At 46.2% G+C, this 144179-nt stretch overlaps 2 protein-coding genes across 3 annotated transcripts; one reads left to right on the top strand and one right to left on the bottom strand.

Moving 5' to 3' along the window:
• The first annotated feature begins 30000 nt into the window (after window positions 1-30000).
• Window positions 30001-62288, top strand: pou1f1 (POU class 1 homeobox 1). Its single transcript, XM_070893723.1, has 6 exons — window positions 30001-30082; window positions 32073-32231; window positions 34193-34435; window positions 37900-38064; window positions 45461-45521; window positions 62075-62288. Exons 1-6 carry the CDS (start codon window positions 30016-30018, stop codon window positions 62286-62288), a joined length of 909 nt encoding a protein of 302 aa, XP_070749824.1. The 5' UTR covers window positions 30001-30015.
• Window positions 62289-64430: 2142 nt separating this feature from the next.
• LOC139276161 (charged multivesicular body protein 2b-A) lies at window positions 64431-88025 on the bottom strand. Of its 2 annotated transcripts, XM_070893721.1 has the most exons (6): window positions 87806-88025; window positions 84463-84554; window positions 82846-83040; window positions 80284-80386; window positions 74988-75094; window positions 64431-69042 (listed from the first exon to the last, which is right to left on the bottom strand). In XM_070893721.1, the coding sequence occupies exons 1-6, from the start codon at window positions 87837-87839 to the stop codon at window positions 68932-68934; spliced, it is 642 nt and encodes a 213-aa protein (XP_070749822.1). In that variant the 5' UTR covers window positions 87840-88025; the 3' UTR covers window positions 64431-68931. The 2 variants fall into 2 exon arrangements, with proteins under 2 accessions (XP_070749822.1, XP_070749823.1); XM_070893722.1 differs by lacking the exons at window positions 84463-84554; window positions 87806-88025 and adding an exon at window positions 84254-84325.
• Window positions 88026-144179: the final 56154 nt, after the last annotated feature.

Raw genomic sequence — 144179 nt, 5'->3', positions numbered from 1 at the left:
TCAGAATTCAAAGAACATAACGTGTGCGTTACAGTGTTGTTACTCTATAGAATCATATGCAATACAACACTGGAGGCCATTCTGTCCATCCTGCTTATGGGAGCTATCTACTATAATCCCATTTCACTAGCATTTATAATCCCATTCCCCTGCCCTGTTTAAAATATATATATTGCGTAGGTATTCTGCAATCATTTAGTTTTCTAAATATCAAATCTTAAGGAAAAATAACACTAAGAATACAAGAATTGGAATACAGTTCGTGTATTGGTTGAATTCTTGCTCCAATATTTCTCAGTTTAGAATCATAGGCCACGAAAGTGGTGGCCTTACTGCCCACTGCCACCGGATGTCGTGGAGTTTTGCCGCTGGTCTCCCCTCTGTGCCAGTTTCCACATGGGCTGGAGCAGGCGGGAAGGGAGTACCGCCAGAAACCACCCACTGACGGCCTCTGGTGGCCAAGTAGTGCAAGTGTCCTCCCACCCACCGAGCTGCTAGTTTGGTGTGGGCGGGAGTCAGCGAGAGTTGGCGGCAGCAGGGGGAAGGACCACTGCATGGAAGCAGGTCTAATCCAGACGGTAAGTATGAAGACCTGCAAAAAAAGGTTAGTGAACATCTTTTAATTTTTTTTATATATAGTGTCTTACCTGTATGGCCTCCCCTGAAGGTCTTCCGGTGTTTTTGTTTTGGTGATGATTTTCATTTTCAGGTCTTCCACCCTCCTTGGTCCCGACTCCATCCTCGGCGGCACTTGGGCAGCAATTGCATTTACCACTAAGATTGAGAGCTCAGATTGACAGTATAAGCCATTATTTGGCCATCAGGCGGTACTGCCACCTCTTTTCCAGGAATCTTTCTGGCAAAGTACCGCCCAGTCTCTCGGCAGCCATCGGTGGTCCTTTGGGCGGCACTTGGGCGGGCCTTGGCCTTCACCAATTTTGGGCCCATAGAATCATAGAATGGTTACAGCAAGGAAGGCCAATTGGCCTGTCGAGCCCGTGCCGACTCTCAACCAATCCCACTCCCCTGCCCTTTCCCCGGAGCCCTGCAATTTTTTTCCTTCAGATACTTATCCAACTCCCTTTTGAAAGATAAGATTGAGTCTGCCTTCAGGCAGTGCATTCCAGATCTTAACCACTCGCTGAGTAAAAAAGTTGTTTCTTACATCGCCTTTGGTTCTTTTGCCAACCATCTTAAATCTATGTCCTCTGGTCACCTGCATTAATCTGTACTTATGCAACTCAGGGCTCGGTGTCAAATTTTTATCGCATAATACTCCTGTGAACCGACTTGGGACGTTTCACTACGTTAAAGGCGCTATATAAATACAAGTTGTTGTTGTTTATTGTTGTTGGTTCTCGACCCTTCTCTCTATCTACTCTGTCCAGACCCCTCATGATTTTCTATCTAATCTCCTCTCAGTCTTCTCTGCTTCAAGGAGAACAACCAGAGCTTCTCCAGTCTATCAATGTAACTGAAGTCCCTCATTCCTGGAATCATTCTCGTAAATCTTTTCTGCACCTTCTCATCCTTCCTAAAGTGTGGTGCCCAGAATTGGACATAGTACTCTAGTTGGGACCAAACCAGTGTTTTATACAGATTCATTATAATTTCTACACTTTTGTACTTTATGCCTCTAGTTATGAAGCTTAGGATCCCGTAAGCCTTTTTAACTGCATTCTCTACCTGTCCTGCCATCTTCAACGATTTGTGCGCACATACACCAAGTCTCTCTGTTTCTGCACCCCCTTTAGGATTGTAGCGTTTATGTTATATGTCCTCTCCTCATTCTTTCTACCAGAATGCATCACCACAATTTTCTGCATTAAATTTCATCTGCCACGTGTCTGCCCATTTCATCAGCCTGTCTATGCCTTTCTGAAGTCTATCACTCTCCTCACTATACTTCCAAGTTTTATGTCATCTGCAAATTTTGAAATTGTGCCCTGTACACCCATGTCCAAGTTATTAATATATATGTACAAAAAAACAGTGGTCCTAGTACCAACGCATGGGGACCACCACTGTGTGCCTTCCTCCAGTCCGAAAAACAACCGTTCACCACTACTTTCTGTTTCCTGTCATTTAGCCAATTTTGTATCCATGCTGCCGCTGTCCCTTTTATTCCATGAGCTTCAACTTTGCTCACAAGCCTATTATGTGGCACTTTGTCGAACGCCTTTTGGAAATCCATGTTCAGCACGTCAACCGCATTGCCCTCATCAACCCTCTCTGTTACCTCATCAAAAAATTTGATCAAGTTGGTTAAACACGATTTGCCTTTAACAAATTGTGCTGGCTTTCCTTAATTAATCCACACCTATCCAAGTGACTGTTAATTTTGCCCCTGATCACTGTTTCTAAAAGCTTCCCCACTACCGAGATTAAACTGACTGGCCTGTAATTGTTGGGTTTAGCTTTACACCCTTTTTTGAACAATAGTCTAACATTTGCAATTCTCTAGTCCTTTGGCATCACCTCCATATCTTTGGAGGACTGGAATATTATGACCTGCACCTCCGCGATTTCCACCCTCAATTCCCTCAGCCTCCTAGGATGCATCCCATCTGCTCCGGGTGATTTATCTACTGTACAGCCAGCCTTTCTAATGCCTCTTCTTTATCAATTTTTATCCTCCTTCACTATGTCTATGGCAGCTTCTTCTTCTTTGGTGAAAAGAGATGCAAGGTAGTCGTTTAGTACCTCAGCCATGCCCTCTGCCTCCATGCGTAGGTCTCCTTTCTGGTCTCTAATTGGCCCCACCTCTCCTCTTACTATTTATATGCCTATAGAAGACTTTTGGATCACCTTTTATGTTGGCTGCCATTCTATTAACACACCCTCTCTCTGCCCCTCTTATTTTCTTGTTCACTTCTCTTCTGACCTTTCTATATATAAGCCTGATTCTCAGATGTATTAGCAACCTGACATCTGTCATATGCACTCTTTTTCTGCTTCAATATATTCTTCATCTGTTTCGTCATCCAGGGAGCTCTGACTTTAGTTGCCCTGCCTTTCCCCCTAATGAGAATGTACCTCAACTGTACTTGAACTATTTCCTCTTTGATTCCTGTTTCCCTGGGCCAGATCCATTCTCATCCCACTGAAATTGGCCTTCCCCCACATTAAGAGCGCTAAAATTCATTTCAGTATGTGCAATTATTGGGGCTCATGTTATGATCTCACTGCTGCAAAAAATAAGACGAGCTAAATATTAAAATTGAAGTTTACTTATTGGGGGGAATTTTGAAGGACATCAGAATTGACTTTTTAAAGAAACGTGTTTAAAATGTAGAAAATTCAAATTTGGAAAACAAAGCTGCACCTCAGAGATTTGCCGTGCTAAGGCCAGTCTTGAACTATTTTAAAGTGTCGAGTCGTGTCCAGCTAACGTTGTGTACACGTGCGATTGCAATGCCGGTCTCTCTCCTTGAACACGTGCTGCACTGGCATTCTCTACTTTCTTCTACACTCAATGCAATAATTGATACACAAAACATATGGATAGCATATTATTTTAAACACGACAGGGATTATAAAGGCTAGCGAAATGGCTCTTTCAAAGTGCCGGCATGGGCACGATGGGACGATTGGGCTCCTCGACTGATTCTATGAACTCGGGTAACAAGTCAGTCGATGAGTATTAAACTTTTAAAGGAAAGTCCATCCAAATAAAAAAGAGATGCATAAAACTGCGATTCGTTTATTAATTGTTAGTGAGAGCCGAGAAAAGACTGTATTGCCCCTTTAAGATAATTCGGAATGGCCCCTTTAAAACTGTGTTGAAATTGTTTTTTGATACTTGTGGGAATCAATCTTTTTCCTACTGGTTTAAATCCTCGATTGAGATGTTTGCCTTTTCCTCTCCCGTCCTGCGGACAGGTGCTGAGAGACATGATCTGCTGCAGTTTATGCGGGTTTAATGGAATCGGCGTTATTTTCTAATTTAGTTTAAATTGCTTTGTGAAATGCTAATGTCGTTATTTTGGATTTAAAAAAAATAATAATTCAATCGACGGCGAGCGAGGCAGCGACCGTCCCTATTTAATAAACTTACTGCACACCAGCAAATGCAACGCCGTTTGTTCTTGATCATGGGAAATTGTCTCCGATCAAAATCTCTTAATCTACTCTTGGCGTGTATTTCTACAGATGTCAACATCAAGGACAAACTGAGCCGCAAACACGATTCCACACTTAATTAAAACCGGATTTGTGTAACTGAACATTAGCCAAGTGATGCAAAACTGCATGAATACATTGGTACTTGGTGACAGCTCTTGTGTTTGGCAGTGGCGGATGATACTGTTTGCAAATCTTTTCAATCACTGGCAGGTATTAATTATTCATACAGATGTAGATTTAATGGCAAAATGGCTGAGCCCAGTTTCCCCGTGGGTTTGGACCGAAAGTCCTAGTCCAGTTTTTTTCCCCTTCTGTTGTTCCCCTACAGAACGTGAATGTGAGAAAGAAAGACGTGCATTTATATAGCACCTTTCACGACTACCGGATGTCTCAAAGCGTTTTACAGCCAATGAAATACTTTTGAAGTGTAGTCACTGTTATAATGTGGGAAACGCGACAGCCAACTTGCGCACAGCAAGCTCCCAAAAACAGCAATGTGATAATGACCAGATAATCTGTTTTTTGTTATGTTGATTGAGGGATAAATATTGGTCAGGACCCTGCTCTTCTAAATAGTGCCATGGGATCTTTCACGTCTACCTGACAGGTCAGATGGGGCCTCGACTTAACGTCGCATCTGAAAGACAGCACCTCCGACAGTGCAGCACTCCCTGAGCTCTCCACTGGAGTGTCAGCCGAGATTTTTAAAAATATGTGCTCAAGTTCCTGGAGTGAGACTTGAACCCACAACCTACATGACCAAACGTGCTACATGGCCAGACTTTACACTTTTGCTATCGCTCTCCCCACTTCAGATTGCCACTTGAAGTCAATTAAACCCAAAATAAAAGTTTACCAATGGAGAAACACTTGAATAAGCTTTGATAAGTGGAAACATTTTATGAAAAAAAAATCAGAAACAGTGGCTTCATATCTTACATTTAACCCACACCATAAAACAACTGCAATATGAAAATATGCTTCAAGAGAAGTCAAAAATCAAATATAAAAAGTAATAATCGCACACAAAATTGCTAAAGGAGAAATGGAAAACAGCCTGAATTTCCCATGTCTCCTCCTACAAATTATATTTTTTAAATATGAAGACTTCTGGATAATGTTCTTCGCACAGCACCAAAACAGTCCTGACAAAAGCCACAAATGACATTCTCTGTAACTGCAATCATGGTGCATCATACCTGAACCTGCATTATCCTCTGCCTGCTCCATGACAATATGCAGGCCATGATCCTTACCAACAGATCCATCACAGACCCAATCCACGTCCAGACCATGGTCAAACAGGGCTGCGTCATCGCCCCAACCCTCCTCTCAATCTTTCTCGCCAGTATGCTCCACCTCACAGTCAACAAGCTCCCCGCTGGAGTGGAACTGAACTACAGAACCAGTGGGAACCTGTTCAACATGCGCTGTCTCCAGGCCAGGTCCAAGACCACCCCAACCTCTGTCGAGCTACAGTATGCGGACGATGTCTGCGTCTGTGCACCTACAGAGGCTGAACTCCAGGACATAGTCGACGTATTTACTGAGCCGTACGAAAGCATGGGTTCTACGCTAAACATCCATAAGACAAAAATCCTCCACCAGCCTGTCCTCACCGCACAGCACTGTCCCTCAGTCATCAAGATCCACGGTGCGGCCCTGGACACCGTGGACCACTTCCCATATCTCGGGAGCCTCCCACCAACAAGGGCAGGCATCAACGACGAGATCCAACACCGCCTCCAGCCGTCTGAGAAAAAGAGTGTTTGAAGACCAGGCCCCCAAAACTGCCACCAAGCTCATGGTCTACAGGGCTGTAGCAATACCTGTCCTCCTTTCTGGCTCAGAGACATGGACCATGTACAGCAGACACCACAAGTCGCTGAAGAAATATCACCAACGATGTCTCCGCAAGATCCTACAAATCCCCTGGGAGGACAGGCGCACCAACATTAGCGTCCTTGTCCAGGCTAACATCCCAAGCATTGAAGCACTGACCACACTTGATCAACTCCATTGGGCAGTCCACATAGTTCGCAAGCCAGACACGAGACTCCCAAAGCAAATGCTCTACTCGGAGCTCCTTCACGGCAAACGAGCCAAAAGTGAGCAGCAGAAACATTATAAGGCACCCTCAAAGCCTCCCTGATAAAGTGCGACATCCCCACTGACACCTGGGAGTCCCTGGCCAAAGACCACCCTAAGTGGAGGAAGTGCATCTGGGAGGGCGCTGAGCACCTCGCATCTCAACGCCAAGAGCATACAGAAATCAAGCGCAGGTAGCGGAAAGAGCATGCAGCAAACCAGTTCCACCCACCCTTTCCCTCAACGACGCGTCTGTGGCTCTCATATTGTACTGTTCAGTCACCAAAGAACTCACTTCAGGAGTGGAAGCAAGTCTTCCTCGATTCCGAGGGACTGCCTATAATGATGATGCATTATACCTCCTCATTCTCCTTGAGATATTTGCACATTTGGCATCCTTCTCCAATACCTGTCACCCATTGTCTAGGTTCTGGGATTGCCATCATTTTGTTCCACTTTTACCCATCCAATCATGGCTGGAGTAGCCAGCAATGGTTTCTCTTCCAGCACTTGCACTGTTACCTCTGAAAGTCCATCCACGACCCCCTTCTCTCCCTCATCTACATACTGCCCCTTGGCGATGTCAAACACAGACATAGGGTCAGCTTCCACATGTAAGCTAAATGACACCCAGCTCTAACTCCCCACTCTTCAATTGGCCCCTTTACTGCCTTTGTGCTTGTCTGACATCCAGTCTTTGATGAGCTGCTATTTCCTCCAGCTAAGCATTATGGGAATTGAAGCCATCATCTTCATCCCCACTGCAATCTCTGTACCCAAACTTCATCCCCTCAACTACTGCCTCAGGCTGAACCAGATAGTTTAAAACCTCTGCATCTTATTCAACCCTGAGCTGAGCTTCTGCTCTCTTATCATCTCCATCACAAATACTACCTATTTTCACCTGAATGACATTAACTGTCTATGCTCCAACCTTAGCAATCTGTCACTGAAATCTTTCTCCATAACTGTCACCTCCAGACTTGACTATTTCCAATGTTCTCCTGTCTAACCCCAGCATTCAATTAAGATAACTTCCATCTGACTCTAATGAGGTCTGGCGAACAATATCAAGGTGCGGTGCAGAGGAAAACAATTAATTTGTATGTGTATACAATGCTTGACTAGATGATTTGCTGTGATATCTATGACCATTGACATTGCAAAATATTTTGCAATATACTTATATCCCTATACATATGGTTGAAATAGTCCACACATTTATCTGGCCTCTGAGATATATGGAGTTAAATTGTTTGTCCTGTGAACTCTTTGATTCTGGTGGAACAGATGAAAGGTTAGCATATAAAAACAGAAAGTGCTGGAAATACTCAGGCAGCATCTGTGAAGAGAGAAACAGCGCTAACGTTTCAGGTCGATGACCTTTCGTTAGAACTTACTTTTTTATTTAAAAAGGTTAGCATGTGTCAGTCTTGGCTCAGTGGGTAGCATTCTTCCCTCTGAGTCAGACGGTTGTAGTTTCAAGTCCCACTCCAGAGATTTGAGCACAAAATGTAGGCTGATGCTTCAATGCACACTTCATCCATCTTTCAGATTAACAGTTAAACTGAAATCCCATCTGCCCTCTCTATTTGAAGAAGAGCAGGGGAGTTCTCCTGATATAACTTATCCCTCAACCAACAGCACTGAAAAAGATTATCCTGTTTGTGGGACCTTGCTGTGCACAGACAGGCTGCCACATTTACCTACATTACAACAGAGCCTACACGTCAAAAAGTACATCATTGGCTGTAAAGCACTTTCGGATGTCCTTAGGTTGTAAAAGGTGCTATATGAATGCAAGTTCGTTCTTTTTTTCTTTGAGCATATGTGACCATTGCAATGAGTCCCTCCTCCCTACATTGAGAAGAATAGCTCTAATGAAATATGTTGTCCCATGGCATGACCAAACATTCCAAGGTCGGTTTCCTGGATCAGATTTGTTGCTACGCTTGAGTTTTCATATCACTTTTCCTGTTGTGAGCTGATACCTCCTCAGCTTGCCAGTTACATAATTCAAAAAACTTTATACCCGAGTTGATTAGCATAAATAGAGTTAGTCTTATCTTATTTTGTAATTCATTCTCGTTGCTTATTCCCACATTTAAGATATAATTTTAATTTCATTCAAATCTGCTTATAATCCGGAAACAAAAAAAGGACACGAGACTGCTAACACGAGGGCCATTCATTAATTGCAAGTCCATTTTAAATATGAAATTCATTGGGAAAATTAATGGTCTGAGGAGTCAAAAAGTTAACCTAGCAAAATGCGATTTTACAACTTATACTGCACAATCCATCTAAAGATTTTATCAGCTCTCAAAACAATCTACAGAAAATTGTCAAGATACTGATTTCATTTTAATTTGCTGCCAATTCACCATTATTGGTCTGTTTTATCAAATGAAGATGGGGATTATAGTCCTTAGAACTTTACAATAGAAATATAGTCGATGGAGCTGACCGTTTTTTTAAAAAATATTCATTTGTGGGATGTGGGCGCCATTGGCCTAGTTGCCCTGGGGAAGATGGTGGTGAGTTGCCTTCTTGAACCACTGCAATCCGTGTGGTGAAGATACTCCCACAGTGCTGTTAGGGAGAAAGTTCCAAGATATTCACCCAGTGACAATGAAGGAACGGCGATTATATTTCCAAGTCAGGATGGTGTGTGACTTGAAAGGGCACTTGGAGGTGTTGGTGTTCCCATGCATCTGCTGCCGTTTTTTCTTCCAGGTGGTAGAGATTGCGGGTTTGTGAAGTGCTGTTGAAGAAACCTTAGTGAGTTGCTGCTGTGCATCTTATTGATGGTGCGTCGGTGCTGGAGGGAGTGAATGTTTAAGGTAGTGGGCGAGGTGCCGATCAAGCAGGCTGCTTTTTCATGGATTGTTTTGTTTGGATAAAAGTGCCAGTTCTGATTTTGAGCAAGATCGGTGATATTTTTCCATTTTAAGGGTAATAATAATGGAGGGATGGCCACAGTAAAAACAGATTGCCCTCCAAAAATTCAACAGTACTAGAACGGGAGAGAGGAGTTAAAAGTGCTAAATGAATTAGTGGACAAAGATGGTAGTCTTTGTAACCACCTAGTCATCAAGATCCACGGCGCGGTCCTGGACACCGTGGACCACTTCCCATATCTCGGGAGCCTCCTATCAACAAGAGCAGGCATCGACGATGAGATCCAACACCGCCTCCAGTGCCCCAGTGCAACCTTCGGCCGCCTGAGGAAAAGAGTGTTGGAAGACCAGGCCCCCAAAACTGTCATCAAGCTCTTGGTCTAAAGGGCGATAGTAATACCTATCCTGCTGTATGGACCATGTACAGTAGACACCAAGTCGCTGGAGAAATATCACCAATGATATCTCCGCAAGATCCTACAAATCCCCTGGGACACACCAACATCAGCGTCCTCATCCAGGCTAACATCCCCAGCATTGAAGCACTGACCACACTCGATCAGCTCCACTGTGCAGGCCACATTGTTCGCATGCCAGACATGAGACTCCCAAAGCAAGCGCTCTACTCGGACCTCCTTCACGGCAAACAAGCCAAAGGTGGGCAGCAGAAACGTTACAAGGACACCCTCAAAGTCTCCCTGATAAAGTGCACCATCCCCACTGACACCTGGGTGTCCCTGGCCAAAGACCATCCTAAGTGCAAAAGTGCATCTGGGAGGGCGCTGAGCAGGCAGCGGAAAAAGCGTGAGGCAAACCACCCATCCACCCCTTCCCTCAACGACTATCTGTCCCATCTGTGACAAAGTCTGTGGCTCTCTTATTGGACTGTTCAGCCACCAAAGAACTCACTTCAGGAGTGGAAGCAAGTCTTCCTCGATTCCAAGGGACTGCCTATGATGTTGACAATGGGCCTGAAATTCCGTTTTGTCCTTATTTTAGAGAAAAAATGCGCACCTACCTTAAGCTGTTGCCCACTTTGGACTTTCCGATGCTGAGGCCTCCTTCGATTGCGATTCGCAGCGCATGCACGTCGGGACATAAGAACATAAGAACATAAGCAGGCCTGGAGCTGGAGTCACATGACTCTGGGCAGCCAATCAGGTAAGGTATAGGAGTAGTAATAGGAGTTCCGTAAAGTCCTAAACTCCTATTACATTGATAGTGAAGCAGCCCCAAACACCCAAAACACAGCCCCAAACATCTAAAACACTAATAAAAAATAGAAAATATACATTCATTTTAATTAAAGTTATTAATGTCTTAAAAAAATATATACTTTCCCGATTTTTTAAAAAGTTTTTTTTTTAAATAAACCTACCATTGTGGGGAGGGTTTTTAATGATAAAATATCTTTTCATAACTTTATTTTTATATGTTTGTGTTTTTTTAAAACACTTGCGCCTGTAAAAGTAGGCTATGCACCTGCTTTTTCAGACGCAAGATTTTTGAGGACATTTTTATGCGTAAATATCAGAAATTTGCACTTACAAATGTTCTCGCTCCTGATCTGCGAATGATCTGTCAAGCCAGACATATCGGAAAAGCCGGTTTTCAGCGCATGCGCATTGCGCACCGAAAACCGGCTTTTCCGATGCCTTCCCGGGTCTGTACAAACTTCATACGGACCCAGGAACGTCGGAATTTCAGGGTCAATAAGATTGTTATACCAAAAAGCATAAAGAAATATTACAAAAAATTCATCAGGTAGTGTGGGCAGAGTGGGCAGGGAAAACCCAAAGGAAAATCCCCCCGTCCCCCCAAAAAAAAGACATTCATGTGGTGGCAAATTTTTCATCCTGTTTAAAATCTAGATCAAACCAACATGCAAATCCACCGAAACTTCATTTAGTGTTGCATCAACTGGACCTATTTTATTCAATTGGCAAGGTAAGAACGATTTGATATTTATAGCTCATTACTCAGCCTACTAAGCGTTGTGCCCATTATGAAACAACCTGAGAGAAATGGTGATAGGATGCATGAAATGTATTTTCCCTGAGATAGAATACCTAACAAAATACTTTGCGAAAATGATTTTGCAATTGCTGAATTCCGATAGGTTGCTAAAGAATATCATTTCATTCACACAACTTCAAATTACCTATAGTTGAAAGAACTTGCGTAGAAACCGTCGGTCAAAGGGATTCACTTGTATAAAAGAGTCTCTTACCTTACTGTAGAAACCATTAAAGAGTGGGTTATGACTGGTGCAACTACACAGGGGAAAGAGAATGAAAGTTAATCTATGTAGCATAGATATGCTAAAGATATCCTGAAGACTGGTAATTTAGACATGGTGGAGCCTAGAAAACAGCAACAAAAAGCTTAAGTAAAAGTTTTATTTTGATAAGGGAACAATCAGTCTTCTAACACTTGTAGAATATGCTGATAAAGTGTGTCTTAGAAATTACACTACAAATACTTGGACATAAAAAGGTACTAGCAAGAAGCAGGTGCATCTAAGGTCATATATGAAACAGAAGGTGGCATTGCTTAGATACAATGATCATAATATCAGAGAAGCACAACATCTTGCAATTATATAATATCTTTAAATAAAATAAGTGTCTCAGAGTGAATTAGGTGAAAGTTGGACCCCAAGCAGGAAAAAAAAAAGGAGGACATTTAGTGGAGTTAGGATAGGGAGAGGGCCTCTTTCACACAGTCAAAGAGAAGGGTCTATATGAAACTCGAAGACAGGAAGAGGGGTAGTGACGTTCAGTGATTTTGGGAGAGAATTCCAGAGAGCATGGGGTATAGTGGAGGAAATGAGGAATGTACTTCTTATTCAACTAGTGAGGATGCAGCATTCAGATATTCTGACCTAAATGTATCATCTTTACCATCTTACAGATCAGCGACCAATAAAGAAGGATAACTAAAAACAAGTACATCACCAAGTGAAATTTCTGAAATACAGATTTAATTGTGAGATTGAATGCCTAGAAAGACTTGTGGAGACATGTTAAAAGGCTAAAGTTTTTAGATGCAACTATGTATAGCATTACCATCGTCGAATCCCCCACCATCAACATCCTAAGGGTAACCATTGACCAGAAACTTAACTGGACCAGTCACATAAATACTGTAATTAAAAGAGCAGGTCAGAGGTTGTGTATTCTGCAGCGTCTCACCTCCTGAATCCCCAAAGCCTTTCCACCATCTACAAGGCACAAGTCAGGAGTGTGATGGAATACTCTCCACTTGCCTGGATGAATGCAGCTCCAACAACACTAAAGAAGCTCAACACCATCCAGGACAAAGCAGCCCGTTTCATTGGTACCCCATCCACCACCTTCAACATTCACTCCCTCCACCACCGACGCACCATGGCTGCAGTGTGTACTATCTGCAAGATGCACTGCAGAAACTCGCCATAGCTTCTTTGGCAGCACCTCCCAAACCCACAACCTCTACCCAGAAGGACAAAGGCAGCAGATGCATGGGATCACCATCACCTGCAAGTTCCCCTCCAGTTACACACCATACCAACTTGGAAATATATTGGCGTTCCTTCATTGTCGCTGGGTCAAAATCCAGGAACAAGGATCCCTCACTAACAGCACTGTGGGAGTACCTTCACCACAAGGACGGCAGTGGTTCAAGAAGGTGGCTCAACACCACCTTCTCAAAGGCAATTAGGAATGGGGAATAAATGCTGGCCTTGCCAGCGACGCCCACACCAAGAAGTAAAGAGATTGTGTTACAACATAGGTATATTTTATTACAGGATTATGGGTAAAAGAACTATTTAATTACAAGTAAATGCAAATGTTTATTTTTTGAAGGAAAATAGATGTCAATGTTTCTGTTTGAGTATGAGTAACCATAGATATTCCTCTAACATCAATGAGTATTCTATCAATCTTCCAATTAAACTACTTAGATTTAGATTAAAGAAATGGGTCTGCAGATAGAGTGTGTAAGCTCACAATGAAGGTATTTTAAACCAAAATAAATATAGCTGTCATTCCTTTAATAACTGCATTCATTAAATTCTGATTATGAACCCCAAGAACAATATGAAAATAAGGATGCAGTTATACTGTTACCTTTGCATAGGAGTATAAACCATCATCTTCCTTCTATAAGACTTCCTGAACTAATTTGAAGCCATCAATTACATACATGAAGCACAGCTGCATGTTTAAGAAAATGTAACTGTGGAATTTTTTTGCTAATTAATGCAACAGATTCTGATGTTATAATAATGCATTCAAAAAGGGATAGAAAACACATTGCAGATCCCAGTGAGAATTTGTTTTTAAAGTGCGGAAATCGATATCAAACTCTAGAAATAAAATCTGGGGCCTGTTCCAAGGCTGAATCTCCTCAGTGGGACCTGCAGGTTAGGTGAGGACTTGCTGCACCTAAATTTGTAATAATAAATTTACAATATTCAGCCTAATTTAGGTTACAGTTTTGTGTCATTTTGCACTAATGCAAAGCCATCTTCAGCATCTCATCAATACTAGCAAGAAATATAAAAACAGATAGTAAGAGTTTCTACAGGTATATAAAAAGGAAGATAGTGGATAAAGTAAATGTTGGTCCCTTAGAGGATGAAACTGGGGAATTAATAATGGGGAACAGGGACATGGCAGAAACTTTGAACAAATATTTTGTATCGGTCTTCATGGTAGTAAATACTAAAAACATCCCAATAATGGATAATCAAGGGGCTTTGGGAGGGAAGAACTTAAAACAATCACTGTCAATAAAGAAGTACTCGGTAAAATAATGGAACTAAAGGTGGACAAGTCCGCTGGGCCTGATGGCTTGTATCCTAGGGTCTTAAAATAAGTGGCTGCGGGGATAGTGGATGCCTTGGTTGTAATCTACCAAAATTCCTTGGATTCTGGGGAGGTCCCAGCAGATTGGAAAACCGCAAATGTAACACCCCTATTTAAAAAAGGAGGCAGGCAGAAAGGAGGAAACAGTTAGCCTAACATCTGTCGTTGGGAAAATGCTGGAATCCATTATTAAGGAAGCAGTAGCAGGACAGTTGGAAAAGCATAATTTAGTCAAGCGGAGTCAGCATGGTTTTATGAAAGGAAAATCATGTTTAACAAATTTGCTGGAGTTATTTGAGGATGTAACGAACAGGGTGGATAAGAAGGAACCAGTGGATGTGGTGTATTTGGATTTCCAGAAAGCATTCGATAAGGTGCCACATAAAAGGTTACTGCACAAGATGAAAGTTCACAGGGTTGGGGGTAATATATTAGCATGGATAGAGGATTGGCTAACTAACAGAAAACAAAAAGAGTCAGGATAAATGGGTCATTTTCCGGTTGGCACAGTAACTAGTGGGGTGCCACAGGGATTGGTGCTATGGCCTCAACTATTTACAATCTATATTAATGATTTGGATGAAGGGACCGAGTGTAATGTAGCCAAGTTTGCTGATGATAAAGATGGGTGGGAAAGCAAGTTGTAAGGAGGATGCAAAAAATCTGCAAAGAGATATAGACAGGTTAAGTGAGTGGGCAAAACTTTGGCAGATGGAATATAATGTGGGAAGTGTGAAGTCATCAACTTTGGCAGAAAAAATAAAAAAGCAAATTATTTAAATGGAGAAAAATTACAAAATGCTGCAGTACAGAGGGACCTGGGGGACCTTGTGCATGAGACACAAAAAGTTAGTATGCAGGTACAGCAAGTAATCAGGAAGGTAAATAGAACATTGGCCTTTATTGCAAGGGGGATGGAGTATAAAAGTAGAGAAGTCCTGCTACACCTGGTGAAGCCACACCTAGAGTACTGCGTACAGTTTTGGACTCCTTATTAAGGAGTGATATACTTGCATTGGAAGCAGTTCAGAGAAGGTTTACTCAGTTGATTCATGAGATGAAGAGGTTGGTTTATGAAGAAAGGTTTGGCAGGTTGGGCCTGTATTCATTGGCATTCAGAAGAATGAGAATGATCTTATTGAGACATATAAAATAATGAGGGGGCTCGACAAGGTAGATGCAGAGAGGATGTTTCCACTCATGGGAGAATCTAGAACTAGGGGACATCGTTTTGGAATAAGTGATCGCCCATTTAAAACTGAGATGAGGAGGCATTTCTTCTCTCAGAGGGTTGTAAATCTGTGGAATTCTCTGCCCCAGAGAGCTGTGGATGCTGGATCATTGAATGTATTTAAGGCAGAAATAGACAGATTTTTGAGCGATAAGGGAGAAAAGGATTATGGGGAACGGGCAGGGAAGTGGAGCTGAGCCCATGATCAGATCAGCCATGATCTTCTTGAATGGCGGAGCAGGCTCAAGGGGCCAAATGGCCTACTCCTATTTCTTATGTTCTTAATACAAAAGTGGCAGTTTAACCAGGAAATCGGATTCCAATCTGACTACTAAACACATTCAATCAAAGTGGCACACCCCTCTCTAGGTGATCTGAGAACTTTCAAAAACGTTAGTCATTTCAATATTAGGGGAGAAGGAAGGCTCCTATCTGCTCTCTCTTAATATCAAAAAATACCCATTGGGAAGTGAAGCATGCATCCATGCTGCTGTTGCTGCCATCTTCAGTGCGACCTGTTGCAAAGTGCAGGAGACCTCAAGTCTGACCACTGCGCATTCCACTCCATGCCCAGAGAGTGCCAGCTGCAGTATAACTACGGTCTTTCAGAACAAGAGAGAGGCATAACATGAAAATTCTGAAAATTGAAAATACATTAAAATAATACCATTCACTTTTAACAGGTAAAATTGATTTATTCCACTTTATTTTAAAGTGATCAATAAACTATTATGGGACGATAAACCCATGTGACTCAGACAGCAGTTGTGAAGGAAGTACATTAAAATTTAGTATTCATTTCCAAATCTTGCATTTATGTAATGCTTGCTATGGATTAATTAAAAAAGTTGGTCGGGGCAAAGCAACGTAACATAGAAAATAGGTGCAGGAGTAGGCCATTTGGCCCTTCGAGCCTGCACCGCCATTTAATACAATTATGGCTGATCATTCCTTCAGTACCCCTTTCCTGCTTTCTCTCCATACCCCTTGATTCCCTTAACCGTAAGGGCCATATCTAACTCCCTCTTGAATATATCCAATGAACTGGCATCAACAACTCTCTGCAGCAGGGAATTCCACAGGTCAACAACTCTCTGAGTGAAAAAGTTTCTCCTCATCTCAGTCCTAAATGGCCTACACCTTATCCTAAGACTATGTCGCCTGGTTCTGGACTTCCCCAACATCGAGATCATTCTTCCCGCATCTAACCTGTCCAGTCCCGTTAGAATCTTATACATTTCTATGAGATCCACTCTCATCCTTCTAAACGCCAGTGAATAAAGGCCCAGTTGATTCACTCTCTCCTCATGTGACAGCCCAGTGTAGGGGAGGATGAAAACCCCCTCATTTTACCCAGAAGGAAAAGGGCTGTGGGATCAGTCTGTGCTGTGAATTGAAACCAATAACAGTTTGACCTTGGCAGAGCAGTGATTGGACAGGGGAGGACACCGGGGAGGATCAATGGTGAGACAGAGTCAGCCCGAAGCATGGGGCTTTCAAGCCAATGGGAGAGCACTTGCTCAAAAATTGAGACTGACTCACAGCCATTATCGGACTATTGTCTTCCCCATGTTTACACTATGGAAGGAAATGGTTACAGGAGGCCAACCCAATTAACACCTACTCAAACCTTGAGTAGGTTAGGAAAACTGAATTGAAGGATAATTATGCAGACATTTCGAAACCAGGGAACCCAAAACAACCCAAGGGCCTATACAATGGCTACAGGAAGCCAATGCAATCAACACCCACTCAAACCTTGAGTAGGTTAACATCAGTGGAAAAAACCTGCAATAATCTAAAACTGCTGCATTTTTCAAAATCACAAAGTTCACCAATGAGAAGAATCGACTTCAGCAGGAGAGGCGGACTGGATAATCTGGCTATAAAAAAAGGGTTTCTGACATAGGGGGGTGGTGATTTTCCCTGCCCTCGTCATCCAACAACCACAACCAGCAAGATTCTCGACACTGAAGAAAAACCAGTGTCCGAAGACACCGAATATAGAAGAAACAAACCACCAGACTGCAGAAGGCACAGTAGTGAGTATAACCTCTGGTCCCCGGAACTCCCAACTCAGTTAGGCCAGGAAAGGTGGGAGGTTGGGCATTGTACTGCTAAACTTGTGTAAAGATTTTCGTTGTGTCTGTTTAGTGGGATTTAGGGGGATTGTTTTGTTGGTGTATTGCTGTTTGTTGAGATACACCTTGTCAAATAAATTGGAAGCCTAAAGTTCCTCTTGGAATCACCTTGTCTCAGTTCTATTGTATTACATCTCCTGATCGTGAGTCTTAAGGGAAGCTAGGAGCGCCTCGAAAACTCTCAACTGTGTGTCACAGGCTAGGGAAGAAGGGGTACGAGTGTTTGACACTCACAGGTGCCTCACAGGCTAGGCATAAGCTGTGGGGACGCACGAGTCTCAAAACCCCCTTCATAAGCTGTGGACACAGTCTCTCCAGGGGTGCTCTTGCAGCACTCAGGGTAGCTCACAGGCCAGGCATAAGCTGTGAGGGCAGAAGCCCAGAGAGAGACACCCAAGGCACAACAACACTCCCTGAGAAAACCCCTTACAGAACATGGCGACCACAAAGGGACATAAGCAAACAGGAGATGTTAATATAACAGATGAGGTGATAAGAGAGGAAACTAAAATGGAGAAGAGAATTTCCTCATACATTTTTGACAAGATGATCCTCACCAAACCTTGGGTACAAGCCCTCACTCGGGCAGAGCGCCCAGTGGATGCTGCTGCTCAGTGGACAACAGGGAAGGACCACAACCGCAGGGTGGAAAAGGCCATCTGGCTTATCTGCCTCACCTGCCAAGTCCAAAAGCTCGACCAGCGGGTTAAGAACTTGGAACAGAGTCTTCAGAAATCAGAGGAGCTCTCTGCTATCCGGGCTGCGGTTGGGGACAACCTGCTGGCCAAATTAGCTGAGGAGCAGCAAAGGAACCGGCAGTTGGAGGAGACCTTCCAAAATAGCGGGACTATCTTCAGTGTCAGGTCACTGAGGCCAAGGGTAGTGAGGGGTCCCTCTGGGAACAGAACTCTCGGAACACCCAGAAAATTTGGGAACTAGAGAATAAATTAAAAGATGTACAGGCAGCCTATAAAGTGGCCAGTAGCAGTGAGTTTGTAGATAACGGTCCCTGCCAGGAAAGGATTAAAACTCTCACCCACGCTCTATCCCAGGCAAAGGGGATGGTCGCCCTGATAGCACGGGGAGGGTCCACAGGAGACAAAGGAGAGTATTGCGGGGTAGAGGAGAATCCAAAGGCAAGAGACGCCCGACCACCTCCTGAGGCACCGGTAGTTTGTCCGGTGGGATACCAGGAGGGGCGGGGCACGCAGATAGTAGCATACCCAGGGCTGGGGGCAGGACCAATGTGTCCCGTTTGGCAGCAGGGATGTGAGGCTCCAGCCGAGGGTCAGTTAAGGACTGGATCAGGCGACCAGGCACTGTCTGCTGCACCGGGTATGGTGGGACAGCCGGAGGTAGAAGTACCAGCGCAGAAAGATCCTGAACAAGGGCGGATGTGCCCGGTCAGGCAGCGCAAGTACGATCCTCCACAGGGAGGTGGCCAAGGTTGGGGAGCGCTGGAGAGTGACTTTATTATTCCCCACGGAGTTCAATCGCTCAGGGCCATGGTGGCCCATTTGGTCAAACTCACTCGCAGCGGGGACCCGTCTATCCACTTCATGGAGGTGATGCAGGCAGGGGAAATTATTGGGTGCGACGAGGAAGAGACAGCCAAGCTGCTGCTCTTCGCTCTGGACAGCAAATTGTACCAGGCCCTACCGGCAGAATGCCGGAGGGGACAGCGTACATTTGCTGAGGTCCAGAGGGCCGTCCTTGAGGCTATGGACTTCGATGATGGCAGTCCTTTTGAACGGGTCGAAAGGACAAGGCAGCTCGCAGGGGAAACCCTGCAGGCGTTTGCGGACAGGCTGTGGGTGGTATACCATGCAGCCTGTGGGGAGCTCATCGACTGGGCGAATCTTTCCGTGGTACAGACTGGCTGCTGGCTGAGGATGCTGGTGGCAAACTGCTTGCCCCGGCTCAAGGCCAGGGCAGAACTGTGGTTCGATTCCCAGGACGGCAACCTCACCGAGGAAGCAGTGGTCAGGCAACTGGCACTGGTCCAACTGAATGGAGGAGGGGAGGAGGATAAAACCTCCAAAGGTCGGGTAAATGCAGTAAAACCCAACTCGATTCCCAAAAGGGAATGGCACCAGGAAGGTGGCCGCTCGATTGATAAGGAGGGAGTGTGCTACGGGTGCGGGAAAGCGGGGCATTTTAAAAGGGATTACAGGAGCCCAGTAAAGAGATATGGGGGGAGAAGTTCTTTAGGAGCCGCCCAGAGTGGGGGAAGTGGAGGGAGCTCCTCACCATCCCTTGACGAGATAGTAGCTTCAGTGAGGACAGCACTGGAGGGGACTGGGAAGGTAGCCACGGCAACAGGCAGGGAAGCATCAGCAACCCTACCAGTACAGAGGCCGTGACTAGCCCAGACCCAGCCTGCATACCTGTGTCCACTAGAATACGACCCCTGGGGACGACCCTGGGTCAAGATGGAGGTTGAGGGTGTATTGGGTACTTACCTTTTGGACACTGGTGCTTCCAGCACGATAGTCCATTCGGAGGACCCCGCAACCTCACCTCTATCAAACGTGGTGCCGTATCAACTAGTTGGGTTCACAGGTAATGAGAAGGCTGGGTTTTTCTCAGTCCCACTCGCAGTTCATTTCGGAGCACTCCAAACACAATGGAAGTGCGTCCTAATGAACTGGGAGCAAGTGGGAAAAGGGATCTTGGGGGCTGATTTCATCATCGCTCGCCAGATCCTAGTAGACTTGAGGAATCACTGTCTATGGGGCACAGGAGCAGAGGGAGAAGTCATGGTTATTGATAAGAAACAGGGAAAAGGGACTCTGTGTACAATGAAGCCAAAAGGGGGTTACGACCTGGAGGTTCTGGTCGGTAACACCCCGGCCGAGTACCGGGCCTATGCGCAAGCAAATCTTGCAGCATTTGCCACCCATAAACACGATTGTGGGAGCGTCACAGGAGTGGAGGTTAGAATAGATGGGGATCCCATGTCCCGCCCGCAAAAGCAGTATGGCTTTCCCCGAGAGGCAGAAGCAGACTTGGAGACAGCTTTAAGCTCGCTTGTCGAGCAGGGTGTTTTGAGACCCATAGCCACCCATGTCAACTCCCCGCTTTGGCCAGTTAGGAAACCGGATAATTCTTGGAGGGCTACGGTGGATTATAGGGTGCTCAATAAAAACAACCCAGCTTGTGCTCCCACAGTAGCGGCGGTTGCGGATCTGATAGGGGAAATCTCTGCATCCGCAACCACGTTCACAATGTTGGACATATCCAACGGGTTCTGGTCTATCCCTGTACGGAGGGAAGACCAGTACAAGTTTGCCTTCACCTTCCGGGAACAGCAGTATACATGGAGCTGCCTCCCACAGGGCTTTCATAATAGTCCCAGCATCTTTCACCAATGCATGGCGAACTGCTTAAAAGGCTTCAGCCAGCCACACCAGCTGGTCCAGTATGTGGACGACCTGTTGTTGTTCACAGACAGCAGTGAGGAACACGGTCCACTGCTGGCCGAACTGCTGGTCTTACTGAAGGAAGGGGGTTTTAAAGTTAACCCCAAGAAAGCCCAGATAGGTCTAGGTGAGGTAAAATTCCTGGGCCTGACGATAAGGGCAGGAGAAAGAGCCATTGATGAGGCTAGAAGAAAGGCAGTGCAGGAACTCCCTGTCCCTAGGGATGTGTCGGGGGTAAGGTCTTTCCCGGGAATCACTGGCTACTGTAGGGACTTCATCGAGGACTATGCAACCACTGCCGCCCCTCTGCTCAGACTCCTACATAAGGGGGTCGAGTGGGAATGGGACGAGAGCTGTGAGGCAGCATTTCTCCATCTTAAGAGAGACCTGCAGATAGCACCAGCCCTAGGGGCAATTGATGGGGGGGGGGGGAATTCTTCCTGGAGGTGGCAGCCAGTGGCGACAGCTTAAGTGCAGTGTTGCTCCAGGAGCGAAATGGTCAGCTGAGACCAGTGGTGTACTCCTCCAGGGTCCTCACGGAGGTAGAAAAGGGATACTCCAATTGTGAGAGGCACTTGCTTGCCACCCAATGGGCAGTAAAGAGAGCTCAGATCTTTACCGGAATAGCCCCCATTACACTCCTCACCCATCATACTCCGACGCAGATGCGATTGGATGGGAGGATTAAGGACGGGGCAGTGAGCAGTGCCGAGTGGAGAATGTGGGAGTCATTCGTGGAGGGGTGCATGTTCGATTCAAAGAGGTCCCACCTTATGTCACAATGTGGGAGCACACTGTGACAGGTACAGACCTCTCGGGTTGTCGGAGTGGGGAGCACAGGTAATCCTGTGCTCCCAGCACTTGAACATTTTTGCAAGGCCACAATGCGGGTTCAGCACTGCTGGGGCAGAGCCCATCAATTGCACAATGGAGGTAATGGCCCCTAACCACATGCCTCCACAGGTAGCATATGTAGGCGGTGGAACATATTGTGTCACCACAAGGGTCCAACGGTATGAACATGGTGGTGTCCAATACCGTACAGCAGCTTTTGCTTTAAACCCAGGGCACAGGTTCAAGTGGCACACACCAGAATCACATCCATCCCTGAACCTTCCACAATTCACGTCACAGTACAAAACAGCCTCAGCCATCTACAACAATATGTCGCCAAGTTTGGCTATCCCATTGCCCCACTACCTGAGAAACTTACAGCCCTCCTCCAGGCAGTGGATTTGTCTCAAAAACATTTTTAACACCATGGAGCAGAAAACTGAAATTCTAGCAGGGGAAATTGCCCAGATTAAACCCCCAGCATGGTGGGATTTGGGAATACGGGCAGACATATCTGCATGGATCCAGGTGGGATCGCATGCCTTAGTAATCGGCCAACTCCTGATTGTAGCTTATCTGCTAGCTACAAGCTGTAAGCTCAGGAGAAAAAGAAAAAGAACGCAGTTCCTCAGCCTATTACAGAGCCAGGAGAGCCGTTGCTAAACACTCAAGGTGTGTAAACAAAGCTTGACCGTGACACTTAGGCAGTTTTGTTATTTCCAGGGATGACTGCGTTTTCATACATGGCTCCTGGGGAGTTTGCAGGGCAGGTTTCTTTGTTTTACGGTTGAGACTGAAATGAGACTCAATGTACAATTACTGCTGTAACCTTAAGTACATATATGTATGTTGCTGTCGTATATTGTAACCTGTTGGATTTCTGTGTTTTGTACCGCGTTAAAAGGAATTACGATATATATCGACGGGATCAGTTTAGAGTTAAACTGGGGAAAGTTGGGCAATTTGGGAGACCTAGGGTTTTCTCACCACCCTGAACTTTGACACACTCGAGTGGTGTCTGACTGTGTCAGATGGGGGATTATGTAGGGGAGGACGAAAACCCCCTCATTTTACCCAGAAGGAAAAGGGCTGTGGGATCAGTCTGTGCTGTGAATTGAAACCGATAACAGTTTGACCTTGGCAGAGCAGTGATTGGATGGGGGAAGACACCGGGGAGGATCAATGGTGAGACAGAGTCAGCCCGAAGCATGGGGCTTTCAAGACAATGGGAGAGCACTTGCTCGAAAACTGGGACTGACTCACAGCTATTATCGGACTATTGTCTTCCCCATGTTTACACTATGGAAGGAAATGGTTACAGGAGGCCAACCCAATTAACACCTACTCAAACCTTGAGTAGGTTAGGAAAACTGAATTGAAGGATAATTATGCAGACATTTTGAAACCAGGGAACCCAAAACAACCCAAGGGCCTATACAATGGCTACAGGAAGCCAATGCAATCAACACCCACTCAAACCTTGAGTAGGTTAACATCAGTGGAAAAAACCCGCAATAATCTAAAACTGCTGCATTTTTCTGAATCTCAAAGTCCACCAATGAGAAGAATCGACTTCAGCAGGAGAGGCGGACTGGATAATCTGGCTATAAAAAAAGGGTTTCTGACGTAGGGGGGTTGGTGATTTTCCCTGCCCTCGTCATCCAACAACCACAACCAGCAAGATTCTCGACACTGAAGAAAAACCAGTGTCCGAAGACACCGAATATAGAAGAAACAAACCACCAGACTGCAGAAGTCACAGTAGTAAGTATAACCTCTGGTCCCCGGAACTCCCAACTCAGTTAGGCCAGGAAAGGTGGGAGGTTGGGCATTGTACTGCTAAACTTGTGTAAAGATTTTCGTTGTGTCTGTTTAGTGGGATTAGGGGGATTGTTTTGTTGGTGTATTGCTGTTTGTTGAGATACACCTTGTCAAATAAATTGGAAGCCTAAAGTTCCTCTTGGAATCACCTTGTCTCAGTTCTATTGTATTACATCTCCTGATCGTGAGTCTTATGTCAGAACAGTGTAAGGGAAGCTAGGAGTGCCTCGAAAACACTCAACTGTGTGTCATAGGCTAGGGAAGAAGGGGTTAGGAGTGTTTGACACTCACAGGTGCCTCACAGGCTAGGCATAAGCTGTGGGGACGCACGAGTCTCAAAACCCCCTTCATAAGCTGTGGACACAGTCTCTCCAGGGGTGCTCTTGCAGCACTCAGGGTAGCTCACAGGCCAGGCATAAGCTGTGAGGGCAGAAGCCCAGAGAGAGACACCCAAGGCACAACAACACTCCCTGAGAAAACCCCTTACACCAGCCATCCCTGGAATCAGTCTAGTGAACCTTCGCTGCACTCCCTCAACAGCAAGAACATCCTTCTCCGGCTAGGAGACCAAAACTGAACACAATATTCCAGGTGAGGCCTCACTAAGGCCCTGTACAACTGCAGTAAGACCTCCTTGCTCCGATATTTAAATCCCCTAGCTATGAAGGCCAACATACCATTTGCCTTCTTTACCGCCTGCTGTACCTGCGTGCCCACTTTCAGTGACTGATGAACCATGACACCCAGGTCTCGTTGCACCTCCCCTTTTTCTAGTCTGCCGCCATTCAGATAATATTCTGCCTTCGTGTTTTTGCCCCCAAAATTGATAACTTCACATTTATCCACATTATACTGCATCTGCCATATATTTGCCCACTCACCTAATCTGTCCAAGTCACCCTGCAGCCTCTTAGCGTCCTCCTCACAGCTCACACCGCCACCCAGTTTAGTGTCATCTGAAAACTTGGAGATATTACATTCTATTCCTTCATCCAAATCGTTAATGTATATTGTAAAGAGCTGGGGTCCCAGCACTGAGCCCTGCGGCACCCCACTAGTCACTGCCTGCCATTCTGAAAAGGACCCGTTTATCCCGACTCTCTGCTTCCTGTCTGCCAACCAGTTCTCTATCTATGTCAGTACATTACCCCCAATACCATGCGCTTTGATTTTGTACACCAATCTCTTGTGCGGGACTTTGTCAAAAGCCTTTTGAAAGTTCAAATACACCACATCCACTGGTTCTCTCTTGTCCACTCTATTAGTTACATCCTCAAAAAATTCCAGAAGATTCGTCAAGCATGATTTCCCTTTCATAAATCCATGCTGACTTGGACCGATCCTGTCACTGCTTTCCAAATGGGCTACTATTTCACCCTTAATGATTGATTCCAACATTTTCTCCACTACTGATGTCAGGATTACCCACTTTCTCTCTCCCTCCTTTTTTAAAAAGTGTTGTTACATTAGCTACCTTCCAGTCCATAGGAACTGATTGAGAGTTGATAGATTGTTGGAAAATGATCACCAATGCATCCACTATTTCTAGGGCCACTTCCTTAAGTACTCTGGGATGCAGACTATCAGGACCTGGGGACTTATCGGCCTTTAATCCCATCAATTTCCCTAATACAATTTCCCGCCTAATACGGATATCTTTCAGTTCCTCATTCTCACTAGACCCACTGTCCCCTAGTACATTCGGAAGGTTGTTTGTATCTTCCTTTGTGAAGACAGAACCGAAGTATTGGTTCAATTGGTCTGCCATTTCTTTGCTCCCCATTATAAATTCACCTGAATCCGACTGCAAGGGACCTACGTTTGTCTTTACTTATCTTTTTCTCTTCACATATTTATAGAATTTTGCAATCAGTTTTTATGTTCCCTGCAAGCTTCCTCTCGTACTCTATTTTCCCCTTCTTAATTAAACCTTTAGTCCTCCTCTGTTAATTCTAAATTTCTCCCAGTCCTCAGTTTTGCTGCTTTTTCTGGTCAATTTATATGCCTCTTCCTTGGTTTTAACACTATCCTTAATTTCCCTTGTTAGCCACGGTTGAGCCACCTTCCCCATTTTATTTTTACTCCAGACAGGGATGTACAATTGCTGAAGTTCATCCATGTGATCTTTAAATGTTTGCCATTGCTTATCCACCGTCAACCCTTCAAGTATCCTCTGCCAATCTATTCTAGCCAATTCACACCTCATACTGTCGAAGTTACCTTTCCTTAAGTTCAGGACCCTAGTTTTCGAATTAACTGTGTCACTCTCCATCTTAATAAGGAATATTATAGTCACTTTTCCCCAAAGGACCTCGCACAACAAGAGTGCTAATTAGTCCCTTCTCATTACACATCACCCACTCTTGGATGGCCAGCCCTCTAGTTGGTTCCTCGACATATTGGTCCAGAAAACCATCCCTAATACACTCCAGGAAATCCTCCTCCACCGCATTGCTACCAGTTAGGTACCATCAGGAATGGTTTAGCTGCAAGGAATAAATTCCTGATGACAAACTATCCCTATAGTTTGAGAAAATTATCTTGGAAATTTTCAATTCAATACTATAATTTTCTTTCCTGCCTTCCTAACATGCATTAAATATTTATGTAATTTTACACTTCTTCCAAGGAATCAAAGCATGTGGTTCTCACAGGCTATGGGAGATGTTTTCTGCTTTCGTTTAATAGCAACAAAAGCAGGGATGAACGTTATAACTGGCAAAACGAGCAGTTCCTATGGACTGGTGGGTAGCGAATGTAACACCACTTTTTGAAAAAGTAGGGAGAGAGAAAACAGGTAATTATAGATCGGTTAGCCTGACATCAGCAGTGGGGAAAATGTTGGAATCAATTATTAAGGATGAAAGAAATAGCAGTGCACTTGGAAAGCAGCGACAGGATTGGTCCAAGTCAGCATGGATTTATGAAAGGGAAATCATGCTTGACAAATCGTCTGGAATTTTTTGAGGATGTAACTAATAGAGTGGACAAGGGAGAACCAGTGGATGTGGTGTATTTGGACTTTCAAAAGGCCTTTGACAAGGTCTCACATAAGAGATTGTTGTGCAAAATTAAAGCACATGGTATTGGGGGTAACGTACTGACGTGGATAGAGAATTGGTTGGCAGACAGGATGCAGAGAGTCGGGATAAACGGGTCCTTTTCGGAATGGGAGGCAGTGACTAGTGGAGTGCCGCAGGGATCAGTACTGGGACCCCAGCTCTTTACAATATATATTAACGATTTGGATGAAGGAATAGAGTGTAAAATCTCCAAGTTTTTAGATGACACTAAACTGGGTGGTGGTGTGAGCTGCGAGGAGGATGCTAAAAGGCTGCAGGTTAGGCGAGTGGGCAACTGCATGGCAGATGCAGTATAATGTGGATAAATGTGAGGTTATCCACTTTGGGGGCAAAAACACAAAGGCAGAATATTATCTGAATGGCGGCAGATTAGGAAAAGGGGAGGTGCAACGAGACCTGGGTGTCATGGTTCATCAGTCATTGAAAGTTGGCATGCAGGTGCAGCAGGTAGTGAAGGCGGCGAATGGCATGTTGGCCTTCATAGCTAGGGGATTTGAGTATAGGAGCAGGGAGGTCTTACTGCAATTGTACAGAGCCTTGGTGATGCCTCACCTGGAATATTGTGTTCAGTTTTAGTCTTCTAATCTGAGGAAGGACGTTCTTGCTATAGAGGGAGTGCAGCGAAGCTTCACCAGACTGATTCCAGGGATGGCTGGACTGACATATGAGGAGAAACTGGATCAACTGGGCCTTTATACACTGGAGTTTAGAAGGACGAGAGGGGATCGCTTAGAAACGTATAAGATTCTGACGGGACAGGACAGGTTAGATGCGGGAAGAATATTCCCGATGTTGGGGAAGTCCAGAACCAGGGGCACAGTCTTAGGATAAGGGGTAGGCCATTTAGGACTGAGATGAGGAGAAACTTCTTCACTCAGACAGTTGTTAACCTGTGGAATTCCCTGCTGCAGAGAGTTGTTGATGCCAGTTCATTGGATATATTCAAGAGGGAGTTAGATGTGGCCCTTACGGCTAAAGGGATCAAGGGGTATGGAGAGAAAGCAAGAAAGGGGTACTGAGGATATGATCAGCCATGATCTTATTGAATGGCGGTGCAGGCTCGAAGGGCCGAATGGACTACTCCTGCAGCTATTTTCTATGTTTCTATGTTAGGTTAGCCCAATCTATATGTAGATTAAAGTCACCCATGATTACTGCTGTACCTTTATTTGCACACATCCCTTATTTCTTGTTTGATGCTGTCCCCAACCTCACTACTACTATTTGGTGGTCAATACACAACTCCCACTAGCATTTTCTGCCCTTTGGAATTCCGCAGCTCCACCCATACCGATTCCACATCATCCAGGCTAATGTCCCTCCTTACAATTGTATTGGTTTTCTCTTTAACCAGCAATGCCACCCCACCTCCTTTTCCTTTCTGTCTATCCTTCCTAAATGCTGAATACCCTTGGATGTTGAGCTCCCAGCCTTGGTCACCTTGGAGCCATGTCTCCGTGATGCCAATCACATCATATCCGTTAACTGCTATCTGCGCAGTTAATTCATCCACCTTATTCTGAATACTCCTCGCATTGAGGCACAGAGCCTTCAGGCTTGTCTTTTTAAACACACTTTGCCCCTTTTGAATCTTGCTGTAATGTGGCCCTTTTTGATTTTTGCCTTGGGTTTCTCTGCCCTCCACTTTTACTATTCTCCTTTCTATCTTTTGCATCTGTCCCCCTTCTATTTCCCTCTTTCTCCCTGCATAGGTTCCCATCCCCCTGCCATATTAGTTTAACTCCAGCCCCAACAGCACTAGCAAACACTCCCCCTAGGACATTGGTTCCGATCCTGCCCAGGTGCAGATCGTCTGGTTTGTACTCGTCCCACCTCCCCCAGAACTGGTTCCAATGCCCCAGGAATTTGAACCCCTTCCTTCTGCACCAATGCTCAAGCCACGTATTCATCTGAGCTATCCTGCGATTCCTATTCGGACTAGCACGTGGCACTGGTAGCAATCCTGAGATTACTACTTTTGAGGTCCTACTTTTTAATTTAACTCCTAGCTCCCTAAATTCATCTCATAAGACCTCATCCTGTTTTTTACCTACATCATTGGTACCCATATGCATCACGACAACTGGCTGTTCACCCTCCCTTTTCAGAATGTCCTGCACCCGCTCCGAGACATCCTTGACCCTTGCACCAGGGAGGCAACATATCATCCTGGAGTCTCGGTTGTGGCCGCAGAAACGCCTATCTATTCCCCTTACAATTGAATCCCCTATCACTATAGCTCTCCCGCTCTTTTTCCTGCCCTCCTGTGCTGCAGAGCCAGTCATGGTGCTGCTGCTCTCCCCTGATGAGTCATCCCCCTCAACAGTACCCAAAGCGGTTTATCTGTTTTGCAGGGGGATGACCGCAGGGGACCCCTGCACTGCTCTCCTGTTGGTCTTCCATTCCCTATCTGGCTGTGGACCCTTTACCTGTGGTAAGACCAACTCACTAAACGTGCTATTCACGTCATTCTCAGCATCGTGCATGCTCCAGAGTGAATCCACCCACAGCTCCAGCCCCACAACGCGGTCCGTCAGGAGCTGCAGGCGGATACACTTCCAGCACATGTAGTCGTCAGGAACACCAGAAGTATTCCTGATTTCCCACATAGTACAGGAGGAGCACAACACGTGTCCGAGCTCTCCTGCCATGACTTAACGCTTAGATACTCTTAAATTGGCAACAACAATGCTAAAAGTTAATTACTGATAAGGACGGGAGAGTTGAGAGCACCAGTTCCAACTGTAACGAGCAGACTTCAACATGCATTTGTTTTGTTTTTTTTGCTGTGACCCTACTTTGAAATATCTGGCTTTAACTTGAGACTTGGATTTATATAGCGCCTTTCATGACCACTGGACGTCTCAAAGCGCTTTACAGCCAATGAAGTACTTTTGGAGAGTAGTCACTATTGTAAATTGGTCCAAAAAAGATAATTCTTCCAATGAAACTGTTTCTTAAATAATTAGAAATTTAATCTGAGGATTTTCGTTAAAGCGTTCATGAATCTGATGACATACATTGGGAAAACAATCCGAAAATATATTTAGTAACTGATTCCGTTTCTATTCAGTGTTTAAATCGTACGCCAGTCCCCAGATTTCCAGGTGACTATTCCCTCATTTAATTACAAACAGGGCTCGGGTTTCTTCTCCCTGCTGATTAGATGCTGGAAGCAGGCTCCGGGGTTGGACAGTAATATCCCTGGGAAAGGACATTAACATGAATGAAGGGATTCATGTTAATGTCCTTTCTCAAGGCATAAATACCAGCACGCGACCAGCGTGTGCAACAGCCGCCGCTTACACTTGTATATGTAGATGTGCTGCTGGCCACGGTCACAGGAACATTCTGGTCTCAGCAAATTGGAAGGAAGGTAAAAAACGTGACAGATCAGCTTAAAGTTTTTTTAATAATTATTTCTACTATTTAAAAATGAATGCGGGGGAATGACATTAAGCAATTTCAAATGTGGGTTCTTTTACAGCTTGTATAGACCTCTTCTCTACCTCTGATAATGCACCATCCAAACGCTGCCGAATGTCTCTCAGCCTCCAACCAGGGAATCAGCGTGGGTTCAACAGGTAACGGGAAAACAGTAATCTTTGTTCTTTAAAATATGCGTTTATTACATAAATGCAGCTACAAGGAGGATACACAGGGAGGGATATTGGCATACTTCGAGTGAGGGAGATCTCACAAGAGTGACCAGGGACTGAAGGTCTGTCTTAGCACTGTTTCCAAATATATACATGGAGGTAGAGGCGAAAGTTGTCATGTGATTTTAGGGCTTGCATTTATATAGCAGCTTTAACATCGAAACACATCCCAAAGCATTTCACAGAGCAATAATATAAAAAATGGACATTAAGCTAGAGAGATATTAGCAGAGGCAACCAAAGGCTGTCAAAAAGATGGGTTTTTAAGGAAGGTCTACAAGGAGGAGATGGTGAGACCTCCGAACTGAAGGCACAGCCATGGTGAAGGGGATAGGACAAGAGGCCAGAGTCAGAGAAATGGAACATTTTGAGGGAGTTACAGCACCGAAGGTGGTTATAAAGGCCATGAAGTGATATAAATGCAAAGATTTTCTGAAGATATTTACAGACAGGCTAAAATTTACTCTAGTTATCATTTTTGCATAAATGACAAGACATCGAGCTCACTAAATATAGTACAAGTTATAATTAACTCTGATTAAACTTCATATACAGAAGGCAATGTTGGTGTTTTATATAGTTCAGACTAATCCAGAATATAGTCAAGTCTTTGTTAAAATTGCAAATGAGGCTTCCTTTGTCAGGTGCACTCTAATTAGTTTCACAAGCTACATTGTTCTTTGTAAAATATACACTATAAAATATATTCGATCATTAGAACTGTTTCACTTGTGTTTAAGAGTAAATTGTTGGTGCAGGTAGAGCAACATTGGCTGAGAGCGCAGTTTTCTGTAAATATGAAATCATGCTGCAAGCAAAAGAAAAGTCCACAAATTCTAATATAACATATTCCATATGACTCAACCATTTTGATGTTTTCCTTCATGTAAAAATTTGTTACGCAACAATTTTTTTCTACAAATTCGGTATACATGTTTCCTAAATTTTCTTCACTAAATTGTGCAAGTTGTCTTTTTAGAAGGAATGATACAGTTGAGAACAATTTTTCTTGTTTTAAAAAAAAAAGTACAAAATACATAAACCATTTTTAAATCAAGGTTCATCTGCCCTCATAGGTGAATGTAAAATATCCTATGGCACTATTTCAAAGAAAAGCAGGGAAGTTATCCCTACTGAGCTGGTTAATATTTATTCCTCAATCAACATCACTAAAACATATTATCTGGTCATTCATCATCATAGGCAGTCCCTCGGATTCAAGGAAGACTTGCGTTCACTCTTAGCATGAGTTCTTAGATGGCTGTACAATCCAATACAAGAACCAGTCTCTGTCACAGGTGGGACAGACAGTGATTGAAGGAAAGGGTGGGCAGGGAGTCTGGTTTGCCGCACGCTCCTTCTGCTGCCTGTGCTTGATTTCTGCATGCTCTTGTTATCACATTGCTGTTTGTGGGAATTTGTTGTGTGCAAATTGGCTGCAGTGTTTCCTTCATTACAACATTTTAAAATAAGTACTTCATTGGCTGTAAAGTGGTCGTGAAATGCACTATATAAATGCAAGTCTTACTTTGTTATTTGAATAGATAAATTGTAAAATGTCACTAAATATTCCTAACTATGGATTTGTTTAGGGTAGTGTTATCCCAAATATAAAACCGCTTTCAATTATTCATTTGCCGCTTGTCATAATTATTCACACATAATGTTTTCATTCTTCGTAATAATTTTGTTTATTGATCAAATAAAATAGATCCATTAATTTTGAAACTGTTCAACAAAATACTCAAGACTAGAAATTAGTGTCAAAGTTATTGTACAAAAAGGTAAAGTGCTCATATCAAATTATTCTTTCTATTATTTTACCAGAGAAGTAAAAATAGTGGAAGAGAAATTATATGAACAGATTATACCAAGTTAAATCAAGTTTTGCCTACTTTATGCATTTTCTTACGAGTCCCATCAGCTTTATCTTCGATCCAACCATTGTCAACACCCAAATGTTCCTTTATGCACCTCTCCCCCGGGTCTCTGGCCAACACACCTACAGGATTTCACTACTCCATGCCATCTTGTCATTACGGGAGCCAACAATCCACTTATGGGGTGATGGCAGGTGAGGCAAATGCATTTTTCTCTCATTGTTATTATTGCAATTACTTCTATGTTTCTATTTCTTTGTGATCTGTGAAGAAAGGATTACTCGTAAGATAATGAGTTGTTCATGACACCAGTAAGGGTTGAGATGGTGTGAAGGTTAGTTTATTAATGTCATCTCAACGCCGAGCTATTCTACATCCTTCTGAAACACCCTTCAGACTGTCATCCTGTGTAATATATACAGCTGGAGTCTGTGGAGATAGTTTCATACCATTTTCAGAAAGTAACACGATTTGAACAGTATATATATATTCCTATTATTAGGTTTAAAAAAAACTTTCATCTACATTATTGATGTCTCGGAGTAGGTATGTTACAATTTATTTTACTGTTGCCAATATTGTAATTAATTCTGACAGTAGAACATGGAGTTCTTAATATCAGACGGACACAACCAGTTACGAGGTTTCATAGAGAAGCTAAGCATATTCTCTACGTGTGTCAGCAAAGAGACCACATGGGGCACCTTTAGTCAAGAGGAGTAGCACCAATGCAGGTCATGTGCCTACCTTGTTACAGAAATGGAGCATGGCAGTATGAACTGAAACTTCATTATTTTTAATAAGGTAGAATAAGCAATAGCTGTCTTAAATTGTGGATTTTTATGAACCCTTGGGAAACTTCAAAATAATGACCCAATCAGCAATATCATACAGCTCTGTAACACACTCTGATCCAGCTAGTTTTGTTTATTTGAATACTTAACATATTAAAAAGTAGAATTATTCATATGTGCTTTAACTATAGTTTTTTATAGATAAGTGTTTTGAATGACCAGAACTATTAACAGATTAAAAGCAATTAATTATCTCATTGAGCAAAATAGTGACATTTTTCACAAAGTATTGGTTCTTGAATTCAAAACTAAGACCCAATGGAAAAACTGCTAATTATGTAATTGTATCAGATTAACAATGTTTATCCATTGAATATTGATTTTATAAAAAGGAAAAACTCCCTGAAATCACATGATTTAGACTTTTGAACTGAAAGTTGTGATGAATCAAAAGTAAAATTCAATCACCGTCGATAGCCGAGAGGGAAAGACAACACAGTGGGCATGGAGGGAAATAAAAGGAACAAGTGGTCAAAATCAGGAGAAGGCAAATGGAAGGGAGAATTCTGATTGAGATCAGGGAGGGGTGATACTGCCAGCAAGTGGGCAACAGCAGAGTCATATCATACACAAGTTAATTGGCAAAATACTAAAAACTGTCAGTATTCCCAGATAGCTAAGCAACATAAAATATATTAGAGAATGGTGATCCATGACAGAGATGATTAAACATCTTGGACTATTCCACTTTTCTTGTCTTACACACTGATCATCCTGCTGCAAGCACACATGTCAGAAGGCAATAATTATTATTTCTATATATCTCTACATAAGAGACTTGTAGCTGATTAAACAAATAGCCCAGGGTAAGACAAATATAGTGATCTTCTGTTAAAAAGTTATCTTAATATTTGTATTCATATTCAAATTAGCATTTTAATGCATCTTCATAAAACATTAAGCATTCCTTTGCTTCATGAGTGAAATCCAGACCACATGTATAATATTTGCATATTTAACTTGACAATTTTTCCCATGGAGTCACTTGTGCTTCATGAAATAGGGAAATGTGATGACTTTTATGGAAGCATTTTAGATAAAGTTTAAGACTTCTATCCAAATGAATAAATCCCCTAACTTTGCAGAACTTCAGGGATTCCACCCAAAACATGCACACCATGGAAAACGTGCAACCGCTCACCGATATGTCTGATGCCTGAAATATTCTTGTCTATACCCAGAATCTTAGCACTATTTGTATGAATGGCATATTCTAGAGGTACACACATGCACTACCTGGTTTCATGTATCTTTTAAAAGTGTACTTTTAACAGTCTGCAGTGTTGCCTCTATATGCACAGGTGGGCTTGCTCCATGTCTGTATAAACTGCCTGACCACATGCTGAGCACCTCTTCATGTACCCTGGGACATGGATTTGCCCCCATTCAGTCAGTCCTAAGCGAAGAATCCATTGTCATCGACTTCAAACAGGAATTCCGAAAAAAGAATAAAAGTGTTGAGGAGCCAGTTGGTATGGATTCTCCAGAAATCAAAGACCTGGAAATGTTTGCAAATCAATTTAAATTAAGAAGAATAAAGTTAGGTAAATAATGGACTTATTTTATTAACTATGTGACACATTAATTTGCTAAACAGCTGCGATTATACTTAATAACTACTTGAACATAAAATAATTAGAAATACATTACAAATAATGTATCAATAGCTGGATATAATTCTGGGTTAAGCATGGACTCAGATTATCAAATACTCTGTAGAAATACTCTTAAGAAATGCACCATGAAGAGTTAGGCAGAACAGAAAGTAGGATTTTACAGATAAATACTAAAACTTAACATTTTCTGATAATTAATATTTGTGCTAGCCAAGTAAGAGGTTGAGCGCAATTTGTAAAAGTATGAACATTTTACATTGACAAGTCATTAGAAAAAGTAATCTTTTAGCTGACAAAATTGGTATGTTTTAGTTCCTGAATCTAAGGAAGTATTGTTGTAATTTTTTTTAACTTTTACAATGTTAAAACTTAACATGAAATAGGGAAATCCATGTGGAATAATAATGATGAAGCAAGGGTTCGTGGTTCAAAGCACAGAGGATAATCATACTTTTGCTATCATGGTTAAATAGTATTGGGGTAGATTTTTACTGGCACCGCTGGGCAGAAACAGGGCAGTAGTGTCCCTGTGGTAGGGGGGAAGCTTACTGCCCCACTCCCGATCCATCCAACGGCAATTTCAGAAGGGGCCACTTCAGGAGTGTTCAGGCTTTTTATTATGCGAATCCAGGTCTATGGACTATATAGGACCCTGATTGTCATGCGAGGATAGTACTGGGCATCAGCTGGTGGTTTAGCAAGAGGAGCCCGGAAGATAAGTTTTCATTTATTCTTCGGAGGCTGGGCGGAAGAGTAGTGGTCCTCTGGACTCCACAAAAGCAACCCCGGTCACTGCTGCACTGGATTCCCCCTTCCTGCGAATGGACCTCCACCAATCTTTTTTTTTTTTAAAGACAATTATAATCTACCCCATTATCTATATTGGCCCAGAATTTGCAATGGTTATTACCCCTTTGAAACGGACCACAACTTCAGGATGTAGCGCATGCGCAACCCAACACGGAAATCCTGAAGTTGTGGTCAGTCATTCACTGCTCCGATAACTGGCTGCAAGGTGACCCCCGCCCCAGCAATCAGCGAAACTGACTAAACATTGGTCTTTTCTGCAATATCGCTGTTAAATACCCCATTAAAAGTTAGACCTTGTTGGATTAGTTGTAACTGGGGTTTTAACAGCTTATGGACGGCTAAATAGATGTTATGGCCCTGAAAAACTAATTAAAATTTTGTGGAGTGTCAAATTACAATTTTTTAAAAAACTATAAAATATAAAAATGAACAAACTTAAAAAAAATATATACCAGGTTTACCTCCCCCCCCCCCCCCCCCCCCACAAGAGTCCCAATCTTTGTTTTGCTCGCTAACATTTTTTTAAAGTCTGAATAAAAGCACTTCTTCACTTCCTGCTTCCCCAACTGGGAGAATTCTACATTGTGATTGGCTGCTTAGACTGCTTGTTGATATCACAGTAGATCACTATGCGATTTCCCACTATTCTACACTGATCTCAATTGCACGTTGAAAAAGGCAAACTTTCTTTGGAGCCAGCAACGAATGCCTTTGCTTCGCCGCTGATCACAAATTCTGGGCCATTATCTTAGAATTTACACTTTAAAAAAAATTGTTCAGCGTTGCTGGCAAGGCCAGCATTTTTTGCCCATCCCTAATTGCCCTCGAGAAGGTGGTGGTGAGCCGCCTTCTTAAATGCAAGTGAGTGGCTTGCTAGGCCATTTCAGAGAGGAGTCAAGAGTCAACCACATTGCTGTGGGTCTGGAGTCACATATGGGCCAGACTGGGTAAGGACAGCAGATTTTCTTTCCTAAAAGGACATTAGTGAACTAGATGAGTTTTTACAACAATCTGGTAGTTTCAGGTCACTATTAAATCGATACTAGCTTTATATTCCAGATTTATTTAATTGAATTTAAATTCCCCATTTGCGATTTGAACTCATGTCTCGGGATCGTTAGTCCAAGCCTCTGGATGACTAGTCCAGTAACATAACCACTATGCTACCGTACCTGACTGATCCACTATCACCCATTTTGTGCGCCCACTTAGGTTGAATGTTGCAGCCAAAACTTCAAATGTAAACTGGACAGATAGAAAAACATCAATCTCTTATGGACTAATGCCAATCTTCATTCAGACAACCACGGAGCAGTAGTAGTGTCAACAAGTCCATAGTCTGCACTATGCCACAATCCTGGCAATATGGCCGTGACCAGACAGTAACCGTATGAAAGTACAAAATAAAAGAAAAAAATGGATCTCCTCACGAAATGAAAATGGGTATTAGATTAAAACTGAAATAAATATTTTGGTCACGGTAAATTTGAGGGATGAAAATGTGCGTTTGTCTTTCTAGTAATTTCAGTTCAGTTAATATCAGAACACTGCACATAACAATGCAGTATTTATTTCAGTTTTAATCCAGCACTTAATCAAGCACCTCAGTTTACAGATGGGTTACATATTATGCAGGAGCTCTGTATATTAATCCAGCCTAGATTGATGGGATTGAAGACTCCTCATGCTGTAGGTTACAAACATCTGAAATTAAATTAGATTAGTTTAGAGAGTCTTTAACTTAGTTCTTGTGGTCACACAACACAAACTGCTCACAAATTGGTACCAATGGCATAGAGGCCAAGAGATGGGAAGTGAGTTACAAAGTACAGCTTTTCTATGGGGGCACTCTTGAGTTTGGGAAGGGCATGGTTGTGAAGGTTCATTGGTCAGATCAAGGGAACCTTACTTTGTAATTATCCTATGCTTTACTTTATGTGGGAGTGCTTGACACACGCACTGGATACCAAAAGTACTCCATTCATCAGCAATGGTATCTCATCTCAATGTACACAAAAGTCCAATCAATTATATATTATATCCATCCCAATTATTTAATTGCATATTTATTGTAGATAGTCAAACCAAAAGGGAGCTTTGCACTGCTCACAGATAAGAATCTGAACCGTAACTATATACTGTCCTCTGCTACCTTGTCTGGATTATAATAAACAGTAGGCGAGACCTATATTCCAGTGTGACTTACAATGTAATTGTCACTTTCACTCAACTGAAAGCTGTGCAATTCAGGTGAGAAATACACTTATTTTTCTGTGGTTGCTATATCCGCTTGTCTATTTGTAAATGAATGCGGCAATAGCGTATATAAAGCTAACAATATACTTATCTTTGTAATCAGACAACAATGCCACTGTCATTTGATTACCTAAATGGATATTTTCTGAGTGCATTAGAAATTAACCAGTTTCTATTGTTTGCAACACTAATCAAATTCAAGCACAATTTAACAAACTTCTCAGTTTCAAAAGGAGCAGCAAGATTTACTCCGATTACATTTTATTGCCTTTAGGATCAAAATCCCCATGGAACACTTCACCATTTCTCTCCCTCTCTCACTACAGGTTATACTCAGACAAATGTTGGAGAGGCTCTTGCTGCTGTGCACGGCTCGGAATTTAGCCAAACAACTATTTGCCGCTTTGAAAATTTACAGCTCAGTTTTAAAAATGCTTGTAAGCTTAAATCAATCCTTTCCAAATGGTTAGATGAAGCAGAACAAGCAGGAGGTATGTATATGTTAATCTTTACCATCATTATGTACCATCCAACATTAACAGGAATATTCGTTTTATAGGTATTAGAAATATAAATCTTTTGTAAAACCTATCAACTTTTCCATAAACTAATTTCAGAAAATCTGTTCACTTTAAAAGTTATAGGTGTTGATATTCTCCTTCATCTATGGTTTTTATAATGTTTGTAAATTATATAAATAACTTCTATGTTTAGTTTCAATTTTATTTCATTAGACTTATAGGGGCCGAAATTGCCTCTGGACTTTTCGTCCGGGAGCAGGCAGCAGAAGCAACCCGCCCTGAATTACACCCTGGATGGTGATGGCAAAAACAGATTTGCGCCGCACCCCATAGTTTTCACCCTGGGCAGCGGTGCACATGCCGATAACATTATCGCCCGCACCAATCAGTTTGCGCCCTGTGGGGTAACTTGTCCTGTGGGAGTGTGGTTGGCACGGGGCGATGCCACCAACGACTTAAAGTCGTGATGGCTGGGGCGCCGCATCCACCCTTAAAGGGGAAGGCCATGCACCACAGCTGCCATCTTTTTTTTTGCCGACGACTTTGTAGTTGGCACGACAATGGCAGCCGCTGGTTCGTTCAGGCCGCCAGGAGGCAGCCCGGCACCCCCTCTTGGGTTCCAGGCCACTAGCCTGGTCGAGACCTTCCCTGATGGTCCAGTGGGCACCAGGAAAGCAGCTGCAGAGTTTGCAGAGGCCCTCCTCTTTAAAAGGGGAGGGATGTTGTGATGCTATGCACAATGTGGCACTTCCATGTCGCGCTGATGTTATCAGCACTGTGCTTCCACCCCTCTATCGCCCCAGAGAGGCAAATTACTCCTGCGATACCGCCCCGCAGATTTTTCGGTTCAAAGATCCCAATTCCGGACATTTAGTTGCCCTTCTCGCCGGGTGCTAAATTTTCATTTAATTCAAATTGTGCATGGGGCAATTTCGCCCCCATAAAAGTTTAATTTATACTACATAGAGTTTACAGCACAGAGATCGGCCTTTTGACCCAACTGCTCTGTGCAGGTGTTTATGCTCCACACGAGCCTCCTTTTACCCTACTTCAGCAAACCCTATCAGCATATCCTTCTATTCCTTTATCCCTCATGTACTTATCTAGCTTCCTCTTAAATGCATCTATGCTATTGTTCCACATTCTAACCATTCTCTGGGCAAAGAAGTTTCTCCTGAATTCCTTATAGGATTTATGTGACTAACATATGTATGACCCCTAGTTTTGGACTCACCACAGTAGAAACATATTCTCTGTGCCTATCAAACCCCTTTATAATTTTTAAAAACCTCTATTAGGTCACCCCTCAGCCTTTGCTTTTTTTTTTAAATAAAAGAAAAAGAGCCCCAGCTTGTTCAGTCTTTCTGGATAATTCTAACCTTTCAGTTCTGGTATCTTTTTTGTAAATCTTTTTCGCACCTTCCCCAATGCCTCCATTATCCTACTTGTAACATGGAGACCACAACTGTGCACAGTATTGTAAGTGTGGTCTATATAACGGGATAGAAATTGCCGTTGGAGGCGTACCTCTGTAGTACGCTCCCAACCTGCGATAGAATTATTAAAGTACCTGCTGACGGCCAGGCTGCGAAACATTGCAGTCTCGTGGACCTGGTCCTCCAATCAATAAGCAGAATTCCATTTCAATTATTTATAAAGGGAATCCCTTAATGAGATGCAATGGCATCCCCAAATCTAATAAGTATACAATGTACAGAATTACAATTTTGTTCATAATACCTTTTCAACCAACCTCACTAAAAATTAAATTTTGATAATTTTATACATCATTAAAACTGTAATCCTGGCCAATATATGTGTAAACTCATTTCATACAGTGTATGTGCATTGTTTAGGATATGAAAATGTTTAATTAATGGCTTGAACTGATGCAAATAGGCCCTGCGCCTGCTTGCGCCAGCCCAACTCTGCGCCAGCAATTGTATGCAGAATTCTCGAATTTGCAGTGCATTTCAAAGGGAATATGAGGGCATTTTCAGGGCCCATTATTTTCATATAATGTTCTGAAGATCAGAACTAAAATGCTCTTCAGACTAAGAATTGCTCAACATAATTTCCAACACTTTAATTTTGTGTTCTAAAAATCTGGCTTACAAATGATACTAACATTGATCTTCCAGTCCTACTATATCATATGCATAGTCAGAAGTTAGAATCATAGAATTTTGCGGCACAGGAGACCATTTGGTCCATTATGCCGGTGCTGGCTCTTTGAAACATCTGTTCAATTTAGTCCCACGTCAGCTTTTTCCCCATAACCCTGCAAATTAGCCCTCCAAGTACATGTCCAATTGTCTTTTGAAAGTTCCTATGGAATCTGATTCCACCACCCTTTCAGGTAGTGTGTTCCAGATCCTGACAACCCTTTGTGTGGAGAAAGTTTCCCCTCATTTCCTGAGCCAATTATTTTAAATCTATGACCTCTGGTACCAACCCATTTGCCAGAGGAATCACTTTCTACCTACTTGCTCCATCAAAACCCTTTATAATTTTGAATACTTCTATTAGGTCTCCTCTTAACCTTCTCTGCTCTAAGGAGAACAATCCCAGATTCTCTAATCTCTCTACATAACTGAAGTCCCTCATTCCTGGTAAATCTCCTCTGTACCTTACCTTTCCTAAAGTGCGGTGCCCAGAATTGCACACAATTCTCTAGCTGAGGCCTAACCAGCGATTTGTAAAGGTTTAGCATGACTTCCTTGTTCTTGGATTCAATGCCCCAATTTACAAAGCCAGTATAAGATATGCTTTCTTAACCACCTTATCAATGTGCCCTGCTACCTTCAAGGATTTGTAAATATGCACCCCAGGTCCCTCTGCTCTTGCTCCCCGCGCAAAATAGTGCATCTCACTTATCTGCATTAAATTGCATGTGCCATGTGCCTGACCATTTCACCAGTCTGTCTATGTCCTCCCGAAGTCTGCTACTACCCTCCTCACTATTTACTACATTGCCAAGTTTTGTATCATCTGCAATCTCCTAAATTGTACGCCTTGTACCCAAGTCCAAGGCATTTATATACGTAAGGAAAGCAATGGTCTCAAAACCTACCTCCGGTGGTCCTCACTGCATTCTTCTCTAGTCAGAAAAACATTTGTTTGCCTCCTATCGCTTCGCCAATTACGCATCCAAGTTACCGCCATCCCTTTAATCCCATATGCTTCTATTTTCCGAATAAGTCTGTTATAGGGTACTTTATCAAATGCCTTTTGAAAGTCCATTTATATATCTACTGCACTAGTTTCATCAACCCTCTATTACTTCATCAAGGAACTCAATCAGGTTAGTCAGCCACAATTTGCATAAACAAATCAGTGCTGGCTGTTCCTAATTAACCCATGCTTCTCCACGTGAGAATTAATTTTGTCCTTGACAATGGTTGAGTAGTTTTCCCACCATTGACATTAGATTGATTTGTCTATGGTTAGCAGGATCCCTCTCCCCCTTTTTGAATAGGGGTGCAACATTTGCAATCATTCAGTCCTCGGGCACCACTCCAAAGGAGGAATGAAAGATGATGGTTAGAGATTCTAATGTCTCCATCCTTGCTTCCTTCAGTAACTTAGGATATATCCCATCTGGACTTGTTAACTTTAAGTGATGGCAACCTATTTAGAATCTCCTATCTTTTATTCTATACTTCTACTCACCCCCCATCCTCCTCTACTGCAACATTAATTTAATTCTCTTTTGTGAGAACAGATGCAAAGTACTTATTCAGTACCTCAGTCAAACCCTCTGCCTCCATGATATTTTCATTTTTTGTCCCTAATCGGCCCCACTATTCCATTAGCATCCTTTTATTTGTTATACATTTATAAAAGATTATATCTTGCACGCTAATCTTGCAATGAGTTCCCATTGATAATAGCCTGAATCATTTCAAAGTTGGACTGTGATCACTGTAGCCCCCAGGGAAGGAGGAAAATGGTGGCAATAAATAGTAGAGGGAAGAGCAACTGGATGGCAATGAAGGGGAGAGGGAAGCGAGCAGATGCTGGATGTCGTGCTTTGGGAAGATGGAGAGTACCAGTGTAAACTGAGGGTGTTGGAAGGGAAAAAGGATGCCAGGTTGAATTGGGGAGAGGGAGAAGAGTGTCAGTGGTAGCACTGGAGGAGGAAGGTATATTTCAGAATAATGGGACTTTAAACGAGACTCCATGTTTGTGAACGGAATCCAGATAGTGTAGCTAATGCTGCAATGAGGTGAGGGGTGGGTTGGATGTGAGAGTGAGTACATTTTGAGTAAGTAATGAACTGGTTGGTCTACTAAAAATCTAAATGTCACTTTTTCATTTTTATTATTATAAATCTATCAATTGTGAAGTGTACAAATGCTTAAAAAGGTAAAAGTTCAACATTTTCCAATGGCGAATGCACCATCTTTCACCCCTCTAGAAATATACCACCAATGTTTGCATTTTAGTCAAGTTTTCATGTTCTAATGGTTTTCCCCCCCTCTATTATATGAATGTTGTTTATACCTACCATTTAAGTTACTACGTCTTTTCACCAGTCATAATTGGACAGGTTAGAGGTGGGAAGAATGTCCCCGATGTTGGGGAAAGTCCAGAACCAGGGGACATCGTCTTGGGATAAGGGGTAGGCCATTTAGGACTGAGATGAGGAGAAACTTCTTCACTCAGAGAGTTGTTAACCTGTGGAATTCCCTGCCGCAGAGAGTTGTTGATGCCAGTTCATTGGATATATTCAAGAGGGAGTTAGATATGGCCCTTACAGCTAGGGAGATCAAGGGGTATGTAGAGAAAGCAGGAAAGGGGTACTAATCGAATGATCAGCAATGATCTTATTGAATGGCGGTGCAGGCTCGAAGGGCCGAATGGCCTACTCCTGCACCTATTTTCTATGTTTCTATAATCAGAACCATTCTTGAATCCTCAGCATTTTTGGGACTATGTCACCTGTTTGGAAGCTGTTGGTCAGCTTTTGTTAGATTTTTAAGTTGGCATTTACGATTTGGGAAACGATTTGGACGGACAACATCCTGCAACAAAAATTTCTATCCTGACAGAATATTGTGCAATTTAACATTTAAAAACTCCAGGTGGCAGTAAAAATACATGCTATCCGAGTAAAACACCCATTGTGACATCATGTCATACCTGGATCAGTTGTATATGATAATGACTTCTACCAATGAACTGGACGCTGTGCATAAATATCAGGTCCCAAATATGAAAAAGTAACGTTGACTACGACAGACAGAGGAGCTGATAGCGATAAGCACATTCGGTGAGAGTACAATAAAACTCTCACAAGCTGACAACATCCTAATAATCACCTTCAAATCACATTACAGACATCACAATACATGAAATTTCCACCCCTCCCCTTTCTCACTAATCTGTGGGAAGTCTGGCAAGAATGAACAAAAAAAACGCCTGCGCATGAGCAACTACTTTGTCGTTGGCAGTAGTTGCATCCATGATAATATGGATCATTAATGAGCCAGGAAAACAGTAATTGAGCAATGGCGTGCCTTCAAGGCAGAAATAGATTGGGTACAAACCAAGCATATTCCCATAAGGAGGATAGATAGAACATCCAAAGCTAAAGCTCCCTGGGGAACAGGAACTAGAGGTTAAAATAAAACAGAGAAAGGAGGTTTGACATGTTATATAGAATACAGTCAAAATCAGGCAGAATACAGAGTACAGGAGGAAACTGAAAAAGGATACAGGGCAAAGAGAGACTATGAGAAAGGATCAGCATACAAAATAAAATCTTTTATAATAGGCTCGGATTATAATCTTATGATCGATGAAAACAAGTAGTTTCATGGACTTATAACTTAATGGTAATTATAACTAACATTCTTTTTGTGTATTAGAGGGGAATAAAACATAAGTATATGAACAGGAGTAGGCCACTCAAGCCCATTCTGCCATTCAATTAGATCATGTATTGATCTGTATTGTAACTCCATCGACCCACCTTGGTTCCTGAACCCTAAATACCCTTGCCAAATCTCAGTTTTGAAATTTTCAACGGACCTAAACTCAACAGCTTTCTGCGGGAAGAGTGTTCCACTTTTGTGTGAAGTAATACTTCCTGACATCACCCCCTGACTGGCCAAGCTCTAATTTTAAGGTTATGCCCCCCTTGTTCTGGAGTCCTCCACCAGAGGAAATAGTTTCTGACTATCTACCCTATCAAATTATTTAATCATCTTAAACACCTCAATTATATCATCCCTTAACCTTCCATACTCAAGGGAATACAAGCCTAGTTTATGTAATCTGTCCTCCATAATTTAATCTTTTTAGTCCCGATATAATTCTGGTGAATCTGTGCAACACCCCCTCCAAGGTCAATATATCCTTCCGGATGTATAGTACCCAGAACTGAACTCGGGACTCTAAATGGAATGTTACCAGAGCTTTATATAAATATAATAAATATGTGAAAACTTTCACAGTAATTAAACAGAAAATAAAATATGTAATAAAAAGGAAAGGCTAACTGTATCCTTTGGGATTTAATTTCCTTGTAGCAAAATAGGTCAGTAACTCAAATTAGTTTTCTCATTAAAAAATATTTGATTAAGAGTTGGGAACAAATTCACCAGTTCATACATGTGCATGCGAGTTAAGAACATAAGAAATAGGAGCAGGAGTAGGCCATTTGGCCCCTCGAGCCTGCTCTGCCATTTAATAACATCATGGATGATCTGATCTTGGGCTCAGCTCCACTTCCCTGCCCGCTCCCCATAACCCTTCACTCCCTTAATGTTCAAAAATCTGTCTATCTCCACCTTAAATATATTCAATGATGCAGCCTCCATAGCTCTCTGGGGCAGAGAATTCCACAGATTTACAACCCTCGAAGAAATTCCTCCTCATCAGTTCTAAATGGGCGACCCCTTATTCTGAAACTATACTCCCTAGTTCTAGATTCCCACACAAGTGGAAACATCCTTTCTGCATCTACCCTGTCAAGCCCCCTCAGTATCTTATGTTTCAATAAGATCACCTTTCATTCTTCTAAACTCCAATGAGTATAGGCCCAAATTGCTCAACCTTTCTTCATCTCAGGAATCAACCTAGTGAACCTTCTCTGAACTGCCTCCAATGCAAGTATATCCCTCTTAAATAAGGAGACCAAAACTGTATGCAGTACTCGAGGTGTGGTCTCACCCATACCCTGTACAGTTGAAGTAGGACTTCCCTACTTTTATACTCCATCCCCCTTGCAATAAATGCCAACATTCCATTTGCCTTCATGATTACTTGCTGTACCTTCATACTAACTTTTTGTGTTTAATGCACAAGGACCCCTAGGTCACTCTGTACTGCAACTAGTAACTTGTATATTTCCTTGCAGCTTTAAATAATGAAAGAGCAGGAACAAATGAAAGAAAAAGAAAGCGAAGAACTACAATCAGGTGAGTATGACGACCATGGTTAAACATACTCATGGAAGGGAAGTGCATGTTTTCCATGTACTCAAAATAGATTGGTCTCAGGGCACATAAGAACATAAGAAATAGGAACAGGAGTAGGCCATACGGCCTCTCGAGCCTGCTCTGCCATTCAATAAGATCATGGCTGGTCTGATCATGTACTCAGCTCCACCTCCTTGCCCGCTCCCCTTAACCCCTTATCGGTTAAGAAACTGTCTATTTCTGTCTTAAATTTATTCAATGTCCCAGCTTCCACAGCTCTGAGGCAGGAAATTCCACAGATTTACAACCATCTGAGAGAAGACATTTCTCCTCATCTCAGTTTTAAATGGGCGGTCCCTTATTCTAAGATCATGCCTCTAATTCTAGTCTCCCCCATCAGTGGAAACATCTTCTCTGCATCCACCTTGTCAAACCCCCTCATAATCTTATACGTTTCGATAAGATCACCTCTCATTCTTCTGAATTCCAATGAGTAGAGGCCCAACCTACTCAACCTTTCCTCATAAATTAACCCCATCATCTCTGGAATCAACCTAGTGAACCTTTGTTGAATTGCCTCCAAAGTATATCCTTTTGTAAATATGGAAACCAAACCTGCACGTAGTATTCCAGGTGTGGCTTCACCAATACCCTGTATAGCTGTAGCAAGACTTCCCTGGTTTTATGCTCCATCCCCTTTACAATAAAGGCCAAGATTCCATTGGCCTTCTTGATCACTTGCTATACCTGCATACTATCCTTTTGTGTTTCATGCACACGTACCCCCAGGTCCTGCTGTACTGCACATGATTAGGATCATCAAGTGAGCAGTAATAATATTTTAGATTTTACATGTGGGACAGGAATGTAAAATACTTGGAAATTCGTTGGAAAAAAGGAAACTAAACTTTTTTTGCCATTTGTGGGAGAATGACAGTAAACGTGCAAGTCAGTATGTAGCAAGCCCAACACAAGAGGGGGCGGTCTTGGATTTAGTTTTGGGGAATGAAGCTGGGCAGGTTGAAGGGGTATTAGTGGGGGAGAACTTGGGTGCCAGTGACCATAATTCAGTTAGGTTCAAGTTGGTTATGGATAAGGACAAGAATAGGCCTGGAATAAAAGTTCAGAATTGGGGAAAAGCTAATTTTGCTAAGTTAAGGAGTGATTTGGCCACAGTGAACTGGAAATAGCTACTTGTGGGTAAATCAGTGACGGAACAGTGGGAGGCATTCAAAGAAGAGATCCGGAAGGCTGAGGCCAAACATGTGCCCTTAAAGAAAAAGGCTGGGAAAAATAATTCTAGAGCCCACTGGATGTCTAGGGACTTACAGGGGAGGATTAAGAAAAAAAAAGAGACACTTGTGTCATACACCAACAGCTAAATACTTTAGAATCTTTAGAGGAATATAGAAAGTTGAGATAAAAGTAAAAAGGATATTAGGAATGCTGAGAGTGAGCATGAGAAATTCTTGGCCAATAAAATAAGGAAAACCCCAAGATGTTCTATAAATATATTAATAATAAGAGGGCAACTAAAGAAAGGGTAGGCCCTATTAGAGTAATCTTTGTGCAGAGGCAGAAGATGTTGGTAGGGTTTTTAACGAATACTTTGCATCTATTTTCACAAAGGAAAGGGGTAATGCATACTGCTATCGAGGAGTGTGATATTCTGGATGAAATAATGTAGAGAGGGGGGAAGTATTAAGGGGTTTAGCAGCTTTGAAAGTAGATAAGTCCCCAGGCCCAGATGAAATGTATCCCAGGCTGTTGAGCGAAGTAAAGGAGGAAATAGCAGAGGCGTTGACCATAATTTTCCAGTCCTCTTTGGATTTGGGCATGGTGCCGGAGGACTGCTAATGCAATACCTTGTTTAAGGGGGGAAAAAGGAATAGGCTGAGTAATTACAGGCCTAACCTAAGTGGTAGGAAAATTATTGGAAAAAATCCTGAAAGACAGGATAAATTTGCATTTGGAAAGGCAAGGATTAATTAGGGACAGTCAGCACGGATTGATAAAGGGAAGATCGTGTTTGACTAAACTGATTGAATTTTTTGAGGAGGTAACTAAGAGGGTCAATGAGTGCGTACGATGTAGTATATATGGATTTTAGCAAGGCTTTTGATAAGATCCTGCATGGTAGACTGGTCATGAAAGTTAAAGCCCATGGGATACAGGGCAAAGTGGCAAGTTAGATCCAAAATTGGCTTGGAGGTAGGAAGCAAAGGGTAATGATTGATGGATGTTTTTGTGACTGGAAGGATGTTTCCAGTGGGGTTCCGCAGGGCTCAGTACTGGATCCCTTGCTTTTTGTGGCATATATCAACGATTTAGATTTGAATATAGGGAGTATGATTAAGAAGTTTGCAGACGACACTAAAATTGGCTGTGTGGTTGATAATGAAAAGGAAAGTCATGGACTGCAGGAGGATATCAATCTACTGGTCAGGTGGGCAGAGCAGTGGCAAATGAAATTTAATTCAGAGAAATGTGAGGTGATGCACTTTGTGAGGGCTAATAAGGAAAGGGTATACACATTAAGTGGTAGGCCACTTAATAGTATAGATGAATAAAGGGAGCTTGGAATGCTTGTCCACAGAACTCTTTTTGGGAGGAACCTAAAACATTAAATCATTAAATCGTGTCCCCCCGATCTGGGGGACACACCAAACATTTTCAAGGCCTTTATTTTGGCATTAAATCATATTTTTTTTCTCCAAGTGCCCCCTATAAAAGGGGAGGGGGACACTAAAAACACCGGCAATTAAAACAAATTAAACTTTAAAACATAAAATCAAATTAAAATTTGGTTGCCGGGCGTGATGATGCACTCCAGTCCCCCCGGTGCCCACCTCTCGCGGAAGGCCGCGAGCGTACCGGTGGACACCGCGTGCTCCATCTCCAAGGACACCCTGGCGCGGATGTACGCGCAGAAGAGAGGCAGGCAGTCAGGCTGAACGAACCCCTCGACCGCCCGCTGCCTGGACCGGCAGATGGCACCCTTGGCCGTGCCCAGGAGCAGTCCTACGAGGAGGACCTCGGACCTACCCGCTCCCCTCCGCACAGGGTGCCCAAAGATCAGGAGTGTGGGACTGAAGTGCAGCCAGAATTTCAGGAGCAGCCCCTTTAAATAATAAAACAGGGGCTGCAACCGCGTGCATTCGATAAAAACATGGAACACGGACTCTTCCAGACCGCAGAAATTGCAGGTGGCCTGGGAGCCCGTGAACCGGCTTAAAAATTTATTGCACGGCACTGCTCAGTGCACCACCCTCCAGGCCAAGTCCCCGATAAATAGTGGGAGGACTCCCGCGGAGAGTGCCCTCCATCGGGGACCCCCGCCTCCTCCGGACGGCAAGATGGTACGCCATGGCGTGTCCGGACGGCCGGCGAGGATGGCAAAGTTGAGAGTGTGCAGGAGCAGCCCGTACAGGAAACCCCTCCGCGCGGAACTGAAAGGCACGGAGGGGATTTCCCCGAGGAGGCTCAAGTTGTGAGGCGCCTGCTCCCGAGGGAGGTTCCGGGGTTTGGCACCGATGAGGAATTCCGTCCAGACGGGAGTCAGTTCGGACGGGATTTCCCCACGTGTTTGAGCCTCCTCGATGCACCTAACGGAGTCAGGGCCCAGAGCTGTTTTTAGCGACTCGATGGCATCGGCCGCGCGGCCGACGTCGGCCGAATTTAGGCGCCGCGCCAGCGTGTCCGGCGCCATCCAGCCCGCTCCTCCGCCATCGAGCAGGTCCCTGACCCTGGTCACCTCACCAGCCACAGCCCTCCCGTCCGACCGCCACCTAAAACCTCGGTCGTGGAGGTACGGATTCCCGAGCAGCGGCTCCTGCAGGACAGCCGCCACTCCAGCCAGTGGAGAGCTGCGCTTGGTGGAGACTTTGTTCCAGACCCTGATGAGTTCCTTGTAAAAGACAGGCAGCTCCCGGAGGGCGGTCCTGACACCCCCCAAGTTCACAAACAGGAGCTGCGTGTCGTAGTTGAGGCCGTGCTGCTGGCGGAAGAAATACGTCGCCAGAGCGCACCACCTAGGAGGGGGCTAAACGTAAAGGTATCTCTGCAGGGTCTGAAGACGGAAAGTCGCGAGCTGGGCGCTGATGCACACCAACGACTGACTGCCCTCCCCAAGCGGGAGACTCAAGACTGCGGCAGAGACCCAGTGCTTCCTGTTGTTCCAGAAGAAGTCCACCAGCTTCTTCTGTATCTTGGTGACAAACACAGGGGGAGGGGTGAAAGTGACCAGCCGGTACCACAACATGGCGGCCACCAGCTGGTTTATGACTAGTGCTCGACCCCTGTAGGACAGCACTCTGAGCAGTCCTGTCCAGCGCCCTAGACGAGCGGCGACCTTGGCCTCCAGCTCTTGCCAGTTCGCCGGCCAGGCTTCCTCGTCGGGGCTGAGGTAGACTCCCAGATAGAGGAGATGGGTCGTGCTCCAGGCAAAAGGCCCGAGCTCCTCCGGCAGGGAGTCCACCCGCCACTGACCCACCAGGAGTCCGGAACATTTCTCCCAGTTGATCCTGGCGGAGGATGCGGCCGAGTAAATCTCCTGGCACTCACGCATCCTCTGCAGGTCAGCGGGATCCTCTACCGCGAGGAGCACGTCATCGGCGTAAGCCGAGAGGACAACCTCCACGCCCGGCCCTTGCAGAGCGAGTCCCGTCAACCTCGTCCGCAGGAGGCGCAGGAAAGGCTCCACGCAGATGGCATATAACTGGCCGGACATGGGGTATCCCTGGCACACCCCTCTCCCAAAGCGAAGGGGCACCATCAAGGACCCGTTAACCTTTATCAGACACTCCGCGGCGGCGTACAAAAGTCGGATCCGGGCGACGAAATGCGTCCCGAACCCGAAAGCGCACAGAGTTCCAAACAAATAGTCGTGATCCACCCTGTCGAACGCCTTCTCTTGGTCGAGAGATAGGAAGGCGACTGACAGACCAACTTCCTGGGAATGATGGAAGAGGTCCCGGACCAGATGGATGTTATCGTGGATTGTCCAGCCTGGGACCGTGTAGGACTGGTTGGGGTGGATCATGTGGTCCAGCACGGCGCCAAGGCGAGCAGACATCACCCTGGCGAAGATTTTGTAGTCCGTGCTGAGGAGGGAGACCGGGTGCCAGTTCTTAAGGAGGCGGAGATCGCCCTTCTTAGGCAGCAGGACGATGACTGCCCTGCGCCAAGAGAGGGGCATCTCCCCGGTCGCCAGACTTTCCCCCAGGACCCGCGCGTAGTCGCCCCCCAGGACGTCCCAGACCCCGGGGCTTTTCCCCTCGAGAGCCGGTCGAGGGCGCCGGTCAGCTCCGCTAGGCTTAGCGGAGCTTCCAGATTTTCGGCGCCCTCCGGGCCGACCTTCGACAAGTCCTCCCACAAAACTCTACGCGCTTCCACGCTGGACAGCTCCGGAGATAACAGAGCCCCGTAATATTCACGGGCCCTGTTGTCGACACCCTCCGGATCCGAGACGAGAGAGCCGTCGTCGGCCAGCAGCGTCAAGAGCTGCTTACGGACACTCTGTCTTTTTTCCAGCGAGTAGAAGAAGGGGGAGCCGCGGTTCAGATTCCTCACGAATGCGCCTCGGGACCCGACGAGCTGCAGGTCCTTCAGCGCGGCCTTCTTCACTTCGTACACTATCCGCAGGGCCGGGTCCCCGACGACTTGACCGAGACGGGATTCCAGGTCGAGCACCTCTTTTTCTAGGCGCCCGACCCTGGCCGCCCGCCTCTTGGTCGACCCCCTCGCGTACTCTTGACAGAAGACGCGGACGTGAGCCTTGCCCACGTCCCACCATAGCCTCAAGGAGGGGAAGCCCCCCTGCTTCCTTCTCCAGTCGGCCCAGAAACGACGGAACGAGTCCTGGAACCGCACGTCCTCCAGCAGCTGGTTGTTAAAATGCCAGTATGTGGACCCAGTCCTCGCGCGGAGCGAAGCGAGCTCCGCCCACACCAGGTGGTAGTCCGAACACGGCACCGGCCGCATGGAGGCCGCCGGGACGCAGGAAACGTACGCCCGAGACACAAAGACGGTCGACTCTGGACCATCCTACTCCAGGCCTCACCCAAGTAAAGGCACTGGAGTCGGGATGGCGATTTCGCCAGACATCCACCAAGTCGAAGGACCCGACCAGGTCCCTCAACTTCTCCATCGCTGTCATGCTCTGCGGGGCACCGGAGCGGTCCCTCGCCTCGAGGGTGCAGTTAAAATCCCCCCCGAGGACAATGCAGTCGCCGACGTCGACGGAGCCAAGAAGAGCGGACACTTCTTCGAAGAAGCGAGTTTGCTGCGGGTCGGGCTGAGGGGCGTACACGTTCACGAGATGGAGCGGCACATCCCCCAGGCGAACCGTGATGTGCAGCAAGCGGCCTGGCACGGGCTCCTCGACCCTCAAGATCTCCGGCTGAAAATGCGGGGCCAGCAAGATGGCCACCCCACTAGAAATGGCGGTGAGGTGGCTCATGCGGACCTCTCCTTGCCATTCCAGGAGCCACGTGGCTTCGTCTCCCGGAACGGTGTGAGTTTCTTGCAGGAAGCACACCGCATATTTCCCCTCCTGCAGGAGCGCAAAATTGTCAAATCTACGGCGTGCCCCTCTGCCGCCGTTGATGTTGAGGCTGGCTATGGTTATCTTCATGACAAGAGCATAGTGCAACCTCTACCTAACCTATTGTGGGGGGGGGGGGGGGGGGGGGGGAGTGGAGTCGTTTGTTGACCTCCACTCCTTCAGCAGCCCAGCGAGGAACCTTTTGAGCCGGCGCAGCTCAAGGCCTTGCGCCTTTGATAAGAGTCCGCCCGCGGCCATGGTTTTAGCGGCGGCGCGGACGGACGCGATGAGCAGCCCCGGCTCGGACCACCTTTCCAGGGCCAGATGGGCTCGGTTGCTGCGACCCTGGCTCTGGGCCAAAAAGTCCCGGAGTTCCTTTATAGGAATGAGGGGGGACTCAGCGGCGGGCACGAGGAGATCCACCGCCTCACTGGCGATGGACTCGAGATCTTCTCCCTCGTTTCCCCACCGAATCCCCGTCCCCCTCCAGGAGGTCGCCGCCAGCAGCCGGCCCGTCGACCGCACGAGGTACGGCAAACGGCCCGGCCGCTCCATCTGACCCTGGCTCTGCCCCGATCCCACCCCCAGGATCGTCGGCAGAGGAGTCCCCACTGGGCTCTTTTAAAAGTGGTGCTGGGTCGGGAAGCGACAGCGGAAGGGGTTCCTCCTCCACCCCAGGAACCGGGGAACACGCAGAGACCTGGTTTAGGAAATTCTACAGGTCTACCCAGTCCCCCAGCTCCAAAGTAGGGGATGAGAGTTGGTGTTCTTCCCCCTCCCCGCCGCCACCCCCCGGCCCAGCGTGTGGATGTATATTAAAAAATTTTAAATTTTCATTTTCTGCCGTGTCGTGCAAGTCCCAGGGGAAGTTGGTTAATAGCTGGGCGGGCTCAGGTTCGGCCTTTTCAGCCCCGCCCGCCTCAGTCCCCGGGACGCTCGACCCGGCGGCAACGCATTCCTCCGCTGGCCCCGCGCCCCCCACGACAGGCAGATGCTCCACGCCATCCCCGGGAGGCAGAGGCTGGGCAGCCTCGACTGCCCCACCCTCCCCGGGGGCAGATTCTTCTCGCCTACGGCGCAGCTTGGGGGCGCTGGTGGGGGACGCAGGACACGCGGCGGGCACCGGCTCCTCCACGGAGGGATGTTGCTCCCCCTCCGCCTCATTGGAGCGGCGCCTCCTTTTGTTCCTCGGGGGCGCGGAGGCAGGGAGACCTCCATGTCTGCCGAGGCCCCCCGCTCCACTCCCCCCTTTTCCTTTTCTTGCCTGCACCGAAGCCCCTCTGCTGTATTGGTCAAGGGCTCAGGTTCAAGGCACCCCGCGCTCACCGGTGACAGGGTTGGGCTGAGCGCGGTGATCAAATTGTCTGGCGCACTGAGGGGACCCGCCTCGGGATGTTTCGCCTTTCCCCGCGCCTTCTTTCCGATCGGACTGTCTCCCTCCCCCCCGCCGGAGGCCATGAAAACAAAGGCCCCCGATGATGCCCGCGCACCCACAGCTCCCGGCACGCGGACGCTACTAGGGGGAGGGGTGGCAGCAGCGCCAGCCTTGGCCGCCCTCGGTGGTTTGGCAGCCTTGGAGGCGGGGCAGTTCTTACGAACATGCTCCACCTGCCTACAGGCATGGCACCGCACGCCGTTCAGAAGACGCGGTAGGCAGTCCCCTCGTGCACCACATTAAATGATCCCTCCGTCGTCTCCTCCCGCGCCAGCCGGACAAAGAGCTGGCGGCGGAAGGAGAAGACGTGGCGCAGGCTGCTCTCCCTGAGGCCGAGCGGTATGGGGTTGATCCCTGACCTTACCTCCCCCAGTTGGTGTAGGTGAGGGAGGAGGAGCCCAGCGGGAACAAAGGGCGGGACGTTAGAAAGGATGACCATCTGCGCGGTGGCCTCGAGAGGGTCCACCGGCAGGAACGTCCCGCCCACCGTGAGCCCCTTTTCAAGGGCCAGGGACACCGCCCGCTCCGACCCCAGGAAGAACACAGCCTTCCCAGACATCTTGGAGGCTGCGACAATGGCCGAGGGGCCGGCTACCCCAGCCATCGCCCGCATGCACTCCTCGATGCTCATTGTGGGGTGAGTGTAGCTCTTGACCCCGTGTTTCTTTGTTATTAGTCTGAAAGGTGGCAGGGCAGCAGGAGGCGCAGTGGATGTGTCCTAGCTGGCCCTGCCACTGGTGTGGATGGGGTCGCCATCACAGGGTCCCTTTAAGGGCTACACCCACCCCAAAGTCACAGGCCTTAATGTTCTTAAATTGGCCTCATTTAAGTGTATGAGCAGAGGAGCTCTCAATAAGGCACACCTCTCCCCTAGTTGACAATTGGGGAGGAGCCTTGCTCCCTCTGCTCAGTTGTCTTAATTGTGTTTCCAATTAAGAGGAAAGGGCTCTCGGAGAGAGAGGGGAGAGACAGAGAGAGTGACAGAGAAAGTCAGAGGGGGGGTGTGAAAGAGGGAAGCTGCGAGGGCAGGTCTCCCCTCACAGCAATGGGTGGTGTTTTTTTTTGGGGTGCACTCCCCAGATGGCAAAAAAACCACAGTCTTTGTAGATGGTCTTCGGGAGGGGGCACACACTCCCAACGATGTTAAATAGGGTGTTTAATCAGTCTTCAGCCAGGTAGCTCCAGCTATCCCAGGCTAGGCAATGGGGGAGGGATGCTTCAGTGGTGTGTGGGGCCTAGTTATTTAGCAAGACCCCCACACACACTTCCAAATACACACACCCCCCGCGATGTTCCGGCCCTCGAAATGGTCTTCTTTTCTCCCCCCACCGATACAACAAAGTCTTTAGGGGAATGCACCAAAACACACCCACCTTTGGTTGATGAAGTTTCTCCCTCCTTCCACACTGGATAGTTGTTCTTTTTCCCCTTCTCTCCAACTCTCTGCAGCAGTATTAAAGGTTGTTGAATTTTCTGCTCTCCTCCTCTCCCTCTGGATGAATTGGAACTGTAGTAAACTCCTTCCTCCTCTTCCTGGGCTGTTTCACAGGTCTCACAAAGACCTTCCAGGCAGGAGCAACAGCAGCAAGCTCCTTCTCTCACTGCTCCAGGCTCCAAGTGAATAGGCCACGCCTCCAAAGCTCCACCATTGGTCCACAGATCTCTGAACGAAGCAGGCCAGGTGGATAAGGTGGTTAAAAAGGCATACAGAATGCTTGCCTTTATTGGCTAAGACATAGAAATATAACAGCAGGGAGGTTATGCTTAAATTGTATAATACTTTGGTTAGGCCACAGCTGGAGTACTGTGTGCAGTTCTGGTCGCCGTATTATAGGAAGGACGTGATTGCACTAGAGAGGGTGCAGACGAGATTTACTAGGATGCTGCCTGGAATGGAGAATCTTAGTTATGAGGACAGATTGGATAGGCTGGGTTTGTTCTCATTGGAGGTTGAGAGGAGACCTCATTGAGGTGTACAAAATATTGAGAGGTCTGGACATAGTGTATAGTAAGGGTCTATTTTCATTGGTGGAGGGGTCCATTTCGAGGGGGCATAGTTTTAAGATGATTGGTGGAAGGTTTAGAGGGGATTTGAGGGGGCTTCTTTACGCAGAGGGTTGTGGGGATCTGGAACTCGCTGCCTGGAAGAGTGGTGGATGCAGAAACTCTCACCGCTTTTAAGAGATGGTTGGATGGGCACTTAAAGTGCAGTAACCTGCAGGGTTACGGACCTAGAGCTGGTAATTGGGATTAGACTGGATGACCTTTTGTTGGACGATGCCGATATAATGGCAAGTACTGCAGGGAATCGAATATGGCCAGGGTGATCACCTGGATGGGTCGGAGAGGAATTTTGCCAGATTTTTTTCTCCCTAAATTGGCCTGGATTTTTATCTGGTTTTTGCCTCTCACAGGAGATCATATGGCTCCGGTTGGGGTGGAGTGTAGATGTTTTCAGTATAAGGGGTGTCGCAGTTGTGTGAGGCGGACTGGTTGGGCTGGGTGCTCTTTGCCTTTCCGTCATTGTTTATAAGTTTATATGTAACCTTTAGGGCCGCTGACCAAGGGCCATGCGGCTTTTTGTCGGCCGGCGCGGACACGATGGGCCGAAATTGCCTCCTTCTGCGCTGTAAATTTCTGTTTCCTATGCAGTGTGACACTTGGCAAAACTAATCCTGTACAGTTAAACAGGATGCTCTTGAAAGCAGGTACAGTAATTGTGTAGAAGTAAATTAAAGTTGACTATATGACAACAATTTTCCACACAAATGAAAAATTGGCAAAGTGTAACACTAAGGCTGAAATTTTCTGTACATGGGCGGATCGAGCAAGGGCAATCAGCATAGCGGGTCGCGACCCTGCTGCTCATTTCATTGCGCTCCAGAGATCGACTTTCTGTTAATGGCACCTGTTAAGGCAGCCCTTCGTGTTACCCGACCTATTAAATGGTGCAAGTCTGGTGAAGTCATCGATGACGTGTTTTCAGCAGAGGATCTTTGCATTTGAAGGTTCATCTAGGAGTGTGCAGGCACTGCAGTGCAGCATTGGAGTGTTCCAAACACTTGCAAGCATGACTGCAGAGGGAGAGGACTGCATCCAGGTTCTCAGATGATTCCCTCCATATTCTTATGGAGGGAGTGAGACCACGCAGGGAGATCCTATTCCCTTCAGATGGGCGGAAGAGACCTCCCTAACAGACCAAAGGAGTCTGGCTGCAAATAGTAGGTCAACAGCAGGGATGTTGTCAGGACATAGATGCAGCGCCAGATATGCTTCAATGATCTCATTAGATCAGGAAAGGTGAGTGCAAAGCCACACTCAACTTCATACTGCTGTGCCTCTCATCACATCCCTGTCACTCTGCCTTCCCAAGCCTGCTTCTGCACATCATTACTTACACCAATATATTTTGCATGTTCACCCATCTCTCTCGTTCTATCTACATTAGCACATCCCCATCTGATTAACCACCCCTCAACCTCATCTGCAATCATGCCAACAACACACAAGGCCATTTGACATTGGCACAACACTCCATCATAGTCACCCAGTTACCCTCTAAAGATGTTACCCATCCATTCCGTACACTCATTCTCTCACTCAAACGTCTCTACTTTACCTCCTTGCAGGAGAAGAGAGCCCACAATAAGAGGAAGAGAACCGAAGGTGGTCCTCAATCATTGGCCACCATAACTGCAGCAGAGGAAGTTGCCCTGGAAGTCTCAGGAGTCGCAGAGCTAGAGGTGGGAGATAGAGAGGCAGACATCTCCGCAACCTGGTGACAGAATTACATCTCGTACAGCCACATGGCAGACAGCAGTCACTCCCAGTGAATGTTTATCATGTGCAATGTTGTTACCCATTCTTGATATGACATTTCTAAATCATCTCTTTACTCTCCCACAGGTCCATCAAGAGCAAACCCCCCCCCCGCCACACACACACACTGTTGAGGAGGAAGAGGACTTCTCAGAGGAGCCTCCAGCCTCTGAGGGTGCTCCATCACCAGACATAAGCACATCTAGCACCAGCACAGAAACGCACACCTCTGTGGGCTCCATGCAAGATAGAGTAGTGTTGTCACCTGATGTCTCACAAGTGAACAAGAGATTGTGGAGCCAGGGACAGCAGTGGAGACTCCTCGCCGGAGGGCGCAGGACACTCATAGCTTTGCTAAGCTGCATGCAGACGCTGAGACATGGGGGACCTGGGGGTGATCCTGGAGGTGCAAGTGCAGGAGCCTTTGACAAGTTTTGCAACTGTGATTTCTGCAAATGTGCAGAGAATGGAGGTCCATCTCCAACATGAGCACCACCATGAAAAAGGCGATGGCAACTGTAGGCTCTTCCATGGAAAGGATGGCTACCTGCATGGCACAGCTAATATGCCACTCACAGGAGCACATAGAATCTATGGCGAATAGATGGTTATCTATGGAGAATAGATGGCAGATGCTCATTGACTGCCTCTCAATGGAGGGAAGTAAATGTACACTTGGGTTCTCATGGCCCTACTGCAATGCAGCAAGGTGCTCTCCAGCTCCTAGCTAGCAGGGAAGTGCGGGTGGCCCATGAGAGGGGAGATATGGAAGTGGGTGCTCCTCTCAAAGTGCTCACACTTCTCGCCCATTGCCTCCATCTTAGTCAGAGATGGCCGAGTCTGTCCCTGCACAGTCGCAGGAGGAGCAGGGCCATCACAAGTTCCAAGACCCAGAAGAAGTTCGCCAAAAGAATCTATGAAGTCACAGCATGGAAGAGAGCTGGCTGCCTCTACCTCTGCTGAAGCCACAGAGGTAGCACCTCAGAGAAAGATGACACAAGTAGATGCACAAGGTAATCGCATGGGTGTTTTAATAAAAGTGCAGTTTCCATTAATGTGAAGTCAGATTAAAAACTTTGAAGTGGCTTAGTGAGTCGGAATGAATGGCAAGACATAATGCTACCTCCAACAATGGTGATCAGTGTGAAAGCAATGGCCTGGTCATTGTAGGGATGCTGTTGCTGTGGGGTGTAGGGAGCCTGGTGCAGCATATGGGTGTAATGCCAGAAGTTAAGTAAATCTGGCCAGGAGGAGGCCATCTCTGGCTTCCTGGGCAGTAATGTGCTCGGGTGCTGGAACGCAGGTTCCTCTTGCGCCTCCTCTGAAGAGGTTCTGCACTCAGAACCTTGCTCCGCATGCAGCGCTAATCCTCGCTGCTACGCTATGTTGTGCAGGGCGCAGCAGACCACGACGATTCTGGAAACCCTGGATGGTGCGTACTGAATGGATCCTCCAGATCGGTCAAGGCATCTGAAGCACACGTGCCGGCCGACACAGAACTATCCAGCCTAATCCCACTTTCCAGCTCTTGGTCCGCAGCCTTGTAGGTTATGGCACTTCAAGTGCACATCCAAATATTTTTTTAAATATGGGGAGGGTTTCTGCCTCTACCACCCTTTCAGACAGAGTTCCAGACCCCCACCACCCTGCTGGGTGAAAAACTTTCCCCTCAAATCCCCTCTAAACCTATTACTTTAAATCTATGCCCCTTGGTTGTTGACCCCTCTGTTAAAGGAAATACATCCTTCCTATCCACTCTATCTGGGCCCCTCATAAATTTATATACCTCAATAAGGTCTTCCCTCAGCCTCCTCTGTTCCAGAGAAAACAAACCCAGTCTATCCAATCTTTCCTCATTGCTAAAATTCTCCAGTCCAGGCAAATCTTCTCTGTATCCTCTCTAGTGCAATCACATCTTTCCTGTAATGTGGTGACCAGAACTGCACGCAGTACGCTAGCTGTGCCTAACTAGTGTTTTATACTGTTCAAGCACAACATCTCTGCTCTTGTATTCTTTGCCTTAGCTAATAAAGGCAAGTATTCCGTATGCCTTCTTAACCACCTTATCTACCTGGCCTGCTACTTTCAGGATCCGTGGACATGCACTTCCAAGATCCCTTTGTTCCGCTACACTGCTCAGTGTCCTACCATTTAATGTGTATTCCCTTGCCGTATTAGCCGTCCTCAAATGCATTACCTCACACTTCTCTGGGTTGAATTCCATTTGCCACTGTTCTGACCAGTTCATTGATAGCTTCCTGCAGGCTACAGCTTTCTTCATTATCAACCACAGCGCCATTTTTTGTATCATCTACAAACTTCTTAAACGTACCTCCTACATTCAAGTCTAAATCATTGATATACATCACAAAATGCCAGGGACCTACTACCGAGCTGTGTGGAACTGCACCGGAAACATCCTTCCAGTCACAAAAACACCCAACTTGCTTCCTGCCTCTGAGCCAATTTTGGATCCAACTTGACACTTCGTCTTAAATCCTATGGACTTTTATTCATTACCACTCTGCCATGTGGGACCTTATCAATAGCCTTGCTAAAATCCATATACACTACATCAAACGCACTAACCTCATCGACCCTCCTGGTTACCTCCTCTCAAAATTCAATCAAGTTAGTCAGACATGACCTTCCCTTAACAAATCTATGCTGACTGTCCTTGATTAATCAGTGCTTTCTAAATGAAAATTTATCCTGTCCCCAGAATTTACGCTAATAATTTTTCCACCACCGAGGTTAGGCTGACTGGCCTGTAATTACTCGGTTTATCCCTTTTTAAACAAAGGTATAACATTAGCACTCCTCCAACACCACACCTGTAGCCAGAGAGGGTTGGAAAATAATGGTCAGAGCCTCTATTTCTTTTTTTGCTTCTCAACAGCCTGGGATACATTTCATCCGGGCCTGGTGATTTATCCACATACAAAGCTGCTAAACCCCTTAATACTTCCTCTCTCACTATGTTTATTTCATCTAATATTTTACACCCCCCCCCCCCCCCCAAAGATAGCAATGTCTGCATCGCCCCTTTCTTTTGAGAAAAGAGATGCAAAGTATTCATTAAGAACCATATCCGTGTCTTCCATCTCCACACACTGATTACCTTTATGGTCTCTAATAGGCCCTACTTTTTCTTTAGTTATCCTCTTGCTCTTAATGTATTTACAAAACATCTTTGGGTTTTCCTTGATTTTACTTACCAAAATTCTTCCATGCTCTCTTTGTTTTCCTCATTTCCTTTTAAATTTCACCCCTGCACTTTTTATACTCTCGAGTTTCTACAGTATTGAGCCCTCGGTATCAGTCATAAGCCTCCCTTCTTTTCTTTATCTTACCCCCCTTGACATCCAGGGGGCTCTAGATTTGTTCGTCCCACCCTTTTTCTTTAAGGGAACATACTTGCTCTGAACCCTCAGGAACTCCTCATTGAATTCCTCCCACTGCTCCGACACTGATTTACCTTCAAGTACAGTGGCAAAGTTGATATAATTGGCTGACTCGTGAAACAGGGCATCAGTAACCTGTGTGTTGCATCTGTGGGCGGCCAACTGCGAGATCCCTGGAAGGCACTGGAGGCGAAGTAGTTGAAGGCGTGGGTGACTTTGACTGCCTGTCCTTTGGATTGCAGGTCTTGATCAGACAATCTGCAAATGTCTGCGCCAGCCTGGCACGATAGCCTGAGCCACCTTTGGCACTGCTGCTCAGTCATGTTGAGGAAGCTCATCCTCTGCCTGTATACCCTTGTGTTGGGGATATCGCCTCCAGTGTGGTGCAGCTGATGCTGCACAGGACAGAGGGCATCAGGCTGGTATTAAGGCTCATCGTAGTCCGATTCTGAGGACTCAGGTGAGACAGTATAAACGGCACCCATGCTTATGTAATAGATAGCAGGTCAAGTAGAATGACAGAAACAATTAATGGGTTGTACTAATGAGGCGACAGTGGATCCCGGCTTTGCTGAAAATACATACTACCTCTAGAAAGCTAAATCTGTTCTAACAATGCTCTCAGCAACAGCATCTGCCCTGATGAAAGTGACGAGGTGGGAGTTTTTAAAATTGAGCTTTCCATGCTGTGCACCAATGAACTGGATCAATGGGCACCAAACTTCCGCCTCAGGTTCACAGACATGGTTCCTAAGCTGCGTGATTCCCGTGGTCATGCAGGAAAATTTGAAAAGTAGTGTTAAAAAGACACTTATGGATCTGACGAGTACCCAATAATCATCTGAATTAGCTCAGCCGCCTGCCATTCGGGTTGCGGGCAAAATCGCCCAAGGGAAAGGCGTGTGGGGACGGGACAATGGCAGGTTCACAACCCGCTCCAAGTTACTTCATATTTCCCTCCCAACCAGCCTCCAATCCCGTCCACATGGATGCCAGAAAATTCTGGCCTAGTATCTGCAGTAAATAAATGAAACTACTGCTACAAACTGCAAGTCTAAGTTGAGCAAAATTCCAAAAGAAAGCAATGGCTTGAGAAACCTGTGAAATACAGATTTGTAATTTACCTGTTATACTTCTCCTTTTGTAGACTATGAAATATTAATTTTAAAATGTCTGCTAAATGTTTCACTGAAAAACACAACTTGGTATGCAAATTCACAGGAGAAAAACTGTACCACTCCTGCCTCTCAGATAATTTCCAAGTACAAATTAAATATAGGATTGGTTTAATTTAATAAATAGCACCGAAAACACGAGCTTCATTAATACTGAATTTATTCTGCACCATTAGCTTGCTGGCTAAAGAAGCTTTGGAGACACACTTTGGACATCAAAGTAAACCTTCCTCGCAGGAGATCATGCAGATGGCAGAGAGTCTAAACCTGGAGAAAGAAGTCGTAAGAGTCTGGTTCTGTAACCGCCGGCAGAGAGAGAAACGAGTGAAGACAAACCTGCACCGCAATGCATTTAATTTTCCCTTCAAAGAACATCTTGATTGTAGATAGTTTAATTTTTACCCTAAGCTTTTAACCCAAAGTGCTGGAAAATATAAAGAAAGTTGTTAATAAAACAAACAACATTCCTGCAGTTTTGGTAAAACAACCTTTTTCTTCCTGCAATAGGAATTAGGTCACAAACATTTGATGATAACCATCTTATTTTTGTAAACTTTCGACTCCTCGCTCAAGTACCTTGCCGTTGTTAATGGGTGAGCCTCTGTACGGAGTGCTGGCGATCCATTTCACTGGGGTGGTATTATAGTAGAGCTCGATCCTGTCCTCACCAGCATCCTGAATTATTCTGTGCCAGAATTTCCAGAGGCCAATTGTGGCAGTTACTGCCACCTTAACTGACATCAGCTAACTCAGTAGATTGGGAATCAAACTAAAATCTTCTGATTTGTGCGGGTCAGCTACTCACAGACTTTTATCAATCGAGCCAGGCAATTTTTAATCCAAATTCCTTTTATTGCATTAGCCATCTGATCTTTTTCACTCAAGGATGTATAACCTATATTAACATGTTGCAGAATCCTCAGTTAGACAAATAGGAGTTCATTTGAAAACTTAGAATTTTATCGTATAGTTTATGTTTCTGTTCTGAAAATAGACAAAAAAAAATCATAAACCATATTCCTGAATTAATCAAGTTAGCCATCTGAGTTTGATGGTATTACTTATTACCCCAATAGGACGAGCACCAGGATCCCAAACATTGAAAAATTTTAAATGATAGTATCTAATACAGAGTACTAATGTCTCCCAAAAATGGAAAATAAATTCAAAATGGGAGATAAAATAGTGAAGATATAGGCCCGTTGAATAAAGCATGTGTCACAGTAATTTAGTATCAAAAATAGGAAAAAAATAAAAATCTTACAAGATATTTATATATAGGTGTGATGTCCGAAATCCAGAAACCTTGGGACAGAGGCTGTTCCGGATTTCAAAACTTCTTTGCCTGGGCCAAGGTAGATAGAGGAGGGAGGTCAGTCAGTCAGGCCGCCAGAGGTTGGGGGGGTGGGGTCTGTCAGGCCGCCAGAGGTTGGGGGGTGGGGTCAGTCTGGCCGAGGTAGGTCGGGGGGGGGGGGGGGGGGGGGGAAAGAGGGGAAAGAGGTCAGGCCGCCAGAGGTTGGGGGGAAGTCAGGCCAGGGCCGGGGGTCGTTGGGCTAAGTGAGTCCAAATTTCGGAACATTTTCTGGTTTCCGGACAATCCCGCCACGGATCGGCCCGGTGTCCGGAACTTGGATGTCACATCTGTACCATTAAACAAAAAAGAAAATTGAATTGTCATTTTTGCAATGCATCTGAATGCTATTTTAATAAATGTGATTATGATTATTGATAAATTGCTATAATGTATAATTTCCCAATATGAAAATTAATGTTGTTTAATTTTCATTAAATAAAATGTCAAACTTTAAATTTTATTGTCAGCTGCTTAACAGCACCAGAGCAGTGTTTGGACATTGGAAATAAAAAGGAAGAAGTGAACAGAAGGAGGTAAGATAGGGAATAAGAGGTAAAATAAGAAGACACTCTAGAGGGAATAAGAAAGAAGAGAAGGAAAGAGGGAAGCCAGATCAGGAGGAAGTTAAAGAGGAGCATTGAGAGACAGGGATGGAATGTGAATGAGGAGATAAGGCATGACAAGTAATGAAAGGGGAATGACGCTGTGAGAAGACAAATGAGAAAGCAAGTTAGGAAGATAAGTGATGAAATGAGAAAGGAGGAATGAGAATACAATCCAAATTTGAAGCAAAACATGATTGGATAGGTTTCAAAATTTCTTACATGGTATGTACAGGTATATGCTTCATTTTGCAAATGAACTGGTGCACTATATTTAAAACTTGCATCTTTGTCAGTGTACAATTGCTTTCCCCAGTTGAGTAAACTATGAGATGGAAAGGGGAAAACATTTCAAACAGTGCAGTCGTAATTTTTAAATACTGCATTGAATGCTATCAATATTACTGACAATATCATTGGTTGGATCACTGAAGAACACTTTCCTTAGTCAGTTAGTATCATCTTAAAACCATTGCTGCAGTAGAAATAAAAACTTCATTATTTAAAGTCAAGCTGGTAATTTGCTAAACATATAGTAGTAAATGTTAACTTGATTAAAAAGGGTGAAACCACAGATTTATAAATTACCTTTTAATTACTCTTTGCTTTCAAAACATTTTTTTATTAGTTATCATAATCAGAAAAGTAACAATATCTTCTTCAAATCATTTAGCTAAAAAATATGCAAAATTAATACACCAAAAACAATTCACATTGCTTTAACTGTGGTTATTTTCTTTTTCTACTTCCCTTTACTTGTGTCATATGAACTGCAATGGTCTTCGATATGTTCAACTTTTGGTTTGAACTAACGTGAAATACACATCAATGCAGACATCATTTCCATATCCTCCCCAAGTGTTACAAAGTATTAATAATATCATTTGATCTTGTAGTAAGTTCGTTGGTAACTTAAATGAGTCCATGCAGAAAACTATTATCCTTAGAGAAAAAGGTGACAGTTACTATAAGGTTGAGGAGTTATTGTAAAGCACAACTATCTTTCATCACATTAGTTGGCACTTAAAATAAGACTACCAGGATAATAGGTCATAGAAATATCTGGTCATCAGTATCTACGATACGATACAAGTAATGAAAACCGAGTACCTCAATACAGCACTCTAAAAATACCCTACCATGCAAAAATCATGGCCAGAAGAAGAACATTACACAAGGCATTATTACACAAGGCATTTTGCTGAAGTGAATGTTTTCACCATTTTAACCAGATCCCATATTGGAAATAACATTAATTTAATCTAAGTTTCAAATAACTTCCATAAATAATTCCAACGGTGAAAATAAACCTAGAAACTGAGGAACAGAACTCGTGTTTCACATATTTCATTGACCCAATAATTTTAACATAGTTATCAGTTCTATCAAACAATGATTAAAACTTTTGAGGTAAGAAGGACTTGCTAGTGAGAAACAAGTACTACTAATAATAATGTACATGATCTTAAATAAATATGCATGTTTATACTTCGGTATAATAGGAATGGCAGCTTTGAGCATAGCCAAAATATAAATTAAGCATAGAGTCAAAAATGTCTGCCATATTGTGTCTTAGGAATACAAAAATAAAGTTGTCTTCTATACTTAGGCTCCCAGGTCAATTATTTTCCATTGCACAGGAAGGAAGGAAAGAGGAAGAAGAAAAGTATCCAGCTTTCTAACCTCAAAATCCTTGAGCCCCAGGAAAGAGTTGCTTTAATAAAAAAGCACACACAATCTTTTGTAAGAATATGGCAATATGAAGTTGACCTTTCTGGACTGACGAACTAAGATGTGCCAAATGGCCTTCCTCATCCATAATTATCTTGCAATCTTGTAAAAGTATAATGATATTCTAGTTTTCCCTTAAGATTTAGTGAAAAATGTGAAACTTTAAAAAAAGTTTCACCATCAGATTTAAAATGTGTTTGTCACGACCAATATTTTTGAAATCTTTGACCAAGAAACTGATGGCCTAAGTTACATTTACATAGCAAAAATAGACATGCCGAGTAGACAATGTTGGATTCATGCTCCAATTGTGTACCGTTTCATTAATGTTGGTTTAAAAGACCTGATGCTACATATGCATTTTCTAAAAAGGTGAAGTACATTATAATTAAGAACCTATTTACTAGAGAAATAATTAATTTACCAGTTATTTTTCCGAAAGATCTGTAATATTGTATTTTTCACTTCCACAATTATATATTGTTTTTAGCACATGAACAGACTGCAAGTTATTTTCTTTGTAAATTTACTACTTTTCAATCTCTCCTTTTCTGTCCATAAATTATCTTTCTCTAGCTGGAAGAAATTCTTCCACGATGAGGATTTCTTCGAAGCAGATAATCTTAGCCATTGTTAATCTAGGAATTAAATAGCAGCTTTCAGTCTGCAACAACATAAAGCTGCATACCAATCCCCATTCCGCTAGATAGCTACCCTCAGGAAGAATTTAAGCACAATCAATTAAGCAACTTAGTGACCAACCCAAAAGACACAATCACCATTTCTATAAAAGTTAGAAGAGGCATTGTTCAAATATATTTAAATTCCATATCCAGTCTTCTGTACATGACAGTGAGTTTTTTTTTTAATGTCCCTTAGCACAAAGCAGGGTTGGTGTAAAGCGTTAATTTTAATTTGCCTTACAATGGGTTCCAGGTAATTACTTAGGCTGTTGTTATACTGTAGATACCAGATTCAGCCTGTTGTCTGTTGAATGTGATGTTTAATTGGTAAAGCTGAAGTGCTTTGCTAGCTGTACCTTGTTGTAGGCTGCTTTGTACATGCATGTGCAAGTAATTCTTAATGTTCAGAGAGAGCTGGCAACAGTGTGGACTCTCTGATTAAAACAAATGATCCTAAATTTATAAAGTGGCCAAGACATGCAATTGACTACTGAACACTTCCCAAATGTGGGCTCACTCCAGGCTGCTGACACCCAAGAGACCAGATACTACCCACTAAATGTGGTCTCGCTCTACCAGGCTTCAGTAAACACAAGAATCAGATCAGAACCCAACTCCTGAGTTATTGGGCCCAAGTTTTCACATGATTTGTGCCTGATTTTTAGGAGCAACTGGTGGAGAACAGACTATCTTAGAAATCGCAATTCTCCACATTTTTTTTTCTGCAGTTCTAGTGAGGTAGAACAGTTCTACTTTAGAACAGAATTTTTTCTTCAAAAGGGGACGTGTCCGGCCACTGACGCCTGATTTAAAAGTTTCCACAGTGAAAACGTACTCCAAACTAAAGTAGAATGGAGCAAGTGAAGATTTTTGTAGAACTGAAAAAACCTATTCTACACATTAAAAAAATCAGGCGCAGGTTACAAATTAGGCGTCCAGAACGAGGGGGGGGGGGGAGGGAGGGAACTCATTAAATTCTACAATCAATCCTTATTTATACTTCTACAAATATTATACAAATAAATCCAACCTGAATAAACATTTATAAGCAAAGAAAAGATTAAATAAACCATCTTCCTACCTGTGCGAAAGTGCTTCAGCCATCGTTCGAAGGAAACCGCCGTTTGTTGCCGCGCAGGGGAGGGAGGGGAAGGAGACAGCGGCTTGTTGCCGCGGAGGGGAGGGAGGAGAAGGAGACAGCGGCTTGTTGCCGCGCAGGGGAGGAAGGGGAAAGAGACAGCGGCTTGTTGCCGCGCAGGGGAGGGAGGGGAAGGAGACAGCGGCTTGTTACCGCGCAGGGGAGGGAGGGGAAAGAGACAGCGGCTTGTTACCGCGCAGGGGAGGGAGGGGAAAGAGACAGCGGCTTGTTGCCGCGCAGGGGAGGAAGGGGAAGGAGACAGCGGCTTGTTACCGCGCAGGGGAGGGAGGGGAAGGAGACAGCCGCTTGTTGCCGTGGAGGGAGGGGAGGGAGGGGAAGGAGACAGCGGCTTGTTGCCGCGCAGGGGAGGGAGGGGAAGCAGACAGCGGCTTGTTGCCGTGGAGGGAGGGGAGGGAGGGGAAGGAGACAGCGGCTTGTTGCCGTGGAGGGAGGGGAGGGAGGGGAAGGAGACAGCGGCTTGTTGCCGCGCAGGGGAGGGAGACAGTGAGAAGGGAAGCCTCAGTGCTGACGTGCTGATGGCAATGTGATTTTATTAAAAAATGTTCAAAAATTAAACAGCTACAAAGAACTACAAAAATGGCCGAGTGCCAATGTTTTTTTTCACACTGAGCATGCGCGAACGCTCCAACGCACACGCGCAGCGTTGCTGGCAGGAAAAAAACTAATTTAAATAGTACCCGCCCCCTCCCACTTACAAAATCGGCGCAAGTGTAGGCTCCGCCCCCCTGGGCGCCGCGCCAAACAGACAAGGAGCTGCAAAGCGCTCGAGAATAGCGCGTTTTTTTTCTGGCGCCGTTTTAGGCGCGAAAAACGGGCGCCCAGCTCGGAGGGGCGCCCGTTTTTTTATCCTGTGGAAACTTGGGCCCATAGTGCTGTGTTATCCGGATGCAACTACTGCACATCAATCCAAAAGTAGTATGTTACAGCAACTTTAGTAAATTAGATCTCAATGAGCTCTGATACTCATAAGAAACTGTCATTTCAATTGTTTAACAGTTTAGATGACAGCGTTGAAAATATTAAACTGTTATCTATAAGCTTTGCCCACAGATGTAAACAATATATAGATTACACCAGATTAAAACAAATTATTGTAATTGGCAACAAACATTTTCTTCTTTTCCATTTTAGTGGAAAACCATAACAAATGGTTTGTTACATGAGAAATAGAGCCAAACAAATTAAACACGCGTACAGTGCTCCAATATACATCTGTCAGTCATGCTAACAAATATCATTAACCATACATACTGTTTATTTCTACTTAGAAATCCTTGAGAAATTATTTTTAAAGCAGCAATATGTTACCAAAGTAGACAGAGTCTGGCTTTAGATTTTGGCCTTGAAAATTAGCACTTTTGTTAAAGTTACTTAAGAATATCCATGATGCTCCCATTACTTACCCAATGTTGCCTTTAAAGTAAATCCAAGTTAGTTAAGGTAAAAGATATTCACATGTGACCAGAGAGAGATTTCCCCCATCCCCTAGTAACACTCAGATTAATTAGTCCACTCCCAAAGCTCTCAGCTGCCGTTCAATATCTTCATCTGATACACCAGATTTAGACGTGGATGCTGTAGGTAGACCTTTGGCTGTTGATGGAGCATTAACCATCTGTGGGGAAAACAAGATTCGCTCATAATGTGTACTTTCTGCCTTTTAAAACTCATCTAAAAATGGAACATTAAAAAACAAAAATGCTGGAAATGCACCGCTAGTCCGTCAGCATCTGAAAAGAGAACAGGAAATATTTTGGGTCGTGAGCCTTCACCAGAATTCCACCAATTCTCCCAAAACATTACTCTGTCCTTTCACATGTCAAAGGCCTGTGTATTACCAGCATTCTTCACTTTATTTGAAATTTCCAATACATGCAGGTTTTCTTTTTATCTTTAGAATAAGGACGTAGCATTCCTGCAGGTCAAGACTTGGTTTTATTCTCCAGCACAGAGTGGATATTATGTTTGTAACAGAAGTTGTAAAATTTGTGCTGGTTCATTTGGGATGTATAGTGTAGGAACATAATAGCAGTATTTCTCCTAAAACAAGGAACTAAAGTTATTTATTTCCCAACAAGAACTTCTATTTATATAGCATCTTTAACGTAGTGAAATGTCTCACGGGTGCTTCACAGGAGTATTAGGAGATAAAACATTTGACACCGAGCCACACAAGGAGAAATTAGGGCAGGATTGGTCAAAGAGGTAGGTTTTCAGGAGCATCTCGAAGGAGGAAAGAGAGGTAGAGAAGCGGAGAGGTTTAGGCAGAAATTTAGAAAGCTTAGGGCCGAGGCAACCGAAGGCACGGCCACCAATGGTTGAGTGATGCTCAAGAGGGCAGAATTAGAGGAGCGCAGACATTTCAGGGGGTTGTGGGGCTGGAGGAGATTACAGACATAGGGATAGGCAAGGCCATGGAAAGATTTGAAAACAAGGATGAGAATTTTGAAATCAAGGCATTGCTTAACTGAGAGCAAATGTAGGTCAGTGAGCACAGGGATGATGGGTGTGCGGGACACTTGGTGCTAGTTAGGACACAGGCAGCTGAGTTTTGGATCACCTCTAATTTACGTAGGGTAGAATGTGGGAGGCCAGCCAGGAGTGCTTTGGAATAGTCAAGTCTGGAGGTAACAAAGGTATGAACGAGGGCTTCAGCAGACGAGCGGAGGCGAGGACAGATACTGGCAATGTTACGGAGGTGGAAATAGGCGGTCTTAGTTATGCTGTGGATATGTGGTCGAAAGCTCATTTCAGGGTCAAATATGACACCAAGGTTGCGCACAGTCTGGTTCAGCCTCGTACAGAATTTGGGGAGAAGGATGGACTTATTAGCTAGGGAACGGAGTTTGTGGCGGGAACCGAAAACAATGGTTTCGGTCTTCCCAATATTCAACTGGAGAAAATTTCTGCTCATCCAGAACTGGATGTCGGACAAGCTATCTGACCATTTAGAGACCAAGGAGGGGTCGAGAGAAGTGGTAGTGAGGTAGAGCTGGGTGTCATCAGCGTACATGTGGAAACTGACGCTGTGTTTTCAGATGATGTCGCCAAGGGGCAACATGCAGATGAGAAATAGAAAGAGGCCAAGGATAGATCCTTACGATTCGGGCGTGGGAAGATAAGCCGTTGCAGGTGATTCTCTGGCTATGATTAGATAGATAAGAATGGAACCAGGCGAGTGCAGTCCCACTCAGCTGGACGACGGTGAAGGCATTGGAGAAGGATAGAGTGGTCAACCGTGTCAAAGGCTGCACACAAGTCAAGAAGGAGGAGGAGGGATAGTTTGCCTTTGTCACAGTCACAAAGGATGTCGTTTATGACTTTGATGAGAGCTGATTCGGTAATGTGACAGGCACAGAAAACAGATTGGAGGGATTCAAACATGGAATTGCTGGAAAGATGGGCACTGATTTGGGAGGTGACAACACATTCAAGGACTTGAGAGGAAAGGGAGGTTGGAGATGGGGCAGTAGTTTTCAAGGATGGAGGGGGTCGAGAGTTTTTTTTTTTTGAGATGGGTGATTACAGCAGATTTAAGGGAGAGGGGGACAGTACCCGAGGAGAGAACACCGTTAACAATGTCAGTTAATACGGGAGCCAGAAAATGAAGTTGGGTGGTCAGCAGTTTTGTGGGAATAGAGTCAAGGGAGCAGCAAGTGGGTCTCATGGACAGGATGAGCTCGGAAAGGTCATGAAGGGAGTTCGGAGAGAAACTGGAGAAAGATGTGAGGTCAGGGCTAGGGCCCGGTGGGCTAGGGAAAAGGGAAGAGGCAAAGACGGCCGAATGAATGGTCTCAATCTTAGAGACAAAGTCGTCCATGAGCTCCTCACACTTATTGTCGACAGTCCTCTGGCACTACACCTTTTTCTAATTTGATTGTACCAAGTTGCTTCCTGAAATTTTGCAGAAGGTGGAAAATTTCACAAGCTAACTTCGTTTTGCCCAGGCTAGATCAAATCAAATATGTTTACAATGAAATAATTATAGCAGAAAAATATTAGGCAAATGATATTCAGATAATTGATTTCTTGTGGATTGTTTTAAGAATTTTTATATGTATTTATTGTGCTGCATGTCTTTTGCCTAATATTTTTCTGCTTTAATTATTTCATTGTAAATAAATTTGATTTAATCTAGCTTGGGCAAAGCAAAGTTAGCTTGCGAAATTTTCCACCTTTTGCAAAATTTCAGCAAAACAACTTAATACAATCAAATTAAGAGAAAGGTGAAGTGACAGAGGATTGGCAGATAGCAAACGTAATACCTATATTTAAAGGAGAGAGATAGAACATGTCCAGGGAATTAAAGACTGGTCAGCTTAACATCGGTGGTAGGAAAAATAATGTAATTCCTATTAAAAAGGAGAAAATAGAACATCTAGAAACTAAAAATATAATAATGAATAGTCAGCATAGATTTCAAAAGGTAAAGTCTTGCTTGACCAATCTCATTTTTTGAAGAGGTAACAAGAGAGCAGACAATGGTAATGCAGAAGATGTAATTTAGCTAGATTTTCAAAAGGCCTTCGATAAAGTACCCCATAATAGACTGATGAACAAGGTCAGAGAATGCAGAATCAGGGCCAAGTAGCAGAATGGATAGCGAGCTGGCTTCAAGACAGAAAGCAGAGAGGAGGAGTATTCACAGTGGCATAAGGTGGGTAATGGTGTTCCACAAGGATCAGTGCTGGGACTGCATATGTTCACAATTTATATTAATGATTTAGACTTTGGAATCTCTAAATTTTCAGATGACACCAAATTGGGGGGATAGTCAATACTGAGGAGGACTGCAGCAAATTACAGGAGGACATTAATAAACTTGCAGAATGGGCATATAATTGGCAAATGAAGTTTAACACATAGAAACACAGAAAATAGGTACAGGAATAGGCCATTCGGCCCTTCGAGCTTGCACCATCATTCAATAAGATCATGGCTGATCATTCACCTCAGTACCCCTTTCCTGCTTTCTCTCCATATCTCTTGATCCCTTTAGCTGCAAGGGCCATATCTAACTCCCTATTGAATATATCCAATGAACTGGCATCAACAACACTCTGCGGTAGAGAATTCCACAGGTTAACAACTCAGTGAAGAAGTTTCTCCTCATCGCAGTCCTAAATGGCTTGCCCCTTATCCTTAGACTGTGTCCCCTGGTTCTGGACTTCCCCAACATCGGGAACATTCTTCCTGCATCTAACCTGTCCAGTCCTGTCAGAATTTGATATGTTTCTATGAGTTCCCCTCTCATCCTTCTAAACTCCAGTGAATACAGGCCCAGTCGAACCAGTCTCTCCTCATATGTCAGTCCTGCCATCCCGGGAATCAGTCTGGTGAACCTTCGCTGCACTCCCTCAATAGCAAGAACGTCCTTCCTCAGATTAGGAGACCAAAACTGAACAATATTCCAGGTGAGGCCTCACCAAGGAAGGCCCTGTACAACTGCAGTAAGACCTCCCTGCTCCTATACTCAAATCCCCTAGCTGTGAAGGCCAACATACCATTTGCCTTCTTCACTGCCTGCTGTACCTGCATGCCAACTTTCAATGACTGATGTACCATGATACCCAGGTCTCGTTGCACCTCCCCTTTTCCTAATCTGCCACCATTCAGATAATATTCTGCCTTCGTGTTTTTGCCACCAAAGTGGATAACCTCACATTTATCCATATTATACTGCATCTGCTATGCATTTGCCCACTCACCTCACCTGTCCAAGTCACCCTGCAGCCTCCTAGCGTCCTCCTCACAGCTCACACTGCCACCCAGCTTAGTGACATCTGCAAACTTGGAGATATTACACTCAATTCCTTCATCTAAAATCATTAATGTATATTGTAAAGAGCTGGGGTCCCAGCACCGAGCCCTGCAGCACCCCACGAGTCACTGCCTGCCATTCTGAAAAGGACCCGTTTATCCCGACTCTCTGCTTCCTGTCTGCCAACCAGTTCTCTATCCACAACAGTACATTACCCCCAATACCATGTGCTTTAATTTTGCACACCAATCTCTTGTGTAGGACCTTGTCAAAAGCCTTTTGAAAGTCCAAATGCACCACATCCATTGGTTCTCACTTGTCCACTCTACTAGTTACATCTTCAAAAAATTTCAGAAGATTTGTCAAGCATGATTTCCCTTTCATAAATCCATGCTGAGTTGGACTGATCTGGTCATTGCTTTCCAAATGCACTGCTATTTCATCTTTAATAATTGATTCCAACATTTTCCCCACTACTGATGTCAGGCTAACCGGTCTATAATTACCTGTTTTCTCTCTCCCTCCTTATTTAAAAAGTGGTGTTACATTAGCTACCCTCCAGTCCATAGGAACTGATCCAGAGTCGATAGACTGTTGGAAAATGACCACCAATGCATCCACTATTTCTAGGACCACTTCCTTAAGTACTCTGGGATGCAGACTATCGGCCTTCAATCCCATCAATTTCCCCAACACAATTTCCCACCTAATAAAGATTTCCTTCAGTTCCTCCTTCTCACTAAACCCTCGGTCCCTTAGTATTTCAGGAAGGTTATTTTTTGTCTTCCTTCGTGAAGACAGAACCAAAGTATTTGTTCAACTGGTCAGCCATTTTTCTTTGTTCCCCATTATAAATTCACCTGAATCTGACTGCAACGGACCTATGTTTGTCACTTATCTATAGAAGCTTTTGCAGTCAGTTTTTATGTTCCCAGCAAGCTTCCTCTCATACTCTATTTTCCCCCTCCTTTTTGTCCTCTTCTGCTGAATTCTAAATTTCTTCCAGTCCTCAGAAATGTGAGGTATTACATTTTGCTAGGAAGAATAGGGAGGCCACTTATTACTTGGAGGTTGTGAGTCTAGGTGGGGTAGAGGAACAAAGGGATCTCGGAGTACAAATACACAAGTCACTAAAGGTTGTGACACAGGTTAGCAAGGCCATAAAAAAAGCAAACCAAGCACTAGGATTTATTTCTACAGGAATAGAACTGAAAGTAGGGAAGTTATCCTAAACCTGTATCGAATCTTGGTTGGACCACTAAGAGTCCTGTGTACAGTTCTGGTCGCCATATCATAAAAGGATAGAGGCACTGGATAGCGTGCAGAGAAGATTTGCAAGGATGATACCAGAAATACAAGGGTATACATATCAGGAAAGAACAAACAGGCTGGGTCTCTTTTCTCATGACAAAAGGCTGAGGGGTGACCTAATAGAGGTTTTTAAAATTTTGAAAGGTTTTGATAGCTTGGATACAAAGAGAATGTTTCCACTTGTGGGGAAGAGCATAGCTAGAAGCCATCAATATACGATAGTCACCAAGAAATCCAACAGGGAATTCAGAAGAAACTTCTTTGGGTAAAGAGTGGTGAGAATGTGAAACAGTGAGTGCACTAGAACTTTTCCTCTGGTATGTATCAGTGAAGGAAAAGAAATACAATTACAAATCAAACACAGGAATTATTTTCCCTTTTAGGGTTTCGATTAAGCAAATATAACAATCCAGATTTTTTTTGGTCGATTGAAATATCTGCAAACCTCAAATAGATACGAAATCTCTAAAAATTAAACCGGTAAATACCTTTCCGGAAATCTCAATTCCTATTTCATCCAGCACCTGGTTCACAATATCTTGGCTTTCTTCTTCATCTCCAGACTCATCAAAAATGTCATCTAATGTATCATTCACTGGGAGAAACCAGACATTTATTTCTATTAGAAATGTTGTCATATAGAACAAGAACATTATATTTCAAACAGCAAACTACAAGAACGTAAGAAATCGGAGCAGGAGTTGGCTATTCGAGCTTGCTCCACCATTCAATATGATGACTGACCCTCCACTTTCCTGCCCTATCCCCTATAGGCATTTATTTGTTTACCCTTTGAGTCACACCATTTCTTCCCTGATGTGCCATGATATAGTGAGATCGAACAAATACAGTGATTCTACTGTGACTGCAAACTTGTTTATCCCAAATGAGAAGTTCATTGGAGATTTGCAGGGCGTAAGGGGGAAAAGAAACTTTGAATACACCATTCTGGCTAGGACGATTCAGTAGGCGATGATTAATATAAGTGCCAGAGTTTTGCTGTACAAGTTAGCTACATTGTTTAATACAACGTTGCTGAGCTTCCACCTCCAACAATTGCATAATGTAAACATGGATAATTGGTATTTGTAATGTATTCACCTGTAAGTATGCTCACAGGTTTGTAGACCTGTTGTAGAGGCAGGCACCGGAGTGCATTATCACCCCCGGCAACCAAATTTTAATTTGATTTTACATGTTTTAAAATTTAATTTGTTTTAATTGCCAGGTTTTTAGTGTCCCCCTCCCCTTTTATAGGGGGCACTTGTAAAATATATAATTTTAATGCCCCAGAAAAAAAAATCTAAAAATAAACACAAAAAATATTTTAAAAAGAGCGCAGTTAAAAGTGTCTGGAGTGTCCCCCAGATCAGGGGGGCACTTAATCTAATGTTTATTTTGTTCCCCCCCAAAAGAGTTGTAGACCTGTTGTTGAGGCAGGCACCGGAGGGACTGAAGTGCAGCATAACCCCCGGCAACCAAATTTTAATTTGATTTTAATGTCTAAAGTTTATTTTGTTAAGTTGCCGGTTTTAGAGCCCCCCCTTTTTAGCCAGGGGGCACTTGTATAATTTGTGTTTTAGTGCCCTCAAAAAAAAAGGGGGCACTTGAAAAGTTTTTGGAGTGAGCCCCCCCCCCCCAGGGGCACTTGATTATTGGTGTCTACAAAAATAGTTGTAGACCTGTTGAATTATGAGTGGCTTAACCAGTCACGTGATGTTCGCAAGACTCAAAACTCCAATCAGTTGGATTTAGGGGATCCCCGATGAGGCATGCGGTTGTGAGCCTAGTGGATGGAACTGGTGATTGTTAAACCTTTGTTAATAAACCAACTTGTTCTTAATGCAAAATGTGTTGCTATGAATGCCAAAGCAAAGAACCCATGAATCAAATACATTACAGTGTTTAACACCATTTTCTTGATTCCCTAATCTAAAGTCCAAAAGCTTTACTGAAGTAACAGGAGAAACATTAGCAGAAGGAAGCATGTGGTATAGGTTTATACAGAGACCAAAACAGCAGCCTTTCTTTCCACATCCTCCCCCACATTTGTGTAGGTGACATACTGCTGGTGTCCCTTTTGCTAAATGATGCAAATTACTATATAAAAATCTTCAACACACTAGTCAAACAATACAAGTAAACAGTTCTTATTAAAATGAGGAACATGACACTTGAGAAGAAGTTATGTGAAGCATTCAAAAAGTAAAATGTAATTAGAAATGCACACGTAGCAAGCAAACTTATATTGAACCTCTTTATAAACACTGGAGGGTTGCAGACTTGCAGTCAGCCTTTAATGTTAATTGTCTTGCAGTGTCACATAGTTAGTATGGACCAGATATTTTTCAATCCATTTTCACCTGCCATGATAATAGTTCAACCCAATCTACTCTTTCTGCTCAGCTTCTGCTCCCTCCCCAACCAAGTACTGCATCTCTGCACTACTTACCTCCTCCCAGGCCCAGCCAAGTACTCCAGCACTAACTTTTCATAGCCTTAGACACACCCGAGTAAGCAGACTTCAATTCCTCCCTCCTATTGAGGCACAGATTGGCCACAGCCAGTTCCATTTTTGAGTATAGCAGCCAGCTCCCCAGCTGAATGCAATAGCTAGTTCCGTGGCCAGCCAGACCACCCCCTCCCCCCCCAATAGTTGCTATCGACAACTCCCTGCCCAATCTGATCCCCACTTGGCCAGAGCTATCCATTCACAAATCAGCCAGCTCCTTTCCCAACCCTACCTATCTGGAGTGCAACAGCCAGCTCCGATCCAACTCTGCTCAGAATGCAGTGTGCCTGACAGATTGCACTTAATATTGAAGGCAGGTAAAAACTAAACATCAGATAACCATTTAAATGCTATTAACATTTTTGGCATTGTTTATTTCTTTCAATGTTAAGATTAGATTTACAATCTCGATGAATACTCAGCACACTCAAGGTGTAACTGATGTGTTTTAATCGATGCATTTAGTGATCTATTCATAAAACTTATAAAATATAACTAATTCATCTATTTGTATAGCCCATATCATCATCATCATAGGCAGTCCCTCGAAATCAAGGAAGACTTGCTTCCACTCCAAAAGGTGAGTTCTCAGGTGGCTGTACAGTCCAATGCGGGAATTAGTCTCTAACAGGTGGGGCAGACAATGGTTGAAGGAAAGGGTGGGTGGAGAGCCTGTCTATGCTTGGTTTCTGCATGCTCTCAGCGACGAGACTCGAGGTGCTCAGCATCCTCCCAGATGCTCTTCCTCCGCTTTGGACGGTCTTGGGACAGGTGCCGGTGGGGATGTTACACTTTGTCAAGGAGGCTTTGAGGGTGTCCTTGAAGCGTTTCCTCTGCTCACCTGGGGCTTGCTTGCCATGTAGGAGTTCCAAGTAGAGCGCTTGCTTAGGGAGTCCCGTGTCGGGCTTGCGGACGATGTGGCCCACCTAATGGAGTTGGTCAAGTGTGGTCAATGCTGGGGATGTTGGCCTGAGCGAGAACACTGACACTGCTGCGTCTATCCTCCCAGTGAATTTGCAGGATCTTGCGGAGGCAGCGCTGGTGGTACTTCTCCAGTGCTTTGAGGTGTCTGCTGTATGTAGTACATGTCTCAGCCATATAGGAAGGCAGGTATCACTACTGCCCTATAGACCATAAGCTTGGTGCCAGATTTGAGATCCTGGCCTTCAAATACTCTCTTCCTCAGGCGACCGAAGGCTGCGCTGGCACACCGGAGGCAGTGTTGGACCTCGTCATCGATGTCTGTCCTTGCTGATAGTAGACTCCCGAGGTATGGCGGCTTTGGATTTTGATGATCCGGGGGAGGGGGGGGGGGGGGCGGTGGGAGGCAGTGCTGTGTGGCGGGGTCAGGTTAGTAGAGGACCTTTGTCTTACAGATGTTTAGCGAAAGCCCATGCTTTCATACACCTCAGTGAAGGTGTTGACCAGTTGTCTTGGACCCCCTTGCCACTGGGCCAAGATCTCGCTCTACTAAGCCAATGTGGTAGCCGGTGTGCAATGACCACACCATGTTAAAATAACTCACGCACAGGCATCTTCCACCCTTCAAAATGACGTTCGGGACCTGGAACGTCGGGACCCTCATGGACAACCTCCATCAGCAACAGACCAGAACGTTGCACTGCTAGCATTGCTCGGGAACTCAGACTCTTCAACGTCACCGCTCTAAGTGAGACCTGGTGGGCAGGGGAAGGCCAGCTCAAAGAACAAGGTGGTGGTTACGCCACCTTCTGGAAAGGTGAACCAGAAGAACGCCGCCTCCAAATGAGCTGGTGGGCTGTCTATAGCCCATTATTATCCACTGCATCCCACAAATTTGCTTCAGCTACGCTAACCATTAATGCATCATCGTTCATGGACTAATCCCCGTTTCCAGTTTAACTATCATTCTGTAGTCCAACCCTCCTCTTCCACTTCAGGTTCAAGTCCCACTCCAGAGACTCGAGCACATAAATCTAGGCTGATCCTCAGTACTGCACTGGAGTGAGTGCTGTACTGTCAGAGGGGTCATCTTTCGGATAAGATATTAAACCGAGGACCCATTTGCTCTCTCGGGTGGACGTAAAAGATTCCATGGCACTATTTCAAAGAAGAGTAGGGGGAGTTATCCCCAGTGACCTGACCAATATTTATCCCTTAAACATCATTACAACAGAATATATGGTCATTATCATATTGCTGTTTGTGGGAGCTTGCTGTGTGCAAATTGGCTGCCATGTTTCCTGCATTACAGCAGTGACTACACTTAAAAGGACTTCATTGGCTGTAAAGCACTTTGGCACATTCAGTGGTCATGAAAGGTGCTATATAAATGCAAGTCTTTCTTTCCTGCTCAGACCAAGACCAAATCCCAGGAGCTAAACACTCAGTCCCTTACAAACCTAGCCACCAAACTCTTTAATTCTTCCAATTTTCAATCCCTGGCTGCCAGATACTCTCCCCTCCCCCTACCCCACTTCCTCCTGACCCATTCCTGTGCCCACTCCATTTCCTTGCATGAAGGCAAAAAGGTGGTGTACACCTCAGATCCCTATTCCTAGAGAGAGCCTTGATCATTTGTTTCGCAGATAGGCAAGTGGAGGGGGACAAGAAGAGAGTTACTCGAAGACTTTTTTGGCCGGTAAGCAATGCTACAGGAGATCATCTAACATTACTCATCCTGAAAGCTCAGCATCACCACTAAATCTGCTGAAAGGTAAGCATTTTAAAATTTTTAAAATGCAGTTTTGTCAGACACATCCTGTCTATTTGTTGAACTAACGCATCACCAGGATTTCAAATCAGACTAAATGCAACATTTATTTCAAGATCAAAATGGTTGCAGAGACAGAACCACAATGGAGGAGGGAGGCAATAAGGAATTTATCAATCAAGGCTAAAGAAGTTACTTATCGTGAAATCCAATGTATAAATTGCGCCTCCACTGTTTTTCGGGAACATAAAAAATGTACAATGACGGAGTTCATACAGAAAGTTAAAGTAAGTATTTTTTTTTGGAGGTGGAGACTTGAATAAGTACTCATTTACCAAATTTACTCATTACCCAACTGATTTACAATGTTTTCCTTCAGGTTAAAATTTTTTACTCACACCAAGTTACTTTACTGTATAGTATTGAAAGTCTGGAAGACCAAATTTCTTTCAAATTAAAGTGCAATTTTTTTAAATCAAACTATTCTTTTTTGAACACCTTTTGCATAAATGGTTTAGCAAAGTGCTTAAAAAACTAGGCAATATTAAGCAGAATTTATCCTCTGTAATGATATACTTACTCATTTCTTCAGTCATTTCCATTTTCATGTTTTCTTTCTGGAAATTCTGCATAGTTTGTAAGGTCTTCTGTGGGTCCATTTTCTTGTTCATAGATTGCATCGTCTGAAATATAGAGCATGTTTTTTTATTATCTCGAACATGAGCTGTTATTTCAGTAGTATGTCATATAATAAAAACTGTGGGAGGAGAGTAGGCAATTTTAAATAGTAATTCAATCCTTTTCCATCATCTGTAATCTCTCATTGGGGACCATTTATTATTGGGCCCTAGCCAACCAAAATTCACATTAAAAAAGTAAAAGGTAGTCTCAATTCTCTAAAATATTGTAGACACATCCAAAATGTCATTTATACAATTTGATGTAATAGCAGATCACTCGCATATGGTGCAATTCCTATATTTAATAGGAAAACAGATTTTGAGCATGGGAACCCACTTGGTGTACAGAGAGGAAAATAAGGTGCCCTTATGTCAATCCTGCCTCATTTAAATGTGATTTTAATGCTTGCATTTGTTTGACGTGCACTTCCTTGCCTCGGGAAACCCACAAATCCCAGGGCAGCACAAATCCCAGCCTGCATAAACCTGCCACCATGGTTTATGTCCCTTTTTCCACTATACAGATGAGGCTCATTCACAATGTTCTTTTGTGCTCGAAAACTAAATCTTCAATATTACATAGCAAAAGGGAGCCAAGAGATTTACATGAAGCATAGTAATATTTCCTATTGGGACAGAAACCATTACCATTTTATAATGAAAAGAAATGTTCAAGGCAGATGTGCAATAATATTGCCCGTGCATGATAAAACTCTGCTGGAAAATCCCAGGAATAAAAATACTAGGATATCTGTACTCTTAGTTAATAAGGCAATCAATAATCTGTTGTGATTTCCTAAGGGTAGCCTCAGTTTGGCAGAATGTTAGACTTGGAGCAAGAGTCCTAGCCTCTGGGAGATAGATTACATCAAATTAATGGGTATTGCATCTGCTTCATAATTTGATTGGAAAATATGTTTCCAATCAGTAGTTGCTACAAGAATGTTATTCCATAGATATTACAAGGACATTCCCTAAATTTGATTCACATTTTGATTCATATAAAAGTATCTGAGCTCATACAAAACTGATACATGAGAGGTTAAGTGGGGCCATGTATCATGCTTTTATTCTGTCTGACCTATTTTTCTGCAATATCCACTTTATTTCATAATTTTCACACATGCACATACATACATTGCACTTTTCCTGAGGGTCTTCTAACATCTGGTAACATATTGAACACATTGCTAAAATTGAGTAATTTCCTTGAGGCAGTAGAAATTTAAGAGAATTTATCTGTTTGATGCATGCAGGAAAGAATTTCCATAAGCAGAAAATTCAACTGCTGACTTGAAACGATTCTATCGCTACCGCGGAGCAAATTTTATTTCCGCAAGGAAGCATTTGGGATGAGGCAATAACACAGAGCTCATTGTAACAGTCAAGGTGAGCCAAGAATGTGTGAATTTATAATCAGGACAAAAAGCACAAAGACATTCTGACCTAATTTTTAATTTCTTCCCTTTAAAAAGGCATGCTCTAGTGTTAAGTTTAAAATCTAAATGAAAAATGTTGATGATTTTGTGCTTCTTCCCTAATTTCTTTAAAATCTGCATCTTTATTCAACTAGGGGAACTGGAATTAGATTCCTAGATGCCCTGAAATAATTTGTAAAAGCTCTAAATTAACATTTTATTTTAATATCACAGAGCCAGTTTCAATTTAATTCTGCAAGTCCCTACTATACAAAAAATATATAAACAGATATTTGATCCTGACTGCTAACTGTAATTAATCACAATTCTTAACCAATTTAAAAAAAAAAAGGTTTTATGATTGAATCTATTGCTATGTTGCCTGATAATATTCTGCAATACAGGGCTGCTTATATCCACAAGCTTTGAACAAGAGTTCAACAATCCCCGTTCAAAAGGAAAGTTTGGGAGCTATTAATTTTGAGTTGAGGGGGCCGAGAATAATTTTGTTTTAAGCTAACCTTAATTTTGACCACAAATATTTTGTACCTGTTGATAGACATTCTAGTCAAAGCATATATTTTAAATACTACCATACAGTGAAGCATCTTTGTGTTGCATTATGAAATTTGCTATAAAATGTGAATCTTCTCCAATCCCCACTTGCTGTACAAGTTGTGGCCAGCAAGATACACTACTGCAAAAATTCTATTCATGTCCTCACATCCATTGATTCTGAGAGACCAAAAAAGAGTATTCGTCTCAAATACCCATGGCTAATATTCCACTAATTGTAAAGCAAGAAAGAGAACATTACAAGTAGGTTAACATGTCAATATTAACAGGACAAGTGTGTATAACTCAATTGTAATGAAGGGCAGCCTTCAATCAACATCAGTTAATCCCACTCATTAAAATCAGACTGTTCTTAATACAGGGTCAATAGATTATCAAACAAAATCTTCTCTAAGATATTTATTGACAAATGAATCATTATTTTACCAATGCTTCAAAATATACAAACAGGATTTTTATTAAATGTACCTTTGTTGTGGTAGCCATGGCACCAGCCATCTTCATCTGAGAGTTCATTAACTTAGACTGAGTGGACATGGAAGTAACCTTCGAACTCACAGCATACGTACGGGTCTTCTGCTTTCGCAGCTGCACAAGTTGCTTTGCAAGAATCTTACAGGCATCTTTGTTGCCAGCCTTAGCCATTTTCTTAATTTCCATTTCCTGATTAAATACAAAATAAATATCAATAAAAAAAAAGAGAAAAAAAAACTTCCAATGTTGGAAATACACATTGGGTACATCAGCACCTGTAAAAAGATTGGTTCATGTATTGTGTATAGACCCTTCATCAACACAAAAATAGAAGTTACAAGGCTTGTAACTAGCACTTGTAATAAGAGAATGCATGGAAGGAACTGGATTGAACAGTTTCTCAGCATACTTTTAGTATGGTTTCTGAATACAACTTTGCCTGTTGCAATAAAGTGAACTGGAATTTTGGTAATGCATCAGTATCTATAAATTGACAATTAAAAATGATTTCAAATCCGAGACATAATAAGCAATTCATAATATTTCAGTATCAAACTTAGCTATATTGCTATGTGTGTGTTGATACAAAATTGATTTTAGATGCACACAAGTGAATGCGGCAACACAAAAAAAGACTTGCATTTATAGAACACCTCAAAATGCTTCACATATAATTAATTAATTTTTGAAATGCAGGCACTGTTGCTTTGTAGGCAAATGGGGCAGTCATTTTGCACACAGCAAGATCCCACACACAGCACCAATATGAATGAATGGTTATTATGCTTTTTGGGTGGTATTCGTTGAATGAGGAAGAAAGTCCATGATGCTGGGAGAACTCCCTGCTTTTCTTCAAAATATCATGTATGTTCTACACTATCAGAACAGCAAATTAGACCTCGATTTAATGTCTCATTCAAAGGATGGCAGATGGAACAATGGAACTGCATTGAATAATATACATCTTGGAGTGGAACAGGTTAGTGCGTGATGTGGGGAGCCCCAGTCAAAACACCATGGTGGTGAGGTGGCTTTCAGTCTTGGTGTCAACCTGCTTTACTCTACTCTTCTGCCAAGCTCCTGGGCCACAGGAGCCTGCTCCACTTTGCCAGTTTTTTTATGCTTCCTTTTCCACTTGCCTATCCCTCACCCATTTAGCTGTTCACACATTATGTGTGTCTCATAAAAGTCTTTTACTTTTGATTTCTTTCATATCTTCTATTGTCTCATGCTTATATCACTTCTGCCATTTAACCATCTCCCATTTTCCACCCAAGCATTTTATAGGTAATTGTATTTATTTTGTTGTGTGTACGTGTTCGTCCCACTCCTTCCCTTGTTCCATTCCTTTTTAAATACTATTAATCTGCATTATCTTTCATTTCTGATAAAGGGTCCTTACCTGAAACATGACCTTGTCTGTTATCTCCACAGATGCCGCTTGACCTGCTGAGTGTTTCCAGTATTTTCTGTTTTTGTTTCAGATTGCCAGAATCTGCAGTGTTTTAGCTAACCTGAAGTACTATTCACACAGTGACAGGTGATATTAAGCAGCCCCAGATTCTACATTCAGCCTTAAATTTCCATCGAGGTGATTTCTGACCTACTCACCAGCTGTTTTTCTTCTTTCTCTAAGCCCGCTCTATCTCTGGCTATAGATCGTTGAGTTCCCCTCAACTCTCGATTCTGTTCTTTTATTATATCTGGAGAGAAATTAAGGATAGTTGAAATAAAATATCAGAACTATCAACATTGTACTGTATGAAAAACAATCAGCTTGTAGCAAGTCATTTACTGTCATAACTAGATATCACTGCTTGTGATCTTGCTAGCTATAGTACATAATTTAAAGAGGGGAAATACATATTTAAAATACACAAATATAGCAATCAGATTTCCAAAAATGCACTTTTCTAAAATATTACAAAACCAACCAAGTCATCCTTAGCTGTGAATCTGGATGGTTCTCTCTCTGTCTCTCACTCACTAACCATCCTCCTTTAAGGGAGGAGGGAGAGAGAAGATCAGTGATTCTTCAGGATAGAATTGGCTCCAGGGAGATGCATCTGGTGATGGAAGTTAGAACTGAGTCTCTTATGGTACACTCAGTAATACAATATCGAAGCCAGGCAGGTGACCAGTACGCCATAGCATTATCGAGATCAACTATCTAGTGTGACCCATTAAGGGAGCCGAGATTCCTGCCACTCAGCTCCAAATAACCATACAAGCCAATGCCCCAAGAGATGGAGAGAGTTTGGAGATAGACAATTAATGAGAAGTGTACAAGTGCTCTGCGCCTGCAGCTGCATGGTTCTAACTGGTTAAGCTCCAACAGTATCACTACATGCACTCTGAGTCCTTAAGCATTGGCAGATGCCAACCTACACCTAATCTTTATAAGGTTTGACTAAGTAAGATGCATCCCCTATATGGAGAGTGTATCAGAATCAGAAACTGCTGTATTTTTCAGCAGCTTAGTTTGGAGACTCTTAACCATAGTAAAAACAAATCTTATTTTTGCCTTTAAAAAAAAGTGGAAGTGAGACTTTGATTTGTAAACATGGTTCACACTCATGCACTTACACTCCACCATTCACATTGAAGCACTGACCACATTTGATCCACTCTGCAGGGCAGACACGAGGCTCCCAAAGCAAGCGTTCTACCTGGAACTCCTTCATGGCAAGCGAGCCAAAGGTGGGCAGAGGAAACGTTAGAAGGACACCTTCAAAGCCTCCCCGATAAAGTGCAACATCCCCACCCCCACCGACACCTGGGAGTTCCCGGCCAAAGACCGCCCGCCCTAAGTGGAGGAAGTGCATCCAGGAGGGCACTGACCACCTCGACTCTCATCACCGAGAACACGCAGAAATCAAGCGCAGGCAGCAGAAAGAGCGTGCTGCAAACCAGCCCCACCCTCCCTTACCCTCAACGACTATCTGTCCCACCTGTGACAGGGACTGTGGTTCTCGTATTGGACTGGTCAGCCACTTAAGGACTAATTTTTTTTTAAAAAGAGTGGAAGCAAGTCTTCCTCGATTCTGAGGGACTGCCTATGATGATTAATGGGTGGAAAATCTAGCGGTATAAATCTAGCCCTCCTTGCATTATGACCAACACCATAATTTACTATAATAATTTATCACAAGCTACCAATATACAGAATTGCAGACATTTTACATTTATTATTTGTTATAAACAATGAGTGTCATACAGAATCTTCTATTCATGATGGGAATCCCAAAACTTGTGATTTTCTTTTTTTACCTGAAAGGTGTTTCCTCTTTCAACCAGTGAAGAAACCCCAATCAACATTTTAGCAATCAATCAGTGAGCATGTTATAGGCAAGAAACTTGAGCTAATCAATAAATCACAACCCCACCCCAGTCATAAACATAACCAATTTATTCGCTGGCATTTTCCACAGCATCATGACACAGTGCAACTGAATCTGCCTTCAGATTGATTTTAATTTTATTCTATTTACTCACAAGTAAAATTCAAAACTAGTTTTATATCAAACCATCAATGGTAAGATTTTTACATGTCTTTCTTGGAAAAGTCCTGTGAAGTGATTTAAAAGAATCATCACAATAACTGATATAATAAGCTTCAGATCTGAATGGTGAAATCTGTGATCAATGACCATTTACAATGGTCTTAATCACATCACATGGCTGGGTGTATCAGTGTGCCAGTGACTAATCCCACAATGAGTCATCTCTTGTCAAACCTATATAATACTGTACCACACAGTGAAAAATTCATGAATTGCTCTTTTGGAATCAAAATCAAAATCTTGTTTCAGAGAAAACTATGACTTCCGACAGGGCGGTATTTAAAACCTGTGTTACTCCATAACCAAAATTATTTCCGCATAGAATTCTAAAGTAAACCGTACAGAATGGAAACATTTACAAATAATTTTCTGGTGATTCTCTTTATTAATGGGATCTATTGCTGCTGTCATTATCAATCTAAAAGAATGATCCTGTTGTTCCTGGCTTCTGTGATTGAGCTACAATAAAATCACAAGTTTAAAGAAAAACAGTAAAGGAAAGATCAGAAGACACAAGTGAAAGCTTGATCAAAAAGATGGGCTTTGAGAGGCTTTTAAAAAAGAGAAATGTGGACACGGTGGGGTTTAGGGAGTGAGTTCTAGGGAGTGGGGCCAGGGCAGTGAAGAGCTCTGCAATTAAAGGTGCAGTGAAGGGTGGTTATACACACAAAAAGGTCAAAGTTGGAGAAACCAAGCAGGATGATGTATAAAGGTTGAAAAAGGTTTCAGAGATAGGGTTGGGCGAAATTTAAAACAGAGAAGTTTGAATTTAATATACCTGGGGACAGGGAGCCAATGTAGATCAGTGAGGATGACGGGAGAGCAGAACTTAGCGCAGGACAGGATACAACTAGCGGAGGTTGGAAGGCCGGTAACAAACTAATCTAGAAGGCGACAACCACAAGGGCTGTTGCAACAGAAAGGCTGAAGTAGTTGTGGGAAAGTGGGGATGATGATGTCAGAGAAACTCTTAAAACAGACTGATTCTTCTACACATATGCAAAAACACACTTGCATCTGAAGTGCTGCAAGTTGAGGAAATTATCATGCTAGAGTTCTTGATAAAGTTTCACAGCATTTATGACAGTTGATTAAGATGTTTCCAATAAATATGTACAGGACAAGAAACATATTCAGGAGGTTCATTACCACCCTGCCAGCCAAACTACTGAGGAAGTTATCCACACTTTAAAAAAAAAATTACAAATTACATACTGAAATTTTTTTTAAAAGCTACTTCTGAGCAATGTCTGTGAGTCCCAGCCGGGCATTGGATCAGCGGGCACAGGCCGGTTGAGCACATAATCGAGCAGCCCGGGCTGGGGCTCCAGAGCCGGCCACACCAAGGCACCAATGTGCCAGAGACTTGTTTAAAAGGGAGGCCCGCTCACCTTCCGCCGTCTTCTTCTTCCCGAACAGCGACATTTTCTGCTCCTTGGAAACGGCGGTGCTCAGTGCCACTCAGTCGCGCTGCTGCAGTGTGAACTTTAGTAGGAGGAAGGTTTGTCTTTCTTTCTCTCTCTCTCTCTATCTGTGTATATATCTTCCTGTTTCCGCACCTCTAATTTTTCTTCCTTTTCACAACTCGTAGTGCCCCAACCGGTTTGTTCACAGTTTGGGAACCGCGCTACCGCGCCCCTGGCGGTGGGGAGGACGAGTAGCAGCAGCAGACTCACATTGTGCACCAGGCACCCCAATTCAATGCAACCTCTCCAACACATTCAGCAAAGCGTCACCTTGATTACTTTGCACACACAAACTGCATCATGTTAACTCTTTACATGCTTCCAGTCAACTGTGGTTCTTTAATCAAGCTTTTGGTCATCTGTCCTAATATCCCCTCATGTGGTTCGGTGTCAAATTGTGTTAGATAACGCTCCTGTGAAGCGCCTTGGGATGAGTTTTACTACGTTAAAGTTGATGTTAATTTCATCTTCTTTCCACCCTTATTCTCCTTTCCCTTCTCCTACACAGTTGTCTTCACTCTGGTTCTGAAGTCACTGATTTACCTGTCCAGGGGTCAGGATCATTCTCCTCCCCACACCTCTGAGTCAGAAGGTTGTGGGTTCAAGTCCTATTATGTATGCAATAGAGGTACAAACTGAATATTATTTAACAGAACAAGGTACGATCTTGACTCTGCTTTATTATGGTCCAAAGTGCCTGACTCATAAAATGGCTGGCTTTTTATACCAGAGCAGCACTATGTGCATGCTGCTCAATGGCTTCCAACAATGACACCATCTGGTGGCTACAAACTGCAACCCTTTACCACCGATAATATCGGGTCCTGGCTTGTCCAGGTCTTAACTTGTTGAGCCGTGACAGGGGTACCTTCACTCTCAAAAGCATCCATGATTAACATAAAATCTGCAGGTTGTGGCGTTTCCAACTTCGGTGTGGGCAACAGCAACGGCTCAAAGCATCGGCACAATTCTCTGTGCCAGGTCTGTGGCGAATGACATAATCATAGGCAGATAATGTCAGCGCCCACCTTTGGATGCGGGATGAAGCTTTGGTATTGATACCTTTGCTCTAGGAAAACAACAAAATGAGCGGCTTGTGATCGGTCTCGAATTCAAACTTTAGACCGAACAAGCATTGATGCATCTTCTCAACACTGTACACACACACTAAAGCTTCTTTTTCTACCATACTGTAGGCTTTTTCTGCTTTCCCCGACTCATTGGCTTGTTGTAACACACAACCAATTCCATATGATGATGCGTCACAGGCCAAAACTAAACGTTTACATGGGTCATAATGTACCAGCAGCTTGTTCGAGCAAAGCAGATTGGTGGCTTTCTCGAATGCTCTGTCTTGCAATGTGCCCCACACCCAGTTATTGCCTTTTCTCAATAACATGTGCAATGCTTCAAGTAAGGTGTTCAATTTAGATAGGAAGTTACCAAAGTAGTTGAGTAGACTCAGGAACGAACGCAGCTCCATCATGTTCTGCGGCTTAGGGGCATTCTTGATGGCTTTGGTTTTCACGTCAGTAGCTCTGATGCCATCAGCGGCGATTTTCCTCCTGAGGAATTCGACCTCCGGTGCCATGGCCCACTCCTGCACCGATTTTCTATGTTTCTATGTTTCATGCTGAAGTCTGTCCAGTTCAATTTCGACCTTCTCCCTCATCATATACGGCACTGCCCGAGCTTTATGATGGATGGGTCGTGCATCTGAGTCCACGTGGATCTGCACCTTGGCTCCCGTGAAGTTGCCGATACCTGGTTCGAACAGCGAGGAGAACTTGCTCAATACTAGGGCATATGTATCTTCCTCCGACGACAACGCCTTTATGTCGTTCCAGTCACATCTGATTTTCTCCAACCAGCTCCTGCCGAGCAGCGTTGGGCCATTGCCTGGAACAATCCAGAGTGGTACCTCGTAAACTGCACCATTATATGACACGTTAATTTGTGCACTGCCAATCACCTTTATCAGTTCTTTGGTGTACGTGCGCAGCTTGGCATTAACAGGGCTCAGCCTGGGCCTCACAGACTTAGTATCCCACAACTTATTAAATGCCCTCTCATTCATGATCGATTGACTCGCCCCCATGTCCAGTTCCATTGATACCGGTATCCGTTAAGCTTCACATTAATCAAAATTGGTTTACTCATGATTATGAAACAGTACAGCCCACACACTTTCTCCTCTGGCATCTCAGATTGCGTATCCGGATCCCCAGTAGTCTGACTCTCATCCTCCACGTTGTGTGTCGCAGCTCGCTTGCTCATCTGCGGACACTTGTGCTGGAGATGTCCCGCTCTCAGATAGCCTTTGCAACTATATTGCTTAAATCGGCACCAGAGAAGTCGGATACATTCCCACTGGCGGACTTTGGGCAGCCACAGGTTTCACGAACGCAGTCGGATAGGCCCTGCCATGTGCCGCTCTGCCGAACGCCGAATCAATCGCATTTACAGTACTTGCCAAGGTTCAGTTCTTCACCGCTATTTGCTTTAGACTCCTATCCGTCGTCATACATGATTGAGCGAGCTGGATGGCCCCTTTTAAATCCAACTCCTCCACTGCCAGAAGTTTGCGCAGGATCACCTCGTGGTTGATACCGATAACAAAGAAGTCCCGCAGCATGTCTGCCAACACTGTCCCGAATTTGCACGGTCCCGCTAGACGTCTCAGGTCGGCAACGAATTCCGCCTTGCTCTGGCCCTCTAATCGAATGTGTGTATAAAACCTGTATCTCGAGATGATGATGCCGTCATCTGGCTTGAGGTGCACCCGTAACAATATACACAACGCCTCATATGTTTTCTCTGTTGGATCACTAGGCATGAGTAGATTCTTTATCAGACCGTAGATCTTTGAACCGCACACAGTGAGGAACACGGCCCGGCGCCAATCTGCATCGTCAACCTCCTTCAATTTGTTGGCCACGAAGTACTGATTCAAACGGCTCACAAAGTCTGCCCAATCTTCTCCCTCCACGAATCGCTATAAAAATCCAATATTGCTCATTTTGCAAACAAAGGTTCTTGTATTCTCATCACCAAATGTTATGTATGCAATAGAGGTACAAACTGAGTACTGTTTAACTGAACAAGGTACACCCTTGGTTCTGCTTTATTACGACCCAAAGTGCCTGACTCACAAAATGGCTGGCCTTTTATACCAGAGCAGCACCATGTGCGTGCTGCTCAGTGGCCTCCAACAATGACACCATCTGGTGGCTACAAACAGCATGTACACATATGACAGGTCTCAATCCAGAGTCTTGAGCATATAATCAAGGCTGACACTCCACTGCAGTGCTGAGGGAATGCTGTACTGTCAGAGGTGCCGCCTTTCGGATGAAACGTAAAACTGAGCCCTGTCTGCTCCCTCGGGTGGACATAAAAGATCCCATGGCAATGTTTCAAAGAAGAGCAGGGGGGTTATCCCCAGTGTCCTGGCCAATATTTATCCCTCAACCAACATCACTAAAACAGATTATCTTGTAATGGTCATATTGCTGTTTGTAGGAGCTTGCTGTGCGCAAACTGGCTACCACATTTCCTGCATTACAACAGTGACTACACGTCAAAAAGTACTTCATTGACTGTAAAGCGCTTTGGGACATCCAGTTATCATAAAAGGCTCTATATAAATGTATTTTTTTCTTTTTCCCTCAATTCTAATTCATTTTGGCCTGTTGCGCATTCTCAATTTTAATCCCTCCACCATTGGGACCATGCCTTCAGCGGCCTAGGCCCTAACCTCTGGAATTCGCTCCTCAAACCTCTCCAGCTCTCTACCTTGCTCTCATCTTTTCAGATGCTTCTTAAAACCCTACCTCTTTAACCAAGCTTTTGGTCATCTGTCTTAATATCTCCTTATGCGGTTCGTGCTAAATTTTGCTTGCTGCACCTTGGGACATTGTCGTTAACCTCATCTTCTTTCCACCATTATTCTCCTTTCCCTTCTCCGACACAGTGATCTTCACTCTGGTCCTGAAGTAATTGATTCATCTGTCCAGGTTCAGGATCGCTGCTGTGAAGGTGAAAGGTTATGGGGAGCAAGCAGTGAAGTGAAGCTGAGCCCAAAATCAGATCAGCTATAATCTTATTGAATGGTGGAGCAGGATTGAGGGGCCAAATGGCCTACTCCTCTCCTATTTCTTATGTTCTTCTGTGTTTCTTACTCTGGGCGATTAACATGCCCTGGCACAGGACCAATCCCGAGCAGGCCTTGCTACTGGTAAAGAGGGAGAGGAATTTATATAATGCTTCAAGTCACCAGCCTGCAGTTGCATTTCTGGCCAACAGCCTCAGGTACGGTTGCCAACTTTCCATGATTGTCCTGGAGTCTGCAGGAATTAAAGATTAATCTCCTGGATACTACTGCGAGCAACCCAAGAGAAAAATCATAGGGGCATTAAAAAATTTGTATTTAAAAAAATTTCATTGAACACCTTTTACTAGTTATAAAAATATTGGAGTTTGGAAAAATGACAGGGCAGGACGTTTAGCCAGGAGAAGTCATGTGTAATAAACATCCAGAAATATGTCCAACCAGAGTTGGCAACCCCAGCCTCAGAACCTTCTGAAATGCCCAACACTCTAAGCTTTGAACTTCCATTCACAACATTTCTGCAGCAACCAATCTGCTCAATCATACCGTCACCTCCACCTTTGATGCCTTTGTCCCCAGTAAAAGCATTAATCTCTCTCACCCTGGTCATTCCCCCGATATTTCCCTCATGTCTGCTCCCTTAAATCCAAGGAATGCAGACTTGAATGTTTTTGGTGGACAACTGGTTCAGCCATTCATTGCCAGATGTGGCTGAACCACATAAAGCACTATTGGGTCTTGCTCTCTCCTCTGCCAATATTGTTCACTATTTCAGGATCATCCTGAAATAAAGATAACCCCCGGCTTCTCTTCTCCACTTTGAACCATCTTCTAAAACTCATCTCCCCTGCTTCCTCCCTGGTTCTCACCTGCCCTATCCCTGAACTCGCATCTTTCTCTAGTTTCTCTCCTATCTCCCTTCATGGCCTCACCGAGCTCACCTTGTCCATGAGACCCACCTCCTGCTCCCTCGACCCCTGCTAACCAACCAACCTCCCTTCCTGGCCCCCATGTTTTTCTTTCATTCATTCCAGGATGTGAGCGTCGCTGGCAAGGCCAGCATTTCTTGCCCTTCCCTAATTGCCCTTGAGAAGGTGGTGGTGAGCCACCTTCTTAAACCGCTGTAGTCCTTGTGTTGAAGGTACTCCCACAGTATTATTAGAGAGGGAGTTCCAGGATTTTGACCCAGCGACAATGAAGGAACGGCGATATATTTCCAAGTCAGGAAGGTATGTAATTTGGAGGGGAACTTGCAGGTGGCGGTGTTCCCATGCGTCAGATGTCCTTGTCCTTCTAGATGGTAGAGATCGGGGGTTTGGGAGGTGCTGCCAAAGAAGCCTTGGCGAGTTGCTGCAGTGCATCTTGTAGATGGTATACTCTGCAGCCACGGTGCGCCGGTGGTGGAGTGAGTGAATTTTCAAGGTGGTGGATGGGGTGCCAATCAAGTGGGCTTCTTTGTCCTCGATAGTGTCGAGCTTCTTGAGTGTTGTTGGAGCTGCACTCTAGTAGGCAAGTGGAGACAATCATACAAATCATAGAATCATAGAAATTTACAGCACAGAAGGAGGCCATTTGACCCATTGTGAACATGCCAGCTGACGAAGAGTTAACCAGCCTAATCCCTTGTTCCAGCTCTTGGTCCGTAGCCTTGAAGGTTACAGCACTTCGAGTGCATATGCAAGTACTTTTTAAATGCTATGAGGGTTTCTGCATCTACCGCCCTTTCAGGCAGTGAGTTCCAGACACCCAAATCTCCTCAAATCTCCTCTAAACCTCCGAGCACTTACTTTAAATCTATGCCCCCTGATTATTGACCCCTCTGTTAAGGGGAATAGATCCTTCCTATCCACTCTATCTAGACTCCTCATAATTTGTTACACCTCAATTAGCTAAAATTCTCCTGTCTAGGCAACATCCTCGTAATTCTCCTCTGTACCCTCTCTAGGGCAACCACATCTTTCCTGTAATGTGGTGACCAGAACTGCACACAGTACTCCAGCTGTGGCCTAACTAGTGTTTTATACAGCTTAAGCATAACCTCCCTGCTCTTATATTCTATGTATTGGAGAGTATTCCATCACACTCATGACTTGTGCCTTGTAGATGGTGGAAAAGCTTTGGGGAGTCAGGAGGTGAGACACTCGGCGCAGAATACCCATCCTCTGACCTGCTCTTGTTGCCACAGTATTTATGTGGCTGGTCTAGTTAAGTTTCTGGTCAATGGTGACCCCCAGAATGTTGATGGTGGGGGATTCAGCGATGGTAATGCCGTTGAATATTAAAGGGCGGTGGTTAGACTCTCACTTGTTGGAGATGGTCATTGCCTGGCACTTGTGCGACGCAAATGTTAATTGCCACTTATTAGCCCAGGCCTGAATGTCGCCCAGGTCTTGCTAAATGGATTGCTTCATTATCTGAGGAGTTGTGAATGGAACTGACCACTGTGCAATCATCAGTGAACATCCCCACTGCTGACCTTATGATGAAGGAAAGGTCATTGATGAAGCAGCTGAAGATGGTTGGGCCTAGATCACTGCCTTGAGGAACTCTTGCAGTGATGTCCTAGGGCTGGGATGATTGACCTCCACCACAACCATCTTCCTCTGTGCTAGGTATGACCCCAGCCAGTGGAAATCTTTTCCCCTGATTCCCATTGACTTTAGTTTTACTAGGGCTTCTTGATGCCACACTTGGTCAAATGCTGCCTTGATGTCAAGGGCAGACACTCTCATCTCATCTTTGGAATTTAGCTCTTTTGTCCATGTTTGGACCAAGGCTGTAATGAGGCCTGGAACCGTGTGGAACTTGCGGAACCCAAACTGAGCATCGCTGAGCAGGTTATTGGTGAGTAAGTGCCGGTTGATAGCATTGTCAACGACACTTTCCATCACTTTGCTGATATTGAGAGTAGACTGATGGGACAGTAATTGGCCGGATTGGATTTTTCGTACTTCTTGTCGACTGGACATACTTCTTCCAAGTGGTGTTCAACATGAAGGAGTACTGACTCATCAGCTAAGGGAGGGTGGTAGGTGGTAATCAGCAGGAGGTTCCCTTGCCCATGCTTGACCTGAAGCCATGAGACTTCATGGGATCCATAGTCAACATTGACGATTCCCCGGGTCACTCCCTCCGGACTGTATACCACTGTGCTGCCACCTCGGTTGGGTCTGTCCTACCGGTGGGACAGGCCATACCCAGGAATGGTGATGGAGGAGTCTGGGACATTGGCTGAAAGGTATGGTTCTGTGAATATTGCTTGACTAGTCTGTGGAACAGCTTTCCAAATTTTGGCACAGCCCCCAGATGTTCGTGAGGAGGACTTTGCAGGGTCAACTGGGCTGGGTGTGCCGTTGTCATGTCCGAAGCCAGTACCGAGATTGATGCTGGGTGGTCCGTCTGGTTTTATTATTCTTATTGTTTCTTGTAGCAGTTTGTTACAATTGAGTGGCTTACATGGCCATTTCAGAGGGTGGGTCTCGAGTCATATATAGGCCAGACCAGGTAAGGACGTCAGATTTCCTTCCCTAAGGAACATTAATGAACCAGATAGGTTTTTATGACAAACCGGTAGTTTCATGGTCACCATTACTGACACTAGCTTTTTATTCCAGATTTATTTCATTAACTGAATTTAAATTCCACAGCTTCCAGATTTATTTAATTAACTGAATTTAAATTCCACAGCTGCCGTGATGGGATTTGAACTCACGTCTCCGGATTATTCGTCCAGGCAAGTCATTTTTTTCCATACACCTCGGGGCCTGCTTAGGTCAAGAAAATAGCCCGTTAACTTTCCCGGTTACGGTTTTCATCATCGGGGACTTCGATGATAACATTTGCGGTGAAAAAAATTTCTAGCCTCACTACATATGCTCTGAAAGTCTCTCCATCATGATGGAACTCACCCAAGTGCCTTATTATCCCATAGGCTCAACCATCTGCATTCTTCAGTTCAGCCAAGTGTGCTTGTAATTTATCTTGGATTTTTAGCTGTTTTGCAAAACAAAGAATCTCTCCAAGTCTCTCTGTTGTTTGGCTGGAATCATCCACCAACACAAATTTCAGCTATGAAAGCCGATTATCCTATCCTATGTCACCAAAGTAATATCTTCTTTACGACATCACAAACACACATACAAGATGGCTCTACTACACAGGAACTTGTCAGGTGACCTTGTCACCTGATGCTTTTATTGTATTTACAGCAGCAGTTGCATTACCACAGTAGTTCACTAGGTGGAGCAGTAGTCCATTAGGTGGAGCTATATTACAGTGGGACTGCACTCGCCTGGTTCCATTCCTAACTATCCAGTCGTAGCCAAATAATCACTTGCAATGATCTCTGCACCGTTATCTCTGGAGACCCCAATGATCTATCCTTAGCCCCTTTCTATTTCTCATCTACACGATGCACCTCGGCGACATCCTCCAAAAACACAATGTCAGGTTCACCTAACTCTACCTCACCACCATCTCCCTCGAACCCTTCACTGCCTCTGATTTGTTACACTGCTTGTCCCGACTGGATGAGCAGCAATTTCCTCCAACAAAATATTGGAAAGGACAAAGCCATTGTCTTCGGTCCCCATCGCAAACTCCGTTCCCTAGCCACGGACTCTACCCTTCTCCCTGGCCACTGTCTGAGGACGAACCTGGTCATTCGCCACCATAGCGTCCTATCTGACCCTGAGATGAGCTTCTGACCCCATATCCACTCCATCACTAAAACCGCCTACTTCCACCTCCATAACTTTGCCCGTCTACTCCCCTCCCTGTCACTGTAACCGCCTCCAACTCTCCAACCCCTGAGATCTCTGTGCTGCTCTAATTCTGGCCTCTTGCGCATCCCTGATTTTAATCATTCCACCATTGTCGGCCGTGCCTTCAGCTACCTAGGTCCTAAGCACTGCATTTCCCTCCCTAAACCTCTCCACCTCTCTCTTCTCCTTTTAAAGTATTCCTTAAAACCTACCTATTTGACCAAGATTTAGGTCACCCGACCTAATATCTGTTTATGTGGCTCTGTGTCAAATTTTGTTTGATATTGCTCCAGTGAGGCGCTTTGATATTTAATGACATTAAAGGAGCTGTATAAATGCAAGTTGTTGATATTGCAGACAGAAGGCACCGACGCCCTAAGATCATGCTGGTTAGAGAAAATCTCTGACCTACTTTATGCCAACAGTGATATTCAGGATGCTGCCAGGAATCCACAGACTCCTATTACAGGTGCAGGTCCAGCAACATTCCCACCAACTCCTCGAAATCCCGTGCAATGTGACCTTTGTTCCCAGGGAATGGGCTTTGCCCAGGGCAAAGGTCAGAAAAATCATCCCCAACATTTTTCATTTAAATGGCTGGTCTGTCATGGCAATGCTCACATCTAGTCTGGGGTTTGGAACATGGTTATTTTGTTCAGCTGCTAAGATGGAATATTGTTTAACTTATCCTGTTTTTTTAATGCTGCTGCTCAGGTATTTCCTTTGGGACAGTGATCTAACCAGGCATATCCTGAGGTCAAAATAGGCTGATTTATTGAGGGAAGTTTCTGTAGATTGGCATCTGCCTGTAAATTCCCCAGTTCCTAGCCCATGGGGAGAGTCCGGGTTATCAAGTTCAGAATAACCGATCGGCACTGACTAGCTTTTGCTTTTTGTATGCTTGTGACCCTTTGAAATGTGATAGCTGCAGTTTAACAAACATGCACTAAATGCAAAGCTTTTCATTACTATTATTTTCTGTTTCCTATCCCTCTACACCCTCAGGATGCCAAAGGGCTGAAAAGCCACTGCATTTTGTACAACAGCAACTTAAAGTGACAGATACACTAAGTTTTCTCTACGCCTCCATATGGCCTCTATTAAGTGCCTCACAACAGCAATATAAACGAGACCACAAGTCATCGGCACAAGTCCACAACCTATCACGCATTGCTGGAGCATGTATCAGCATGTCACCTATTGCAATGCATTTTGTTTTAAATACATTGCGAATACCTAGTCTGCTACTAAATCAGTCATGTAACATAAAAAAAAAATGAATTCAATATTAAATACATATGCGAAATAATACTAAAGTAAAGCAGAGTGCTCTTACACAGTTCACTTCAAAGTCATTCGGTTTAACTTTATTATGTCAGTCCACCAACTCCAGTAGGAAAGAAAGTATGGCTGCCAATTAAAAGCAGAGGATGTCGCTTTGATAACTTATGAGGACTGCCCCACAAAGGAGTTCCTAAGATGCTGATATACCGATTGCGATCTTCACTAGCAGGCTCTGCATTATGATGAACAACAGAAATAAAATTATGAAATATCTTCCCAAGTATGTCTTCAGGCTAAAGTGCACCATGATACTGACCAAGCAATACCGAACATCCACAGAAATATGACATTATTATTCATAGAGGTACTACCATTTACCTCCATTAAATTCCTTTTTTTGAATTTGAAACTTATTGAAAATTGTAAAATACACAGTAACTGCATGAATTGCAATGCTAATTTACAACTGAACCCAGGTAGCATATGCAATAACGATAAAAGGCAGAACTGCATGCATTCATAAATCTGTGCAGTTCTTCTAACATATTCATTTTGACAAAGCATATGGCACTAATTTTGTTTTTGGAAAAAATTGTATTCAATTTTTTAACACTCACGATATAGGAAATTTATTCCTGCATATTATATATTGTATTAAGATGGCACTATCTTCCCCCAAAAAAGCATTTTCCATGTGTTACAGATATTTTATTTCTTTGAAGATGGAACTGATTGTGCAATTTTCATTATAAAGACATCAAAAGTAAGTAACACATTGATGTGATTTAGGCCATTATGTATTTGCAAAATGAGAATAGGTTTTCTAACCATTCCTACATGTAGAGTTATTGCATCTGGTATATAACTAATGCCTTAAAGATAACTATTCATGAAAAATGTTCTACATTTTTCAATGTAAACATTTCAAGCAACAACTTAAATCATACTGTAAAGTGTCATATGTTACTTTTGCACAACATGATTGCAATGAGAGTAACATAGGGCTCTTCTACCTCTCTCCCTCGCCAAAGAAAATAAAGATGTGCCAATATTTTTCCTCATGAGATGCTGTCCTTAAAAATGTTGCATTTGGGGTATCCAGGAGGTGATGATGAATCTATAGAAGATATTGGTTAGGCCACAAAAGCAGTACAAAGCACTCCAATATTGAGAGCACATTGGAGCATTGGAAAAGGTGCAAAGTAGAATGAATGATATCAGAAATGAGAGGATAAAATTCTGCTGAAAGATTGTTAAAACAGTTTATTGGTAACAAGGGGCATAAATTTAGAATTAATGCTAAAACTATAAATATTATTTTCCCACAAAGAGTTATTGGAATATGATATCTATTATTTCAGTGGCTGTTGAAGTCAACTGAATCATGACATTTAGAAGGAAATTAGATAAACATTTGAAAAGGAGAAATAACAAAGTGTATGAGGAAAGAGCAGATAATGCGATTAGAATCAATAGCTCATTGGAGTTACAATGGGGCGAATGCCCTCTTCTGATGAATTTTTTTATCCCGTTTCAGGGAATTCCACATAATGGCCTAGGATTTTTTTGGTAATCTATAGTATTATTTGCAAACACAAGGGCCTGAATTTTTATTGTAGCGGAAATAACAGAGAGGATTGATGAGGGCAATGCGGTTGATGTGGTGTACACGGACTTCCAAAAGGTATTTAATAAAGTGCCACATAATAGGCTTGCCAACAAAGTTGAAGCCCATGGAATAAAAGAGACGGTGCCAGCATAGATACGAATTTGACTAAGTGTCAGGAAACAGAGGGGTCAATATTGTCCACCGTTGGAAACAGGGCGCGCGCATCCCATTTCGAGTGTTTTTACCGCCGAGGTGGATGAAGTAGCCTCTTGAGCGAAATTCCGATCTTTGGCTTTTTTTTCCCGGCGGACTGGAAGTCCCTCATAATGGGGGCGGATATGTGTTGGTAAGCACACGAGGGAGGCAGAAGTTGGGGAGGGAGGTGGTGTAGTGTCTGGCATTGTCAGTCATCAATGTAGCGCTGATGACGTCATCACAGCTCGCCCCTTCACTTAAAGGGGAGAGCCTGCATGATTTTGAAAGTTTGGTCCACTGGGCCACCAGGGAGAGTTTCGGCTGGCCCAGCAGCCTGGCACCCTAGAGGAATTGCCACGCTGTCTGTTGGCGGCCTGGCCGAACCTGGCAGCAGAATTGTTTGCCCGACATGGCAGTCGGGCAACAAAAAAAAAACATGGCGGCAGCGGCAGTGCGTCTTCCCCTTTAATGGGAGATGCACCACCATTTCAGAAGGCCACAGCCTCACTGCACCGTCTGAAAAAAGCAGCTTTTGGCACCGCCCGGTTGGAGGAAGATCTTCTCGGCGGAATTTCGCTGTCGGCAGGGGGTGGGGGGAACATTAGCGGTGCGCACGCTGATGACGCACTTAGGACAGATCGGCAACAGCGGAGCAGTGGTGGGGGGGGGAGCAGGTCACCGCCGGGATACCGCAGGAACGGAATTTTGATAATGGCGGTCATTACACGAAAAGTCGGCGGCCATTGCACTCTTCCGCATGGCCGCTGATTTTTGGTGGTAACAGGCCTTAAGGAAAGGGACAATTTCAGCCCCAGAGAGTCGTGGTAAACGGTTGTTTTTCGGACTGGAGGAAGGTATGCAGTGGTGCTCCCCAAGAGTCAGTGCTAGGACCACTGCTTTTCTCGATATATATTGGGGCTGAATTTGTTGTTGGAGGTTTCCCACGGATGGATGCCTCCGACCAGCAAAAAAATCTATGAACTTACCTTCTGCCTCAGGTTCCACGGAGACTTGCGCTCCTGGACCTTTATGCATAGGCCTGCATGGAGGCGCACGGATTCCAGGGGCGCATACAGTTCGCAAGCGCCTCTGTGATCATGTGGGCTCGCCCAACCAATCAGAAAGGAAATACCTTTCATGCTTATGGGGATTCCATATGTATGGAAAGCCCATAAGCATGAATGAGGATCACATAAAAAATACATCAAGACATCAAATAAATAAAAAAAAATGCCATTGCTTATTTATAATGAATTAAAATGGCATTTAATTACATATTTAAAACAAAAGTTTCATTTTTTGAAAAATAAATTTACATGTTTTAACGGGGCTATAAAATAAACTTACGTAATTGCACAGGTTTTTTAATGTATAAATGATTGAAACAATTTTATTTTATGTTTTTTTAAACTCTTACGCTCACTGGTAAAAGCAGGCCTTACGGCTACTTTAACCAGGTGTAAGAATTTCACGGGCATTCACTGGGCACAAGTTGGGCAAATAACCCAATTGTCCGCCAGCGAAAGCCCTTTCCCGGGAATTCTTGACAGATTGCAAGTTCTGGGTTTTAGTGCATGCCTGAACCCGGAACCTGCGCGGCCCATACGGGCATGTGCGCACCTTGTATGTGCCCATAGGGACCGCAAATTACAACCCGAAATAATTTGTACTTGGGTGAAAAGGGCACAATTTAAAAATTTTCAGATGACGCAAAACTTGGAAGTATAGTGAACAGTGAGGAGGTTAGTGATAGACTTCAAGAGGACATAGACGCCTGGTGGAATGGGATGACACATGACAGATGAAATATAATGCAGAAAATTGTGAAGTAATACATTTTGGTAGGAAGAATAAGGAGAGGCAATATAAACTGAAGCGTACAATTCTATAAGGGGATGCGTGAACAGAGCGACTTGGGGGTATATGTGCACAAATCATTGAAGGTGGCAGGGCAGGCTGAGAAAGCAATTAGAAAATTATACAGGATCCTGGGCTTCCTAATTAGAGGCATAGAGTTCAAAAGCAAGGAAGTTATGATGAACATTTATAAAACCCTGGTTCAGCCTTAACTGGAATATTGTGTCCAATTCTGGGCATCGCACTTTAGGAAGGATGTGAAGGCCTTAGAGAGGGTGCAGAAAAGATTTATAAGAATGGTTTCAGGGATGAGGGACTTTAACTACATGGATTGACTAGAGAAGCTGGGGTTGTTCTCCTTAGAGCAGAGAAGGTTGACAGTAGATTTGATAGAAGTGTTCAAAATCATGAGTGGTCTAGACAGAGTAGAGATAAACTGTTGCCATTGGTGGAAGGGTCGAGAGCAGTGAGACACAGATTTTAGTTGATTGGCAGAAGAACCAAAAGTGACATGAGGAAAAACTATTTTATGCAGCGAGTAGTTAGGATTTGGAAAGGGTGGTAGAGGCAGATTCAATAATGGCTTTCAAAAGGGAATTGGATAAGTACCTGAATGAAAAAAAATTGCAGGGCTACATAAAAAGGTCAGGGAAGTGGGACTAGTTGAAGTGCTCTTGCAAAGAGCTGACACAGGCTCGATGGGCTGAATGGCCTCCTTCTTGTAACCATTCTATAATTTTATTCTATAAGACAGTTTACAATTGTCAATACAAACTGAATATAAGAACATAAGAAATAGGAACAGGAGTAGGCCATAAAGCCCCTTGAGCCTGCTCCACCATTCAATATGATCATGGCTGATCTGATCATGGACTCAGCTCCACTTCCCCGCCCGATCCCCATAACCCCTTATCCCATTATCGCTTAAGAAACTGTCTATTTTTGTCTTACATTTATTCAATGTCCCAGCTTCCACAGCTCTCCGAGGCAACAAATTCCATAGATTTACAACCCTCTGAGAGAAGAAATTTCTCCTCATCTCTGTTTTAAATGGGCAGCCCCTTATTCTAAGATCATGCCCTCTAGTTTTACTTTCCCCCATCAGTGGAAGCATCCTCTCTGCATCCACCTTGTTAAGCCCCCTCATAATCTTATACGTTTCGATAAGATCACCTCTCATTCTTCTGAATTCCAATGAGTGGAGGCCCAACCTACTCAAACTTTCCTCAGAAGTCAACCCCCTCATCCCCAGAATCAAACTAGTGAACCTTCTCTGAACTGCCTCCAAAGCAAGTATATTCTTTCGTAAATATGGAAGCCAAAACTGCACGCAGTATTCCAGGTGTGGCCTCACCAATACCTTATATAACTGTAGCAAGACGTCCCTGCTTTTATACTCCATCCCCTTTGCAATAAAGGCCAAGATACCATTGGCTTTCCTGATGACTTGCTGTACCTGCATACTATCCTTTTGTGTTTGATGCACAAGTACCCCCAGTAGAGCAGACTAAATCCTCCCAAATCAATGGCTACTAGTGATCTTCAAAATTGAAAATGTTCCTCTCACAATTTGAGCCAGCATAGATGTAATATGAGTTTAATAGACACTTTCCTATCTATCCAATTCTCTGAACCAAATTCAGTTTTATTCTTTTTTAGTTAAGGCTTTCCATTGCATTATGCTATACCACCCAGTAGATGGCAGTGTTTCCTTTCTGTTAATAACTGGTGCATCACCATTGATCAAACTATAATGTTTTTGAAAAAAGCATAGAACCAGATAAAAGAGCAACCAAAACAATTATTTTTTGACAGGAGTTTACCCATCTGTTTTGTAGGATCATCAATTAAAAACACGAATCAGAAAAATAACAGCTAGAAAACCATTAAAATGCCCAATCTGATTAGCCCAAACATGTATTTTTATCTTTATAAAGGCAAAAATTGGTCAGAATTAAATAATCAGGAATAAATAATGCAATTTAACTACCAAGCAGTTGAGGCTCATTGTATTTTGGTAACCTTCACATTCCATAAGTAAACCTGGCCTTCTATCACCGTTAATGACACGTCAGTAGGCCATCTTTGTGTGCCGTTTTAGGCTATCTTCAAAAAGAACATTGATGAATTGGAGAGGATATAGAGGAACAGTGATTTTGGAATTTCAAAATTATAAAAATGGAATTTGTTTTCATTGGAGAATAGAAGATGAAGAGGAGATATATAAACAAGTTATTCAATTCAATCGGCAGAATTGGAACACAAAATAGGAACATTCCATTGGAACAGTACATTGCAATACTGAAGTAAAGCCAGAAGTTAGAAAATATTTTTCTCCATGAAGCAATAGATTTATGGAGTAGACTCCTAGAAAAATGAGTTAATTCCTTGAACAGATACTGCACAAATATCTGACTAAGAACAGGGTTGAAAGTTATATGCGTAAATATTGAGCTAGATACTGGACAAACCACTGTGGGTACATCAAGAATGCCCTCAGGCTCGAGTTGTGATACATAGGATGGTCATTAAAGGATTAAAGGTTACTGCATCCAGCTCCTTTCAATCTTGATACAAAAACAAGATACACTGAATGCTGGAAATCTGAAATTAAAACAGAGGAGTTGCAACACCTGCCTCTTTACCTCCTCCTTTCCCACTGTCCAGGGCCCTAAACACTCCTTCCAGTGAAACAGCGATTTACTTGTACTTCTTTCAATTTAGTATGCTGTAGTCACTGCTCACGATGTGGTCTCCTCTACATTGGGGAGACCAATCGCAGATTGGGTGATTGCTTTGCAGAACTCTTCCATTCAGTCCGCAAGCGTGACCCTGAGCTTCCGGTTGCGTGTCACTTTAATTCTCCACTCCACTCCCACTCTGATCTCTCTATCCTTGGTCTCTTGCCCTGTTCCAACGAAGCTCAAGGAACTGCACCTCATCTTTCTATTAGGCACTTTACAGCCTCTGGACTCACCATCGAGTTCAACAATTTCAAACCATGCTCCTAGTTTCTCAGATGGCAGCTGTTACTGATTTGCACCTCTTCTAGACCCATCTTTTGTTTCTTTACTTGTCCCATTACCATATCCTTTTGCTTTGTACAATCATATCTTTTGTCATTACAACAGTGACTACACTCCACGGGGTACGGTAGCATAGTGGTTATGTTGCTGGACTAGTAATCCAGAGGCCTGGACTAATAATCTGGAGACGTGAGTTCAAATCACGGCAGCTGGGAGAATTTAAATTCAGTTAATGAAATAAATCTGGAAAAAAAAGCTAGTGTCAGTAATGGTGACCATGAAACCCAACTGGTTCACTAATGTCCTTTCGGGAAGGAAACCTGCCGTCCTTACCTGGTCTGGCCGATATGTGACTCCAGACCCACAGCAATGTAGTTGACTCTTAACTGCCCTCTGAAATAGCCTAGCAAGCCACTCAGCTGTACCAACAAAGTCAGCACTACACAGACTGCAGCAGTGCAAGAAGACGGCTCACCACCACCTTCTCAAGGGCAATTAGGGATGGGCAATAAATACTGGCCTTGCCAGTGATGCCCACATCCCGTGAATAAATCAATAAATTTGAAAAACTTCATTGGCTGTAAAGTGCTTTGAGACATCCGGTGGCCGTGAAAGGCACTGTATAAATGAAAGTCTTTCTTTCATTTAATCACTCTTGCCTTCCACCCTATCATAAACCTGCCCTTTTGCTTTTCCTCCCCTCCCCCTTTCCCTGCCCTTGCACTGGCTTAAAATCTGGCATATTCCAAATTTATTCAGTTCTGACGAAAGGTCATCGACCTGGAACGTTAACCCTGTTTCTCTCTCCACATATACTGGCTGACCTGATTTCCATTCATTTCCTTTCATTCCTGACCTGGGAGTGCTAGGTGTGGGAAAGTGGAGTTGAGGTTGAAGATCAGCCATGATCTTATTGAATGGAGAAGATGGCTCAAAGAGTCATATGGCCTACTCCTGTCTGTAAATTCTCCCAGCTCCCCCTGCCCTAGTGCTGTTAGAGGAGTTAAACTAACATGGCAGGGGGATGGGAACCTATGCAGGGAGACAGAGGGAAATAAAATGGAGGCAGAAGCAAAAGATAGAAAGGAGAATAGTAGAAGTGGAGGGCAGAGAAACCCAAGGCAAAAAAACAAAAAGGGCCTAAATACGGAATAATTCTAAAGGGGCAAAGTGTGTTAAAAAGACAAGCCTGAAGGCTCTGTGCCTCAATGCGAGGAGTAATCGGAATAAGGTGGACGAATTAACTGCGCAGACAGTTAACGGATATGATGTAATTGGCATCACGGAGACATGGCTCCAGGGTGACCAAGGCTGGGAACTCAACATCCAGGGGTATTCAACATTTAGGAAGGATAGGCAGTGTAGCGTTGCTGGTTAAAGAGGAAATTAATGCAATAGTAAGGAGGGACATTAGCTTGGATGATGTGGAATCAGTAAGAGTGACCATATGGTAGAATTCTTTATTAAGATGGAGAGTGAGTGACACAGTTAATTCGGAAACTAGGGTCCTGAACTTAAGGAAAGGTAACTTCGACAGTATGAGGTGTGAATTGGCTAGAATAGACTGGCAAAGGATACTTAAAGGGTTGACGGTGGATAAGCAATGGCAAACATTTAAAGATCACATGGATGAACTTCAGCAATTGTACATCCCTGTCTGGAGTAAAAATAAAACGGGGAAGGTGGCTCAATCATGGCTAACAAGGGAAATTAAGGCTTATGTTAAAGCCAAGGAAGAGGCATATAAATTGGCTAGAAAAAGCAACAAACCTGAGGACTGGGAGAAATTTAGAATTCAACAGAGAAGGACTACGGGTTTAATTAAGAGGGGGAAAATAAAGTACGAGAGGAAGCTTGCAGGGAACATAAAAACTGACTGCAAAAGCTTCTATAAATAAGTGAAGAGAAAAAGATTAGTGAAGACAAATGTAGGTCCCTTGCAGTTGGATTCAGGTGAATTTATAATGGGGAACAAAGAAATGGCAGACCAATTGAACAAATACTTTGGCTCTGTCTTCACGAAGGAAGACACAAATAACCTTCCGAATGTACTAAGGGACCGAGGGTCTAGTGAGAAGGAGGAACTGAAGGATATCCTTATTAGGTGGGAAATTGTGTTAGGGAAATTGATGGGATTGAAGGCCGATAAGTCCCCGGGGCCTGATAGTCTGCATCCCAGAGTACTTAAGGAAGTGACCCTAGAAATAGTGGATGCATTGGTGATCATTTTCCAACAGTCTATCGACTCTGGATCAGTTCCTATGGACTGGAGGGTAGCTAATGTAACATCACTTTTTAAAAAAGGAGTGAGAGAGAAAATGGGTAATTATAGACCGGTTAGCCTGACATCAGTAGTGGGTAAAATGTTGGAATCAATCATTAAGGATGAAATAACAGCGCATTTGGAAAGCAGTGACAGGATCAGACCAAGTCAGCATGGATTTATGAAAGGGAAATCATGTTTGACAAATCTTCTGGAACTAGTAGAGTGGACTAGGGAGAACCAGTGGATGTGATGTATTTGGACTTTCAAAAGGCTTTTGACAAGGTCCCGTACAAGAGATTGGTGTGCAAAATCAAAGCACATGGTATTGGAGGTAATGTACTGACGTGGATAGAGAACTGGTTGGCAGACAGGAAGCAGAGAGTCGGAATAAACGAGTCCTTTTCAGAATGGCAGGCAGTGACTAGTGGAGTGCCGCAGGGCTCAGTGCTGGGACCCCAGCTCATTACAATATATATTAACGATTTAGATGAAGGAATTGAGTGTAATATCGGCAAGTTTGCGGATGACACTAAACTGGGTGGCGGTGTGAGCTGTGAGGAGGACGCTAAGATGCTGCAGGGTAACTTGGACAGGTTAGGTGAGTGGGCAAATGCATGGCAGATGCAGTATAATGTGAATAAATGTGAGATTATCCATTTTTGGGGCAAAAACACAAAGGCAGAATATTATCTGAATGACGGCAGATTAGGAAAAGGTGAGGTGCAACGAGACGTGGTGTCATGCTTCATCAGTCACTGAAAGTGGGCATGCAGGTACAGCAGGCGGTGAAGAACGCAAATGGTATGTTGACCTTCATAGCTAGGGGATTTGGGTATAGGAGCAGGGAGGTCTTACTGCAGTTGTACAGGGCCTTAGTGAGGCCTCATCTGGAATATTGTGTTCAGTTTTGGTCTCCTAATCTGAGGAGATTGCTATTGAGAGAGTGCAGCGAAGGTTCACTAGACTGATTCCAGGGATGGCTGGACTATCATATGAGGAGAGACTGGATCAACTGGACCTTTATTCAGTGGAGTTTAGAAGGATGAGAGTGGATCTCATAGAAATGTATAAGATTCTGACAGGACTGGACAGATTAGATGCGGGAAGAATGTTCCCGAAGTTGGGGAAGTCCAGAACCAGGGGACATAGTCTTAGGATAAGGGGTAGGCCATTTAGGACTGAGATGAGGAGAAATTTCTTCGCTCAGAGAGTTGTTAACCTATGGAATTCCCTGCCGCAGAGAGTTGTTGATGCCAGTTCATTGGATATATTCAAGAGGGAGTTAGATATGGCTTTACGGCTCAGGGGATCAAGGGGTATGGAGAGAAAGCAGGAAAGGGGTACTGAGGGAATGATCAGCCATGATCTTATTGAATGGCGATGCAGGCTCGATAGGCCGAATGGCCTACTCCTGTACCAATTTTCTATGTTTCTATGTTTCTATATTTTATGTTCTGTCACAGTACAAAATAGCAACTGTCTTAATTCTGAGTTCTATCACCACTTAAACACAAATATATTCGCATACTTTACAGTCATAAATGCACTTCTAAAGTAATTCACTATGTAATGTACTTTGAAACATTTTGACATAATAAAATGACAAAAATGCAAGCAATATTATTTAAAATGCAATGCAGGACTATCATACTGCCAAGTGTCATTTATTGTAACACTAGAAAGCATGCAATAAGAAAAGACCATTTAGCCCCTCAAGCCAGCTCCTTCCAGACCACTTTCAATTTATCCAACTGGGAACTCTACCCTAGCCATAATTGTTTAAAGATGTGGAGATCAGTTACAGGATTAATTTAACTTCTCTCAAGCATTCAACTTACTCTACACACAAATAACTTGTCACAACACCCGCACAATCTGGTGCTTGCAGGATGTTTCCCTTGGTGAGAATATACATAATATAAATGTTGTTGCGGATTGCTTCCTCTGACAAGCTTAGATTGAGAAAGTCACTCATAACCTGGAAGCATGGCATTCTTTTATAGACATTTGCATCTTTGAAGATGGGATCACCCATCAAACTTGGTTAATATGAATATAAAAGTACAAATATTGTGTTGCCTGGTAGTAATAACCAGAATTGTATCGTAGGCTGTCCCATCCCTGCAGGATGAATGTTCATAAAAGATCCCATGAAATATGAAGTAAAAAGGTCAATACACACACAGGTAGAAATTGGTCCTCATTACGCCCGTTTTCTCAGTCAGAAAATGGGGGCAAAAAGGACCAACTTCAGAATGTCCTATGTCCAATCTGCGCCTGTGTTAAAGGCTCTGCCATATTGGTAAAGTCGCGGTTTCAGGCATCCCGGATGGTCACATAAAACAAGCATTAGACCCCTCGCTTATGTAAATGAGCGGTGCAATACCTATTGTAGGCCCCCTTGCAGAAATTGGTTTGGATTGAATGGAGGAGAACTTGGGTCTGCTCTGCCTGGGATTGCTGAGGCTAAGCAACAATCGCCATCAAAAGGTAAGTTTGTTTAGCAAGAGTGCTCGCTCAACTCCACTGTCCTTGCATTTGGCCCCCTGCCCGTTGTTGCCAGTCCAGAGACTTAACCTTAGAGCTGCTTCTTAGTAAAATATGCAAGCTGCCAGTGAAAGTGTGATAGGCACTGACAGCTGGTTCAGGGATGTTAATGAGGCTCAAGGACCAATTTCGGGTCAACCATAGGCCTCCCGGTTGGGGCATGTGCAGTTGGAATGCCGCTGGTTATAGACAATAAGCAATTTCCCCCCTCACATTATCCAGCATCTAAGCACCATGGAACAGTGGAGCACCAAATGAACACAGTTTACTGGATGGAAGAAAAGCCTACGCTGTTTGCATGTGCTTAATTCATACATAACTGACAATGTGATGCACTTTTGCACAGCTGGCCTTTTATGGTATTAATGGCACATGTTTTCTCGATGATTCTTTCAAGACCATTCACTGCATTTCATTTTGCAGAGAGGCATAAGTGCCCCAGGCTTCATTGCAATGTTTCTTCCCGATGTAACCAGAAGGCAGAAAAATGGTCAGATTCTCATCTTAATTGGATGATGAATTTGTAAATCAGTCCCTTCAAATACTGCCTGAAGCTGTTTCAGAGATTTTTTAACACAGTTCTGTTAATGTAGATGAATTTCACTAGTGGGGCAAAGGGAGGGTGGATGCACAGATTTAGAGGAACAAAGAGTTTGGGGGTTGGGGGAAAAGGCCATGATGAAATTTAAACATGAGGGTGGGAATTTTTAATTTGTGCTGTTGGGTACCGAAACTTAATGTAGGTCAGCAAGAACAAGAGTGACGAGTGAGCAGGACTTGCTGCAGGATATGATAGAGTTTTAATGAGCTGGTTCACGCAGGGTGGCGAAGGGGATGCCAGCCAGGAGGATGCTGGAATAGTCCAATCTGGTCCAGGCAGATGGGCTGAGACACATGTAGATTCAGGCAATGTTATGGACGTTGTTGTAGGCAGCTTTTGTGATGGAGCTGGAGTTGAAAGTTCAGCTCAGGGTCAAATAGGATGCCGAGATTCTTAATAGTCTGGTTCAGCCTAAGATAATGGCCAGAGAAGGGGAAGAATCGGTGGTGAGTACAGAATTTGGGGCAGGGGCCTAAGACAGTGGTTTTAGTCTCCCCACTATTTAACTCGAGAAAATTATGGCTCATCCAAGACTGGATATCGGAGAAGCAGTCTGGCAACTTAGAGGCAATGCATGTATCGAGAAAGATGGTGGAGAGATAGAAATGTCTGTCGACAGCGTATATGTGGAAGCTGACCACATGACTGTGGATGATGTTGACTAGGGGCATCGTATTGACAAAGAAGCAGATGGAGCCAAGGATAGATCCTTGGGGAGTCCAGAGCTGATGGTGCAGGGTTGAGAACAGAAGTCATTGCTGGAGATGCTCTAGCTACAACTGAATAGGTCAAAGTGGTACCAAATAAGGGCAATCCTACTGAGCTGAGCAACGGAGAAAAGGCATTGGAAAAGGATGGAGTGATCTACTGTGTCAAAGACTGCAGAGAGGTCAAGAAGGGCTAATCGATGGAATGTTGTACCCCAGACAGCCGTGGAGCCTGGGTCTTTGAATATATTTAAGGTGGAGATAGACAGACTTTTGTATGATAAGGGAGTGAAGGGTGTAATGTTAACCAGCTGTTTTTAGCAGGACACTCCGACAGAGAAATCCTGTTTTAAATATGCAGATTGAGCCCTGATGACATCATTGTGGGCCAATTGCAATTTTTAACTGGCAGCCCAAGTGGGGAACCCATTGCACATTCTCCTCAGGTACTGCGCCTATCACCCCACTCCTCAAGAAACCCACCCTCGCCCCTCTGTCCCTACAAACTATCACCCCATCTCCAACCTCCTTTCCCAAATCCATGCCGATCATTCACACAATTCCATACTTAAATTTCTCTGATCAGGTTTATGTCCTGCTACAACACTAAAACAGCCTTAACCAAAGTCACAAATGACATTCTCTGTGACTATGAACAAGGAGTATTAGCCCCCATGTTCCCTTTTCTATTTTTTTGGTGGACGACCCTTTTAAGGGGCTGCACAGCCCATTCAAAATACCGTGCATGCACAGTTTTTCGCATTGAATAGCCGGCAAGCTGGCTGCGTGGGAGATCCTGAGAGCTGTGCAGCCGGGCAGCTTAAAGGGAAGATCATAAGAACATAAGGAATAGGAACAGGAGTAGGCCTTTGGCCCCCAGAGTCTGCTCCACCATTCAATAAGATCATGGATGATCTGATTCTGGCCTCAACTCCACTTCTCTGCCCATTCCCCATAACCCTTTACTCTCTTATCGCTCAAAAATATGTCTATCTCCGCCTTAAATATATTCAATGACCCACCCTCTACAGCTTTCTGGGGCAGAGAATTCCAGAAATTTACAACCCTTTGAGAGAAGAAATTCCTCCTCATCTCAGTTTTAAATGGGCGACCCCTTATTCTGAAACTGTGACCCCTAGTTCTAGATTCCCCCTGAGTGGAAACATTCGCTGCATCTACCTTGTCGAGCCCTCTCATTATCATATATGTTTCAATAAGATCACCTCTCATTCTTCTCAACCTTTCTTCATAAGTCAACCCTTTCATCTCAGGAATCAACCTGGTGAACCTTCTCTGAACTGCCTCCAATGCAAATATATCCCTCCTTAAATAAGGAGACCAAAACTGTACGCAGTATTCCTGGTGTGGTACAGACGTCAGGATCGGAGGGGGTAAGTCACTACCCCAATGTAAGCTGCTCAATCGCCCGGTTTCAAGGACAAGGTTTGAAAGCTAAAATAGCAAACATAGTCATCTGTCTCAAATGATTAAAATCTTGTTTGCATAATCAGGTGGACCTCTTTTCCCTTAAATTTCCAATGATAATTTTCTTGAAAGCTATATTGAAGCACAAGGATATATATGATGTAAAACAAGAAGCAAAAAGCACCCTGCTCTTAAAAGCTGAAATGGCAGATCCACTTACACGTTTTCACTAGTTTCCTTTTCTCATTACAGCTCAAAAACATGAAAGAATGTAGCAATTGTAGCCAGCCTCATAATATTTTGGCCAGCGCTAATTAGTGTCAAAGAGATTTATGGTATTTTTGATACTTTGACATCTGTTCATTTCTTTGCTTTCCTTGAGCTTGGTTTATACATTTCATTCTGGCTGCTGAAACTTCGAAAGAGTAACAGGTGTTTTTTTAAAGACACACATTCATCAGAAATTTTTTTGGAAGAATGAAAATGCCTGCATGTAAATACAGGCACCCTTATCCTGAATGGTGGTGGTGACAGAGTTGGCTGTAATTTTCACAATAACATTCGGGTAGAAATGACTGTCAGCGATAATAACGAACGGGCTAATGTCTGTTAAAATAGCAAAGAGAAGAATATCATATGAACAAGTTAAGCTTTTGTCTACTATTATCATCAACAGTAATGTCTAGTGTAACATTCTGAACAATTTGAAATACTCTCTTCCCCAAAAAGGATGAAAAAAAGGCCCCACGCTTTTGTCCGGGAATTTTTGTTCTCACCAACGGAAATTTCAAATGCATCTGAAACATGTTTTTCTTTATTCCAGGGATTGGACTGTGCCTCAACCTGTAGGACAGACAGAATTGGGCCAGTTTTGCTTTCAAACAGATTTTGTGATAGCTCAGTTGGTAAAAGAATCCCTGGAGTACTGCTGACATATTTCCATGCAGACCAGTAGGCCCATGGTTCAAATCCCAGTCTGTGCTGACTTAAGTAATCTCAAACAACGGAGTAGAAGGGGTTCTGCAATTGGCATCATTATTCCTGGGAGAGAGAAGGGAAACATTAATCAGGGAGGTTACTCCTGGTTGCTATTTAGTGGAAACTGTGTATCAATATTAGCTTTAATGCGCTCATATCTGTTAATAGTGTTATGAAGAATGGTTGCTTAGGTGAACTAACAAAAGGTTATAAGAACATAAGAACATAAGAAATAGGAACAGGGATAAGCCATACGGCCCCTCGAGCCTGCTCCGCCATTCAATAAGATCATGGCTGATCTGATCATGGACTCAGCTCCACTTCCCCACCCACTCCCCATAACTCCTTATCGCTCAAGAAACTGTCTATTTCTGCCTTAAATTTATTCAATGTCCCAGCTTCCACAGCTCTCCGAGGCAGCAAATTCCCCAGATTTACAAGCCTCTGAGAGAAGAAATTCCTCCTTATCTCTGTTTTAAATGTGCGGCCCCTTATTCTAAGATCATGCCCTCTAGTTCTAGTCTCCCCCATCAGTGGAAACATCCTCTCTGCATCCACCTTGTCAAGCCCCCTCATAATCTTATACATTTCAATAAGATCACCTCTCATTCTTCTGAACTCCAATGCGTAGAGGCCCAACCTACTCAACCTTTCCTCATAAGTCAACCCCCTCACCCCCAGAATCAAACTAGTGAACCTTCTCTGAATTGCCTCCAAAGCAAGTATATCCTTTCGTAAATATGGAAACCAAAACTGCACGCAGTATTCCAGGTGTGGCCTCACCAATACCTTGTATAGCTGTAGCAAGACTTCACTGCTTTTATACTCCATCCCCTTTGCAATAAAGGCCAAGATGCCATTGACCTTCCTGATCACTTGCTGTATCTGCATACTATAGTTTTGTGTTTCATGCACAAGTACGCCCAGGTCCCACTGTACTGCAGCACTTTGCAATCTTTCTCCATTTAAATAATAACTTGCTCTTTGATATTTTTCTGCCAAAGTGCATGATCTCACGCTTTCCAACATTATACTCTATCTAGCCAAATTTTTGCCCACTCACTTAGCCTGTCTATGTCCTTTTGCAGATTTTTTGTGTCCTCCTCGCACATTGCTTTTCCTCCCATCTTTGTTTCGTCAGTAAACTTGGCTACGTTACACTCAGTCCCTTCTTCCAAGTCATTAATATAGATTGTAAATAGTTGGGGTCCTAGCACTGATCCCTGCGCCACCCCACTAGTTACTGGTTGCCAACCAGAGAATGAACCACTTATCCCGACTCTCTGTTTTCTGTTAGTTAGCCAATCCTCTATCCATGCTAATATATTACCCCCAACCCCGTGAACTTTTATCTTGTGCAGTAATCTTTTATGTGGCACCTTGTCAAATGCCTTCTGGAAGCCCAAATACACCACATCCACTGGTTCCCCTTTATCCACCCTGTTTGTTACATCCTCAAAGAACTCCAGCAAATTTGTCAAACCTGACTTCCCATTCATAAATTCATGCTGTCTCTGCCTGACCGAATTTTGCTTTTCCAAATGTCCTGCTTCTTTAATAATGGACTCCAATATTTTCCCAACCACAGATGTTAGGCTAACTAGTCTATAGTTTCCTGCTTTTTGTCTGCTTCCTTTTTTAAAAAGTGACGTTACATTTTCAGTTTTCCAATCTGTTGGGATCTCCCCAGAATCCAGGGAATTTTGGTAAATTACAACCAATGTATCCACAATTCCTGCCAGGTTGTACTGTGCCCGTGGAACAATACCCAATAGGAGTCAGCTCCTTTCTTACTTTTCCCCTGTAATGACTCACAAGTTCTTTATAACAACATTTATCAATTTGTTCGTCCATCCACCAAAGGACAAACAGGATAAAATAGTAATAATCGCTAAAATATTTACCATTTTCCTATTGATTGAAATTGTTTCATTAGTGCAACATAAGTGTTGTGTTTTTTTTAACAATTCATTCTGGGGATATGAATGTCACTAGCACTTTATTGCCCATCCCTAGTTGCCCTTGAGAAGGTGGTGGTGAGCCTTCTGGTTTAACTACTGCAGTTCATGTGCTGAAGGACGGGAGAGTGAAGAACACCAGTTCCAACTGTCACAGGACGGGAGAGTGGAGAGCACCAGTTCCAACTGTCACAGGACGGGATAGTGCAGAGCACCAGTTCCAACTGTCACAGGACGGGAGAGCGCAGAGCACCAGTTCCAACTGTCACAGGACGGGAGAGCGCAGAGCACCAGTTCCAACAGTCACAGGACGGGATAGTGCAGAGCACCAGTTCCAACTGTCACAGGACGGGAGAGTGGAGAGCACCAGTTCCAACTGTCACAGGATGGGATAGTGCAGAGCACCAGTTCCAACTGTCGCAGGGCGGGAGAGTGCAGAGCACCAGTTCCAACTGTCACAGGACGGGAGAGTGCAGAGCACCAGTTCCAACTGTCACAGGACGGGAGAGTGGAGAGCACCAGTTCCAACTGTCACAGGACGGGATAGTGCAGAGCACCAGTTCCAACTGTCACAGGACAGAGAGTGCAGAGCACCAGTTCCAACTGTCACAGGACGGGAGAGTGCAGACCACCAGTTCCAACTGTCACAAGACAGAGAGTGCAGAGCACAAGTTCCAACTGTCACAGGATGGGATAGTGCAGAGCACCAGTTCCAACTGTCACAGGACAGGAGAGTGCAGAGCACCAGTTCCAACTGTCACAGGACAGAGAGTGGAGAGCACCAGTTCCAACTGTCACAGGACTGAGAGTGGAGAGCACCAGTTCCAACTGACACAGGACGGGAGAGTGCAGAGCACCAGTTCCAACTGTCACAGGACAGAGAGTGGAGAGCACCAGTTCTAACTTTCACAGGACGGGATAGTGCAGAGCACCAGTTCCAACTGTCACAGGACGGGAGAGTGGAGAGCACCAGTTCAAACTGTCACAGGACGGGAGAGTGCAGAGCACCAGTTCCAACTGTCACAGGACAGAGAATGGAGAGCACCAGTTCCAACTGTCACAGGACGGGAGAGTGCAGAGCACCAGTTCCAACTGTCACAGAACGGGAGAGTGGAGAGCACCAGTTCCAACTGTCACAGGACGGGAGAGTGCAAAGCACCAGTTCCAATTGTCACAGGACGGGAGAGTGGAGAGCACCAGTTCCAACTGTCACAGGACGGGAGAGTGCAGAGCACCAGTTCCAACTGTCACAGGATGGGAGAGTGGAGAGCACCAGTTCCAACTGTCACAGGGCGGGAGAGTGGAGAGCACCAGTTCCAACTGTCACAGGACGGGAGAGTGCAGAGCACCAGTTCCAACTGTCACAGGACGGGAGAGTGCAGAGCACCAGTTCAAACTGTCACAAGACAGAGAGTGCAGAGCATCAGTTCCAACTGTCACAGGACAGAGAGTGGAGAGCACCAGTTCCAACTATCACAGGACGGGAGAGTGGAGAGCACCAGTTCCAACTGTCAAAGGACGGGAGAGTGCAGAGCACCAGTTCCAATCTGTCACAGGACAGGAGAGTGCAGAGCACCAGTTCAAACTGTCATGGGACGGGAGAGTGGAGAGCACCAGTTGCAACTGTCGCAGGACGGGATAGTGCAGAGCACCAGTTCCAATTGTCACAGGACAGAGAGTGCAGAGCACCAGTTCCAACTGTCACAGGACGGGATAGTGCAGAGCACCAGTTCCAACTGTCACAGGACAGAGAGTGGAGAGCACCAGTTCCAACTGTCACAGGACAGAGAGTGCAGAGCACCAGTTCCAACTGTCACAGGACAGAGAGTAGAGAGCATCAGTTCCAACTGTCACAGGACAGAGAGTGGAGAGCACCAGTTCCAACTGTCACAGGACAGAGAGTGGAGAGCACCAGTTCCAAATGTCACAGGACGGGAGAGTGGAGAGCACCAGTTCCAACTGTCACAGGACAGAGAGTGGAGAGCACCAGTTCCAACTGTCACAGGACGGGAGAGTGCAGAGCACCAGTTCCAACTGTCACAGGACGGGATAGTGCAGAGCACCAGTTCCAACTGTCACAGGACGGGAGAGTGCAGAGCACCAGTTCCAACTGTCACAGGACGGGAGAGTGCAGAGCACCAGTTCCAACTGTCACAGGACGGGAGAGTGCAGAGCACCAGTTCCAACTGTCACAGGACGGGATAGTGCAGAGCACCAGTTCCAACTGTCACAGGACGGGAGAGTGCAGAGCACCAGTTCCAACTATCGCAGGACGGGAGAGTGCAGAGCACCAGTTCCAATTGTCACAGGACAGGAGAGTGGAGAGCACCAGTTCCAATTGTCACAGGACGGGAGAGGGGAGAGCACCAGTTCCAACTGTCACAGGACGGGAGAGTGCAGAGTACCAGTTCCAACTGTCACAGGATGGGAGAGTGGAGAGCACCAGTTCCAACTGTCACAGGACGGGAGAGTGGAGAGCACCAGTTCCAACTGTCACAGGACGGGAGAGTGCAGAGCACCAGGTCCAACTGTCACAGGACGGGAGAGTGCAGAGCACCAGTTCAAACTGTCACAGGACGGGATAGTGCAGAGCACCAGTTCCAACTGTCACAGGACAGGAGAGCGGAGAGCACCAGTTCCAACTGTCACAGGACAGAGAGTGGAGAGCACCAGTTCCAACTGTCACAGGACGGGAGAGTGGAGAGCACCAGTTCCAACTGTCACAGGACGGGAGAGTGCAGAGCACCAGTTCCAACTGTCACAGGACAGGAGAGTGCAGAGCACCAGTTCAAACTGTCACAGGACAGGAGAGTGGAGAGCACCAGTTCCAACTGTCGCAGGACGGGATACTGCAGAGCACCAGTTCCAATTGTCACAGGACAGAGAGTGCAGAGCACCAGTTCCAACTGTCACAGGACGGGATAGTGCAGAGCACCAGTTCCAACTGTCACAGGACGGGAGAGTGCAGAGCACCAGTTCAAACTGTCACAGGACAGAGAGTGGAGAGCACCAGTTCCAACTGTCACAGGACAGAGAGTGCAGAGCACCAGTTCCAACTGTCACAGGACGGGAGAGTGGAGAGCACCAGTTCCAACTGTCACAGGACGGGAGAGTGGAGAGCACCAGTTCCAACTGTCACAGGACGGGAGAGTGCAGAGCACCAGTTCCAACTGTCACAGGACGGGAGAGTGCAGAGCACCAGTTCAAACTGTCACAGGACGGGAGAGTGGAGAGCACCAGTTCCAACTGTCGCAGGACGGGATACTGCAGAGCACCAGTTCCAATTGTCACAGGACAGAGAGTGCAGAGCACCAGTTCCAACTGTCACAGCACGGGATAGTGCAGAGCACCAGTTCCAACTGTCACAGGACGGGAGAGTGCAGAGCACCAGTTCAAACTGTCACAGGACAGAGAGTGGAGAGCACCAGTTCCAACTGTCACAGGACAGAGAGTGCAGAGCACCAGTTCCAACTGTCACAGGACGGGAGAGTGGAGAGCATCAGTTCCAACTGTCACAGGACAGAGAGTGGAGAGCACCAGTTCCAACTGTCACAGGACGGGAGAGTGCAGAGCACCAGTTCCAACTGTCATAGGACGGGATAGTGCAGAGCACCAGTTCAAACTGTCACAGGACGGGAGAGTGCAGAGCACCAGTTCCAACTGTCACAGGACGGGAGAGTGCAAAGCACCAGTTCCAACTGTCACAGGACGGGATAGTGCAGAGCACCAGTTCCAACTGTCACAGGACGGGAGAGTGCAGAGCACCAGTTCCAATTGTCACAGGACTGGATACTGCAGAGCACCAGTTCCATTTGTCACAGGACAGAGAGTGCAGAGCACCAGTTCCAACTGTCACAGGACGGGATAGTGCAGGGCACCAGTTCCAACTGTCACAGGACGGGAGAGTGCAGAGCACCAGTTCAAACTGTCACAGGACGGGAGAGTGGAGAGCACCAGTTCCAACTGTCGCAGGACGGGATAGTGCAGAGCACCAGTTCCAATTGTCACAGGACAGAGAGTGCAGAGCACCAGTTCCAACTGTCACAGGACGGGATAGTGCAGAGCACCAGTTCCAACTGTCACAGGACAGAGAGTAGAGAGCACCAGTTCCAACTGTCACAGGACAGAGAGTGGAGAGCACCAGTTCCAACTGTCACAGGACAGAGAGTGGAGAGCACCAGTTCCAACTGTCACAGGACGGGAGAGTGCAGAGCACCAGTTCCAACTGTCACAGGACAGAGAGTGGAGAGCACCAGTTCCAACTGTCACAGGACGGGAGAGTGCAGAGCACCAGTTCCAACTGTCACAGGACGGGATAGTGCAGAGCACCAGTTCCAACTGTCACAGGACGGGAGAGTGCAGAGCACCAGTTCCAACTGTCACAGGACGGGAGAGTGCAGAGCACCAGTTCCAACTGTCACAGGATGGGAGAGTGCAGAGCACCAGTTCCAACTGTCACAGGACGGGAGAGTGCAGAGCACCAGTTCCAACTGTCACAGGACGGGATAGTGCAGAGCACCAGTTCCAACTTTCACAGGACGGGAGAGTGCAGAGCACCAGTTCCAACTGTCACAGGACGGGAGAGTGCAGAGCACCAGTTCCAACTGTCACAGGACGGGATAGTGCAGAGCACCAGTTCCAACTGTCACAGGACGGGAGAGTGCAGAGCACCAGTTCCAACTGTCACAGGACGGGAGAGTGGAGAGCACCAGTTCAAACTGTCACAGGACGGGAGAGTGCAGAGCACCAGTTCCAACTGTCACAGGACAGAGAATGGAGAGCACCAGTTCCAACTGTCACAGGACGGGAGAGTGCAGAGCACCAGTTCCAACTGTCACAGAACGGGAGAGTGGAGAGCACCAGTTCCAATTGTCACAGGACGGGAGAGTGGAGAGCACCAGTTCCAAATGTCACAGGACGGGAGAGTGGAGAGCACCAGTTTCAACTGTCACAGGACGGGAGAGTGCAGAGCACCAGTTCCAACTGTCACAGGATGGGAGAGTGGAGAGCACCAGTTCCAAATGTCACAGGACGGGAGAGTGGAGAGCACCAGTTCCAACTGTCACAGGACAGAGAGTGGAGAGCACCAGTTCCAACTGTCACAGGACGGGAGAGTGGAGAGCACCAGTTCCAACTGTCACAGGACGGGAGAGTGCAGAGCACCAGTTCCAACTGTCACAGGACAGGAGAGTGCAGAGCACCAGTTCATACTGTCACAGGACGGGAGAGTGGAGAGCACCAGTTCCAACTGTCACAGGACGGGATACTGCAGAGCACCAGTTCCAATTGTCACAGGACAGAGAGTGCAGAGCACCAGTTCCAACTGTCACAGGACGGGATAGTGCAGAGCACCAGTTCCAACTGTCACAGGACGGGAGAGTGCAGAGCACCAGTTCCAACTGTCACAGGACGGGAGAGTGCAGAGCACCAGTTCCAACTGTCACAGGACAGAGAGTGGAGAGCACCAGTTCCAAATGTCACAGGACGGGAGAGTGGAGAGCACCAGTTCCAACTGTCACAGGACAGAGAGTGCAGAGCACCAGTTCCAACTGTCACAGGACGGGAGAGTGCAGAGCACCAGTATCAACTGTCACAGGACGGGAGAGTGCAGAGCACCAGTTCCAACTGTCACAGGACGGGAGAGTGCAGAGCACCAGTTCCAACTGTCACAGGACGGAAGAGTGGAGAGCACCAGTTCCAACTGTCACAAGACGGGAGAGTGCAGAGCACCAGTTCCAATTGTCACAGGACGGGAGGGTGGAGAGCACCAGTTCCAATTGTCACAAGACGGGAGAGGGGAGAGCACCAGTTCCAACTGTCACAGGACGGGAGAGTGCAGAGTACCAGTTCCAACTGTCACAGGATGGGAGAGTGGAGAGCACCAGTTCCAACTGTCACAGGACGGGAGAGTGGAGAGCACCAGTTCCAACTGTCACAGGACGGGAGAGTGCAGAGCACCAGGTCCAACTGTCACAGGACGGAAGAGTGCAGAGCACCAGTTCAAACTGTCACAGGACGGGATAGTGCAGAGCACCAGTTCCAACTGTCACAGGACAGGAGAGCGGAGAGCACCAGTTCCAACTGTCACAGGACAGAGAGTGGAGAGCACCAGTTCCAACTGTCACAGGACGGGAGAGTGGAGAGCACCAGTTCCAACTGTCACAGGACGGGAGAGTGCAGAGCACCAGTTCCAACTGTCACAGGACAGGAGAGTGCAGAGCACCAGTTCAAACTGTCACAGGACGGGAGAGTGGAGAGCACCAGTTCCAACTGTCGCAGGACGGGATACTGCAGAGCACCAGTTCCAATTGTCACAGGACAGAGAGTGCAGAGCACCAGTTCCAACTGTCACAGGACGGGATAGTGCAGAGCACCAGTTCCAACTGTCACAGGACGGGAGAGTGCAGAGCACCAGTTCAAACTGTCACAGGACAGAGAGTGGAGAGCACCAGTTCCAACTGTCACAGGACAGAGAGTGCAGAGCACCAGTTCCAACTGTCACAGGACGGGAGAGTGGAGAGCACCAGTTCCAACTGTCACAGGACAGAGAGTGGAGAGCACCAGTTCCAACTGTCACAGGACGGGAGAGTGCAGAGCACCAGTTCCAACTGTCACAGGACGGGATAGTGCAGAGCACCAGTTCCAACTGTCACAGGACGGGAGAGTGCAGAGCACCAGTTCCAACTGTCACAGGACGGGAGAGTGCAGAGCACCAGTTCCAACTGTCACAGGACGGGATAGTGCAGCGCACCAGTTCCAACTGTCACAGGACGGGAGAGTGCAGAGCACCAGTTCCAATTGTCACAGGACGGGATAGTGCAGAGCACCAGTTCCAACTGTCACAGGACGGGAGAGTGCAGAGCACCAGTTCCAACTGTCACAGGACGGGAGAGTGCAGAGCCCCAGTTCCAACTGTCACAGGACGGGATAGTGCAGAGCACCAGTTCCAACTGTCACAGGACGGGAGAGTGCAGAGCACCAGTTCCAACTGTCACAGGACGGGATAGTGGAGAGCACCAGTTCCAACTGTCACAGGACGGGGGAGTGGAGAGCACCAGTTCCAACTGTCACAGGACGGGAGAGTGCAGAGCACAAGTTCCAACTGTCACAGGACGGGAGAGTGCAGAGCACCTGTTCCAATTGTCACAGGACGGGAGAGTGGAGAGCACCAGTTCCAATTGTCACAGGACTGGATACTGCAGAGCACCAGTTCCATTTGTCACAGGACAGAGAGTGCAGAGCACCAGTTCCAACTGTCACAGGACGGGATAGTGCAGAGCACCAGTTCCAACTGTCACAGGACGGGAGAGTACAGAGCACCAGTTCAAACTGTCACAGGACGGGATAGTGCAGAGCACCAGTTCCAACTGTCACAGGACAGAGGGTGCAGAGCACCACTTCCAACTGTCACAGGACGGGATAGTGCAGAGCACCGGTTCCAACTGTCACAGGACAGAGAGTGGAGAGCACCAGTTCCAACTGTCATAGGACAGAGAGTAGAGAGCAGCAGTTCCAACTGTCACAGGACAGAGAGTGGAGAGCACCAGTTCCAACTGTCACAGGACAGAGAGTGGAGAGCACCAGTTCCAAATGTCACAGGACGGGAGAGTGGAGAGCACCAGTTCCAACTGTCACAGGACAGAGAGTGGAGAGCACCAGTTCCAACTGTCACAGGACGGGAGAGTGCAGAGCACCAGTTCCAACTGTCACAGGACGGGATAGTGCAGAGCACCAGTTCCAACTGTCACAGGACGGGAGAGTGGAGAGCACCAGTTCCAACTGTCACAGGACAGAGAGTGGAGAGCACCAGTTCCAACTGTCACAGGACGGGAGAGTGCAGAGCACCAGTTCCAACTGTCACAGGACGGGATAGTGCAGAGCACCAGTTCCAACTGTCACAGGATGGGATAGTGCAGAGCACCAGTTCCAACTGTCACAGGACGGGAGAGTGCAGAGCACCAGTTCCAACTGTCACAGGACGGGATAGTGCAGAGCACCAGTTCCAACTGTCACAGGACGGGAGAGTGCAGAGCACCAGTTCCAACTGTCACAGGACGGGTTAGTGCAGAGCACCAGTTCCAACTGTCACAGGACGGGAGAGTGCAGAGCACCAGTTCCAACTGTCACAGGACGGGAGATTGCAGAGCACCAGTTCCAACTGTCACAGGACGGGATAGTGCAGAGCACCAGTTCCAACTGTCACAGGACGGGAGAGTGCAGAGCACCAGTTCCAAGTGTCACAGGACGGGAGATTGGAGAGCACCAGTTCAAACTGTCACAGGACGGGAGAGTGCAGAGCACCAGTTCCAACTGTCACAGAACGGGAGAGTGGAGAGCACCAGTTCCAACTGTCACAGGACGGGAGAGTGCAGAGCACCAGTTCCAACTGTCACAGGACGGGAGAGTGGAGAGCACCAGTTCCAAATGTCACAGGATGGGAGAGTGGAGAGCACCAGTTCCAACTGTGACAGGACGGGAGAGTGGAGAGCACCAGTTCCAACTGTCACAGGACGGGAGAGTGCAGAGCACCAGTTCCAACTGTCACAGGACGGGAGAGTGCAGAGCACAAGTTCAAACTGTCACAGGACGGGAGAGTGGAGAGCACCAGTTCCAACTGTCACAGGACGGGAGAGTGCAGAGCACCAGTTCCAACTGTCACAGGACAGGAGAGCGGAGAGCACCAGTTCCAACTGTAACAGGACGGGAGAGTGCAGAGCACCAGTTCCAACTGTCACAGAACGGGAGAGTGGAGAGCACCAGTTCCAACTGTCACAGGACGGGAGAGTGCAGAGCACCAGTTCCAATTGTCACAGGACGGGAGAGTGGAGAGCACCAGTTCCAAATGTCACAGGACGGGAGAGTGGAGAGCACCAGTTCCAACTGTCACAGGACGGGAGAGTGCAGAGCACCAGTTCCAACTGTCACAGGATGGGAGAGTGGAGAGCACCAGTTCCAACTGTCACAGGACGGGAGAGTGGAGAGCACCAGTTCCAACTGTCACAGGACGGGAGAGTGCAGAGCACCAGTTCCAACTGTCACAGGACGGGAGAGTGCAGAGCACCAGTTCAAACTTTCACAGGACGGGAGAGTGCAGAGCACCAGTTCCAACTGTCACAGGACAGGAGAGTGGATAGCACCAGTTCCAACTGTCACAGGACAGAGAGTGGAGAGCACCAGTTCCAACTGTCACAGGACGGGAGAGTGGAGAGCACCAGTTCCAACTGTCAGAGGACGGGAGAGTGCAGAGCACCAGTTCCAACTGTCACAGGACAGGAGAGTGCAGAGCACCAGTTCAAACTGTCACAGGACGATAGAGTTGAGAGCACCAGTTCCAACTGTCGCAGGACGGGATAGTACAGAGCACCAGTTCCAATTGTCACAGGAAAGAGAGTGCAGAGCACCAGTTCCAACTGTCACAGGACGGGATAGTGGAGAGCACCAGTTCCAACTTTCACAGGACGGGGGAGTGGAGAGCACCAGTTCCAACTGTCACAGGACGGGAGAGTGCAGAGCACCAGTTCCAACTGTCACAGGACGGGAGAGTGCAGAGCACCAGTTCCAATTGTCACAGGACGGGAGAGTGGAGAGCACCAGTTCCAACTGTCACAGGACGGGAGAGTGCAGAGCACCAGTTCCAACTGTCACAGGACGGGATAGTGCAGAGCACCAGTTCCAACTGTCACAGGACGGGAGAGTGGAGAGCACCAGTTCCAACTGTCACAGGACAGAGAGTGGAGAGCACCAGTTCCAACTGTCACAGGACGGGAGAGTGCAGAGCACCAGTTCCAACTGTCACAGGACGGGATAGTGCCGAGCACCAGTTCCAACTGTCACAGGACGGGAGAGTGCAGAGCACCAGTTCCAACTGTCACAGGACGGGAGAGTGCAGAGCACCAGTTCCAACTGTCACAGGACGGGATAGTGCAGAGCACCAGTTCCAACTGTCACAGGACGGGAGAGTGCAGAGCACCAGTTCCAACTGTCACAGGACGGGAGAGTGCAGAGCACCAGTTCCAACTGTCACAGGACAGGAGAGCGGAGAGCACCAGTTCCAACTGTCACAGGACGGGAGAGTGCAGAGCACCAGTTCCAACTGTCACAGAACGGGAGAGTGGAGAGCACCAGTTCCAACTGTCACAGGACGGGAGAGTGCAGAGCACCAGTTCCAATTGTCACAGGACGGGAGAGTGGAGAGCACCAGTTCCAAATGTCACAGGACGGGAGAGTGGAGAGCACCAGTTCCAACTGTCACAGGACGGGAGAGTGCAGAGCACCAGTTCCAACTGTCACAGGATGGGAGAGTGGAGAGCACCAGTTCCAACTGTCACAGGACGGGAGAGTGGAGAGCACCAGTTCCAACTGTCACAGGACGGGAGAGTGCAGAGCACCAGTTCCAACTGTCACAGGACGGGAGAGTGCAGAGCACCAGTTCAAACTTTCACAGGACGGGAGAGTGCAGAGCACCAGTTCCAACTGTCACAGGACAGAAGAGTGGATAGCACCAGTTCCAACTGTCACAGGACAGAGAGTGGAGAGCACCAGTTCCAACTGTCACAGGACGGGAGAGTGGAGAGCACCAGTTCCAACTGTCAGAGGACGGGAGAGTGCAGAGCACCAGTTCCAACTGTCACAGGACAGGAGAGTGCAGAGCACCAGTTCAAACTGTCACAGGACGATAGAGTGGAGAGCACCAGTTCCAACTGTCGCAGGACGGGATAGTACAGAGCACCAGTTCCAATTGTCACAGGAAAGAGAGTGCAGAGCACCAGTTCCAACTGTCACAGGACGGGATAGTGGAGAGCACCAGTTCCAACTGTCATAGGACGGGGGAGTGGAGAGCACCAGTTCCAACTGTCACAGGACGGGAGAGTACAGAGCACCAGTTCAAACTGTCACAGGACGGGAGAGTGGAGAGCACCAGTTCCAACTGTCGCAGGACGGGATAGTGCAGAGCACCAGTTCCAATTGTCACAGGACAGAGAGTGCAGAGCACCAGTTCCAACTGTCACAGGACGGGATAGTGCAGAGCACCGGTTCCAACTGTCACAGGACAGAGAGTGGAGAGCACCAGTTCCAACTGTCATAGGACAGAGAGTAGAGAGCAGCAGTTCCAACTGTCACAGGACAGAGAGTGGAGAGCACCAGTTCCAACTGTCACAGGACAGAGAGTGGAGAGCACCAGTTCCAAATGTCACAGGACGGGAGAGTGGAGAGCACCAGTTCCAACTGTCACAGGACAGAGAGTGGAGAGCACCAGTTCCAACTGTCACAGGACGGGAGAGTGCAGAGCACCAGTTCCAACTGTCACAGGACGGGATAGTGCAGAGCACCAGTTCCAACTGTCACAGGACGGGAGAGTGGAGAGCACCAGTTCCAACTGTCACAGGACAGAGAGTGGAGAGCACCAGTTCCAACTGTCACAGGACGGGAGAGTGCAGAGCACCAGTTCCAACTGTCACAGGACGGGATAGTGCAGAGCACCAGTTCCAACTGTCACAGGACGGGAGAGTGCAGAGCACCAGTTCCAACTGTCACAGGACGGGAGAGTGCAGAGCACCAGTTCCAACTGTCACAGGACGGGATAGTGCAGAGCACCAGTTCCAACTGTCACAGGACGGGAGAGTGCAGAGCACCAGTTCCAACTGTCACAGCACGGGATAGTGCAGAGCACCAGTTCCAACTGTCACAGGACGGGAGAGTGCAGAGCACCAGTTCCAACTGTCACAGGACGGGAGATTGCAGAGCACCAGTTCCAACTGTCACAGGACGGGATAGTGCAGAGCACCAGTTCCAACTGTCACAGGACGGGAGAGTGCAGAGCACCAGTTCCAACTGTCACAGGACGGGAGATTGGAGAGCACCAGTTCAAACTGTCACAGGACGGGAGAGTGCAGAGCACCAGTTCCAACTGTCACAGAACGGGAGAGTGGAGAGCACCAGTTCCAACTGTCACAGGACGGGAGAGTGCAGAGCACCAGTTCCAATTGTCACAGGACGGGAGAGTGGAGAGCACCAGTTCCAAATGTCACAGGATGGGAGAGTGGAGAGCACCAGTTCCAACTGTCACAGGACGGGAGAGTGCAGAGCACCAGTTCCAACTGTCACAGGTTGGGAGAGTGGAGAGCACCAGTTCCAACTGTGACAGGACAGGAGAGTGGAGAGCACCAGTTCCAACTGTCACAGGACGGGAGAGTGCAGAGCACCAGTTCCAACTGTCACAGGACGGGAGAGTGCAGAGCACCAGTTCAAACTGTCACAGGACGGGAGAGTGGAGAGCACCAGTTCCAACTGTCACAGGACGGGAGAGTGCAGAGCACCAGTTCCAACTGTCACAGGACAGGAGAGCGGAGAGCACCAGTTCCAACTGTCACAGGACGGGAGAGTGCAGAGCACCAGTTCCAACTGTCACAGAACGGGAGAGTGGAGAGCACCAGTTCCAACTGTCACAGGACGGGAGAGTGCAGAGCACCAGTTCCAATTGTCACAGGACGGGAGAGTGGAGAGCACCAGTTCCAAATGTCACAGGACGGGAGAGTGGAGAGCACCAGTTCCAACTGTCACAGGACGGGAGAGTGCAGAGCACCAGTTCCACTGTCACAGGATGGGAGAGTGGAGAGCAGCAGTTCCAACTGTCACAGGACGGGAGAGTGGAGAGCACCAGTTCCAACTGTCACAGGACGGGAGAGTGCAGAGCACCAGTTCCAACTGTCACAGGACGGGAGAGTGCAGAGCACCAGTGCAAACTTTCACAGGACGGGAGAGTGCAGAGCACCAGTTCCAACTGTCACAGGACAGGAGAGTGGATAGCACCAGTTCCAACTGTCACAGGACAGAGAGTGGAGAGCACCAGTTCCAACTGTCACAGGACGGGAGAGTGGAGAGCACCAGTTCCAACTGTCGCAGGACGGGAGAGTGCAGAGCACCAGTTCCAACTGTCACAGGACAGAGAGTGGAGAGCACCAGTTCCAACTGTCACAGGACGGGAGAGTGCAGAGCACCAGTTCCAACTGTCACAGGACGGGAGAGTGCAGAGCACCAGTTCAAACTTTCACAGGACGGGAGAGTGCAGAGCACCAGTTCCAACTGTCACAGGACAGAAGAGTGGATAGCACCAGTTCCAACTGTCACAGGACAGAGAGTGGAGAGCACCAGTTCCAACTGTCACAGGACGGGAGAGTGGAGAGCACCAGTTCCAACTGTCAGAGGACGGGAGAGTGCAGAGCACCAGTTCCAACTGTCACAGGACAGGAGAGTGCAGAGCACCAGTTCAAACTGTCACAGGACGATAGAGTGGAGAGCACCAGTTCCAACTGTCGCAGGACGGGATAGTACAGAGCACCAGTTCCAATTGTCACAGGAAAGAGAGTGCAGAGCACCAGTTCCAACTGTCACAGGACGGGATAGTGGAGAGCACCAGTTCCAACTGTCATAGGACGGGGGAGTGGAGAGCACCAGTTCCAACTGTCACAGGACGGGAGAGTACAGAGCACCAGTTCAAACTGTCACAGGACGGGAGAGTGGAGAGCACCAGTTCCAACTGTCGCAGGACGGGATAGTGCAGAGCACCAGTTCCAATTGTCACAGGACAGAGAGTGCAGAGCACCAGTTCCAACTGTCACAGGACGGGATAGTGCAGAGCACCGGTTCCAACTGTCACAGGACAGAGAGTGGAGAGCACCAGTTCCAACTGTCATAGGACAGAGAGTAGAGAGCAGCAGTTCCAACTGTCACAGGACAGAGAGTGGAGAGCACCAGTTCCAACTGTCACAGGACAGAGAGTGGAGAGCACCAGTTCCAAATGTCACAGGACGGGAGAGTGGAGAGCACCAGTTCCAACTGTCACAGGACAGAGAGTGGAGAGCACCAGTTCCAACTGTCACAGGACGGGAGAGTGCAGAGCACCAGTTCCAACTGTCACAGGACGGGATAGTGCAGAGCACCAGTTCCAACTGTCACAGGACGGGAGAGTGGAGAGCACCAGTTCCAACTGTCACAGGACAGAGAGTGGAGAGCACCAGTTCCAACTGTCACAGGACGGGAGAGTGCAGAGCACCAGTTCCAACTGTCACAGGACGGGATAGTGCAGAGCACCAGTTCCAACTGTCACAGGACGGGAGAGTGCAGAGCACCAGTTCCAACTGTCACAGGACGGGAGAGTGCAGAGCACCAGTTCCAACTGTCACAGGACGGGATAGTGCAGAGCACCAGTTCCAACTGTCACAGGACGGGAGAGTGCAGAGCACCAGTTCCAACTGTCACAGCACGGGATAGTGCAGAGCACCAGTTCCAACTGTCACAGGACGGGAGAGTGCAGAGCACCAGTTCCAACTGTCACAGGACGGGAGATTGCAGAGCACCAGTTCCAACTGTCACAGGACGGGATAGTGCAGAGCACCAGTTCCAACTGTCACAGGACGGGAGAGTGCAGAGCACCAGTTCCAACTGTCACAGGACGGGAGATTGGAGAGCACCAGTTCAAACTGTCACAGGACGGGAGAGTGCAGAGCACCAGTTCCAACTGTCACAGAACGGGAGAGTGGAGAGCACCAGTTCCAACTGTCACAGGACGGGAGAGTGCAGAGCACCAGTTCCAATTGTCACAGGACGGGAGAGTGGAGAGCACCAGTTCCAAATGTCACAGGATGGGAGAGTGGAGAGCACCAGTTCCAACTGTCACAGGACGGGAGAGTGCAGAGCACCAGTTCCAACTGTCACAGGTTGGGAGAGTGGAGAGCACCAGTTCCAACTGTGACAGGACAGGAGAGTGGAGAGCACCAGTTCCAACTGTCACAGGACGGGAGAGTGCAGAGCACCAGTTCCAACTGTCACAGGACGGGAGAGTGCAGAGCACCAGTTCAAACTGTCACAGGACGGGAGAGTGGAGAGCACCAGTTCCAACTGTCACAGGACGGGAGAGTGCAGAGCACCAGTTCCAACTGTCACAGGACAGGAGAGCGGAGAGCACCAGTTCCAACTGTCACAGGACGGGAGAGTGCAGAGCACCAGTTCCAACTGTCACAGAACGGGAGAGTGGAGAGCACCAGTTCCAACTGTCACAGGACGGGAGAGTGCAGAGCACCAGTTCCAATTGTCACAGGACGGGAGAGTGGAGAGCACCAGTTCCAAATGTCACAGGACGGGAGAGTGGAGAGCACCAGTTCCAACTGTCACAGGACGGGAGAGTGCAGAGCACCAGTTCCACTGTCACAGGATGGGAGAGTGGAGAGCAGCAGTTCCAACTGTCACAGGACGGGAGAGTGGAGAGCACCAGTTCCAACTGTCACAGGACGGGAGAGTGCAGAGCACCAGTTCCAACTGTCACAGGACGGGAGAGTGCAGAGCACCAGTGCAAACTTTCACAGGACGGGAGAGTGCAGAGCACCAGTTCCAACTGTCACAGGACAGGAGAGTGGATAGCACCAGTTCCAACTGTCACAGGACAGAGAGTGGAGAGCACCAGTTCCAACTGTCACAGGACGGGAGAGTGGAGAGCACCAGTTCCAACTGTCAGAGGACGGGAGAGTGCAGAGCACCAGTTCCAACTGTCACAGGACAGGAGAGTGCAGAGCACCAGTTCAAACTGTCACAGGACGATAGAGTGGAGAGCACCAGTTCCAACTGTCGCAGGATGGGATAGTGCAGAGCACCAGTTCCAACTGTCACAGGACAGAGAGTGGAGAGCACCAGTTCCAACTGTCACAGGACAGAGAGTGCAGAGCACCAGTTCCAACTGTCACAGGACAGAGAGTAGAGAGCACCAGTTCCAACTGTCACAGGACAGAGAGTGGAGAGCACCAGTTCCAACTGTCACAGGACAGAGAGTGGAGAGCACCAGTTCCAAATGTCACAGGACGGGAGAGTGGAGAGCACCAGTTCCAACTGTCACAGGACAGAGAGTGGAGAGCACCAGTTCCAACTGTCACAGGACGGGAGAGTGCAGAGCACCAGTTCCAACTGTCACAGGACGGGAGAGTGCAGAGCACCAGTTCAAACTTTCACAGGACGGGAGAGTGCAGAGCACCAGTTCCAACTGTCACAGGACAGGAGAGTGGATAGCACCAGTTCCAACTGTCACAGGACAGAGAGTGGAGAGCACCAGTTCCAACTGTCACAGGACAGAGAGTGGAGAGCACCAGTTCCAAATGTCACAGGACGGGAGAGTGGAGAGCACCAGTTCCAACTGTCACAGGACAGAGAGTGGAGAGCACCAGTTCCAACTGTCACAGGACGGGAGAGTGCAGAGCACCAGTTCCAACTGTCACAGGACGGGATAGTGCAGAGCACCAGTTCCAACTGTCAAAGGATGGGAGAGTGCAGAGCACCAGTTCCAACTGTCACAGGACGGGAGAGTGCAGAGCACCAGTTCCAACTGTCACAGGACGGGAGAGTGCAGAGCACCAGTTCCAACTGTCACAGGACGGGATAGTGCAGAGCACCAGTTCCAACTGTCACAGGACGGGAGAGTGCAGAGCACCGGTTCCAACTGTCACAGGACGGGAGAGTGCAGAGCACCAGTTCCAATTGTCACAGGACGGGAGGGTGGAGAGCACCAGTTCCAATTGTCACAGGACGGGAGAGGGGAGAGCACCAGTTCCAACTGTCACAGGACGGGAGAGTGCAGAGTACCAGTTCCAACTGTCACAGGATGGGAGTGTGGAGAGCACCAGTTCCAACTGTCACAGGACGGGAGAGTGGAGAGCACCAATTCCAACTGTCACAGGACGGGAGAGTGCAGAGCACCAGGTCCAACTGTCACAGGACGGGAGACTGCAGAGCACCAGTTCAAACTGTCACAGGACGGGATAGTGCAGATCACCAGTTCCAACTGTCACAGGACAGGAGAGCGGAGAGCACCAGTTCCAACTGTCACAGGACAGAGATTGGAGAGCACCAGTTCCAACTGTCACAGGACGGGAGAGTGGAGAGCACCAGTTCCAACTGTCACAGGACGGGAGAGTGCAGAGCACCAGTTCCAACTGTCACAGGACAGGAGAGTGCAGAGCACCAGTTCAAACTGTCACAGGACGGGAGAGTGAAGAGCACCAGTTCCAACTGTCGCAGGATGGGATACTGCAGAGCACCAGTTCCAATTGTCACAGGACAGAGAGTGCAGAGCACCAGTTCCAACTGTCACAGGACGGGATAGTGCAGAGCACCAGTTCCAACTGTCACAGGACGGGAGAGTGCAGAAAACCAGTTCAAACTGTCACAGGACAGAGAGTGGAGAGCACCAGTTCCAACTGTCACAGGACAGAGAGTGCAGAGCACCAGTTCCAACTGTCACAGGACGGGAGAGTGGAGAGCACCAGTTCCAACTGTCACAGGACAGAAGAGTGGAGAGCACCAGTTCCAACTGTCACAGGACGGGAGAGTGCAGAGCACCAGTTCCAACTGTCACAGGACGGGATAGTGCAGAGCACCAGTTCCAACTGTCACAGGACGGGAGAGTGCAGAGCACCAGTTCCAACTGTCACAGGACGGGAGAGTGCAGAGCACCAGTTCCAACTGTCACAGGACGGGATAGTGCAGAGCACCAGTTCCAACTGTCACAGGACGGGAGAGTGCAGAGCACCAGTTCCAACTGTGACAGGACGGGATAGTGCAGAGCACCAGTTCCAACTGTCACAGGACGGGAGAGTGCAGAGCACCAGTTCCAACTGTCACAGGACGGGAGAGTGCAGAGCACCAGTTCCAACTGTCACAGGACGGGATAGTGCAGAGCACCAGTTCCAACTGTCACAGGACGGGAGATTGCAGAGCACCAGTTCCAACTGTCACAGGACGGGATAGTGCAGAGCACCAGTTCCAACTGTCACAGGACGGGAGAGTGCAGAGCACCAGTTCCAACAGTCACAGGACGGGAGAGTGCAGAGCACCAGTTCCAACTGTCACTGGACGGGAGAGTGCAGAGCACCAGTTCCAATTGTCACAGGACGGGAGAGTGGAGAGCACCAGTTCCAATTGTCACAGGACTGGATACTGCAGAGCACCAGTTCCATTTGTCACAGGACAGAGAGTGCAGAGCACCAGTTCCAACTGTCACTGGACGGGAGAGTGCAGAGCACCAGTTCCAATTGTCACAGGACTGGATACTGCAGAGCACCAGTTCCATTTGTCACAGGACAGAGAGTGCAGAGCACCAGTTCCAACTGTCACAGGACGGGATAGTGCAGAGCACCAGTTCCAACTGTCACAGGACGGGAGAGTGCAGAGCACCAGTTCAAACTGTCACAGGACGGGAGAGTGGAGAGCACCAGTTCCAACTGTCACAGGATGGGATAGTGCAGAGCACCAGTTCCAATTGTCACTGGACAGAGATTGCAGAGCACCAGTTCCAACTGTCACAGGACGGGATAGTGCAGAGCACCAGTTCCAACTGTCACAGGACAGAGAGTGGAGAGCACCAGTTCCAACTGTCAGAGGACGGGAGAGTGCAGAGCACCAGTTCCAACTGTCACAGGACGGGAGAGTGCAGAGCACCAGTTCCAACTGTCACAGGATGGGAGGGTGCAGAGCACCAGTTCCAACTGTCACAGGACGGTAGAGTGGAGAGCACCAGTTCCAACCATCACAGGACGGGAGAGTGCAGAGCACCAGTTCCAACTGTCATAGGACGGGAGAGTGGAGAGCACCAGTTCCAACTGTCACAGGACAGGAGAGTGCAGAGCACCAGTTCCAACTGTCACAGGACGGGAGAGTGGAGAGCACCAGTTCCAACTGTCACAGGACAGAGAGTGGAGAGCACCAGTTCAAACTGTCACAGGACGGGAGAGTGGAGAGCACCAGTTCCAACTGTCACAGGACGGGAGAGTGGAGAGCACCAGTTCCAACTGTCACAGGACGGGAGAGTGGAGAGCACCGGTTCCAACTGTCACAGGACGGGACAGTGGAGAGCACCAGTTCCAACCGTCACAGGACGGGAAAGTGGAGAGCACCAGTTCCAACTGTCACAGGACGGGAGAGTGGAGAGCACCAGCTCCAACTGTCACAGGACAGAGATTGGAGAGCACCAGTTCCAACCGTCACAGGACGGGATAGTGCAGAGCACCAGTTCCAACTGTCACAGGACGGGAGAGTGGAGAGCACCAGTTCCAACTGTCACAGGACGGAAGAGTGCAGAGCACCAGTTCCAACTGTCACAGGACGGGAGAGTGGAGAGCACCAGTTCCAACTGTCACAGGACGGGAGAGTGCAGAGCACCAGTTCCAACTGTCATAGGACGGGAGAGTGGAGAGCACCAGTTCCAACTGTCACAGGACGGGAGAGTGGAGAACACCAGTTCCAACTGTCACAGGACGGGAGAGTGCAGAGCACCAGTTCCAACTGTCACAGGACGGGAGAGTGCAGAGCACCAGTTCCAACTGTCACAGGACGGGAGAGTGCAGAGCGCCAGTTCCAACTGTCATAGGACGGGAGAGTGCAGAGCACCAGTTCCAACTGTCACAGGAGAGAGAGTGGAGAGCACCAGTTCCAACTGCCACAGGACGGGAGAGTGGAGAGCACCAGTTCCAACTGTCACAGGACAGGAGAGTGCAGAGCACCAGTTCCAACTGTCACAGGACGGAAGAGTGCAGAGCACCAGTTCCAACTGTCATAGGACAGGAGAGTGCAGAGCACCAGTTCCAACTGTCATAGGACGGGAGAGTGCAGAGCACCAGTTCCAACTGTCACAGGACGGGAGAGTGGAGAGCACCAGTTCCAACTGTCATAGGACGGGAGAGTGCAGAGCACCAGTTCCAACTGTCACAGGACGGGAGAGTGGAGAGCACCAGTTCCAACTGTCACAGGACGGGAGAGTGCCAAGCACCAGTTCCAACTGTCATAGGACGGGAGAGTGCAGAGCACCAGTTCCAACTGTCACAGGACGGGAGAGTGGAGAGCACCAGTTCCAACTGTCACCGGACAGGAGAGTGCAGAGCACCAGTTCCAACTGTCACAGGACGGGAGAGTGCAGAGCACCAGTTCCAACTGTCACAGGACGGGATAGTGCAGAGCACCAGTTCCAACTGTCACAGGACGGGAGAGTGCAGAGCACCAGTTCCAACTGTCACAGGACGGGAGAGTGCAGAGCACCAGTTCCAACTGTCACAGGACGGGAGAGTGCAGAGCACCAGTTCCAACTGTCACAGGACAGGAGTGTGCAGAGCACCAGTTCCAACTGTCACAGGACAGGAGAGCGCAGAGCATCAGTTCCAACTGTCACAGGACAGGAGAGTGCAGAGCACCAGTTCCAACTGTCACAGGACGGGAGAGTGCAGAGCACCAGTTCCAACTGTCACAGGACGGGATAGTGCAGAGCACCAGTTCCAACTGTCACAGGACGGGATAGTGCAGAGCTCCAGTTCCAACTGTCACAGGACAGGAGAGTGCAGAGCACCAGTTCCAACTGTCACAGGACGGGAGAGTGCAGAGCACCAGTTCCAACTGTCACAGGACGGGAGAGTGCAGAGCACCAGTTCCAACTGTCACAGGACGGTAAAGTGCATGACCACCAGTTCCAACTGTCACAGGACAGGAGAGTGCAGAGCACCAGTTCCAACTGTCACCGGACAGGAGAGTGCAGAGCACCAGTTCCAACTGTCACAGGACGGGAGATTGCAGAGCACCAGTTCCAACTGTCACAGGACAGGAGAGTGCAGAGCACCAGTTCCAACTGTCACAGGACAGGAGAGTGCAGAGCACCAGTTCCAACTGTCACAGGACGGGAGAGTGCAGAGCACCAGTTCCAACTGTCACAGGACAGGAGAGTGGAGAGCACCAGTTCCAACTGTCACAGGACGGGAGAGTGCAGAGCACCAGTTCCAACTGTCACAGGACAGGAGAGTGGAGAGCACCAGTTCCAACTGTCACAGGACGGGAGAGTGCAGAGCACCAGTTCCAACTGTCACAGGACAGGAGAGTGCACAGCACCAGTTCCAACTGTCACAGGACGGGAGAGTGCAGAGCACCAGTTCCAACTGTCACAGGACGGGAGAGTGGAGAGCACCAGTTCCAACTGTCACAGGACGGGAGAGTGCAGAGCACCAGTTCCAACTGTCACAGGAAGGGAGAGGGCAGAGCACCAGTTCCAACTGTCACAGGACGGGAGAGTGCAGAGCACCAGTTCCAAATGTCACAGGACGGGAGAGTGCAGAGCACCAGTTCCAACTGTCACAGGACGGGAGAGTGGAGAGCACCAGTTCCAACTGTCACAGGACGGGAAGTGGAGAGCACCAGTTCCAACTGTCACAGGACGGGAGAGTGGAGAGCACCAGTTCCAACTGTCAAAGGATGGGAGAGTGGAGAGCACCAGTTCCAACTGTCAGAGGACAGGAGAGTGCAGAGCACCAGTTCCAATTGTCACAGGACAGAGAGTGCAGAGCACCAATTCCAATTGTCACACGACGTTGGAGTGCAGAGCACCAGTTCCAACTGTCACAGGACGGGAGAGTGCAGAGCAACAGTTCCAATTGTCACAGGACAGAGAGTGCAGAGCACCAGTTCCAACTGTCACAGGACGGGAGAGTGCAGAGCACCAGTTCCAACTGTCACAGGACGGGAGAGTGCAGAGCACCAGTTCCAACTGTCACAGGACGGGATAGTGCAGAGCACCAGTTCCAACTGTCACAGGACGGGAGAGTGCAGAGCACCAGTTCCAACTGTCACAGGACGGGATAGTGGAGAGCACCAGTTCCAACTGTCACAGGACGGGGGAGTGGAGAGGAGCAGTTCGAACTGTCACAGGACGGGAGAGTGCAGAGCACCAGTTCCAACAGTCATAGGACGGGAGAGTGCAGAGCACCAGTTCCAACTGTCACTGGACGGGAGAGTGCAGAGCACCAGTTCCAATTGTCACAGGACGGGAGAGTGGAGAGCACCAGTTCCAATTGTCACAGGACTGGATACTGCAGAGCACCAGTTCCAACTGTCACAGGACAGAGAGTGCAGAGCACCAGTTCCAACTGTCACAGGACGGGATAGTGCAGAGCACCAGTTCCAACTGTCACAGGACGGGAGAGTGCAGAGCACCAGTTCAAACTGTCACAGGACGGGAGAGTGGAGAGCACCAGTTCCAACTGTCGCAGGACGGGATAGTGCAGAGCACCAGTTCCAATTGTCACAGGACAGAGATTGCAGAGCACCAGTTCCAACTGTCACAGGACGGGATAGTGCAGAGCACCAGTTCCAACTGTCACAGGACAGAGAGTGGAGAGCACCAGTTCCAACTGTCACAGGACAGAGAGTGCAGAGCACCAGTTCCAACTGTCACAGGACAGAGAGTAGAGAGCACCAGTTCCAACTGTCACAGGACAGAGAGTGGAGAGCACCAGTTCCAACTGTCACAGGACAGAGAGTGGAGAGCACCAGTTCCAACTGTCACAGGACGGGAGAGTGCAGAGCACCAGTTCCAACTGTCACAGGACGGGAGAGTGCAGAGTACCAGTTCCAACTGTCACAGGACGGGAGAGTGCAGAGCACCAGTTCTAACTGTCACAGGACAGGAGAGTGCAGAGCACCAGTTCCATCTGTCACAGGACAGGAGAGTGCAGAGCACCAGTTCCAACTGTCACAGGACGGGAGAGTGCAGAGCACCAGTTCCAACTGTCACAGGACGGGAGGGTGCAGAGCACCAGTTCCAACTGTCACAGGACGGGAGGGTGCAGAGCACCAGTTCCAACTGTCACAGGACGGGAGAGTGGAGAGCACCAGTTCCAACCATCACAGGACGGGAGAGTGCAGAGCACCAGTTCCAACTGTCATAGGACGGGTGAGTGGAGAGCACCAGTTCCAACTGTCACAGGACAGGAGAGTGCAGAGCACCAGTTCCAACTGTCACAGGACGGGAGAGTGGAGAGCACCAGTTCCAACTGTCACAGGACGGGAGAGTGCAGAGCACCAGTTCCAACTGTCACAGGACGGGAGAGTGGAGAGCACCAGTTCCAACTGTCACAGGACGGGAGAATGCAGAGCACCAGTTCCAACTGTCACAGGACGGGAGAGTGCAGAGCGCCAGTTCCAACTGTCATAGGACGGGAGAGTGCAGAGCACCAGTTCCAACTGTCACAGGAGAGAGAGTGGAGAGCACCAGTTCCAACTGCCACAGGACGGGAGAGTGGAGAGCACCAGTTCCAACTGTCACAGGACAGGAGAGTGCAGAGCACCAGTTCCAACTGTCACAGGACGGAAGAGTGCAGAGCACCAGTTCCAACTGTCATAGGACAGGAGAGTGCAGAGCACCAGTTCCAACTGTCATAGGACGGGAGAGTGCAGAGCACCAGTTCCAACTGTCACAGGACGGGAGAGTGGAGAGCACCAGTTCCAACTGTCATAGGACGGGAGAGTGCAGAGCACCAGTTCCAACTGTCACAGGACGGGAGAGTGGAGAGCACCAGTTCCAACTGTCACAGGACGGGAGAGTGCCAAGCACCAGTTCCAACTGTCATAGGACGGGAGAGTGCAGAGCACCAGTTCCAACTGTCACAGGACGGGAGAGTGGAGAGCACCAGTTCCAACTGTCACCGGACAGGAGAGTGCAGAGCACCAGTTCCAACTGTCACAGGACGGGAGAGTGCAGAGCACCAGTTCCAACTGTCACAGGACGGGATAGTGCAGAGCACCAGTTCCAACTGTCACAGGACGGGAGAGTGCAGAGCACCAGTTCCAACTGTCACAGGACGGGAGAGTGCAGAGCACCAGTTCCAACTGTCACAGGACGGGAGAGTGCAGAGCACCAGTTCCAACTGTCACAGGACAGGAGTGTGCAGAGCACCAGTTCCAACTGTCACAGGACAGGAGAGCGCAGAGCATCAGTTCCAACTGTCACAGGACAGGAGAGTGCAGAGCACCAGTTCCAACTGTCACAGGACGGGAGAGTGCAGAGCACCAGTTCCAACTGTCACAGGACGGGATAGTGCAGAGCACCAGTTCCAACTGTCACAGGACGGGATAGTGCAGAGCTCCAGTTCCAACTGTCACAGGACAGGAGAGTGCAGAGCACCAGTTCCAACTGTCACAGGACGGGAGAGTGCAGAGCACCAGTTCCAACTGTCACAGGACGGGAGAGTGCAGAGCACCAGTTCCAACTGTCACAGGACGGTAAAGTGCATGACCACCAGTTCCAACTGTCACAGGACAGGAGAGTGCAGAGCACCAGTTCCAACTGTCACCGGACAGGAGAGTGCAGAGCACCAGTTCCAACTGTCACAGGACGGGAGATTGCAGAGCACCAGTTCCAACTGTCACAGGACAGGAGAGTGCAGAGCACCAGTTCCAACTGTCACAGGACAGGAGAGTGCAGAGCACCAGTTCCAACTTTCACAGGACGGGAGAGTGCAGAGCACCAGTTCCAACTGTCACAGGACAGGAGAGTGGAGAGCACCAGTTCCAACTGTCACAGGACGGGAGAGTGCAGAGCACCAGTTCCAACTGTCACAGGACAGGAGAGTGGAGAGCACCAGTTCCAACTGTCACAGGACGGGAGAGTGCAGAGCACCAGTTCCAACTGTCACAGGACAGGAGAGTGCACAGCACCAGTTCCAACTGTCACAGGACGGGAGAGTGCAGAGCACCAGTTCCAACTGTCACAGGACGGGAGAGTGGAGAGCACCAGTTCCAACTGTCACAGGACGGGAGAGTGCAGAGCACCAGTTCCAACTGTCACAGGAAGGGAGAGGGCAGAGCACCAGTTCCAACTGTCACAGGACGGGAGAGTGCAGAGCACCAGTTCCAAATGTCACAGGACGGGAGAGTGCAGAGCACCAGTTCCAACTGTCACAGGACGGGAGAGTGGAGAGCACCAGTTCCAACTGTCACAGGACGGGAAGTGGAGAGCACCAGTTCCAACTGTCACAGGACGGGAGAGTGGAGAGCACCAGTTCCAACTGTCAAAGGATGGGAGAGTGGAGAGCACCAGTTCCAACTGTCAGAGGACAGGAGAGTGCAGAGCACCAGTTCCAATTGTCACAGGACAGAGAGTGCAGAGCACCAATTCCAACTGTCACACGACGTTGGAGTGCAGAGCACCAGTTCCAACTGTCACAGGACGGGAGAGTGCAGAGCAACAGTTCCAATTGTCACAGGACAGAGAGTGCAGAGCACCAGTTCCAACTGTCACAGGACGGGAGAGTGCAGAGCACCAGTTCCAACTGTCACAGGACGGGAGAGTGCAGAGCACCAGTTCCAACTGTCACAGGACGGGATAGTGCAGAGCACCAGTTCCAACTGTCACAGGACGGGAGAGTGCAGAGCACCAGTTCCAACTGTCACAGGACGGGATAGTGGAGAGCACCAGTTCCAACTGTCACAGGACGGGGGAGTGGAGAGGAGCAGTTCGAACTGTCACAGGACGGGAGAGTGCAGAGCACCAGTTCCAACAGTCATAGGACGGGAGAGTGCAGAGCACCAGTTCCAACTGTCACTGGACGGGAGAGTGCAGAGCACCAGTTCCAATTGTCACAGGACGGGAGAGTGGAGAGCACCAGTTCCAATTGTCACAGGACTGGATACTGCAGAGCACCAGTTCCAACTGTCACAGGACAGAGAGTGCAGAGCACCAGTTCCAACTGTCACAGGACGGGATAGTGCAGAGCACCAGTTCCAACTGTCACAGGACGGGAGAGTGCAGAGCACCAGTTCAAACTGTCACAGGACGGGAGAGTGGAGAGCACCAGTTCCAACTGTCGCAGGACGGGATAGTGCAGAGCACCAGTTCCAATTGTCACAGGACAGAGATTGCAGAGCACCAGTTCCAACTGTCACAGGACGGGATAGTGCAGAGCACCAGTTCCAACTGTCACAGGACAGAGAGTGGAGAGCACCAGTTCCAACTGTCACAGGACAGAGAGTGCAGAGCACCAGTTCCAACTGTCACAGGACAGAGAGTAGAGAGCACCAGTTCCAACTGTCACAGGACAGAGAGTGGAGAGCACCAGTTCCAACTGTCACAGGACAGAGAGTGGAGAGCACCAGTTCCAACTGTCACAGGACGGGAGAGTGCAGAGCACCAGTTCCAACTGTCACAGGACGGGAGAGTGCAGAGTACCAGTTCCAACTGTCACAGGACGGGAGAGTGCAGAGCACCAGTTCTAACTGTCACAGGACAGGAGAATGCAGAGCACCAGTTCCATCTGTCACAGGACAGGAGAGTGCAGAGCACCAGTTCCAACTGTCACAGGACGGGAGAGTGCAGAGCACCAGTTCCAACTGTCACAGGACGGGAGGGTGCAGAGCACCAGTTCCAACTGTCACAGGACGGGAGGGTGCAGAGCACCAGTTCCAACTGTCACAGGACGGGAGAGTGGAGAGCACCAGTTCCAACCATCACAGGACGGGAGAGTGCAGAGCACCAGTTCCAACTGTCATAGGACGGGTGAGTGGAGAGCACCAGTTCCAACTGTCACAGGACAGGAGAGTGCAGAGCACCAGTTCCAACTGTCACAGGACGGGAGAGTGGAGAGCACCAGTTCCAACTGTCACAGGACGGGAGAGTGCAGAGCACCAGTTCCAACTGTCACAGGACGGGAGAGTGGAGAGCACCAGTTCCAACTGTCACAGGACGGGACAGTGGAGAGCACCAGTTCCAACCGTCACAGGACGGGAGAGTGGAGAGCACCAGTTCCAACTGTCACAGGACGGGAGAGTGGAGAGCACCAGCTCCAACTGTCACAGGACAGAGATTGGAGAGCACCAGTTCCAACCGTCACAGGACGGGATAGTGCAGAGCACCAGTTCCAACTGTCACAGGACGGGAGAGTGGAGAGCACCAGTTCCAACTGTCACAGGACGGAAGAGTGCAGAGCACCAGTTCCAACTGTCACAGGACGGGAGAGTGGAGAGCACCAGTTCCAACTGTCACAGGACGGAGGAGTGGAGAGCACCAGTTCCAACTGTCATAGGACGGGAGAGTGGAGAGCACCAGTTCCAACTGTCACAGGACGGGAGAGTGGAGAACACCAGTTCCAACTGTCACAGGACGGGAGAGTGCAGAGCACCAGTTCCAACTGTCACAGGACGGGAGAGTGCAGAGCACCAGTTCGAACTGTCACAGGACGGGAGAGTGCAGAGCGCCAGTTCCAACTGTCATAGGACGGGAGAGTGCAGAGCACCAGTTCCAACTGTCACAGGAGAGAGTGTGGAGAGCACCAGTTCCAACTGCCACAGGACGGGAGAGTGGAGAGCACCAGTTCCAACTGTCACAGGACAGGAGAGTGCAGAGCACCAGTTCCAACTGTCACAGGACGGGAGAGTGCAGAGCACCAGTTCCAACTGTCATAGGACAGGAGAGTGCAGAGCACCAGTTCCAACTGTCATAGGACGGGAGAGTGCAGAGCACCAGTTCCAACTGTCACAGGACGGGAGAGTGGAGAGCACCAGTTCCAACTGTCATAGGACGGGAGAGTGCAGAGCACCAGTTCCAACTGTCACAGGACGGGAGAGTGGAGAGCACCAGTTCCAACTGTCACAGGACGGGAGAGTGCCAAGCACCAGTTCCAACTGTCATAGGACGGGAGAGTGCAGAGCACCAGTTCCAACTGTCACAGGACGGGAGAGTGGAGAGCACCAGTTCCAACTGTCACCGGACAGGAGAGTGCAGAGCACCAGTTCCAACTGTCACAGGAGGGGAGAGTGCAGAGCACCAGTTCCAACTGTCACAGGACAGGAGAGTGCAGAGCACCAGTTCCAACTGTCACAAGACAGGAGAGTGCAGAGCACCAGTTACAACTGTCATCGGACGGGAGAGTGCAGAGCACCAGTTCCAACTGTCACAGGAGAGAGAGTGGAGAGCACCAGTTCCAACTGTCACAGGACGGGAGAGTGCAGAGCACCAGTTCCAACTGTCACAGGACAGGAGAGTGCAGAGCACCAGTTCCAACTGTCACAGGACGGGAGAGTGCAGAGTACCAGTTCCAAGTGTCACGGACGGGAGCGTGGAGAGCACCAGTTCCAACTGTCACAGGACGGGAGAGTGCAGAGCACCATTTCCAACTGTCACAGGACGGGAGAGTGCAGAGCACCAGTTCCAACTGTCACAGGACGGGAGAGTGCAGAGCACCAGTTCCAACTGTCACAGGACGGGAGAGTGCAGAGCACCAGTTCCAACTGTCACAGGACGGGAGAGTGGAGAGCACCAGTTCCAAATGTCACAGGACGGGAAGTGGAGAGCACCAGTTCCAACTGTCACAGGACGGGAGAGTGGAGAGCACCAGTTCCAACTGTCAAAGGACGGGAGAGTGGAGAGCACCAGTTCCAACTGTCAGAGGACAGGAGAGTGCAGAGCACCAGTTCCAATTGTCACAGGACAGAGAGTGCAGAGCACCAATTCCAATTGTCACACGACGGGAGAGTGCAGAGCAACAGTTCCAACTGTCACAGGACGGGAAAGTGGAGAGCACCAGTTCCAACTGTCACAGGACGGGAGAGTGTAGAGCACCAGTTCCAACTGTCACAGGACGAGAGAGTGGAGAGCACCAGTTCCAACTGTCGCAGGACGGGAGAGTGCAGAGCACCAGTTCCAACTGTCACAGGACAGAGAGTGGAGAGCACCAGTTCCAACTGTCACAGGACGGGAGAGTGCAGTGCACCAGTTCCAACTGTCACAGGATGGGAGAGTGGAGAGCACCAGTTCCAACTGTCGCAGGACGGGAGAGTGGAGAGCACAAGTTCAAACTGTCACAGGACGGGAGAGTGCAGAGCACCAGTTCCAATTGTCACAGGACAGAGAGTGCAGAGCACCAGCTCCAACTGTCACAGGACGGGAGAGTGCAGAGCACCAGTTCCAACTGTCACAGGACGGGAGAGTGGAGAGCACCAGTTCCAACTGTCGCAGGACGGGAGAGTGGAGAGCACAAGTTCAAACTGTCACAGGACGGGAGAATGCAGAGCACCAGTTCCAACTGTCACAGGACGGTAAAGTGCAGAGCACCAGTTCCAACTGTCACAGGACAGGAGAGTGCAGAGCACCAGTTCCAACTGTCACCGGACAGGAGAGTGCAGA

This window comes from Pristiophorus japonicus, chromosome 11 (genome assembly GCF_044704955.1).
Source record: "Pristiophorus japonicus isolate sPriJap1 chromosome 11, sPriJap1.hap1, whole genome shotgun sequence".
Taxonomy (NCBI): domain Eukaryota; kingdom Metazoa; phylum Chordata; class Chondrichthyes; family Pristiophoridae; genus Pristiophorus; species Pristiophorus japonicus.
Note: the sequence above shows the minus strand (reverse complement) of the source record. Positions and strands in the feature narration are given on the sequence as shown.

Bases quoted from the DNA above. Each gene is read 5' to 3' on its own strand.
- pou1f1 (XM_070893723.1), top strand. From the start codon at position 30,016: ATGCACCATCCAAACGCTGCCGAATGTCTCTCAGCCTCCAACCAGGGA. The intron at 30,083-32,072 runs GTAACGGGAAAA...TTTTCTTACGAG, and splicing joins AATCAGCGTGGGTTCAACAG to TCCCATCAGCTTTATCTTCG. The intron at 34,436-37,899 runs GTAAATAATGGA...CTCTCACTACAG, and splicing joins ATTAAGAAGAATAAAGTTAG to GTTATACTCAGACAAATGTT.
- LOC139276161 (XM_070893721.1), bottom strand. From the start codon at position 87,839: ATGTCGCTGTTCGGGAAGAAGAAGACGGCGGAAG. The intron at 80,387-82,845 runs GTACATTTAATA...TCTATATTTCAG, and splicing joins CCATGGCTACCACAACAAAG to ACGATGCAATCTATGAACAA. The intron at 69,043-74,987 runs GTATTTACCGGT...TTTTCCCCACAG, and splicing joins GAATTGAGATTTCCGGAAAG to ATGGTTAATGCTCCATCAAC.